The sequence below is a fragment of the Haliotis rubra genome, unplaced genomic scaffold, assembly GCF_003918875.1.
Source record: "Haliotis rubra isolate DU_JTF1 unplaced genomic scaffold, ASM391887v1 Scf179, whole genome shotgun sequence".
Taxonomy (NCBI): domain Eukaryota; kingdom Metazoa; phylum Mollusca; class Gastropoda; order Lepetellida; family Haliotidae; genus Haliotis; species Haliotis rubra.
This window is the reverse complement of record NW_025765769.1, coordinates 653,885-798,063: the sequence shown is the minus strand read 5'-3', so window position 1 is coordinate 798,063 and position 144,179 is coordinate 653,885. Positions and strand designations below refer to the sequence as shown.

The window sequence follows — 144,179 nt, the reverse complement described above, 5'->3', positions numbered from 1 at the left end:
TCCTGGTGGTAGTGTGTCTTCCTGGTGGTAGTGTGTGTCTCTTGGTGGTAGTGTGTCTTCCTGGTGGTAGTGTGGTAGTCTGTCCTACATGGTGGTAGTGTGTGTCTTCCTGGTGGTAGTGTGTCTTCCTGGTGGTAGTGTGTCTTCCTGGTGGTAGTGTGTCTTCCTGGTGGTAGTGTGTCTTCCTGGTGGTAGTGTGTCTTCCTGGTGGTAGTGTGTCTTCCTGGTGGTAGTGTGTCTTCCTGGTGGTAGTGTGTCTTCCTGGTGGTAGTGTGTGTCTTCCTGGTGGTAGTGTCTTCCTGGTGGTAGTGTGTCTTCCTGGTGGTAGTGTGTCTTCCTGGTGGTAGTGTGTCTTCCTGGTGGTAGTGTGTCTTCCTGGTGGTAGTGTGTCTTCCTGGTGGTAGTGTGTCTTCCTGGTGGTAGTGTGTCTTCCTGGTGGTAGTGTGTCTTCCTGGTGGTAGTGTGTCTCCTGGTGGTAGTGTGTCTTCCCTGGTGGTAGTGTGTCTTCTGGTGGTAGTGTGTCTCCCTGGTGGTAGTGTGTCTTCCTGGTGGTAGTGTGTGTCTCCTGGTGGTAGTGTGTCTTTCCCTGGTGGTAGTGTGTCTCCTGGTGGTAGTGTGTCTTCCTGGTGGTAGTGTGTCTTCCTGGTGGTAGTGTGTCTTCCTGGTGGTAGTGTGTCTTCCTGGTGGTAGTGTGTCTTCCTGGTGGTAGTGTGTGTCTTCCTGGTGGTAGTGTGTCTTCCTGGTGGTAGTGTGTCTTCTGGTGGTAGTGTGTCTTCCTGGTGGTAGTGTGTCCTGGTGGTAGTGGTGTCTTCTCTGGTGGTAGTGTGTCTTCCTGGTGGTAGTGTGTCTTCCTGGTGGTAGTGTGTCTCCTGGTGGTAGTGTGTTCCTGGTGGTAGTGTGTCTTCCTGGTGGTAGTGTGTCTTCCTGGTGGTAGTGTGTCTTCCTGGTGGTAGTGTGTCTCCTGGTGGTAGTGTGTCTTCCCTGGTGGTAGTGTGTCTTCTGGTGGTAGTGTGTCTTCCTGGTGGTAGTGTGTGTCCCTGGTGGTAGTGTGTCTTCCTGGTGGTAGTGTGTCTTCCTGGTGGTGGTGGTGTGTCTTCCTGGTGGTAGTGTGTCTTCCTGGTGGTAGTGTGTCTCCTGGTGGTAGTGTGTCCTGGTGGTAGTGTCCCTGGTGGTAGTGTGTCTCTGGTGGTAGTGTGTCTTCCTGGTGGTAGTGTGTCTCCCTGGTGGTAGTGTGTGTCTTCCTGGTGGTAGAATGTCTCCTGGTGGTAGTGTGTCTTCCTGGTGGTAGTGTGTCTTCCTGGTGGTAGTGTGTCTTCCTGGTGGTAGTGTGTCTTCCTAGTGGTAGTGTGTCTTCCTGGTGGTAGTGTGTCTTCCTGGTGGTAGTGTGTCTTCCTGGTGGTAGTGTGTGTACCTGGTGGTAGTGTGTCTCCTACTGGTGGTAGTGTGTCTTCCTGGTGGTAGTGTGTCTCCATAGTGGTAGTGTGTCTTCCTAGTGGTGGTGTCTTCCCTTGTGGTAGTGTGTTCCTGGTGGTAGTGTGTCTTCCTGGTGGTAGTGTGTCTCTCCTGGTGGTAGTGTGTCTCTCCTGGTGGTAGTGCGTCTTCCCTGGTGGTAGTGTGTAGTGCGTCTCCTGGTGGTAGTGTGTCTTCCTGGTTAGTGGTGGTAGTGTGTCTTCCTGGTGGTAGTGTGTCTTCCTGGTGGTAGTGTGTCTTCCTTGTGGTAGTGTGTCTTCCTGGTGGTAGTGTGTCTTCCTGGTGGTAGTGTGTCTTCAAGGTGGTAGTGTGTCTTCCTGGTGGTAGTGTGTCTTCCTGGTGGTAGTGTGTCTTCCTGGTGGTAGTGTGTCTTCCTGGTGGTAGTGTGTCTCTCCTAGTGGTAGTGTGTGTCTCCTGGTGGTGGTGGTAGTGTGTCTTCCTGGTGGTAGTGTGTCTCTCCTGGTGGTAGTGTGTCTTCCTAGTGGTAGTGTAGTGTGTCTTCCTGGTGGTGGTAGTGTGTCTTCCTGGTGGCAATGTGTCTTCAAGGTGGTAGTATGTCTTCCTTGTGGTAGTGTGTCTTCCTGGTGGTAGTGTGTGTACCTGGTGGTAGTGCGTTTTCCTTGTGGTAGTGTGTGTACCTGGTGGTTGTGTGTCTTCCTTGTGGTAGTGTGTCTTCCTGGTGGTAGTGTGTCTTCCTTGTGGTAGTGTGTCTTCCTGGTGGTAGTGTGTCTCCTGGTGGTAGTGCGTTTTCCAGTTGTGGTGTGTGTACCTGGTGGTGTGTCTTCCCTGGTGGTAGTGTGTCTTCCTGGTGGTAGTGTGTCTTCCTTGTGGTACTGTGTCCCTGGTGGTAGTGTGTCTTCCCTGGTGGTAGTGTGTCTTCCTGGTGGTAGTGTGTCTTCCTGGTGGTAGTGTGTCTTCCTGGTGGTAGTGTGTCTTCCTGGTGGTAGTGTGTCTTCCTGGTGGTAGTGTGTCTTCCTTGTGGTAGTGTGTCTTCCTGGTGGTAGTGTGTCTTCCTGGTGGTAGTGTGTCTTCCTGGTGGTAGTGTGTCTTCCTGGTGGTAGTGTGTCATCAAGGTGGTAGTGTGTCTTCCTGGTGGTAGTGTGTCTTCCTGGTGGTAGTGTGTCATCAAGGTAATAGTGTGTCTTCCTGGTGGTAGTGTGTCGTCAAGGTGGTAGTGTGTCTTCCTGGTGGTAGTGTGTCTTCCTGGTGGTAGTGTGTCATCAAGGTAATAGTGTGTCTTCCTGGTGGTTGTGTGTCATCCAAGGTGGTGATTGTGTCTTCCTGGTGGTAGTGTGTCTTCCTGGTGGTAGTGTGTCTCTCCTGGTGGTAGTGTGTCTTCCTGGTGGTAGTGTGTCTTCCTGGTGGTAGTGTGTCTTCCTGGTGGGTGTGTCATCAAAGGTGATAGTGTGTCTTCCTGGTGGTAGTGTGTCTTCCTGGTGGTAGTGTGTCATCAAGGTGATAGTGTGTCTTCCTGGTGGTAGTGTGTCATCAAGGTGATAGTGTGTCTTCCTGGTGGTAGTGTGTCTTCCTGGTGGTAGTGTGTCATCAAGGTGAGTGTGTCTTCCTGGTGGTAGTGTGTCTTCCTGGTGGTAGTGTGTCTTCCTGGTGGTAGTGTGTCTTCCTGGTGGTAGTGTGTCATCAAGGTGATAGTGTGTCTTCCTGGTGGTAGTGTGTCATCAAGGTGGTAGTGTGTCTTCCTGGTGGTAGTGTGTCTTCCTGGTGGTAGTGTGTCATCAAGGTGATAGTGTGTCTTCCTGGTGGTAGTGTGTCATCAAGGTGATAGTGTGTCTTCCTGGTGGTAGTGTGTCATCAAGGTGGTAGTGTGTCATCAAGGTGGTAGTGTGTCTTCCTGGTGGTAGTGTGTCTTCCTGGTGGTAGTGTGTCATCAAGGTGGTAGTGTGTCTTCCTGGTGGTAGTGTGTCTTCCTGGTGGTAGTGTGTCTTCCTGGTGGTAGTGTGTCTTCCTGGTGGTAGTGTGTCTTCCTGGTGGTAGTGTGTCATCAAGGTGATAGTGTGTCTTCCTGGTGGTAGTGTGTCGTCAAGGTGGTAGTGTGTCTTCCTGGTGGTAGTGTGTCTTCTTGGTGATAGTGTGTCATCCTGGTGGTAGTGTGTCTTCCTGGTGGTAGTGTGTCTTCCTGGTGGTAGTGTGTCTTCCTGGTGGTAGTGTGTCTTCCTGGTGGTAGTGTGTCATCAAGGTGGTAGTGTGTCTTCCTGGTGGTAGTGTGTCTTCCTGGTGGTAGTGTGTCGTCAAGGTGATACATGTAGTGTGTCTTCCTGGTGGTAGTGTGTCTTCCTGGTGAGTGTGTCTTCCTGGTGGTGTGTCTTCCTAGTGGTAGTGTGTCTTCCTGGTGGTAGTGTGTCTTCCTGGTGGTAGTGTGTCTTCCTGGTGGTAGTGTGTCTTCCTGGTGGTAGTGTGTCGTCAAGGTGGTAGTGTGTCTTCCTGGTGGTAGTGTGTCTTCTTGGTGGTAGTATGTCTTCCTAGTGGTAGTGTGTCGTCAAGGTAGTAGTGTGTCGTCGTGGTGGTAGTGTGTCGTCAAGGTGATACATGTAGTGTGTCTTCTTGGTGGTTGTGGCGTCAAAAACAAACAATAGGGGACAATGTGGTTAAATTTGGACCTACAATTTATATCAGATGTGTTGCCTTTCATCAGTTACAATCCTTCATTCTTCTGCTTTCAGCATTTCAGAGTTTCCCAGGTAAAAGCGTAATACATCACCCCATTTAGCATGCGTACTGCCTGTGCAAGATCTTCTGACCACCCGCAAAACTACCATCACTGACTTCTTTGTTCAACATTAAATATTTTAAAAACTTTTATCAATTGTTATTACACAGAGGATATTTGTGAATAAAGAGGCATTGATATAAACATACATTTCACTGTGTTTGTTTCATTTTGTTTGTGTGTGGTTTATTTTTGGATTGAGTTTCTAAAAACTCCCTCTAAACCGACATCCCCCCAAACCGACATTTGTCACCGGTCCCGAGCGATGTCGGTTTCGAGGGAGTCCACTGTATCTTCGATTTTTATAAATCATCCACTTTCCGTCGTCGTTAACGCTAGGCGTCAGGTCAAAGCTATTTATTCAGAATGTCTCAGTGCCGCCGCTGACGGAGTCGAGAATGCAATAAAAGCGAAATCTGCTTAATAATTTGTGTTGGGATTTTGACGTTTATTGTGCTGTTGTACAATAAGGAACAGGAGATATATATTGTCTATTTCAGCTTGTTAGTTCCCAATAAAAGGCAATGTTGTTTTGTTGACATGAACTCTGACAAGAAGACAGCATAGTACCCTACACGCTTATCTCACAACCGTTTCGTTCCGGCATGTGAATATTTATTATCATGTTTAGAATAATAGTTGTCAGAATGATCGTTTTAGTGATTTTTAACATCATAACTTCTTTAAATGTATTTAAACTCCTTTAATGTATTTAAACTCCTCATTTCGCAACGACCTTTCGTGTACATGTTATGTTGATCAGAATATGTTCTTTTATTCAAATCCATGTTTTGTGACATTTAGAGAAGAGTGTTCTACTGTTTTCCTGGAAACAACTCCGCGGTGAAAAGTACGAACGGTTGGCGAACGTTAGGTGGCGAGGAGACAGTCTCGCTGTAGTCTCGACTAAGTCTCGCTTGAACGAGGTTTTTTGCCAACCCGACTTCAAGCCTGTAAGCATAGGTCAAGACGCAAACATAATGTTGACTTTTTTTCCACTGGAAATATTTGCAAGACTTTGACTAATATGTTTGAAACAGGTATACTGACGCCTCAAATACCTCTTTAAATTTTTCAGCCAATACCAGAAATATTTTAAACGAAATTAAATGCTGTACAATCAGTTGAAGCAATTGGTTCATACGACGGAGGAAAACATTTTAAGCAGCTTTTAGGGGCGGTTTGAGGACAGCAAAATCCCCCAAATTGTTTGAGTTCGTTTGCTCTTTTAACACCCTAATATCACGGTTCAGACACACAGACACACTGGTTGTGGTTCAGACACATGATACGGGTCCTACGGATGGTTTGTCTCTATGGGAGTCGCTCTGTCACATTAAATATAGTACGTATATTGATGACCAGATATTAAACCTTTACAAACCTATGCAGTGACTCAGTGTATTTCCTTTCTCTCTGGGTCAGTGTCGAAATGGTCATGTCAAAGGTTCTTCAGTCGTTGTGTTGTCTAGCGCGATTTCAATAAGACAGGTTGTAATTTCTCTGCCATTTCATCTGTAGTCAACATCTGACACACATTCGTACATAAAAGCAAACTATTTTACGCTTTTGTATCCCTAGCGCTAAAATGAAAATCCGTATTCGTTTTATTGAATTCCTGTCTCGATATTTGCATAACTCAGACTGCCGGGCGGTGTCATTACCTCAAAAACGTCCACGTGAAAACACGGATTGTGGACATCAAAACGAACCACGACGATCCCGCAGACTTCAGTCTGCGCTTTGCTCATTGAAGTGAATGTTCATTAAAGCGTTTTCTTGCCTCGCAAAAGCCGGCGTTTCCGCAAATATTTAACCACTGTCCATCGGCTATTCATGAGTATTATTTAAATGCATAACCTCTCTAGTTTGGGGGTCACGGCGACATTAGGAGTTCACAGCATGTGATGTCGGGCGACTTCATATCGACAAAACCGTAAGTCGGTCAGGGAGGTGATTTAAAAAGATTACAGATTGTCCCAACAAAAATGTGTTTACTTCACACAGACGCGACATTTTCCAAACTGTTTGACTCTACGTTTACTGCAACAGCTGACCACCACCACCACCACACACCACCCACCACCACACACCACCACCACCACCACCACCACCACCACCACACCACACCACCACACCACACCACCACCACCACCACCACCACCACCACACCACCACACACCACCACCACCACACCACCACCACCACCACACACACACCACACCACCACCACCACACCACCACCACACCACACCACCACCACCACCACCATTACCTCACCACCACCACCACCACCACCACCACCACACACCACCACCACCACCACCACTCACCACACACCACCCACCACCACCACCACCACCACCACACCACCACCACCACCACACCACCACCACCACCACCCACCACCAACCCACCACCACCACACCACCACCACCACCACCCACCACCACACCACCCCACCACCACCACCACCACCACCACCACCACACCACTTCACCACACCACCACACCACCACCACCACCACTACCACCACCACCACACCACCACCACCCACCACACCCACCACCACCACCACCACACCACCACCACCACCACAATTCACCACCACACCACCCACCACCACACCCCACCACCACCACCACCCACCACCACCACACCACCACCACCACCACCCACCACCACCACCACACCACCACCACACACCACCACACCACCACCACCACCACCACCACCACCACCACCACCACACCACCATCCACCACCACACCACCACCACCACCCACACCACCACACCCACCACCACCACCACCACCACTCAGACACCACCACAACCACACCAACCACACCACCACAAACCACAACACCACCACCACCACACCACCACGGCCACACCACCACCACCACACCACCACGGCGTAAAACCTCACCCACTCACTCACTCTTTTGGTAACATTTCGTCAGTTTGGCTTACCTTGATCACCTTGGATTTCACCCAACATGCGCCTTATCATTTCATAATTTACATCGAAGTAAAAACTGTAATAAATGGTGACGTCGAATGTCAAGAACATAATAATTTGTCAAAATGTGTCCATCAGCCATAATGATGACTTCCTGGAAGGATTACGGCATAAACACCCAGCTGTCAGCTGTTTCTACACCGAGGATAGTAATGGCTGATCCTGGCGTCGCCGCTATGATATATATCCCCAATATGAAGCTTCTGTCGGGCTTGTGTCCATGAAGTCAGAAAGAAAAGACGTCTAGGATCCAATTCAGAAATAGGCCCATGAATGGCGTCAGATTCCCTCACGTGTTGTCATACTGAGTTTTGTTTAACCCTTTTAATCCTCAAACGATAGAGTGAGGAGTGAGTGAGTATGGTTTACCACACTTTTAGCAATATTCCAGCAATATCGGGAAACTCAAACATGGGCATTACATATTGTACCTGTGGAGAATCGAACCCGGGTTTGTGTGTGTGTGTGTTTTGTCATGTTTGTGTATGAACAGTTTTATACACATACCTATGTGTATGCCTTTGTCTGTGTTGCGCATGCATGTATATCCGTGCCTTCGTTTATGTTTTAGCGCAAACATTGTAATGGCAGACCAGAGATCGTAAGCAGTTTGAGTCTGGGATTCGAACCCACGACAAACAAATCCTGAACGTTCCAATTAGCCTGGAGAACTTTTTACATAAAAACATGTTTAATTTTTCAATGTTTTCTAGTTTGTTTGTGTTTGCTTTAAAAGGTTCGTCTGTGAAGATATATATTTACCTCAAAGCGCTTAAGTCTGAATTTGGGTACAAAGCATTCTTCCCGTGCAAGCCAACCTGCCTATCAGACAGCTTGGTTTCAGTGACGGACGTCCGAGTTTCGACAACGGCCAGTCGGGACGGACTTGGCTCCCGGGACGGACTGGGCTCCGTCACATAAACATAACAGGCAAACAGAGAGGCGGGTTCCATGCCTGGCAAATATTGACGCAAGACTCCCCACAGTGACATCGGCTTTGGCGGCAGCCTTTCTCTATTGACAAACGCATCAACTTCTGTCGACAGCGTAGTGAGGAACTTTAAACCGACCAGGCCATAACGTTGTGGAGTTTGATGCTTCCAAATGTCAAACGTTTTTAGGAATCTTCGAATTTCTGAGAATTGGCTCGGCAAACAGTTTACAGTAGACGACCATAGTTCAACTAATTACAGCTTAACTGGGTCCGATCTTGATTTGTAAACGGCTGACTGCCTTAAAGACGGGATGGTCGACGCTCCTAATTGTCTGGGTCTGTGTAAGTGGCTCCGCTTGTCCAAATAACACCAGTTTTGCAATTTGTTATAACTGGTTATATTGTAAAACAGTGAGTGAGTATTGTTTTACGCCGTTTATAGCAATATTCCAGCAATATCACGGTGGGGGACACCAGAAATGGGCGTCACACATTGTACCCATGTGGGAAATGGAACCCGGATCTTCGGCGTGATGAGCGAACGCTTTAACCACTAGGCTACCCCACCGCTCCAGTAAAACAGACAATTATCCAACCTGAAACAGGTAGCCAGCCTTCTTGTGAAGATTTATCTAATTTGCAGGATCCGCTTGTCCTGAGTTTTAATCCCATAATCGGATTCTTCCTTACAATGATGTTTTCTCTATCAGAAGCATGCTAATGTTTGTCAAAGGACTTACCCAAATTCGTGCACACTACTTCACAGTGGCGATAAACAGCTCACTCATTTAGACTCCCACTCGCTCACTCACTCACTAACACAGACGCTCAGCTGCAGCCGGCGTCAATCATTTGACGGAATACCCTTCACCTTCTGTATGGCCATGTGAATAATCGTACATTCACGATGCTCTCGCTATTTAATTACCACAAGGTGAAGGTTGCTTAACGCGGTTGTTAGCAAGTTTCCAGCACAATACCGTGGGACACTACTATGAGCTCCGTGCATGTTGGAGCGGTGGGGTAGCCTAGTGGCTACGGCCTTCGCTCGTCACGCCGAAGACCCGGGTTCAATTCCCCACATGGATACAATGTGTGAAGCCCATTTCTGGTGTCCCCCGCCGTGATATTGCTGGAATATTGCTAAAAGCGGCGTAAAACCATACTCACTCACTCATGCATGTTGGGAATCAAAACGTGACGAAAACGTGCTTTTACCGGTAGTCTATCCAACCAATCAGTTTGATTCCATGTTGGTCGAGCTAATGATAGCGTGAAGGCGTAGTAGACAGTGCGTGAAAGAGTGAGCACCGTCCACCTCTTCACACGACACATACCAGCCGGCAAGTCAAAAGCCTCACTAACCAATACCCAGCCAGCTTGGGTTCCGTTGCGCCTGCGCTACGCTCCGACTCAGTGTCGGAGCGTAGCGCAGGCGCAACGGACCCAGGGAACCAGGCTGTACCCACCCTTATTACCGACAAGCACGGAATTCTGGGAACCATTTCCCCAACTTCCGGTCTTAGCTCGGACAGGTGTCCATCTTGAAGTTGATAACAAAAAGTAATTGTAAACGTGTAAATGACAAGTTAACGTTGTTGGAACAGAAGGACAATTTAAGGACTGATATTTTGTTGCACCGTTTCGAGCAAATTACAATACATTTGCTTTAACCTATATTCGTTCTAAAGCCTATATACGTGCTCCACTGAAATACAGATTTGACAACGTTCCGTCTCGACCATCGTACTTCTTAGCAAAAATCTGTTCACTTGGGTTGCTTTGAACCACAATGTTGCCATTATATATATTCTTTGTCGACATGACAGACAAACACCGGTTAATATCTCAGAGCTAGCGCTAACTCATTGGCATCAGGGTTGAATCAGCATGTACGAACCTTTTAAGAAGTCTGAATACGTCTAATAATGAAACATGCTATTGTTTCTCAATGACGTTGTCCAACATTAATTTCAAACATCCATGACCTGTATTAGCGGATCCAGGGTTTTTCTGATTGGTTAATCTTGTTGCTTGATTGACAGGTATCAATTCTGAATGTAACCAATCACATAAGAACATACACGTCCCACGTCATACTAATACAGAAGAAGCCACAAAGATTATGCCTACAATGCGAAAGATTAGGTTTAAATTTCATCTAAAATGAATATCATATCTTACTTATATGTAATTCATATTCATTACTGCCAAATGTTATCGATAAATATTTCTACACTAATCCATCATATGGAAAATTTGTACATTTTACATAGGCGGATCCAGAAATTTTCGAGAGTCACTCAATAGTCACTGAGGTAATTTCCATGTGTTAGAACCCATTCACATACATTTGTATTATGTATGTTCTAAGTGGCCTGAAACTTGGAAAATTAAATTCTATTCATACACGTCCAAATTAAAATCACATTGAATGGAAAATACAAAAAAACAAAACTTTTGGGATTCGATCCAGTTTCATCTAGAGTTGAGCAACTACAACGAGTGAGTGAGTTTAGTTTTACGCCGTTTTAGCAATATTACGGCGGGGACACCAGAAATGGGCTCCGAACATTGTACCCAGGTGGAGAATCGAACCCGGGTCTACTGCGTGACGAGCGAACGCTTTAACCACAAGGCTACCCCACCGCAACCTCAAGAAAATGTTTGCAATTTCAGTGTGATAACGAAGAATACTGCCCGAGCAACACTCCAATGAGGGTCTTGTTCAGCATCATCAGGAATGTGTACAATGCATTATAACAGGGTTCGACGGATTTTCGTGATAACTTTTATCTTTATTTAAATGCCTAGACACATTCCCCTTTCATCAGCTCCGTACACTGTCTTTACTACATTACTCTAATGTTAACAATGATGAAAGCTTTATTGCTCCTGTCTGCGAGTTTGGACCAACTTCGTGTTCGAGAGGTTTCAGCGATAAAGGTGTCGGCACTGGGACGGTCGCTGTACGGAGCTTATCTGACATGAAAGGTAGATGGCATGCGCAGTAGCCCCTGTATGAGATTTACATTTTACACCTCGAACATAATGGAGTCTTTATCTGTACATTTGATGCGACGAGAATGTATCTTTAAGTCGCCTGGCGTCGACCGCCCCATTATATCTGATGAGAAACGGTTGCGGACTACTGTGATTGTATTGAAAGATCTCGGTTCAGACTGTACCAACACGGTGTGGAGTTCAGACTGTTAGCAGCTTGGTAGATGGAACATGGCCCGTTTGTCTCCCCTTTGATTTATTTCGGAAGTCTAGTAAGGTCACGTGAGATTAAAAAAAATTAAAAAATCGTGAAATCTTACTTAAAATGCCAAGATATATGTTGAATTTCCAAGATATAAAGCTGTCTCGGAATACATTTACATAGTGCCATGGTTTGTTAGTTCATTGCAGAAGTCTTTTCGGGCTGTTTGTTTGGTGTTTTTTTTCAAATTTCAATTTGATTTATCGATTGGTTGGTTGATTCAATGTACACTTGTGGAACAAATTAAACTACTGATTTACTTCTGTTAAATATAACTTACAGTGGGTATTGGAAGATTCGCATGATTTGTCATTTAAACATATCTTTTAGTTGAATGATTGTATTGTCCACATCAAAAGAAGTGACCATTCACGAGCATTTATCTGTAACACTTACACTAGCCTCTAACCCAAGGACATTCACACTAGCCTCTAACCCAAGAACACCCACACTAGCCTCTAACCCAAGAACACTTTCACTAGCCTCTAACCCAAGAACACTTACACAAGCCTCTAACCCAAGGACATTCACACTAGCCTCTAACCCAAGAACACCCACACTAGCCTCTAACCAAAGAACAATTACACTAGCCTCTAACCCAAGAACACTCACACTAGCCTCTAACCCAGGAACATTCACACTAGCCTCTAACCCAAGGACATTCACACTAGCCTCCAACCCAAGAACACTCATTCTAGCCTATAACCCAAGAACACTCACACTAGCAGTAGCCTCTAACCAAAGAACATTTACACTAGCCTCTAACCCAAGAACACTTACCATAGCCTCTAGCCCAAGAACATTCACACTAGCCTCTAACCCAAGGACATTCACACTAGCCTCTAACCCAAGAACACTTACAGTAGCTTCTAGCCCAAGAACATTCACACTAGCCTCTAACCCAAGGACATTCACACTAGCCTCTAATCCAAGAACACTCACACTAGCCTCTAACCCAAGAACAATTACACTTGCAAGAACACCCACACTAGCCTATAACCCAAGAACACTCACACTAGCCTCTAACCCAAGGACATTCACACTAGCCGCTAACCCAAGAACATTCACACTAGCCTCTAACCCAGGAACACTTACACTAGCCTCTAACCAAAGGACATTCACACTAGCCTCTAACCCAAGGACATTCACACTAGCCTCTAACCCAAGAACACTTACACTAGCCTCTAACCCAAGGACATTCACACTAGACTATAACACAAGGACATTCACACAAGCCTCTAACCCAAGGACATTCACACTAGCCTCTAACCCAAGAACACTTACACTAGCCTCTAACCCAAGGGCATTCACACTAGCCTCTAACCCAAGAACACTCACACTAGCCTCCACCCCACGGACATTCACACTAGCCTCTAACCCAAGGACATTCACACCAGCCTCTAACCCAAGAACACTTACACTAGCCTCTACCATTATGATTTACTTCTTTTATTTCAAAGACAGCTTTAGCTTTTGACCAATTTTCTCCACCACAACCAAGTATTCCTTTACAGGAGGCTTTACGGCAGGAACCCTCACACAAGTCTCTAACACACAGGCCCCAAAACACAGTATTCCTTTACAGGAGGCTTTACGGCAGGAACCCTCACACTAGTCTCTAACACACAGGCCCCAAAACACAGTATTCCTTTACAGGAGGCTTTACGGCAGGAACCACCACACTAGTCTCTAACACAGGCCCCAAAACACAGTATTCCTTTACAGGAGGCTTTACGGCAGGAACCCTCACACTAGTCTCTCTAACACAGGCCCCAAAACACAGTATTCCTTTACAGGAGGCTTTTACGGCAGGAACCCTCACACTAGTCTCTAAACACAGGCCCCAAAACACAGTATTCCTTTACAGGAGGCTTTACGGCAGGAACCCTCACACAAGTCTCTAACACACAGGCCCCAAAACACAGTATTCCTTTTTACAGGAGGCTTTACGGCAGGAACCCCACACTAGTCTCTAACACACAGGCCCCAAAACACAGTATTCCTTTACAGGAGGCTTTACGGCAGGAACCCTCACACTAGTCTCTAACACACAGGCCCCAAACACAGTAGTATTCCTTTACAGGAGGCTTTACGGCAGGAACCCTCACACTAGTCTCTAACACACAGGCCCCAAAACACAGTATTCCTTTACAGGAGGCTTTACGGCAGGAACCCTCACACTAGTCTCTAACACACAGGCCCCAAAACACAGTATTCCTTTACAGGAGGCTTTACGGCAGGAACCCTCACACTAGTCTCTAACACACAGGCCCCAAAACACAGTATTCCTTTACAGGAGGCTTTACGGCAGGAACCCTCACACAAGTCTCTAACACAGGCCCCAAAACACAGTATTCCTTTTACAGGAGGCTTTACGGCAGGAACCCTCACACAAGTCTCTAACACAGGCCCCAAAACACAGTATTCCTTTACAGGAGGCTTTACGGCAGGAACCCTCACACTAGTCTCTAACACAGGCCCCCAAACACAGTATTCTTTTTACAGGAGGCTTTACGGCAGGAACCCCCTCACACAAGTCTCTAAACACAGGCCCCAAAACACAGTATTCCTTTACAGGAGGCTTTACGGCAGGAACCCTCACACTAGTCTCTAAACACAGGCCCCAAAACACAGTATTCTCTTTACAGGAGGCTTTACGGCAGGAACCACCACACAAGTCTCCAAAACACAGTATTCCTTTAACACAGGCCTAAACACAGGCCCCAAAACACAGTATTCCTTTTTACAGGAGGCTTTACGGCAGGAACCCCTCACACAAGTCTCTAACACAGGCCCCAAAACACAGTATTCCTTTTTACAGGAGGCTTTACGGCAGGAACCCTCACACAAGTCTCTAACACAGGCCCCAAAACACAGTATTCCTTTACAGGAGGCTTTACGGCAGGAACCCTCACACTAGTCTCTAACACAGGCCCCAAAACACAGTATTCCTTTACAGGAGGCTTTACGGCAGGAACCCCTCACACAAGTCTCTAAACACAGGCCCCAAAACACAGTATTCCTTTACAGGAGGCTTTACGGCAGGAACCCTCACACAAGTCTCTAAACACAGGCCCCAAAACACAGTATTCCTTTACAGGAGGCTTTACGGCAGGAACCCTCACACAAGTCTCTAACACAGGCCCCAAAACACAGTATTCCTTTACAGGAGGCTTTACGGCAGGAACCCTCACACTAGTCTCTAACACACAGGCCCCAAAACACAGTATTCCTTTTTACAGGAGGCTTTATGGCAGGAACCCCTCACACAAGTCTCTCTAACACAGGCCCCAAAACACAGTATTCCTTTACAGGAGGCTTTACGGCAGGAACCCTCACACAAGTCTCTAACACAGGCCCCAAAACACAGTATTCCTTTACAGGAGGCTTTACGGCAGGAACCCTCACACTAGTCTCTAACACAGGCCCCAAAACACAGTATTCCTTTACAGGAGGCTTTACGGCAGGAACCACCACACAAGTCTCTAACACAGGCCCCAAAACACAGTATTCCTTTACAGGAGGCTTTACGGCAGGAACCCTCACACAAGTCTCTAACACAGGCCCCAAAACACAGTATTCCTTTACAGGAGGCTTTACGGCAGGAACCCTCACACTAGTCTCTAACACAGGCCCCAAAACACAGTATTCCTTTACAGGAGGCTTTACGGCAGGAACCCCACACTAGTCTCTAACACAGGCCCCAAAACACAGTATTCCTTTACAGGAGGCTTTACGGCAGGAACCCTCACACTAGTCTCTCTAACACAGGCCCCAAAACACAGTATTCCTTTACAGGAGGCTTTACGGCAGGAACCCTCACACTAGTCTCTAACACAGGCCCCAAAACACAGTATTCCTTTACAGGAGGCTTTACGGCAGGAACCCTCACACAAGTCTCTAACACACAGGCCCCAAAACACAGTATTCCTTTACAGGAGGCTTTACGGCAGGAACCCTCACACTAGTCTCTAACACACAGGCCCCAAAACACAGTATTCCTTTACAGGAGGCTTTACGGCAGGAACCACACACACTAGTCTCTAACACACAGGCCCCAAAACACAGTATTCCTTTACAGGAGGCTTTTACGGCAGGAACCCTCACACTAGTCTCTAACACACAGGCCCCAAAACACAGTATTCCTTTACAGGAGGCTTTACGGCAGGAACCCTCACACTAGTCTCTAACACACAGGCCCCAAAACACAGTATTCCTTTACAGGAGGCTTTACGGCAGGAACCCTCACACTAGTCTCTAACACAGGCCCCAAAACACAGTATTCCTTTACAGGAGGCTTTACGGCAGGAACCCTCACACTAGTCTCTAACACACAGGCCCCAAAACACAGTATTCCTTTACAGGAGGCTTTACGGCAGGAACCCTCACACTAGTCTCTAAACACAGGCCCCAAAACACAGTATTCCTTTACAGGAGGCTTTACGGCAGGAACCCTCACACTAGTCTCTAACACAGGCCCCAAAACACAGTATTCCTTTACAGGAGGCTTTACGGCAGGAACCCTCACACAAGTCTCTAACACACAGGCCCCAAAACACAGTATTCCTTTACAGGAGGCTTTACGGCAGGAACCCTCACACTAGTCTCTAACACACAGGCCCCAAAACACAGTATTCCTTTACAGGAGGCTTTACGGCAGGAACCCCTCACACAAGTCTCTAACACACAGGCCCCAAAACACAGTATTCCTTTACAGGAGGCTTTACGGCAGGAACCCTCACACTAGTCTCTAACACACAGGCCCCAAAACACAGTATTCCTTTACAGGAGGCTTTACGGCAGGAACCCTCACACTAGTCTCTCTAACACAGGCCCCAAAACACAGTATTCCTTTACAGGAGGCTTTACGGCAGGAACCCTCACACTAGTCTCTAACACACAGGCCCCAAAACACAGTATTCCTTTACAGGAGGCTTTACGGCAGGAACCCACCACACTAGTCTCTAACACACAGGCCCCAAAACACAGTATTCCTTTACAGGAGGCTTTACGGCAGGAACCACCACACAAGTCTCTAACACAGGCCCCAAAACACAGTATTCCTTTACAGGAGGCTTTACGGCAGGAACCCTCACACTAGTCTCTAACACAGGCCCCAAAACACAGTATTCCTTTACAGGAGGCTTTACGGCAGGAACCCTCACACACTAGTCTCTCTAACACACACAGGCCCCCAAAACACAGTATTCCTTTACAGGAGGCTTTACGGCAGGAACCCTCACACTAGTCTCTAACACAGGCCCCAAAACACAGTATTCCTTTACAGGAGGCTTTACGGCAGGAACCCTCACACAAGTCTCTAACACAGGCCCCAAAACACAGTATTCCTTTACAGGAGGCTTTACGGCAGGAACCCTCACACAAGTCTCTAACACAGGCCCCAAAACACAGTATTCCTTTACAGGAGGCTTTACGGCAGGAACCCTCACACTAGTCTCTAACACAGGCCCCAAAACACAGTATTCCTTTACAGGAGGCTTTACGGCAGGAACCACCACACTAGTCTCTAACACACAGGCCCCAAAACACAGTATTCCTTTACAGGAGGCTTTACGGCAGGAACCCTCACACAAGTCTCTAACACAGGCCCCAAAACACAGTATTCCTTTACAGGAGGCTTTACGGCAGGAACCCTCACACACTAGTCTCTAACACAGGCCCCAAAACACAGTATTCCTTTACAGGAGGCTTTGCAGGCAGGAACCCTCACACTAGTCTCTAACACACAGGCCCCAAAACACAGTATTCCTTTACAGGAGGCTTTACGGCAGGAACCCTCACACAAGTCTCTAACACACAGGCCCCAAAACACAGTATTCCTTTACAGGAGGCTTTACGGCAGGAACCCACACACACTAGTCTCTAACACAGGCCCCAAAACACAGTATTCCTTTACAGGAGGCTTTACGGCAGGAACCCTCACACAAGTCTCTAACACAGGCCCCAAAACACAGTATTCCTTTACAGGAGGCTTTACGGCAGGAACCCTCACACTAGTCTCTAACACACACAGGCCCCAAAACACAGTATTCCTTTACAGGAGGCTTTACGGCAGGAACCCTCACACTAGTCTCTAACACACAGGCCCCAAAACACAGTATTCCTTTACAGGAGGCTTTACGGCAGGAACCACCACACAAGTCTCTAACACAGGCCCCAAAACACAGTATTCCTTTACAGGAGGCTTTACGGCAGGAACCCTCACACTAGTCTCTAACACAGGCCCCAAAACACAGTATTCCTTTACAGGAGGCTTTACGGCAGGAACCCCACACACTAGTCTCTAACACACAGGCCCCAAAACACAGTATTCCTTTACAGGAGGCTTTACGGCAGGAACCCTCACACAAGTCTCTAACACAGGCCCCAAAACACAGTATTCCTTTACAGGAGGCTTTGCACGGCAGGAACCCTCACACAAGTCTCTAACACAGGCCCCAAAACACAGTATTCCTTTACAGGAGGCTTTACGGCAGGAACCCTCACACTAGTCTCTAACAACAAAACAGGCCCCAGGAAAAGTCTTTCACAGGCCCCAAAACACAGTATTCCTTTACAGGAGGCTTTACGGCAGGAACCCTCACACAAGTCTCTAACACAGGCCCCAAAACACAGTATTCCTTTACAGGAGGCTTTACGGCAGGAACCCTCACACAAGTCTCTAACACACAGGCCCCAAAACACAGTATTCCTTTACAGGAGGCTTTACGGCAGGAACCCCTCACACAAGTCTCTAACACAGGCCCCAAAACACAGTATTCCTTTACAGGAGGCTTTACGGCAGGAACCCTCACACAAGTCTCTAACACAGGGCCCCAAAACACAGTATTCCTTTACAGGAGGCTTTACGGCAGGAACCCCTCACACAAGTCTCTAACACACAGGCCCCAAAACACAGTATTCCTTTACAGGAGGCTTTACGGCAGGAACCCTCACACAAGTCTCTAACACAGGCCCCAAAACACAGTATTCCTTTACAGGAGGCTTTACGGCAGGAACCCTCACACTAGTCTCTAACACACAGGCCCCAAAACACAGTATTCCTTTACAGGAGGCTTTACGGCAGGAACCCTCACACTAGTCTCTAACACAGGCCCCAAAACACAGTATTCCTTTACAGGAGGCTTTACGGCAGGAACCCTCACACAAGTCTCTAACACAGGCCCCAAAACACAGTATTCCTTTACAGGAGGCTTTACGGCAGGAACCCTCACACTAGTCTCTAACACAGGCCCCAAAACACAGTATTCCTTTACAGGAGGCTTTACGGCAGGAACCACCACACAAGTCTCTAACACAGGCCCCAAAACACAGTATTCCTTTACAGGAGGCTTTACGGCAGGAACCCTCACACAAGTCTCTAACACAGGCCCCAAAACACAGTATTCCTTTACAGGAGGCTTTACGGCAGGAACCCTCACACTAGTCTCTAACACAGGCCCCAAAACACAGTATTCCTTTACAGGAGGCTTTACGGCAGGAACCCTCACACAAGTCTCTAACACACAGGCCCCAAAACACAGTATTCCTTTACAGGAGGCTTTACGGCAGGAACCCTCACACTAGTCCCTAACACACAGGCCCCAAAACACAGTATTCCTTTACAGGAGGCTTTACGGCAGGAACCCTCACACTAGTCTCTCTAACACACAGGCCCCAAAACACAGTATTCCTTTACAGGAGGCTTTACGGCAGGAACCCTCACACTAGTCTCTAACACAGGCCCCAAAACACAGTATTCCTTTACAGGAGGCTTTACGGCAGGAACCACCACACTAGTCTCTAACACACAGGCCCCAAAACACAGTATTCCTTTACAGGAGGCTTTACGGCAGGAACCCTCACACTAGTCTCTAACACAGGCCCAAAACACAGTATTCCTTTACAGGAGGCTTTACGGCAGGAACCACCACACTAGTCTCTAACACACAGGCCCAAAACACAGTATTCCTTTACAGGAGGCTTTACGGCAGGAACCCTCACACAAGTCTCTAACACAGGCCCCAAAACACAGTATTCCTTTACAGGAGGCTTTACGGCAGGAACCCTCACACTAGTCTCTAACACAGGCCCCAAAACACAGTATTCCTTTACAGGAGGCTTTACGGCAGGAACCACCACACTAGTCTCTAACACACAGGCCCCAAAACACAGTATTCCTTTACAGGAGGCTTTACGGCAGGAACCCTCACGCTAGTCTCTAACACACAGGCCCCAAAACACAGTATTCCTTTACAGGAGGCTTTACGGCAGGAACCCTCACACTAGTCTCTAACACAGGCCCCAAAACACAGTATTCCTTTACAGGAGGCTTTACGGCAGGAACCACCACACTAGTCTCTAACACACAGGCCCCAAAACACAGTATTCCTTTACAGGAGGCTTTACGGCAGGAACCACCACACTAGTCCCTAACACACAGGCCCCAAAACACAGTATTCCTTTACAGGAGGCTTTACGGCAGGAACCCTCACACTAGTCTCTAACACACAGGCCCCAAAACACAGTATTCCTTTACAGGAGGCTTTTACGGCAGGAACCCTCACACTAGTCTCTAACACACAGGCCCCAAAACACAGTATTCCTTTTTACAGGAGGCTTTACGGCAGGAACCACCACACTAGTCTCTAACACACAGGCCCCAAAACACAGTATTCCTTTACAGGAGGCTTTACGGCAGGAACCACCACACTAGTCTCTAACACACAGGCCCCAAAACACAGTATTCCTTTACAGGAGGCTTTACGGCAGGAACCCTCACACTAGTCTCTAACACACAGGCCCCAAAACACAGTATTCCTTTACAGGAGGCTTTACGGCAGGAACCACCACACTAGTCTCTAACACACAGGCCCCAAAACACAGTATTCCTTTACAGGAGGCTTTACGGCAGGAACCACCACACTAGTCTCTAACACACAGGCCCCAAAACACAGTATTCCTTTACAGGAGGCTTTACGGCAGGAACCACCACACTAGTCTCTAAGACACAGGCCCCAAAACACAGTATTCCTTTACAGGAGGCTTTACGGCAGGAACCACCACACTAGTCTCTAACACACAGGCCCCAAAACACAGTATTCCTTTACAGGTGACAATGATCTCTTCTAACACAACGACACGTGTAGCAGTATTCCACCAATATCTGCGAGGGACACCAACATTGGCTGTAGTATTTAGGTAATCTCTTGTGGTAGCCAACATGGGGTAAGTGAATGAATGTGGGTGTTGAAATGTTTCACTTTGTAGGGGACAACAAACTGTCAAAATCGGATGTTTGGGGATTTAAACCGATCGTTAGCGAACCCTGGCTTAAGGGAACTTAGTAACTCTGTACAGTTAATTGCATAGATCACTAAGTCAACATGCTCATTTGCCCTGTGAAGATCAGAGTTAGAGCTGAGTTTCAGCGACCTGGGGTATCGGATGGTCAAGGTCGCCGACTTGGTTGAAGCAGGACATCGAAGGCCCTGGCTCGATGACCCTTGGGTCAATGGTCGTATTTCAGTGTTGTCATAACCCCTAGTGTACAGTACACAACCCTGTACACTTAAAAGAACCCACGAATACGTTGGTAAATGACCAGATGGTGGCCACATGAATACGTACGTGCAAACACCTAGTTGCGGGTACAGCAACGTGCAGTAAAACTTGGGCAAAGTACTGTGTCTCAGCTGTGAATGGGTACCTCGTAAGGACGGAAAAGCCATATAAACTTGGTGCGCGTAGTGGCTGCACGAGGTGTATGATCCCAGGGAGTTGAGATTGAAAAATACGATGTGCCGTTGAGATTGACATCAAATGATGGAGGGTAAAACAAAGCGCTTTGATCGCCGACACAAAGATGGAATATTGCCGAGTGCGACTTTAAACAACACAGACAACCATGCCCCCACCGACTGACATCGTTACAGACAAGCACTTCATACAGTGTAACATTCAGTGTTAAACCCTCCATAAAATCCATTTATAGCGATAAAAAATATTATATGATTTAATGAAACAATTACATTCAAATTACGACATAAATCACTTCCTGTGACTCGGACATTTCAAAGGGTATAAATCGGGGTTGCTTGGGTGTTAACATATATTTAGTTGCAGAGTTAACAAACCTCATGTCAACGTAACCATATCTCGACTCAATATTTCATATTTCCCTTAATATCCCATAATTACCCTGCCGACATCGGAAGGCGCATTTGAAACGTGTTTTTGATTAACTCATTTTCTAGATAAAAATTGTTATAATAAGGAATAATTGAGGACGTGAGATTGACGTGATAGCTGTATGTTAATCAATGCATGCCTGCTGGTGACGTTTGATGTGCGGGTGATAGTTGGCGTGTTCTCAAAGTCATGTAACAGTGTTTGGGCTAAACAGAAATCATTAACTCCGTATGACAGACATAATCTAGCGAAAATCTTCAATAATCGTGTTATTTTAAGCCTCATTCTTATTTTTACATGCAAGTAAGTTTCATCGCCTGTCAACACTGTTTATTTTACTAATTCATCTCAGACCGAAAACCGTGTGAAAAGGTCAGGAATTATTTCGCCCGTGGTAAGAACCTTTCTAGATAGCTGAAAATAAACCGATAATATTTAAAAGAATTAAGTACACTAATTTTGGGGGAGAAACGTTTAAAGGGCACGTGATGCCTTCCAGCGATATCACGATCTGGATAAAAATATATATTAGTCCTATACGTTACACGCATATACGAAAACTGATATACGGCACCATTAACCCAAAACATACAGACCAATTTCTCCAGGAAATGCAAACCGTTCTTCAAAAACCCAAAGTGAATAAATTTTAAAAGTTACATTGATCAAAAGAATTTATCAAGTGTGTTCACCAGTGGGTTAACCCGAGTTCACATTAAACTGTAAGCTATCCGCCCCGTGTTTTGATTTGAGATATATTCTGATATTCTATATACGATACAGGATTTAACGACGAGCTTTTTCCCACTTGTTGAGCGTCTGAGGTTAGCGCACGGTGTATATTATTTCAGTTATTCCACGGCGAGTCAGCTGGAAGCCAGAAGGGATGCAGGTCGAACGATTACCGCGTTGATGAAACCCATGAGGCATAATCTTTGTGATACCAGACCAAAGACCTTCAAGGTAAATATCACGATCACAGGATCCTGACACATCTAAGGGCCGCAATTCTAATGGAGCTTTACCCCTTTGCCCTTTGTATTGATTTGTTTGATTTGCAAATGTACACTTTGTGAAGTACATTTTTGGTGTCAGATGATGACGATGACGATGACGACGACGATGATGATGATGATGATGGGGATGGAGTTTTGTTTGTGTGCTTGCTTGTGTCTTCTAAAGTTGCCTGTTCTTTTCTCATCTGATTTGGGCCAAGCGGGACCCTGAGTGTCTGGTTTTGTTTGTAACAGGGATTAAGAAATAACATATTAATTACAAATAAGATCATGCTACCGATATAGTTTCTGTCGGAACTGTACGGTGCTCGGGTTACTTGCGTGCGAGATGGTAAGTTTTACTTTTAAGGATTGGTTGCTGGTTGGTTGTTTAAGACAATCCAGTGATCAACAGCATGAGCATCGATCTACGCAATTGGGAACCGATGACATGTGTCAGCCCAGTCAGCAAGCCTGACCGCCCGATCCCTTTAGTCGCCTCTTACGACAAGCATGGGTCACTGAAGATCAGTTCTAACCCGGATCTTCACGGGTGTTTACGTTTAAGGAAGCCATCGAAAGAAATAGGGATGTATTTGATACAGGTACCCTATCGTGTGTTGGACCTTTCGCAGTGTTTCTATTTCCACCCTAAGAACGTTTTGATACTTTCAATTTTAGTGTATATCTTTTGTCCGCGGGTGTATTTTTTTCACAAACTATTTTCTATAAACAACCCCAATCGGACAATGTATATTATTTCAGTTATTCCACGGCGAGTCAGCTGGAAGCCAGAAGGGATGCAGGTCGAACGATTACCGCGTTGATGAAACCCCTTTGCCCTTTGTATTGATTTGTTTGATTTGCAAATGTACACTATGTGAAGTACATTTTTGGTGTCAGATGATGACGATGACGATGATGATGATGATGATGATGGGGATGGAGTTTTGTTTGTGTGCTTGTTGTTTAACACCACATATATTCAGTTAAATGACCGTGGTATGTGAATAATCGAGTCAGCATGAGCATCGATCTACGCAATGGCATACGATGACGTGTCAGCCAGGTCAGCGAGCCTGACCACCCGATCCCGTTAGTTGCCTCTTACAACTATAACGGACTGCTGAGATCTTCTGGAGTGGGACAGTTTTTGTGACAGAGAAGCGACAAGAACTTTCCTCTTTGCTAGTTACCAAGACACCTATTTGTCAACACAAATGTATTTGTTATGTTTGAAGTGGCTATAGTGAACCACAGACAATATAATACGTGGTCTCAGACTGAACCTATTTTATGCTTACTTTTAGGCAAAATGTGAGAGAATCCGAGTGTGAATGAGCGTCTGTGTCAGTATTTGTTTACAGTATCTAAGCCCATAAAATGAACCTCACTAACAGAATCAATATGTATAGCAACAACGTTTTGGACTCTTGTAATAACCTTGCTTGTGTCTTCTAAAGTTGCCTTTTCTTTTCAGTTCTAACCCGGATCTTCACGGGTGTTTACGTTTAAGGAAGCCATCGAAAGAAATAGGGATGTATTTGATACAGGTACCCTATCGTGTGTTGGACCTTTCGCAGTGTTTCTATTTCCACCCTAAGAACGTTTTGATACTATTTTCAATTTTGGGGTTTAATCCACTTTTTAAGTGTATATCTTTTGTCCTGGGGTGTATTTTTTTTCACAAATTATTTTCTATAACAACCCGATCGGACAATGTAAGACTCGTTTTGTGATAAGAATCGGTTTGTGTGAGTATTTGATGGCTTGGTGTAGGGTTCAGCGAGCAGCACAGGTCTTAAATAGTGTTGTTTTCCTCCGCTGTCTGCTCTCTACAAACCATACCACTTTTATCTGTAAGTATTAAATGGGACAAGCTAGTGATTAGTTAAGGGGTACATAGCCACGCCTACGGGGTGACATGACATACGGTCAGTCTGGTAATATAACCCAGTTTCACTCTAGTCAGGGGAGGTGGGGTAAAGCGTTCGCTAGTCACGCCTAAGATCCAGGTTCGATTCCCCATATGGGTACAATGTGTGAAGCCCATTTCTGGTGTCCCCGCCCTGATATTACTGGAATATTGCTTAAATGGGCGTAAATTTAATCTCACTCACTCACTTACTCTAGTCAAACTCCACAAAACGTCTACGCACCGGGACGGAGAAAAAGCACTCACTAAACCATAAACAATGACTACAATATTATTCCCCTCTTTACGCGCCCAGTATATTGTACGGGAGCATTACGTCTATCGCGATGCGCGGCTTGCCCGTGTTTATGGCGTCTTGGTAGACAATAAAGCGGCTTCGGCAGCAGACTTGGAGTCAGGGGGAAGCAATTTGGCGCTAGGGGGCGCCACGGAGCAGCGGTAACGCCGACCAGGCTGCAGGAGGAGGGGAAAGACGCACCTGTTGATATTGACTGGGGAATGCGGAAGTACGGAGGGCCAACGTAGTAAGAAAGTTGTAGATTTAAAGGGACATTGTCTCGTGGTACGCCATATTGGTTTGTATGCGTTTAGGTTTCCTTGTGAATTGGAGCAGACATGTTGTGTGTGTGCAGAGCTAGATGTTGATTCTATTGTGTAACTTACTGTAAGTGTTACCCGAGGTACAGAATACATTTATATACCACCTCCGTTGTTTAACGCCGCACTCAGCAATATTCCAGCTATATGGCGGCGGTCTGTAAATAATTGAGTCTGGACCAGGCAATCCAGTGGTCAACAACATGAGCATCGATCTACGCAATTGGAATTCGATGACATGTGTCAGCCAAGTCAGCGAGCCTGACAACCCGATCCCGCTAGTCGCCTCGTACGACAAGCCTGGTTGCTGAAGACCAATTCTACCCCGGATCTTTACGGGTGCCGGGGAAGAGCATCACAACCATCTGATGATTCCATAGTCTGGCGAATAACAGATGAATTAATGGAATATCGGTGTTTTCGAGTCATATGAATGGTAATGTCGTCTCCAGCTTATCTCTTGTGAATATACCAATACCTCACAACCAAACCTCGTGGTGAGTGAATGTTTTTAATGTCGCAGTCAGCAATAGTACAACTATTTCATCATGGCCTCTAAAAATCGAGTCTCAACCACACAAACGTGGTGTAACAATAATCAGTCAGTCAATTTCAAAATTGGATAAAATTATTTTTCGAAAACATTGAAACAAGTGTTTTGGTTATGGTTTTGCAAGCCCCTTCTTTAAGGTTACAAGAGGTTATCGTCAGGGGGATCCTATATCACCATATCTCTTCATATTATGCGCAGAAATTCTAGCAATAATGTTAAGAAATAATAAAAATATAACGGGATTAAAACTTGGTAATATATATTCCCTTCTAGCACAATTTGCAGATGATACCACCCTTAGTTTAGATGGATCAGAAAAAAGTCTCTACTCTACAATGAGTACATTATCCTTTTTTGCCAGATTTCCAGGATTAAAAGTAAACACAGAAAAAAACAAATTGATATGGATAGGTTCCAAAAAGAGATCAAGATACAAACTCTGTAAAGAGTATAAGTTGGACTGGACACAAACACAGTTTAAGCTATTAGGTATTGAATTTGATATTGATTTAGGAAATATGGTTAATCTGAACTATGTAAATAAATTAGATAATATTGAAAAAGAAATGGAACATTGGACAAAGAGAACTTTAACACCAATGGGTAGAAATATTGTGTATAAATCATTATTACTACCTAAACTAAACTATTTATTCAGCAGTATACCAAGCCCACCTAAAAATATAATAGAACCTTTTCAAAAGAAATGTTTTCAATTTGTTTGGAAATTTAAACCAGATAAATCAAGAGAGATACAATGTCACTACAGCCTAAGTATGGTGGCAATAGTGTACCCATATTAGAAAAAGTTATTGCAGCTCAGAAACTTTGTTGGATCAAAAGACTATGTGTTAGTAAGTCCAAATGGGCATGTTTCTTTTATGATCATTTAGTTGAGGCAAAAATAGTAAATTTGGCTGATGCTTTCTACATAGAAAACAATATTGTCCAAAATATCCACAACCAATTTTGGAAAGAAACACTGTCAGTATATGCATCATATGTAAATTGTTGTGATAATATGGAACTATCTGTTACGGATGTATTGAATAAGTCAATCTGGTACAATAATAACATAACAATTGATAATAAGCCAGTATATTTTTCCCATTAGTATGAAAAAGGTATAACATATATTAAAGATTTCTTCAACGATACAGGAAATTGGTTTAATTTCCATGAATTTATTCAAAAATATGCTTTGAATACAGACTTTTTAACATTTCAAGGGTTGAAACAATCTATCGCCCAATACCTACAAAGAATTAACTTTAGTCAAATACAAGACATCTCTCAAACACCAATATTACCTTATAATATTTCTAAAATCAACAGTACTTCAGGTAGTAGATTATTTTATGAAATGTTGCAAAATTCTAAATTTACAAAACTTAAAAGCTATAGCAAATGGGAGCTTTATCTTAATAAACACATTACTGAAACACTGACTGACTGAGTTTAGTTTTACGCCGCTTTTAGCAATATTCCAGCAATATCACGGCGGGGGACACCAGAAATGGGCTTAACACATTGTGCCCATGTGGGGAATCGAACCCGGGTCTTCGGCGTGACGAGCCAACGCTTTAACCACTAGGCTACCCCACCGCCCCCATTACTGAAACAGAATGGATAAACTATAGTTTGATGGCAAAAAGATGTACACAAAACAGTGACTTAATATGGTTTCAGTTTAAGATTTTACATAATATTCTCAGCACTAATTGTTATTTATATAAGATTGGCTATGTTAAGTCACCAGCATGTTCATTGTGTAAAGATCCAGCTGAAACTATAGCACATGTGCTTTGTAATTGTCAATATGCAATAGATATTTGGACAAAATGAATGGATTGAAGGATACATCGAAAGTAAAATTCACTTAAGTGAAGAACATATATTATTTGGATTTAAAGGTAAACATAATAATCCTCTTAATGTGGTGATAATAATAATCAAATATAAGTTGTATAAATGTAGTAAGAAAGCAGTGAAACCTAATTTTATATGGTTTCAAAAAGAAGTTTTAAAATATTATGAAATCTCAAAATTTATTGCCTTTTCTAATTGTAACTATGCAAGTTTTCATTCTTTCTGGTCATCCTTCCATTTACTTTTTCGAAATACTATAACTGACTGACTGTAACTACATGTATTTTGTATATATGTGTACTAAACATATAAGAGGTAATGTACACATTATGTATTTACATCAACACTACTCACTGTACACTTAAAATACTTTCAATTGAAGAACATAAAGCTGCTGTAATGGAAATTGTAACATAAAAATGGAAAAAATAAAAAATAAAAAAATAAAAAAGTCAGCTGGAGCGCCGCTCCACTAAGTGATCCTAGTGCTGAGATGGTCGTAACTCTTATACAGTAAAAACACCCTTAATTCTTACACTTTAAAATGCTTGTCGTAAGAGGCGACTAACGGGATCGGGTGGTCAGGCTCGCTGACTTGGTACACATGTCATGGGTTACCAATTGCGCAGATCGATGCTCATGCTGTTGATCACTTGATTGTCAGGTCGATTATTTACAGACCGCCACCATATAGCTGGAATATTGCTGAGAGCGGCGTAAAACTAAACTCACTCACTCACTACACTACAAAAAAAACGATCTTAATTCTTACACTTTAATTAAAAAGAAGATCGCTACTAGTACTTTTTAAAAAACCCGACTGTAACTCTTATACATTTAAAGGCGATTGTAACTCCTGTACATTAAAAAGAAGATCGTAATTCTTGTACTTCGAAAAGATGATCGGAACTCTCAGCTACGATCACCTCAGCGCTTCGACTGTCGTAAGTCTATGTTAAAGTATGGGAGTTACGATCACCTCAGCGCTACGAATGTCGTAAGTCTATGTTAAAGTATGGGAGCTACGATCATCTCAGCGCTAAGATAGTTTTGTGCAAGTGGACCTTGAACTCTGGACTCTGAGGGTTAAAATATAATTGCACTGTCATCCTAAGGTGTATTTAAAGTGCCATAAAGGATCAAAATTCTGTTAATTATCACGATCATAAAAAAATGAACCCACCCCCGCTTCCAAGCCCGTCACGACTCGCTGTATTCAATTCAAATACAATGACCGCGTTGAACTCTTCAAAACGAAAAGGTTATCAAGTACTTTATGTTTATTACTTACACATGACAAAGGCGTGTTTCTGGTTCGCCGGTTGTTATACATGTTATCCTACCTATTTACACAATACCCACCCAGGGAAATATCTCTGTAATCATTACATACGTCAATATGATGAAGTATACTTACGTCTCCCATGTTGTGCTTCTCCTATGGGCAGATGCTTGTAAAGTGACTGTATTGTGCCTGTATGTTTGTAAGGTTGACCCGTTACAGGTGAGGAAGCGGGGGATGTAAGTAATGGACACGGTTATTAGCAATCAGTCGCATACAGTCAATGTAATTAAGGCCCACAACTTGCGGCTGTCGTTGCCTATGCTCTGCAGTAAATGCATCTGAAAATGACGGATACCGTTTGACAAAGACACAACGACAGTTAAAGGTAGGAGTTTGAATGTATTAACCTTTCGCAAAGTTGTTCTTGAAATCTTGAATATCCTGGTTAAAGTTGGTCTCCAGTAATCCATGCTTGTCGTAAGAGGCGACTAACTGGAGCGGGTGGTCAGGCTCACTGACTCGGTTGAGACATGTCATCGTATCCCATTTGCGTAGATCGATGCTCATGATGTTGATCTCTGGATTGTCTGGTCCAGACTAGATTATTTACAGACCGCCGGGCTGGAATATTGCTGGAATATTGCTGAATGCGGCGTTAAACAAACAAACAAACTTGTAATCTTAGTTCCAAAGTGTTCTTCAATATTGGAAGTATTATGAATCTTAAGCGTTCTTTACTGCATAATATATGTTGTAATCTTGGATCCAAGGCGTCCATCATTAAATGCACTTTTTTTTCTAATTCTGACTTCCCATTTTTATGAGAGTTTTCGGTTTTTTAGTAATATGTAATTGTGTTATCACATTGATTAAGTGATAGCTATTATGGGTCACAATAGGGGCGGTGGGGTAGTCTAGTGGTTAAAGCGTTGGCTTGTCACGCCGAAGACCCGGGTTCCATTCCCCACATGGGTAAAATGTGTGAAGCCCATTGCTGGAATGTTACTAAAAGCGGCGTAAAACCAAACTCAGTCAGTCAGAATCGGTCACAATGTTTAAAGTTTTGAGTGTGGGTTTTGGCTCGCATCTCGCACCATGGCAATAGTATTTGTAGCGGCACGCCTTTTTGATAGCGCTTCAGAGTTGCCTCCCTTGGCTGGCTTTATTTTGTTTTGACTTCCGGGTCTTGTCATGTCGTGTGTTCGAGAAAGTCCCGCATCGTTCTGAGAGAATAATGATGGAGCCTAGCTTTGCTAGAATGCTCGAGAACTGTGTAAAAGCTATATAAAGGCTGGTTGTTGAGTTGTGACGGGACTTTTCGCATGACTGGATTTATACACATCGATCCGTCTGCAATGGTCAAGCTGTTTAACATTTCAAGACTGACCTTGCTTGTCTATTCACCTGGATAGTTAATATTTTATATTTGTGACCAAATATTTTATATTTGTGACTCAATTGCATTGTACTAGATATCTGTATTGTCATTCATTGTAGCTTGCTCCTTGTTTGCTTAGTATATTATTGAATATTTTACACTTGTATGTGTTCTATTTTGCTGGTTCAAAGGGGACTTTTAAACCTTTTGTCACGGCAAAGTATTAACCGCAACACCATGCAGCCATTAAACTCCAACAATCCTCACTGTGCGGTCATTGTTGACATCCAATACATATTTCAGCCTTATTGCAGAATGAAGCTAAAGAATAAATCAAATAATTAATTTAACTCTGGATTGAGAATTGATCGTGAATACAAATGCGGCCATTACGGGAAAGTACTTCAAAAGTACTTGAAATATTGATATCATCGCATGAAAATGATGCTGTAACGCGTATTTAGAAATGAAATACTATATTAACTCGTAAATCTTAAATCGATAGTTTACTCCAGTGAAATTAGAAAGAAAATCGTGTTTTTGACGAAACACTCTGTTTCAAAGTTTCAAGGTATAGTTATCAGAGGAAGATCACATTTTAACTGCACGGGGTAGTGGGGTAGCCCAATTGTTAAGGCGTTCGCTCGTCACACCAAAGACCAGGGTTCGATTCCCCACATAGGTACAATATGCGAAACCCATTTCTGGCGTCTCCCGCCGCGATATTGCTGGAATATTGATAAAAGCTGCGTAGAACTAAACTCACAAACTGCACAGTACGTTCCAAGATAACCCTACCACATGACAGCGAGATGTGACGTTACACCTTCCAATTTGTTCAACAACTTAAATGAAGTTTTCTTCCATTTCAGTTTGAAAAGTCTTCACATTTCTATAAACACTTGTCACGAAAGAGTACACTTTCATTTGCGCATTTATTATTTTTTACAATTTACTGTACAATTCCAAGTACCGATACAGAAGACCAGCGGAGAGCAATTCTGTCATTTTGATACGTAGAGATATATCATCATATTCCTCACAATGTCACTTTGTGTGTTTGCACTGAAAAATGAACGATGACAAACACACAAAGTGACATTCAATTCTTAAATAACAGACATTCATAGTGGCGTCACTATTACGTGATGTAAATATACCATGACATCAGGGAACAACCCGATGTTCCTGCTTCCGGATTTGGAAAAACGTTCAACGTTTTAATGCGTTTTCCCGAATACTGAAAAATGGTCTACACACATCCAGATCAACATGTCGTCGCCCTAAGTATCTTGTAAAACATTCACCAGTACTCGCGCCATTCCGTGTTGTGCCCCAGTGACACGAGCGGCAAATATGTTTGTCTCAGAATGAATAGTTGTTACTTATGTTCTTTTATGAGATCGTGGATGGTGTTTTCGATGAGATAAACCGATCTTATGAACTTGGTATCACAATCAGATAAATATGCAAATGAGGCCGCATGGAGTGAACTTTGTTTAAGCTCTATACATAGATACAATGCTTAATAGTTATTTCACGATTCTGGACTGGACAATCCAGTGACCGAAATCATGACCACAGATCAACGCTGTTAGGACATGCATGGGAGACCACTCCACCCCGTTCGTCGTCTCTTACAGTCCTGCAACAAGCAGTTTCACTGAAGACCCTGCTCTAATCCAGATCTTCACGGGGGTACAATACCAGTCTGGGACAGTAGATAAGACAATAGACAGTGCCAAGTCGCGAAGAATCACGGAAAGGCTTGATAACATCTTACGTGCTTGTGACACGTGTCAATCATGTCGAACTGTGAGTCAACAAGTATTCAATGGCTGCACAAATGGAATATTGCTGTAATCCTCGAGATCACAATGGCCGTATGATATAAGTTCGAAATACAAAACCAAAACGTAAATGGCACTTTACATGCCTGTTGAAATGGATTACTGTTTCAGACAAAACATGCAAATGAACTCTCAGCAGTATTGGTTTTTTCCCACTCTCTTTTTGGCTGGCTGTCACTCTTCCTGTCTGTGTTATTCCATCCTTGCCCTCCCGCCTTCCCCCTTTCTCTCTCTCCCTCTCTCTTTCCCTCTCTCTCTCTCACTCTCTCTCTCTCACTTCCCCTCTCTCCCACTTCCCTCTCTCTCCACCTCTCTCACTCCCCCTCTCTCACTTCCCCTCTCTCACTTCCCTCTCTCTCTCACTTCCCCCTCTCACTTCCCTCTCTCTCTCTCACTTCTCCCTCTCACTCCCCCCCTATCTCTCTCTCTCAAAGAGCCTTCGCGACCAACGAAACAGCTACTGTACACGAACCACGTACTCCAATTTCAAACAATATCGTTATCACAAGTGTTTATTAAAAAAATAATATCATTTATGGTTGAAAGTCATATTTACGATTATTAAAAAGACAGATTTCAGATTTACGACCAATGAAATTGAGCAATAGATCCCAATGGCCCCCGTGAGCCGGTGTATATTACCCAGAGACGATTACTGTCGGAATACAAGTACCCCACTTGACGGTGGGTTAATACCGGTAGTTGATAGACCACGACCAACAAACATTGCCTTTGTGTAACCATTACCGCTCCCATTACGATCAGCCGGGGTTAGGAGCGCTTGGTCTGGGACCACGGCTATATCTACTTGTAGCGGAGTATATATTTCATTATCTGCGGGTTGATATCAAAATACGATGCTGGTTTAAATATAAGTGCAGCTGTAGGTTTTTAGGTCCCGTGAAAATGCCCCCAGTGGGTTTGATCGTTGTCGATCTTGTTGATAACAATCTTACATCTACTTCTGCTGCTGGTATTACACTGTACCTCAGTTATATTATACTACTACTACCACTACTGCTACTACTACTACTCACTACTGCTACAACACCACTCACCACTCACCACCACCACCACACTCACCACTACTACTACCACTGTACTATTTAATACTACTTACTACTAATGCACCACTCTACTACTACTACTACTACTACCCACTACTCACTACTACTACTACTACCACTCATCACTGTAACTACTACTACCACCACTACTACTGCTACTACCACTGCTACCTACTACTACTACACTGCTACTCACAACTCTACTACTACCACTACTGCTACTACTACCGCTACTACACCTGCTACTCACTACCTACACTACTGCTACTAATACTACTGCTACTACTACTACACACTACTACTACTGCTAATGCTACTGCCACTACTACTACCGCTAACTACTACTACTGCTGCTACTACTGCTACTACCACTGCTGCTACTACTACTACTACTACTACCACTACTGCTACCTGCTACTACTACTGCTACTACTGCTACTACTACTACTACTACTACTACTACTACTGCTAATGCTACTACTGCCGCTGCAGCTGCTAAAGCTGCTACACCTACTGACACAGCAGGACCGCCAGAATGAAAGCCCGTATACAAGTTTCTGTCAACTGGTCGGCGTTGTGTGAGATCGCAAAGTGAAGGAGGGAGAGTTGGACCCACACCGCCTAGACGTTTAGTCAGTCTCATGTCAGATTGTACGAACCACACGACAGCTGTTCTTTCAGCCTTTAGCGAAACCCTCCAGCACAGGTATGCCGCCGTCAGACCAGGCATCATAACCAGCCCGAGTCTAGGATTCGACCCAGAAAAAAGCCTATCATCATACGTGACCAGTCCTCCCACAGTGCTTGATGTCCGACTTTGAGGAAGCCATCGATCGACACCGAAAGACCGGAAGGCGAATAGTAACACGTGACCTCAAAACAGCAGCCCTTTTGCACACAAACGTTATAACTGCTCTGCGTTCACGTATTACAAAACAGAGTAGTACGAAAACCCGCGTAGCTAATAATAGTGAAATAATATTATAAAGATTTTGAAATAAGAGCTCGATGATTACCTTAAATAAAGCATAACAGAAATACTTACCAGGTTGGTTGAACCCAAGCTCATATGCCGTACGGTCAGTAATCATAGCCTCATTCTGTTATGTTCTGCTATGTATAATTAATAAGTTAACCATTCATCAATTTACTTCTGACCACATGACAACTTTCAAAATCAGTAATCACTAATTAACCACAACAATTTTGAGACGCCCCCTCTATATGATGTAGCTCCTTGTAATAACATGCTGTTTGAATTTACGAGACGGAGCCCCTTCATGTTGGCGCACGCCGGGTGAGAGGGTGGGTCGGGTAGACATGTCGGCGATGTTCGAGACTACTCGCCACCTTACGGTAGACAGTCGGTCCGACTTCGGATGTAAGGGCCAATACGAGGAGAGGAATTTATGACAGCCGTGTTTAAAAAATTGCTAATACAATTATGACTAGACTTCGGGGGACGCCTGCTTTGTTCTAATATGTCTTTGTAGACGTCTATACAATACTATCATTAAAATGATATTTGCATAATTGAAAAAGTGTTTTACCAGGTTCCCGCCTAGTTGAAATGCCAACGGAACGCACCCAAGTGGAGGCGGGAGTATACATTGGGCTCTGAAAAATATTAAATACTTTGCTCGAACTTGTAATATATGAACAAAGTGGTTATGTGGGATGTCACACTGAGTGAACCTCGCAGATTGTTGGAGAATTGAGTTGAGATATTCCCTGGTAATACATTTGACTTGAGTTGTTACATCGCCGTCGTTGCAAACGTTCAGATTGTTAGTAACGTCAACGCCACCGTCGTATTCGCTTATGCAGATGGTTAAGTCGTCGTCTTTAGCGTCGCCTAGAATGATTTGGGGCTGGTTATACGTAACCATAGTCGTATGCGTTGTTTTCATCGTAATCATCGTTGGCGTCGACGTCAGAACGTCGCCGAGGTTTTATCAGCTTGGTTTTCTCGACATCATTTCGCCGTCTTCCTTGTCACTTTTGTCGCAATCACCACCATTAGAGCTGTTATCATAATGATAAACAACTGGGTTTGTTTCTTATTTTGTTTTGTTTATTTGGGTATAATTATATTTAATCACCTTTTATTTTGCTTTTTGGTTTACGACTGTCGTAATTCTATGTTGAAGAGTGAGTGACTGAGGTTAGTTTTACGCCGCTTTTAGCAGTATTTCAGCAATATCGCGGCGGATGACACCAGAAATGAGCTTCACACATTGTGTCCATCTGGGGAATCGAACCCGGGTCTTCAGCGTGACGAGCGAACGTCTTAACCACTAGGCTACCCCACCGCCCCCTATATTGAAGAAGTTACTTGATTCTCTCAGTGCTGAAAATGCTCTGTGGAATTTCCTCAAGCTCTGTTACTCCACTAAAATCACATCCCAACAAAATCGCCATGACGTCATGAACATTTGATGACGTCATATTCAATTGCGACTATGCGCTGATATGACGTCGTGTTGGTATTGACCTCATCACACACATTTTAAAAAGTCCAACAATTGTCATAATACTCAGCACAAATGACAGGAAATATTTTTACCAATATACCCTCCCTTGCTGGTGATATAATCATTGAAATCACTCATATTTGTTCATATGTCAGGGATGGTAAACAAAACCAATGAAATGAATCATGCGATGACGACATAATATAGAACCGTGTCGAGTGGACCGAACTAAATCGTGATTGAAAATATTAAATCCAATTTAATTGAGTAAAATTATATATCACAACATATGACCTATTTGTTTTGCCATTGCAATGAAATTATCGTCTATCTATCATTAACTTGTACCTTACAAACTGTCAATCAAATCCATGACATTTATGAATGTTTATACAACAACAGCAAACCCGTTAATCGTCAAGGGGTCTGTTTATAATTCTCCTTATCTTGACGATGTGTTTATTTGTTTACAGGCATTAAAATTGTGATTAGGAAAACCACGAATACCTTTGTCCCTAAACCCAGTACCATGTCTGAGCAGTGGGACTGGTTTTGTGATGTGGAGTGGTAGAGGGCACTGCGGAAATTTAAAATAATTTATACGCATATAATTCCTTTGGGACAAACACATTGCGCTCGTGAACGAATGTTTGTCAGTTTAATGTGAATTTTGTAAAAACACGACTCTAATTGGGAGACAGAATGGTTTTACATGGTATATAAACTACCGCTTAAAAGTAAGTGTACACATGTTGTTTGGAAATATTTTTAAAAAATAAAACAAACCCGATGTAAATATTTTGGAAAGTGTTTTAATTGGGACGCAAGCTAAAATGTTATAAATCTTTTTACGCATAGAAATTCCTACTTCTCAAAATATACCATTCATTAGAATTCATTTCAATAAAAAACAAACATATTTACAATGTAATTTAATGTCAGCGCGTAATTTGAAATTTGAAAAACATTCTCAGACCATAAAAGCGTCACATGGAAATACTGGGCGTTTTTCAGTGATGTTCTGCTCTTGCTGAACTTGGATATAAAACTATTAAATCTTTGGTACATGGAAATAATTTGCAGCATAGTTTAAATTTCATATCATTGTAAAAATTCTTGACAGCAAACCGACTTCAGACATGGAGATGTCGTTTAACAACATCCACCTCGATCATAAAACAACGTCGACGTAATCACGGTCACCACAAGCGCCGTTGCAACGTCTAGACTAAACTATGGTGCAAATGAAAGTTTAGACATTTAATAATTTGTTTTCGACTGTTCATTTTGACGTGACACGCACAAGATTTATTCGGGACCAGACTTAAGGGGTTAGGGATTTCATAATGAAATGAAGGCTAATTTTAATTTTAGATTTTATCTTGCTTTGTTGATTGTTGGTTGTATCTTCATGGTTTAAAATTCATAAGAAAGCATGTTTCATTTTTTAAAGTTGCTTTTCTTCAGTTTGGTTCTCGCCGTTTATAGTTAAGACTGTTATAGTTTAGATTCGCTTGGTTCCAAACTGAAAATACAACGCTTTTGTTTTTTACAAATTGTCTTTCAAGAATATGCTTTTGTTGTGTATTCTCTGTTGTTTCATCCTATGTTTTGCATATTAAGAGTGCTTTTTACACGAGATACGAATATATTTGAAAAGCTATAAGCAGCACAATCAAACTAGCCTAACATTGTTTCTGTTTTTATTATGGTTCTATTCTGAGCCAGAAATTCATTGGTCATTCTGAAAGTACATTGAAATTGTGGCTAAATTGAAACTGAAGTAACTTTATGTTGTTATGAAAAATCCGTGAAACTACAAATCAGCAATACAACGGTTGAAGTCTGAGAAATCATTCGCAGTATCGACACTCGTTGAATTCTATTTCTTGTATGTCTCGCTGAATTTATCACCAGATTCTGATCAGTAAGGTGAACATGGTTTAACTCTGTTTTCGTAACAGAATGATGGCACAGCAATATATCAGAGGGGACACCAGAAATGGGCTACACGCATTGTACTAATGTGGGGAATCGAACCCAGGTTTTCGGTCTGTCGAGCGAACGGTTAGAGAACAAGGCTGTGATGATTTCTCCAGCACAAAACCAACTGGGCCACTGACTGAAGGAGGCGACAGTATCAGCTCTAATTCAGCACTATAAGCATCAATATCTTTATAATCATCATCCATTAGCAGATCACTGTAGTTGTGGAGTGAGATGTAGGGTGAAGTTAATATGGAAGAAAATTAAGCTGTAAGTTGCCGGAATGTGGCCGAAATATTGTCAATGATGTTTTCGACTCAAGCCCTTTCATAACAGGGGCCCATGAAAATACGGGCTAGAATTGGTCTTCAGCAACCCATGCTTGTACGAGGCGACTAAAGTGATCGGGTGGTCAGGCTCGCTGACTTAGCTGACATCGTCACCGTATCCCTATTGCGTAGATAGATGCTCATGATATCAATCACTGGATTGTTTGGTCCAGACTCGATTATTTACAGACCGCTGTCACATAGCTCGAGTTTTGTGGATGCGGCGTAAAACAACAAACAACCACATCATAAAGGGTGAAATGAAAGCGTTGAGTTTAACTGAGACACTATTTCAGCTATATCACTCCGTGGTGTCTTGCTATGTAAGGAGGGGGCGGTGGAGTAGCCTAGTGGTTAAAGCGTTCGCTCGTCACGCCGAAGTCCTGGGTTCGATTTCCCACATGGGTACAATTAGACTAAGGCTTAGTCTCTGAATATATATAATTTTGATAGTAACAAACAAGCCCATTTATATTGAAAAGGAGCCCTAGGGAGACCAGAGATTCCTGAATCTGAGGAAATCTAGACTTGCTTTATTTAGAGCTTTAGCACTGCAGAGAGGGCTTGGCAGTTGGGAAAATAATGTGGTTCGGGGACTGTGAGACAGACTAGGGTACAATGTGTGAAGTCCATTTCTGGCGTCCCCCGCCGTGATATTGTTGGAATATTGCTAAAAGCGGTGTAAAACTAAACTCACTCACGCACTGATATGTAAGGGACGCCTAATTTAAAACTGTTTTAGATGTGTGCCATGTATAACTATGTCAGGGCGAATTCGCAACCCGGTTGATTCTGATACAAGGGACCTACATCGATATGCAGGTCGTAGAAGGCCCTGCAGATGTCGGTCGATTGCAGGATTTGTAAAACATGCACCGTCAACTGGGCCGAGACAGATATTTTCCATTATTTTTGCAGTTTTCTTTTATCAAGGTGCTCAAGTAAGTTCATGCACTTTACGAGGTACGACCAGTCTTGACAGGGGCCACCATTTTGTTTGAAGGAAATGCAAGTTATATGGTAGATGGAATATGATTGGCCAGTAGGAAGGACACAGAAGGGACATAACTCTTAATAGCAATTCAAGGCGCTCCGATCGAACACGAAATTCTAGACCAGTTCGGCATACATGTATGCGTAATCTGTTTCAGATTCAATGAACTCCAGTGCCCCGGGACGATAACTGTGGTGACATTTGGGGATTCGAGTCCTTTCCTAGCTTCTTTAACTATTTTAACAAGGTGTTGATAAATTGATATACGGCCTTTAAACGAGACAAACCAGTGAGTGATATTATGAGTGAGTCCAATCTCCTTCCCCAGTATTTAGGCCGGATCTTATGGACGGTATGGATTAGGACAGACCATTTCGTATTATGGGTAGGGGGAGGGCTTGGAATTTGTAAAACCGTGTCACGAAAATGATCGAAAAAAATATTTTTGCTTCACTGAACAAAATACACAAAAACACCTGACTCAAATTCACATCGTCTCAAAGTGTTTTTTGTTTGTTTGTTTTGTGTTGAAAGTATTTAAGCTCATAGTTTAAATCTATATTGTATTGTTTATATGAGTCATCCGATGTGACAGTGCTGGAATAATGGTGGAAGTTGCATATAACCACACTCGCTCTTTCAAAATAAATGTTTACATTTGTTTTATTTTATCATTACCATGCTGCCTGATAATCCAAAACAAAATGCAAGACCAGACACGTGACCGATTAAGTCATCGGACGAAAAACAAAATGCAAGACCAGACACGTGACCGATTAAGTCATCGGACGTTTCCAAGGTCACGAATCGCTCAGGCAGTGTGGAATCGCTGAAGTGGGCACAGGGAGATATATATAATTCCTGCATGAAAGCGGGTACTTTTGTCTGTATGAGCCTATATCATACAGACCTCCTTCAGTACACTTAGCTTACAATGTTATGTGCTGAAGAGCCGTCAAGGAGCGGCTCACTTGGAGATGCTTTATGCTCTGAACAGTAAACCAAGCCAATAATACGTCACCGTCTGGCCGCAACGTCGCGACTCTCGCACAGCTGACGACTTCGTTTGTCGTCGCTGATTACTCTCTTTAGGTGGAGACGCCATACCTATTTTAATTTTCGATGTTAAAAATCACGTCTTACAAAAAAGGAACACTAAAAAACCTGAGACAATCCCTATGATGGCGACATACGTAAGTAGCCTCGTTTTGAATCCCATTTTACCCCCGTAGCGATGTCGACGCAACAAAGGTACGGTTGTGTTTGCGTGAATGGTTATTGGTTTATGGGCAGTGTTTAGGTTTATAGGTAGACACGAATTAACCCCGAGTAAGATTTAAGAGGTCTGGCTTTGTTTCTGTCTAACTGGTCCGTCGCGACAAAACATACAGCATAAATTCAGCGCATGTTCCGTCTCACAAGAAATATGCCCCGAGGCTGTGGGTGATCGGGTGATGATGTGCAGAATAATTAGAAAAAAATACCACATACCATCGAAAAAGATGAAACCACATGTCTGGCATTTTGGTCCAAACAACCAGGCGCATTTGTGATACACACAGTTAGCCGTCAAGGAAGCCATCGAGCGACACTCAAAGGCTGGAAGACCTAAAGTAACACGTGACCTCATCACACAACGAAGCTCTCTTAGCGTTAAGATAGTCGTAAGTGCCATACATTAACATAAACTTACGACTATCTTAGCGCTAAGAGAGCTTCGAAGATCTACAACAACCCATTCTTGTCGTAAGAGGCAACTGATTGAACGGAACGGGGAAAACGTCAGGCTCGACGACGTGGTCGATGCCTGTCATGCTTCCCAACTGGGTACATCAGTGCTCACGATGTCAACCACTGTTTGGCAGGATCTATTTTTCACAGACCTCCGTCACGTATCTTTCTGTAAAGCGCCACTGAGCAGGCAATAACCTGGATATTAGGCGCTAAACAAATCAATTGTCATTTATTCATTCACGTAACGGGGAAAATAGTCCTTTTATCGATGAACGGATCTTGAAAGTAGTACCTACTGGACGACCGCATTTGCATATTTATCTGATGGGGATTACAAGTTTATAAGACTGCCGTAATACAGCTGGCATTTTGCTGACTGCAGCGTTACGCAACAAGCAAAAGCAACAACGTTTGTTCATTATGTGGCCAGACATGCTACAGTCACATTCAGATATTGGAATATTCAACTATATAGACGGCACGGTCCGTATAACCGTGTTTCCCCGTATTAAACTCTCTGGTTTGCCTTCAGTATATTTCTGCACAGAAACGCTCTTTCGCCTGTAAGATACTAGTAGGGATACTAGTCTTCGTAAGAATAAGCCTTTTTTAAATCAATGTTATTCCAGCAATATCACAGCAAGGGACTCCAGAAATGGGCTTCACATGTACTTGGCGTCATTAATGAAGTGTCAAGCTATTTGTAACACTATTTCTTAAAGTTGTAAAATCTTCGTTCTTGTTTGAAATATATACCACTGAATGTTTTACAAACTTTCTTAACAGTATGGAAAGACACATCAGGCCGAAATGTCATTATAACGTTCTTTAACGTCCGATACCTGTTACAAATGGCAATTTTTTAATTAAAATTGTCAATATGGAAATCCACCTGCCACTTAATGTCAGTGATTTGCACGTGCAAATCGGTCTATCCATAGAAAGTGAAGGACAATACACATGTATTGATGTTTTTTCACTGTCGTTCACTGTTCAGGTACCTCGAAACGTTCGTAGCCCTAAGAATTTTGATATCGCAGTTAAGAATGAAAATGAGACGGTTTTTTTAACACTTGCTGAAAGGGGTCAGGCTATAGGCCTTTCGGAATTTGTTCAAACTCAGCGGCAGGTTGCTATCCGCTTTAATGTGAGTCAGAGGGCTATCGGTAGACTGTGGCAGAGATTTCAAGCCAATAGGTCCGTGGAATGTACAAGTCGAGCAGGTCGCCCCAGAGTCAGTCCGAGATGACAGGCACATGATTCACTGCGTTACGTAACAGACTCCTTAACGCAGCAGATCTTCGGACAGAACACTTCAATGAACAATGTAAGGATATCCAGGAGCACCGTTCGTTTAAGAGCAGCCGGAGTCCGCTGTAGGCGACCTGCAGTTCATTCACCACTAAAACCACGTCACAGGCAGACGTGTTTGTGATGGAGTAGACATCATGGCCGCTGGAATCAACGTCAATGGTCTCGTGTGCTCTTCACAGATCAAAGCAGATTCAACTTATCAGGACGAGATTCTGGCTCATATAGCAGTACCATTCCTGCAAGCTATGCATGGCTTTTATGGTTGACCCTCTTTACTGCAAGACGACAACGCCTCATAGCGCCAGGGTTGTCACGGAATTCCTTAGGCAGCAGGGTGTAGAGCGGATGGAGCGGCCAGCATGCACGCCAGGCCTCACCCCAATTGAGCATGCCTGGGATGAACTCTGTCGACGTGTGTAAACACGACTATCCGAGCACCAGTGGTTCTCCCAGGACTCCGCAGAGCTCTAGTAGAGGAATGGAATGCGATTCCGCAAACTTTCTTTATGAACTTGCTAAGGAGCATGAGAACAAGGTGCACCTGTGTCTTGGGCGCGCGAGGAGGGTACACAAGATATTGAATGACCGAGTGCTTCATGTTTGTCATTTTCATTTTGGGGGGTTGGTCTATACAACTGATGTTTGCTAGTGCTGTTTGAACTTTTTGTCTGTATGTCAAGATGTGTCACGTTTGTCAACACATTAAACATTATGATGACGCTCTTGGTTCTATTATTTCTAGAAAAACTTTTCTTTACATGTGCTATGTATTATTTGACCCTTCACTAATGACGCCTAGTAAATTGTAATCGTCTAACTACAGAGCTACATCATCAGTTTCTGAAGGATGTGTGTGTTGGTTACCGCCCTCCTCCAGAAATATTCCAGTCGGTCTGTAAAACGACGAATTTGGACTGACATCACGAGCATCGATCTACGCAATAAAAGCGACCCTGACCACCGGTTCCCGTTTGTCGCAACAAATAAATTTAAGAGGAGCCTCAGGAGCCCCAGTGAGATCTGAGATTCGGAACTGAGGTAATCTAGACTTGCTTCATTTAGGGATTTACCATTGCAGAAAGGGCTGAGCGGAAGTGAAAATAATGCGGTTCAGGGGCTGTGAGACAGACTAGGGTTGCTGTAGACAAGTTCTAACCTTATCTTCACTGGTTGTTTCTGAAAGAAACTGACAGGGAAACATAAAAATAACTCTTTATTGCCCAACACATCACCAGAAAGAGGTAAGCGAGTTGGTTTTAGCAGTATTCTAAGATATCACGCCAGGGGGCTCCAGGAATGGCTTCACACACTGTACCGATGTTGGGTAAGACCTGGGTCTTAGGCCTGACACACCAGCCCTTTACACTCGGGGGCTATCCAGCCAACCATAAAAACTTGAACGTCGTAATCTTCGTTTACATCTTCAGTTATAATGTATATAAAATGTCAAGAAAACATCTGTGAGTTCGAGCCTGGCGTAGGCAAACCAGCTGTTGCAAGTATGGACGAAAACGGATCGGGATCGGTGCGATCCATTGTATACAGCTGGTTTGATCATTGTATACAGCTGGTTTGATCATTGTATACAGCTGGTTTGATCATTGTATACAGCTGGTTTGATCATTGCTCATGCTTTCAATCACTGGTTTGCCTGGTCCAAAATCGTTTCTTAATATGACGCTGAGATGCCGGCATTATCTCTCACCACTATTGGTTATCCCCGCCCACAGGTTGAATCGACCCCACGCGAACAGATGTACAACGAAGATAAACGGTGATAAATAGACAAACATGATCAACATTATGTGATTCATTACACAAAGATAACGCTACAAGCTTAAATGTTATTTTCAGCATCTTTATCAACGTGTTATCCCACATCTCTGAATCAAGAGTCAAGAAAAAAGATAATTTTTAATCAATTAATTCAAATAAATTTCTACATTAATTAAACCCCTTCGTTAAGTAAAGCACCGTAAATTCAAAATGGCCGCCGATATCTGGCACTATGCCGCCGCCATCTTGACAGCTGAAGCAAAAATGGCGACTATCATCCACGCCCGGGGCTCCAAGAAGACCGCCAATGCTCACCGTAGACTCACCTCAGGATCCATGCCAATACGAGACTCTGGAAATATATAACAAACATCTCCAGTAGATAAAAGCAGGCTTCTTGTCGCCACTGCGGCAGACTACACCGGATATTCCGCCGTGTGAAAAAGTAGATCCGGGGAAATATTTAAGCCTGGCATTCCTCCCTGAATTAAGTTTGTTGGATATCACTTATCAAAAGGTATTCTTAAGGAGGGTTTGTAGCGCTGACGGATTCTCTGGCATTTCGCATGCATCGTGTCAGTGACGGAATAGATGTATTGGTCTGAAGGGGAGATGACTCGCGTAAAGATGCGTGTCTTTGGGCCAATGGGAAGGATTCGATGTATGTTAGTTATTGCTTGCAGGTATACACGCTGATAAAACACTTACCTTCCCTACCAAAGTAATGCTGGTATACCATTCTATATTTTGCTTTGCAAGAGTGAGGGAGTTTAGTCTCACGCAGTTTTTAGTAATATTCCAGCAACATCACGGCGGGGGTCACCAAAAATGGGCTTCACACATTGTACCCATGCTGGGAATCGAACCGTGGTCTTCGGCGTGACGAGCGAACGCTTTAACCACTAGACTACCCCACCGCCCCTATTTGCTTTAGGATGTGATGATGATGTGCTATACAATCAATATTTAGCTATACAATCAATATTATTACAACGAAAATTCAGCTATACAATCAATATTATAGCTATACAACCAATATTATAGCTATACAATCAATATTATAGCTATACAATCAATATTATAGCTATACAATCAATATTATAGCTATACAATCAATATTATAGCTATACAATCAATATTATAGCTATACAATCAATATTATAGCTATACAATCAATATTATAGCTATACAAATCAATATCATAGCTAGCTATACAATCAATATATAAGCTATCAATCAATTATAGCTATACAATCAATGTTATAGCTATACAATCAATATTATAGCTATACAATCAATATTATAGCTATACAATCAATATTATAGCTATACAATCAATATTATAGCTATACAATCAATATTATAGCTATACAATCAATATTATAGCTATACAATCAATATTATAGCTATACAATCAATATTATAGCTATACAATCAATATTATAGCTATACAATCAATGTTATAGCTATACAATCAATGTTATAGCTATACAATCAATATTATAGCTATACAATCAATATTATAGCTATACAATCAATATTATAGCTATACAATCAATATTATATTATAGCTTATATAGCTATAGCTATACAATCAATATTATAGCTATACAATCAATATTATAGCTATACAATCAATATTATAGCTATACAATCAATGTTATAGCTATACAATCAATATTATAGCTATACAATCAATATTATAGCTATACAATCAATATTATAGCTATACAATCAATATTATAGCTATACAATCAATGTTATAGCTATACAATCAATATTATAGCTATACAATCAATATTATAGCTACACAATCAATATCATAGCTATACAATCGATATTATAGCTATACAATCGATATTATAGCTATACAGTCGATATTATAGCTATACCATCTGGCGGCGACATTTACTATCTACAAGGCAAACCAGTGGTTGATAACACGAACAACGATGTTGCCATTCGAGTCACTGTCTCGGTTCAGTTAGCCACATATTTTCATACATTATTTTAGGCAAATCTATTTCGTCAATGAGCCGTTTTCAACCCTAATGATGTCATGACTGGTTTAGTTTCGACCAGATATATCACTGGTTGATAGCATGGACATTAATGAAAATTCAGTCGGTGTTGATATGGGTTGCTTTGATCAGCGCTCACACTATTGTTTCATTGTTTGTTTTGACAAAGTAGGTCTTAACATAACACAGACAGACACAGACTCTAGAGATAGAGCGGTACAGACAGAACAGACTGTAGCAGACATGGTACAGACATACACATACTCCACCGGACATTGCACAGACAGACAGATTCTAGTAGACGAGATACAGAGAAACTCTGACAGGGTGAGTGAGTTTAGTTTTACGCTGCACTCAGCAATATTCCAGCTATATGGCGGCGGTCTGTAAATAATCGAGACGATCCAGGAATCAACAGCATGATCATCGATCAACGCAGTTGGGATACGATGACATGTGTCAACCAAGTCAGCGAGCCTGACCACCGGATCCCGTTAGTCACCTCTTACGACAAGCATGGGTTACTGAAGATCAATTCTAGCCCGGACCTTCACGGGTCCAAACTCTGACAGACATGCTACGGACAAACACAGACGTGGTACAGGCAGACAGACCCAGGCTCAACCAGACGTGATGGAAACAGACACAGACTAAAGAACATATGGTAGAGACAGACACAGACGTGGTACAGGCAGACAGACACAGGGTATAGCAGACATATATCCTATTAGACGTGGTACAGGCAGACAGACACAGGGTATAGCAGACATATATCCTATTAGACGTGGTACAGGCAGACAGACACAGGGTATAGCAGACATATATCCTATTAGACGTACAGGTACAGGCAGACAGACGAGGTACAGGGTATAGTATAGCAGACATATATCCTATTAGACGAGGTACAGGCAGACAGACACAGAGCAGACATATATCCTATTAGAGGGTACAGACACAGTATAGCAGACATATATCCTATTAGACGAGGTACAGACAGACAGACAGACACAGGGTATAGCAGACATATATCCTATTAGACGAGGTACAGACAGACAGACACAGGGTATAGCAGACATATATCCTATTAGACGAGGTACAGACAGACACAGACAGGGTATAGCAGACATATATCCTATTAGACGAGGTACAGACATATATCCTATTAGACGAGGTACAGGCAGACAGACACAGGGTATAGCAGACATATATCCTATTAGGACGAGGTACAGACAGACAGGGTATAGCAGACATAGACACAGGGTATAGACAGACACACATATATCCATATAACCTATAGACGAGGTAGACGAGGTACAAACAGACAGACACAGGGTATAGCAGACATATATCCTATTAGACGAGGTACAGACAGACACAGGGTATAGCAGACATATATCCTATTAGACGTGGTACAGGCAGACAGACACAGGGTATAGCAGACATATATCCTATTAGACGTGGTACAGGCAGACAGACACAGGGTATAGCAGACATATATCCTATTAGACGAGGTACAGACAGACAGACAGACACAGGGTATAGCAGACATATATCCTATTAGACGAGGTACAGACAGACAGACACAGGGTATAGCAGACATATATCCTATTAGACGAGGTACAGACAGACAGACACAGGGTATAGCAGACATATATCCTATTAGACGAGGTACAGACAGACAGACAGACACAGGGTATAGCAGACATCGTACAGGCAGACAGACACAGACAATGACAGACATGGTACAGACAGACACCGACTCAAGCAGAGTTGTTGGAAACAGACACAGACTAAGGAAGACATGGCACAGACAGACAGACACAGAATATAGCAAACATATAACCTATTGGACGAGGTACAGACAGACACAGAACATAGCAAACATATAACCTATTGGACGAGGTACAGACAGACACAGACTATAGCAAACATATAACCTATTGGACGAGGTACAGACAGACACAGAATATAGCAAACATATAACCTATTGGACGAGGTACAGACAGACACAGACTATAGCAAACATATAACCTATTGGACGAGGTACAGACAGACACAGACTATAGCAAACATATAACCTATTGGACGAGGTACAGACAGACACAGACTATAGCAAACATATAACCTATTGGACGAGGTACAGACAGACACAGACTATAGCAAACATATAACCTATTGGACGAGGTACAGACAGACACAGACTATGGCAGATGTTTTGGAGACGTGCACGAATTCAAATCTAACAGTCATGGTACAGACAGGTACAGACTGTTGCAGACTTGGTAAAGACGCACACAGACTGTTGCAGACTTCATAAAGACGCACACAGACTGTTGCAGACTTGATAAAGACGCACACAGACTGTTGCAGACTTGATAAAGACGCACACAGACTGTTGCAGATTTGATAAAGACGCACACAGACTGTTGCAGACTTCATAAAGACGCGCACGACGCAGACTGTTGCAGACTTGGTAAAGACGCACACAGACTGTTGCAGATAAAGACGCACACAGACTGTTGCAGACTTGATAAAGACGCACACACAGACTGTTGCAGACTTGATAAAGACGCACACAGACTGTTGCAGACTTGATAAAGAAAGACACACAGACTGTTGCAGACTTGATAAAGACGCACACAGACTGTTGCAGACTTCATAAAGACGCACACAGACTGTTGCAGACTTGATAAAGACGCACACAGACTGTTGCAGACTTGATAAAGACGCACACATGATGTTGCAGACTTGATAAAGACGCACACAGACTGTTGCAGACTTGATAAAGACGCACACAGACTGTTGCAGATTTGGTAAAGACGCACACAGACTGTTGCAGACTTGGTAAAGACGCACACAGACTGTTGCAGATTTGGTAAAGACGCACACAGACTGTTGCAGATTGGGTAAAGATACACACAGACTGTTCCAGATTTGATAAAGACGCACACAGACTGTTCCAGATTTGGTAAAGACGCACACAGACTGTTGCAGACTTGGTAAAGATACACAGACTGTTGCAGACCTGGTAAAGATACACAGACTGTTCCAGATTTGATAAAGACGCACAAAGACTTACAGACTTGGTAAAGATACACACAGACATGGTACATATTAACACATGCAGTACAAGCGGACAGACTCTAGCAGACATGGTACAGGCGGACAAAGATGCAGGCTGACACGACGCCAGGTGTACACAGACAGGTGTACACGGGAACAGGTAACACGACGACACAGACAGGTGTACACGGGAACAGGTAACACGGTTCCGGTTACAGATAACAGTTACAAGCGCTAATGCGAAACGCTAAGAGACGGACGTTGCCAGAGCTGGTCTGAACATGCATTAAAATAATGGGTAGCCTTCCCCATCTTCTCAAATCTGAATGGGCGAGATAAAAAGGTCTGTGAGACGCCGGTCTACGTGGGAACAGCAGAAATCTGAAGAAATTTATCTTCATTATCATTTTTCCTGTTCGACCAATCGTGTGGTTTTATCTCAATTGCGCTCTGCCGCTTCGCCTCTCTGTCTCCCATTGTAATTCCGCTGGAGACAGCCTCTTGCCGCTCCAACACTTCTTCAATTTTATCCAGGGGTCATTCACATTTACAAAATATTGTCTGTCTGCGTCTATTTAACAACTAGCCAGCAACGTCCACGTTGAGGTTCACCCCAGACTATATGATAACAATGGTTCACAGAGGAAATGTCAAATATCTATAATGCAAATCCCCTTTTCCATGTCAAATTTCCCCCCTACCCGTTCATATTTGTTCTCTCAGCGGGACCTTTCTTCTGGGAGCGCGCAACACTTGTTGTTTCTATTGTATTCTTCCGCCTTCCGCCTATTTGCCGCCTCACTCGCAGCAGTGGCGGAGCAATAAAGGTCAGCGTCACAGTGCGGAGGTCAACCGCGGCATACCACGAGACGCGAATATGGAATAGCCGACCCTCGTAGTCTGATCGAAATGGGAAAATAACGATTTGCACTGAAGTTCAAGAATGCCGTGCAAGATAAAACGATGGATGGGTTCAAATGGCTTTGGCGAGGCTCAGGGGATGGTACATATGGTTCATGATGTCACAAGGATGATCGGTAACCATGACGACCTCGTGACGGACATAGGTGCACTTTAAGAAACAGAGAGAAGTACTTTTCTTGATCATTGAGAGAAACAAGGCTCGGTCCCAGCAAGTTCAATTTCCCAGTGTTCCCGGCCCGAGCAGCTGTTATTCTCTGTGCAGAGTGGCGCCCCTTCGTCTCACCGGGATCCGTTGGTCGTAAGTTCAGATCCCAGAGCACGAAGCTCCTAAATTATAATGCTTGGATTGTCAGCACCATACCTGTGGGAGGTATTTGCCAAAGTCTTTGAAACGACCTCAAACATTCCTTGAAAACACCCCTCACCTCGACTGCTCGAACGCATCACCCTAGCCCTATTATATTCAGACACCTGACATTATGATGAGTAATTGAGTGAGTTTTACGCCGCTTTAAACAATATTCCAGTAATATCACGGCGGGGGACACCAGGAATGGGCTTCACACGTTGTACCCATGTGGGAATCAAACCCGGGTGTCCGCGTGTCAAGCGAACGCTTTAACCACTAGGCTACCTCACCACCACCCTGACATTATACCTGCGCCCTCGTTATTTGGGTATTATGTCCACTTCCTGTTTTAAAAATCCCGGATCCTTCTTTGATCCACAATGGCAACAATGTCGGAGTAATACAAATGCCAACGCCAGACCTTGACTGAAACCAGACTACGGAACCATTCCAGTTATCTCCCTTACCAGGTCACGATGGGTGCCATTTTGGATATCCGTTTCGTTCATTCCAATGAGGCAATTGGACACCAGTGATTACAAAAGCTGATCAATCAGTAAACAGGAAGAAAGACGTAAATATTCCCAGTAGAAAGAATACACACTGTTTAACGTACAGAACGTATATCGTTCTATCAAAGCGAAATAGTCAACTCTTTATGGTTGACACGTAATACAATTCTTTCCCTGGATAAAACAATCAAGGCAATATACTTTTTAAAATTTTCTACTAACCCCATCCCCACAACCACACAATATTTTCTTAAGTAATGCTCATTTTTCAGTTTTGCACTATTTTACCATGTATTAAAAAAAATATGCACCGTCATGCCTTTCACTGTGTGTAACGGGGTCGCAATGACCAAAGTAGCCTCTTATGCAATCCTTCAGGTCTCCAAATCCAATTTAGAAAATAAAGTTGAAAGAGAGCGAAAATTACAACTGGAATTAATGTTACAACAGTTTTAAACATATTGATCATGTTTGAATGTCCGCAGCATTGACGAAAAGCGCATTAAACCAGTGAGTTTAGTTTTACGCGGCTTTTAACAATATTATTATTAATAATTTTGTTTTTCCCTCGTTCACTTGATGTCAATCTCAACGGCACATCGTATTGTCAATCTCAACTCCCTGGGGAGCATACAACTCTTGCAGCAACTAGGCGCACCGAGTTATTGTGGCATTCCCATCCTTACGAGGCCAACAATATCAGGACGGGCTTCACGAATTGTACCCATGTTAGGACTCGATCCCGGGTCTTTGGCGAATGAACTCTTTAACCACTAGGCTACCCCACCGCCTCCCAGTTCAGAGACTGCAATCTTTTCAAAACAGATCTTGATTAACTCAGGATTACTTCTGTTGTGGTGGGAAACACGAAGATGTTCAAGGGAAGGTGTGGTTTACAAATTTCGCGTTTTTGTTCCTGGTTCGTTTGTTTTTACACCGAGTGTTAGCTTAACATGTCTTCTCTGCTCCTCCAGTTCGGAGCCCGATGCGTACTTTACATCTCCCCAATAACAACCTAATACCTATAGTATATACTGTTGTGTCTCGCGATGTCTCGGAAAGCCTCCCTCAGAAAACAATCACTTCTCACTTATGTCTCGCTGTGATCATTCTATCCCTCTGACTTGTATACACAGCGTATGACCAACGGCTCCCAAAGTATCTTTTCCCAACCTTTCACCTATATAGCGTCTACGGGATGAGACTGGGTTCCGTCTTAGGGGTCGTCTCAAATGGTGTTTTGTTCATGTTTAGAGTTTTGGGCATTAGGCATTTGCCTCGGTCTCTGTACTGAGTTATGTCCCTTAGGGGTACCAGAATCCTGTGATGATCTTTGGTTCGATTCGATATTTGTCTTGTTAAAGAATCTAAAATCTATTTTCTTATGTCTGTGCAAAGGGAATGCATACCAAAGTCCAAGTTTCGGGAGAACCGTTAAGATCCGGGTTAGAATTGGTCTTCAGCAACCAATGCTTGTCGCAAGAGGCGACTAACGGGATCGGGTGGTCAGGCTCACTGACATGGTTGACACATGTCATCGTATCCCAATTGTTTAGATCGATGCTAATTTTATTTATCATTTGATTGTCTGGTCGAGAACCGATTATTTACAGACCGACGCCGTACAGATGGAATATTGCTGAGTGCGGCGTTAAACAACAAGCAAACAAACACGTTTCGGGAATGCGAACCCATGTTTCAGTTTCGGGAATATATACTACTGTCTAGGCTTCCGGGATACAAACTTAGGTCTACCAATTCCAATTCCAAGGTTTCGGGCCTAGGTACCCATGTCAGGGTTTGTGGGAACATCTGCCAACGTCTGTGTTTAGGGAACATGTAACAATGTCTATATTTTGGTAATATATAATAATATTTAGGTTATGGAAATATAGGCTCATGTCTAAGCTTGGGGTTTCCACATCAATGTCTAGGTTTCGGAATGTCCAGTGTTATATACCAATGTCCAGTGCTATATACCAGTGTCCAGTGCTATATACTAATGTCCAGTGTTATATACCAGTGTGCAGTGTTATATACCAGTGTGCAGTGCTATATACCAATGTCCAGTGTTATATACCAATGTCCAGTGTTATATACCAGTGTCCAGTGTTATATACCAGTGTGCAGTGCTATTAATGTCAGTGTTATATACCAGTGTGCAGTGTTATATACCAGTGTCCAGTGTTATATACCAATGTCCAGTGTTATATACCAATGTCCAGTGTTATATACCAATGTCCAGTGTTATATACCAGTGTCCAGTGTTATATACCAGTGTGTTATATACCAGTGACCAGTGTTATATACCAATGTCCAGTGTTATATACCAATGTATATACCAATGTCCAGTGTTATATACCAATGACCAGTGTTATATACCAATGTTATATCCAAGTCCAGTGTTATATACCAGTGTGCAGTGTTATATATACCAATGACCAGTGTTATATACCAATGTCCAGTGTTATATACCAATGTCCAGTGTTATATACCAACCAATGTCCAGTGTTATATACCAATGTCCAGTGTTATATACCAATGTCCAGTGTTATATACCAGTGTGCAGTGTGCTATCAATGTACCAATGTGTTATATACCAATGTCCAGTGTTATATACCAGTGCAGTTATATAAGTGTTATATACCAGTGTGCAGTGTTATATACCAATGTCCAGTGTTATATACCAATGTCCAGTGTTATATACCAGTGTTATATGTGCAGTGTTATATACCAATGTCCAGTGTTATATACCAATGTCCAGTGTTATATACCAATGTCCAGTGTTATATACCAATGACCAGTGTTATATACCAATGTCCAGTGTTATATACCAGTGTCCAGTGTTATATACCAATGACCAGTGTTATATACCAATGTCCAGTGTTATATACCAGTGTGCAGTGTTATATACCAATGTCCAGTGTTACCAATGTCCAGTGTTATATACCAGTGTGCAGTGTTATCAATGTCCAGTGTTATATACCAATGTCCAGTGTTATATACCAATGTCCAGTGGTATATACCAATGTCCAGTGTTATATACCAGTGTGCAGTGCTATGAATGTCCAGTGTTATATACCAATGTCCAGTGCTATATACCAGTGTGCAGTGTTATATACCAGTGCCCAGTGTTATATACCAATGTCCAGTGTTATATACCAATGACCAGTGCTATATACCAATGTCCAGTGTTATATACCAATGACCAGTGTTATATACCAATGTCCAGTGTTATATACCAGTGTCCAGTGTTATATACCAATGTCCAGTGTTATATACCAATGTCCAGTGTTATATACCAGTGTGCAGTGTATATACCAATGTCCAGTGTTATATACCATATACCAATGTCCAGTGTTATATACCAGTGTCAGTGTTATATACCAATGTCCAGTGTTATATACCAATGTCCAGTGTTATATACCAGTCCATGTCCGTGTTATATACCAATGTCCAGTGTTATATACCAGTGTCCAGTGTTATATACCAATGTCCAGTGTTATATACCAATGTCCAGTGTTATATACCAGTGTGCAGTGTTATATACCAATGTCCAGTGTTATATACCAGTGTCCAGTGTTATATACCAGTGTGCAGTGTTATATACCAATGTCCAGTGTTATATACCAGTGTGTGTTATATACCACCAGTGTTATATACCAATGTCCAGTGCTATATACCAATGTCCAGTGTTATATACCAATGACCAGTGTTATATACCAATGTCCAGTGTTATATACCAATGTCCAGTGTTATATACCAGTGTGCAGTGCTATCAATGTCCAGTGTTATATACCAATGTCCAGTGTTATATACCAGTGTGCAGTGTTATATACCAATGTCCAGTGTTATATACCAATGTCCAGTGTTATATACCAATGTCCAGTGTTATATACCAGTGTGCAGTGTTATATACCAATGTCCAGTGTTATATACCAGTGTCCAGTGTTATATACCAATGTCCAGTGTTATATACCAATGTCCAGTGTTATATACCAGTGTGCAGTGTTATATACCAATGTCCAGTGTTATATACCAATGTCCAGTGTTATATACCAGTGTGCAGTGTTATATACCAATGTCCAGTGTTATATACCAATGTCCAGTGCTATATACCAATGTCCAGTGTTATATACCAATGTCCAGTGTTATATACCAGTGTCCAGTGTTATATACCAATGTCCAGTGTTATATACCAGTGTGCAGTGTTATATACCAATGTCCAGTGTTATATACCAATGTCCAGTGTTATATACCAGTGTGCAGTGTTATATACCAGTGTCCAGTGTTATATACCAGTGTCCAGTGTTATATACCAGTGTTATATACCAATGTCCAGTGTTATATACCAGTGTCCAGTGTTATATACCAGTTTCCAGTGTTATATACCAATGTCCAGTGTTATATACCAGTGTGCAGTGTTATGTACCAGTGTCCAGTGTTATATACCAGTGTTATATACCCATGTCCAGTGTTATATACACTAGTGTCCAGTGTTATATACCAATGTCCAGTGTTATATACCAATGTCCAGTGTTATATACCAGTGTGCAGTGTTATATACCAATGTCCAGTGTTATATACCAATGTCCAGTGTTATATACCAGTGTGGAGTGTTATATACCCATGTCCAGTGTTATATACCAATGTCCAGTGTTATATACCAATGTCCAGTGTTATATACCAGTGTGCAGTGCTATCAATGTCCAGTGTTATATACCAATGTCCAGTGTTATATATCAGTGTGCAGTGTTATATACCCATGTCCAGTGTTATACACAATGTCCAATGTTATATACCAATGTCCAGTAGCCTTGATCCAAGGCTGCCCATGGATGTTTTGCATTTCCATCCTTCGAAGAGGCAAGTCTAGATAAGGACCCGGGTCTGTTATTTATTACGCGACCCGTGAAGGTCTGGGTTAGAATATTGGCCTTCAGTAACCCATGCTTGTCGTAAGAGGCGACTAGCGGGATCGGGTGGTCAGATTCGCTGACTTGGCTGACACATGCCATCGGTTCCCAATAGCGCAGATCGATGCTCATGCTGTTGATCACTGGTTTGTCTGGTCCAGACTCAATTATTTACAGACCGCCGCCATATAGCTGGACTATTGCTGATTGCGGCGTAAAACTATACTCTCTCACTCACTTATTTATTGCGCTTTAGAAATGATCTTTATGATATTTTTATCTTAGAGACTTGTGCAAGTCTTACACATCAGTACTTAAGCCTTCACTCACACAATGTGTGCCTTCGCCTCAGTCAGGCCCATCTGACATAGCTGACCACTGAATAAAACACATCCAAGGAACTGAGGCAAATTTAAAGAAAATGTACTGTGAGAGTTTGAGACGCTCCCCTGACAAGCCATGTATAAATGAAGGTGGTGATATTTTCTCATGCCGGCCGTGGAAGCACCTGAGCTGAGATCCATCCACAGCAAGATACACTAGGTATCGCGATACACGACAAAACCGTTATGTTGCAGTCCACTGGCGCGAGAGTTGAGACGCTTTTCAACTAAAATAATAAATATTTTGCACGATCTTCTTGTGGTAATATCAAGCTGTAGACGAACACTGCTTGCGTCTCAACTGAGAATAAACACTGCCGAGCGAGCGGAGTCGCTTCAATGGGAGCGGGCTAACAAAGTCAGTGATCATTTGTACTGGTGGTGGAGGATGTGTGGGGTAGGCGTAATGACGAAGGGGGGAGATAAGGTAAATTTTAATCCTGATTTAATACTATTTTAAAACATTAAACACTAGACAGAAAATTATCAGATGATGTCTCATTAAAGTGTATAGCTTTGCAGATTGTACATGACGAGAGAGAGAGAGAGAAACAAGAGATAGGGGGAGCGAATGAGGGAGGGGGGATAACATGGAGAGTGAAAAAAACCACACACTGCTGAGTGTTCTTTGCATGTTCTGAAAAAATAATCCATTCATCAACAGGCTTGCAAGGGATGTAAAGTTCTATTTGCATTTTAGTTTTGTATTTCAATTTAATAATACACGGTCTAAAAGAGGCACACTGAGAGCGAGAGTGAAAAAATAGCATGAGGCAGAAAATAATTTATTAAACCACCTACTGCACATTGTTGACTGATGCCTGATATGAGGGAGAAAAAGGTTCTCGGTGGGCAATAATTTCATTTTTTAACATTTAATTCGGTGCGTTTTATGGATGACAATTTTATTTTTACGTTTTCGTCTGTGTTTAACAGCAAAGAAGTAGTCAATACATCTCATCAGCCGCCATTTATTAACGATATTATCAGATTTATCGCATAGTGTGACAGTTTGCGATAAAGTTAATCGTATCGTGTCTCACGTCCCTTACTCATACACCGCAATGTCAGTCATCAGAAAAACACCAAACAGTGACGCTATTCCATATACAGAAATCCCATAATATGCCGTAAGAACACCGATTAGGTGATTCTCTAGTTAAGACCCGTGTTTATGCATAGAATAACGGCATCAATAACACCTTAGCTTAATGTAAACCTCTTCAGTACTGATGTATTCCACATAATTGTATTTGCTAAAGATGCGGGCCTCAGTCAGTGAAGCTTTTAAATCTTGCAATGCGCGTCTCTGGGTTTTAGAAGTATTCTATTCACGGTTTGTTCAAATGACTCAGCTATGAAAGTCTGATTACGTGTATAATTTTGTGAATGGAAAAAGCCATCGATAAAGACAGTACCGTTTTCTCGCGATTTTAAGTGAAACAATTAATGGGGATTGGTGTCGGTTTGGCAATGACAGGATTCTTAAACTTGCTGTCCACTACTTCATGGTTTCATATTCGTTTCCGAGAAGAAGTCGTGGGAAATTTATTAGTTTTTGAAAACATTAAAATACCTATATTTGTTATTCCATGTTTCTCTCAGTGAACGAGGAGGTTTATCGGGCTGTCCGGTTTGTTTGATCTTTGCCGTCTTGTCTACTCCGACGTCAGCGCGTGGAGCGCGGCACTATGTCGCTCAATCGAACAGCCAGCCTTCTTCGGCCGAAGAGATTGTTTAGGATTTGCGCTTCATTGACTTGCCTCCGCTACAAGACCTAGTGTTAGTTTCATGAAGGCTGCATTTCAAGCGGGATACACTACCTGTGATGCCCGACCCTCAAGTCACTCATTTCACTCAATCAGTTTCACGTGGCTGTGGTACATAGCGTTCTATGGAAACGGATTTGACAGACAATATCTCCCACGTGGTTCCTCACACTGAATATTTTAAGTGAAATCAAGTTTGTCAACGCTGTGCTTCAAAGGATTTGTGGTATATTCTCCAGCAGATTCACGTGATTCGTTTAGTCAACCGCTGAAGTTAGTCATTTGTTTTGCTTCAACCCTTGTCGATTTCTCAACGTTAAATTTGCATAATACGCCTAACGGATAATTAGCAGAGTGATGGGAGGAGGTGCAGCTCTATCGATATAAGTGGAAATGTACTGGTGATTCAAAACACAACTCTGGAATAATGAACGAATGATGTTTCCAATTTCACTCAGATCCGATCTTACTTTGCACGAGCAGTGGCTGTGATATAAAAAGTCAGATCGACGGATATCATACATTTATTCCTGGGACACAGTCACATCAAGAACGGATTACTACCAAGTCCTGCTATTTCAAGCCGAATTTTCTCACTTAGATATCAACTCTTATTTCATCATCCGTCAGTAAGTAATAAACATATACTTTGTTTTATTGATATATTTTAAAACACTTTTATTAATGAGATTTTATCTAATTTTAACAATTTCATATTGAAATAATTCCACATTCCTTATTTCAAAGAATTTAATTTAATTTTTAGAGGGTTTTGATAACTTTCCTACGAAAAATATCAGTTTCTTCTACTGACGTTTAGCGTTACCAAACTTGGTTTCAATCAATACATTTCCTAAATTTCTAATAGGCTCTTATTAAGGTGCTCGTTTTTAATTAAGCGGTCAGTTTAATGTGATTACCAAAGTACGCATGAACTCTGTTGAGTTAATATTTCGGGGTCTGATATTTTTGCAATAAATACAAAGTTGTCATGTGAAAGAAATATGTGATATGTATTCTGACTGACAAGTCGCCAGTGCGTCTTCGATAACCGTACAGTGATTGATAGCGCAGACAGCGACAGAGCATTCCAACACCCTTACTAAGGAATGGTCTTTGACAATAAACAAAACGTGATCAATTTCGTTTCGCTGGGAATAATGTCTACTTATTTCTTGTACTTTATGTGCTAGACATTTATCATTTATCGGCCTGATACGTATTTCTACTGGTTTCACGATAGGCATTAAGTACCTACATCAGAGTGGATGTTTTCAAATCAATGAAACATTGATTGATAATCGATCTTTTTAGTTTGACGTAAAGATACGACAGTCAGTGTTAATGGTCTTAGCAATTTATGGGAACATACAATCACAATGATAATGACAAAATATACAAATTGTAAACTAAAGTCTGAATTGACTGGTATACGTCGTCAATTATCCATATGATTGATTGGTAATCAAGCAATTGTCACCACGCACTGTTTGAAATGATATATACACTTGAACTCGTTTATCGGATAAACGGATTACCTGATCATGGTCGATTGATGGGGATTTACATTAATCGGGGTTTGCACTTCAAGAGTCGCCAGTTTTCAATTCTGTTTGCATACTACAGTGATAAAAAGACGTGTAACATTATAGTACTGGAGTTTTAGAGCAGAGAAATTGTCAGCTCTCAGACTTGACTGCTGACGATCTAGGAAGCGTGTTATTGACGGATATTAACATGCGGGGTACCGTTACACGGTAACGAGGGCACACGATTCATATGCTCCCAACTCTGCAGTGGTGTAGATGCACGTCTTGGCAGGGGATCGTTAATTATAAACAGATTCGGATGTTTTTCGATGTCCGCATTTTATGCGTTGAATTAGGCTGCTTTAAACAAGCCTGTAAGAATAGTGGCGCGGGATGATTGGGATTAGACGAGATGGATGATAGTGTACGGCAAGACGGGATGTGGGATGTGCAAGACGCCGTGGGAGCAGTAACGGCGCGGAGACGTCAATTTGCCTGGCATCGGAGTTTGGATGGAGGTGTATGGACTGATGTAAGAGATGGGGTCAGGCTCGACGTCAGGTGGAGTAGTAGCTCTGTCCTGTTCACAGCAGGTGCCCGTCACAGTACACTAGACCGCTGGTCAATTTTGACCAGATTGCAGATTTTATCGGGTATTGCAGTATGTTTGTGATGCAAAACTTAGTTCGTCTCATACTGGCTAGGCATCAGATTTGTTTGTTTACTGTTACATGATGCTGCTTTGTGCCAAGCTCGGTAAAGTAGGGAACACAAATGCCGATTACACGTTACTTACCTGTTGACGAAATATCTTTCTAGATATGGTTAATTTTCTGAGAATTACACGGGAATACACTGTATATAGATATACTGTTGTTTGGGAGGGGAAACGACGGACCGAAGAGGGATGAGGGGGCAGAGCGGTTGCAACAGCGGTGGACGAATTGATAACTTAGATAGGTTCCAGGTAGCTAGATTGGTGAGGGTGGGAATGCGACGAGCCAGGTGTGGCTGTTTTAGGGAAGGGAGAGGGGTGGCGTGTCTGGGCTGATTTCCTGTGGGGAGATGGTTTCGGGCTCGCAAGGGCAGGTTGGTGTGATGGGTCGTGATCAGTTTTGTTTGTTAGAGGAGAGAAGGGTTCCGCCTAGCTGAATTAAAGCCGGAGAGAAGGGAGCGGCGGGTACGGTATGGTCGTTATAGTGGGTGAGGGAGAAATAGTGAATGAGCAGGTTTGTGTTGTGAACGAGAGAGGGGGGTCAGGCAAGATCGACTGATACGTGGGTAGGGAGAGGGTGAAGGGACATGTTTGGTTGTTACCATGGGAAGAGGGGGTCAGGCTAGTTGGACTCATATGTACTGTTGCGAGTGGGGGAAGGGTGACGGGACAGATTTTGCTTAGAGGGGGGTCAGACTGGATGGACTGTTGCGTGGGGAGGGAGAGGGTGAAGGGACAGGTTTGGCTGAGAGGGGGTCAGGATAGCCGGACTGTTGCGAGGGGAGGGAGAGGGTGAAGGGTCAGGTTTGGTTGTTACCATGGGAAGAGGGCGTCAGGCTAGCTGGACTCATATGTACTGTTGCGAGAGGGAGAGGGTGACGGGACAGATTTGGCTGAGAGGGGGTCAGGCTAGATGGACCGTTGCGTGGGGATGGGGACGGGCTAAGGTAAATTGTAACAGAGGGTACGATGGATGATACGTGTTAACGGGCTATGTTGGTCAAACTGACCTTTTGTCGAAACGGATGCCAAGTTCCTGATGACATTGAGCTGGAACATGCATTATCTCACTTCATAAGATTGTATACTGAATAAACACTCACAACGTTGGCATCTTGCTCTTTTATCACATATCTGTCGTATTCTAACTGTAAAATAATTTCATCTCGTTTACAAAGCTGCAAAAGAAATATCGTAATCAGTTGATTGGAAGCATGTACATCAAGCATTCGACAGAATGATACGCTCAATGGGAGGGATTGTGTTTTCCGAACAACTACCTATCCAGGACTAATTACCTAGCAAGTCTAACATGGTGGGCGATTTATCAGCTGAGCTGGAAGTCACAAATTAATTATTTTTATAAGGTAGATAAATCAGACTTCCGTATTTAGAATTCTGCACATATCAAGTTATCTCTTTAAATATTTTTGGAAAAACATGTTTTTATCGTAACGAATATTTCTCTGGTACATTTTTCAAGATATTTCCATGTTGATCGTGCTGAATAAACAATGCTTGGAATCAAATTATTATGATATGAATTATTAACTGTCATAAGTCAGAATTCCATAGCCACTATCCCTGTGAGGGGCGAGAGGGTAGCCTAGCCGTGAAAGCGTTCGCTCGTCACGCCGAAGACCCGGGTTCGATTCCCCACATGGGTACAATGTGTGAAGCCCATTTCTGGTATCCCCGCCGTGATATTGCTGGAAAATTGTTAAAAGTGGTGTAAAACCATACTCACTCACTCATTATTCCTGCGAAGATTCTGACGTGATCAGGTGGTCAGGCTCGCTAACATCGGTTCATACATTGCATCGTGTCCCAAATGCGTAGATCGATCCTCAAGATGTCAGTCACTGGATTGTCTAGCCAAGACTCGAATATTTACAGACCACTGCCATTTATCTTCGATATTGTTGAGTGGCGTTATACAAGACAAATAGTAACTACGAGGTGTTAATCCCGTTGATTTTAACGAAACATTTCCGTCCGTATTGACATGGGTTCACTATACACAAGTGCAACTTTTAACATAAACATTTAATGAGTGAGTGAGTATGGTTTTACGCCGCTTTTAGAAATATTCCACCGTGACGAACGGGAGCTTTAACCCATTAGGCTATCCAACCGTCCCTCACGAGTCAAGACACATTGTTTCAGAATTTCTAGTTTTAAATTAAAATTCCTCTTTGTGTACCAAACTGTTTATGACAAGCGTTTCCAATAAACAAATTCCTGCATGTATCACATACATCATCACAACTATGTATAGTCGTGACTGTCTGCCGTGATCAGTGGTATTCACACACTTTCAACACAACCCTGTGTTTCTGTAACTCATAAGCAAATTGTTGACATACCTTTATTAAATTCAGTAGGTGAGTGTGTTCTAACAAAGCGATCTCCGGTTGTCTTCATGTTAATTTTAGTACCTTCACGTCAATCATTCAAGATTAAAATTTCAAAACATTATAATAGTCCTAAAGATTTGTAGACAGGCTGACCCAAGATTCCAATTCCGGACACAGAAATAAGTGCCTGTTTAGAGAGGTAATATAGAGCTGTGTATACAGTGACACTCGTTAAAGCGGATACCCGTGAAGATCCGGGTTAGATTTGGTCTGAAGTAACCCATGTTTGTCGTAAGAGGCTCGCTCACTCGGTTGACACATGTCATCGTATCGCAGTTGCGTAGATTGATGCTCATGCTGTTGGTCACTGGATTGTCTGGTCCAGTCTGGTCATGATAACGAAGATACTGGGAGAATAAGCGTAGACTATTTGTTTACGCCTTTGTTAATCTGTTATCAATGACGAGACTGAACTCAGATTAGCAGGAGCTCCCCTAAAACTTTGTGGAATCGTTTCACAAGATACCAGTTTGCCAGTTACTTTGACTATATGCGCTAGAGTCACCCTTTGTTCTGAGTAATCATCTCGGGGAAATAAACAATACCATTTAAAAGGAAACTTTCCAGGTATTTATTTCGCCATATCGTGAGCGCCGACTGGTCTCGAGCTGTTAGATACAACGTCGTTTCATCGAGACGGTCGTCGGTGTTTGGAGAGTTCATAGCCGTTGGGTCTCGATTGCTAACACTCTCCGGCTCACACGCGGTCTCGCGAGGAAAGAAAATAATGAAAGCATGTGGGACAAGCGATTAGAGTTACCTCCCCTTGTTTCTCTGGGGCGTCTTTAAAGACACACTGACGCTTATTTATCAAATAGTGTACAATACATAATGATTTATCGTAGAACGGTAACGACCATTTCTTCTCAGTCTTAAAGATGTCTATTAGTACATTTATATTTTAAAAGGCATGTTATAGATATCAAAAAGAAACGATCATCGCTTTCATCGTAGTAGTATGTCATGTAGACCGGAATCGTTTTCAAAATAAAATAAAAATTCAAAAGTAATCTATTTTTTTCCAGAAGTTTGTTTTCAGTATTTTGTTCAAGCTACAGGTTGAAATGGCTATATCATGTCAATACTGGTATTAATTCGTATTTTCGTTATTTTTCAGGATAATGGTATTTGCCTTCCTGTTGGTACTTGTAGTGATCGAATCCGGACCTTCAAGCGTTCTAGCTGGTAAGTTACAAGTACATCCTCCTCCAAGGGCAAGCGTGTTAACTAGTACAGGTCCATATTTTGCGTTCAGAGACTTCTTTACAGCTTGCTCTTATGCTAGAAACAGCAGTGTTCTATCCTTGCCATTTCAAGCCAAGTTTTCACCGAATCGATAGCGACGCCCCCGTTTTAAGAACGAGTTATTCCCTTGTGGTAAAACAGCAGGCAATATCCAGTCAGATCGCAGGTTCTAATGGCTTCATAATATCTCTGTATTGATATTGCTGTAATATAGCTAAAAGCGGAATAAAACACGACTCATTTACCCACTCAGAATGACGACTACAAACGACCTGGTCGATCAGATAACTAACACATTCCAGTGTTCATCCCTTCGCCAAGGCAAGGGAGTTAACTGACTATAAAAGTCCAGTTTCCTGGACACAAATATAACAGACTATCACACTGAATATACTTCTTGATGCCGTGTTGAGCTATTTAAACAATAGATACACGCAAACTACTCCATGTCAAGTGACTACACGTGAAACTGTAAAAGTTATGCATTTAAATATGTTAAAGACACAAAGTACTTTGGCAAGTTCATAGCATTCGAAAATGTTTGTCTTCGTTGAATTGTTGGAATAATTTCAAAGCAAAATTCCACACGCGGTAAAGATTTTCTAATTGGACAGTCCGATTGTGCGATAGACTAAATCTGAGCGCGTCTGTTATCGGACGGAAAAACAGGCTTGAAACGGCAGATGGGAAGATAAATGTGGCACATATTTACCGATTTGTTTGATTGCCCGTATGTTACAATTATACCAATTTAGCTATTGATTATGGTTGCATGTGGTTTTAGACTTGAGACTATTCTGATCAGCATGTTCAATAGTAGCCTTGATTCAGTTTATTCTGATCAGCATGTTCAATAGTAGCCTTGATTCAGTTTATTCTGATCAGCATGTTCAATAGTAGCCTTGATTCAATTTATTCTGATCAGCATGTTCAATAGTAGCCTTGATTCAGTTTATTCTGATCAGCATGTTCAATAGTAGCCTTGATTCAATTTATTCTGATCAGCATGTTCAATAGTAGCCTTGATTCAATTTATTCTGATCAGCATGTTCAATAGTAGCCTTGATTCAGTTTATTCTGATCAGCATGTTCAATAGTAGCCTTGATTCAGTTTATTCTGATCAGCATGTTCAATAGTAGCCTTGATTCAGTTTATTCTGATCAGCATGTTCAATAGTAGCCTTGATTCAATTTATTCTGATCAGCAGTAGCCTTGATTCAATCAGTATGTTCAATAGTAGCCTTGATTCAGTTTATTCTGATCAGCATGTTCAATAGTAGCCTTGATTCAGTTTATTCTTCAGCATGTTCAATAGTAGCCTTGTTCAATATGTAGCCTTGATTCAGTTTATTCTGATCAGCATGTTCAATAGTAGCCTTGATTCAGTTTATTCTGATCAGCATGTTCAATAGTAGCCTTGATTCAGTTTATTCTGATCAGCATGTTCAATAGTAGCCTTGATTCAGTTTATTCTGACCAGTATGTTCAATAGTAGCCTTGATTCAGTAGCAGCATGTTCAATAGTAGCCTTGATTCAGTTTATTCTGACCAGTATGTTCAATAGTAGCCTTGATTCAGTTTATTCTGATCAGCATGTTCAATAGTAGCCTTGATTCAGTTTATTCTGATCAGCATGTTCTTGATTCAATGTTAGTAGCCTTGATTCAGTTTATTCTGATCAGCATGTTATTATTCTGATGATCAGCATGTTCAATAGTAGATTCAGTTTATTCTGATCAGCATGTTCAATAGTAGCCTTGATTCAATTTATTCTGATCAGCATGTTCAGCCAGCATGTCAATAGTAGCCTTGATTCAGTTTATTCTGATCAGCATGTTCAATAGTAGCCTTGATTCAGTTTATTCTGATCAGCATGTTCAATAGTAGCCTTGATTCAGTTTATTCTGATCAGCATGTTCAATAGTAGCCTTGATTCAGTTTATTCTGACCAGCATGTTCAATAGTAGCCTTGATTCAGTTTATTCTGATCAGCATGTTCAATAGTAGCCTTGATTCAGTTTATTCTGATCAGCATGTTCAATAGTAGCCTTGATTCAGTTTATTCTGATCAGCATGTTCAATAGTAGCCTTGCATGTTCAATAGTAGCCTTGATTCAGTTTATTCTGATCAGCATGTTCAATAGTAGCCTTGATTCAGTTTATTCAGCATGTTCAATAGTAGCATGATTCAGTTTATTCAATCAATAGTAGCCTTGATTCAGTTTATTCTGATCAGCATGTTCAATAGTAGCCTTGATTCAGTTTATTCTGATCAGCATGTTCAATAGTAGCCTTGATTCAGTTTATTCTGATCAGCATGTTCAATAGTAGCCTTGATTCAGTTTATTCTGATCAACATGTTCAATAGTAGCCTTGATTCAGTTTATTCTGATCAGCATGTTCAATAGTAGCCTTGATTCAGTTTATTCTGATCAGCATGTTCAATAGTAGCCTTGATTCAGTTTATTCCGACCAACATGTTCAATAGTAGCCTTGATTCAGTTTATTCTGATCAGCATGTTCAATAGTAGCCTTGATTCAGTTTATTCTGATCAGCATGTTCAATAGTAGCCTTGATTCAGTTTATTCTGATCAGCATGTTCAATAGTAGCCTTGATTCAGTTTATTCTGACAAGCATGTTCAATAGTAGCCTTGATTCAGTTTATTCTGACAAGCATGTTCAATAGTAGCCTTGATTCAGTTTATTCTGATCAGCATGTTCAATAGTAGCATGGGCTTGATGTTATTCGGATCAGCATGTTCAATAGTAGCGAGAATGTGAGGTTACTCTGACCAGCATGTTCAATAGTAGCGAGGATTTGAGGTTATTCTGACCAGTATGTTCAACAGTAGCAAGGATTTGAGGTTATCCTGGTTTGTATATTCAATAGTATACAAAAAAGTGTGTATCCGTTCCTATGAAGAGACACTATGACCCCTTGTTAAACAGCCACCTATGTGCCGGGTTACATGATGTTCAGAATATTTTTGTATTTGATACATAGGTCTAGATCAGATAATACATTTCGGGGTGTCTATTCAATAATCTATTCCTGATATACCATGATCTGTCTGAGATAAGCTGTGGCCTATGCAAGTTTTTCTAGCATGATCGAAAGAGATCTGAACCATTCATTGCTTGTTGGTGAGATGCTCTCTCTTTTGCGGATACGTTTTGCTTTGTGCGACATTAAAGAACGATCGTACAAAATAGGAAACGGGTAAATATTGAATCAATTCGGCCTTTCTCAACGATAAGTAACCATAATCCTCTTTGCGGTAAACCACACCGAGGTTAGATGTCGTAAAGTCGGAATATGTATTGTCGTAAACCATTCAGCTAATCTCGACTTGCAGTAGCGCCATTTACATACACTTCATTCGGTGCCTTTGAAGTAGCACGTGCCACGCGCTAGAGATCACTAGCGCTCCCTCCCCCGCCCGCTCAGGCGCTCAGTGTTGACGTTTAACTTGCCCGAGTCTCTAATTCGAGATACTGTTCCGACAATTACTACTAGGCATTTAAAAGGTATCACTCTCTTTGTGGTTAAAGCTGTCTCTGCTGTGTAAATAAAGCTGGTAGAGTCAGACGCACAGAGCCGACCCACACGGGACAGAGCGGAGACAGATGAATGGAAGCGCAGACGACATTATGAGCAGACGACACCATTGAGGGCGGTCAACAAGATGATATGGAGGCTATATTTGACCTGTACATATCTGTGACTAGGGTGGTCGCTTTGATGGGGAGTTACGTCCCTTAGATTGACTCGGATGCACTGGTGTATGCTCAACATCAACAGATTAAAAGAAACTCTTTTCGTATAATTCCTAATGCTGCAACGCGTGATCTCTGAATAATAGGGTGTATAATTGGTTGTGTCTGTTTGACTTCAGTGAGCATACGATGTACAGTGTCGGTTGCATGGAAATTTCGGGTGTATTTTTATGGTCTGTAAACTCTACTCTCCTGAGTTGCGTCCCCTATTGTGTATTTGGTTACTCTGGCTGCAGTGTGGTTCCACGAGGGACGTGTGCTCTGAACCCATTTCTGACACAGAGACGCTAACCCACCTTCGTCGTAATCTACACATACATAGACATCAACCAACCAATACCATCAGCTAAAAGGTATACTGACGGACAAAAGAAAGTAAACACTCGAAAATTGGTTTCGACCAAACAGTGAAAACGTTATCAAAACATTACTGGGCCTTAAACACTCGCCGAAACACTGCAAAGTTAAGGGGCAAAACAAACTATGATATCCGTATCGTCAAATATGCTATTGGCCAGGTAAACGAACTCCGGGTCGTGTCGCCTTTATTCATTAACTAAACCTCTTCATTGAATGACCATTTCTTGTATGTCCATGGGCGTGTACTCTCTTATCCCCGGCAATTTCATGATTTCTATCTCATACATTAGGTCTGTGAAAGTAACCTAAGTTCATCGAAAGCCACGTTTGTCCGTCAGTACATGTGTATTTCTCACGCGGACTCTGAAAAATACCTGTCCACTGAACGGACGTCTCTCTCATTGCGTATGAAACGTCTACTCAGATTATCTGATGTTGAAGCTGTGGGAGAAATAGTATGTACGTACAACCCTGTAGCAGATCGTATCACCATTTCAATGTAAAGCAAATAGCGGTAGCCAAGTGGTTAAAGCGTTTGCTTGTCACGCCGAGGGTCCGGGTTTTATTTCCATTTTGAATACACTGTGTGGGGTTAATGGTGTTGTAAGTTGTTATTGTGCTGTAATGTTAATCAAAGGCGCTTAACCATACTTATCTGAAGCAATGTTGCGGCCTTTTAAAACTTTAAAAGAACTGCCGTCTCATCTCTGGGAATCTTCATGAGTAATACAGGCAAACATAACATATATCACAGTTTCTACTTTCAAAGTTTGCACTACGTATATTCGTGTAGTCTGAAGGATTCTTCTTCCCAGATTTGCGTTTATGTCTGATAAGCCTAAGCGAAATCTCATTTGATATGGCTCATAAATTATTCCAATCTGATCAAATCTACAGTTTATTCAGAAGAAAACAAGCTTGTCAACAACACTTGTCAAGTGACACTTGTTAAGATCGTTTGTAACGAAACAGAAGAGACAAAGATTGTTAAAAGAAATGTCAGTTGAAAGGACCAGATATTTGTTTGTCTCTTCAAACATAGGAGTCCACTCGACTAGACGGCGTAGTTAGACATACACTACCCGTTAAAAATATACATTTCAAGTCTAAACCACTTTTCGTTTTTCGGTACGTCTTTGGAAATAACAAAAACTGGGACTGGAAATAAACGAAACTGAATCAGAGTAGGTGGAACCGTTATCGTCAAAATCATCTCATTATTTGTACGATATATATCGGATTAGGATACGCCCTTGGCGGTTTGCGAATCCTTGTCAAAATTGCATCGACTTGATTGAAGGGATTTACTGAATAGATACGGCGACAGGGGTATTGTTGGTTATTGTGAAAAGTCGGCATACATAGACTATCGTCTAAACGTCGGTGACCCACTGTCGTGCCGTGCCTTGCCGTCGTTTTCCCTTCATAATGCTATTCACATAAACAACCCATCACTGTGATCCTAAGGGACAGTAGATACAATCATACTATGCAGACTATGAGAAATCTCGCCAGGTACTGGCCATTTTGAAACAATGAAAAGATTGGTATCGCGTCGAACGGCCATGACAGACACAGGCGATGTCTACATAAACCCCGTTGTCTCGTCGCGGCCGTATTTTTCGACAGCGTTTAGACACTTTTCTAAATCTCTCTTTACAGCCTACTCTTATGCTAGAAACAGCAGCGTGATAGCATCTGAATATATGTCCTCAGCCAAAGAAAATATTACACCTTGTCAACATTTTTTGGAAAAGAGAGGGTCTCAGAATATCTCCTTGTCATAGCTCTGGAAATTTCTTGTCAGGTTTGAAATATAAACTGCGATTGGGATCTCCAGCTCGTTAATAGGATTGTTTGGACCCCCGCTAACTAGACGCCATGCCGAAAAATACAACCAGCGTAGTAATTTAGCCCCCATTGTCCGCTGAATCTGGCTTCTAGCCCCATAGCCAGATTAGGATCAAATGTGGCCCTTTGTCTGCCGGGCTTACACCGCGAGACGCTTTGTCACCGCCACATTTGGGTCTATAACTCAATTCCCATGCCATTTATTGCAGATGAAAACATTCTGGCTATGTTTTTAAGAATGCAGTAACAGGTGTACTCTGCTGATTTGCATACGCACTGATGATGCTTAATGTACAATTCGCCTACACGTATTTGGGTAAGAGTGAACATATTAATGAATGTCAGAGGTCTTTATCAAAAAAATTTCTAAAGTTTAAAATGAATATGTTTGCGTATTTGATGTTCGGTATAGAGTAGGCGTATGCCGACTACACGTCACTGTGTGTTTCCACCAATAGGTTTATACGTATATCCTAATCCGCCTATACCATATGTAGGCATCGTCTTGTTACTTTTATGCATTTGTTTTCATTGTCAACCACGGAAGAGATAATATATATGTCAAAGATATATACTTTCGGGCAAAAGAAAGTATACATCCTTTCTGATGGTGGCTAAAAAGAGCAAACAAAAGGGTTATTCGACCTTGATTTGCGGATATCATGGTTGCGTTTTGGACGTTTGCTGTGTTTCGGCGTCTGTTTCTATTTTTGATAACGTTTGTTATTTCTGTTGTGAAATCCCGTTTTCAAGTGTATACTGTCTAGTTTATGAGTGAGTGAATGTGGTTTTATGCCGCTTTTAGCAATATTCCAGCAACATCACGGCGGGGGACACCAGAAAATGGGATTCACACATTGTGCCCATGTGAGGAATCGAACCCGGGTCTTCAGCGTGACGAGCGAGCGCTTTAACCAGTAGGCTACCTCACCGCCCCGTCTAGTTTATGGCTGGATGTTTTGTGTGCACACGAGTAAACCCACAGAGCCTTGAAAAATTCAACGTTCTTGAGAAGACCATCCGTGCCTTGAGATACTGTTAACTGCACAGTGCAGGCCCAACTCCTATTGGATGGGTGAGTGAGTGACTTGGGTTTGACGCCGCTTTGAACACCATTTGCGTTATGCCACGTCGTACCACCCGAACTGGTCTCGGACATTGAAAGTCACGATCTCGGGTGTGGTGCAGACAAACCTTAAACCGGAATTCGAACCAACGAATCTGGTTTCAGGAACGTCCAGTGACTCTCCTTTCAACGAAGTAGCGTATATATAATACAAGGCCATATATACTCATGCCAATAATGGTTGTCATCCCCCTCCCCACCCCAACCCCCTCTCCAATAAAAACAATGGAAGGGGGTGACAACCATTATTGGCATGAGTATATATGAAAAGGCTTTTCTCCGACGGACTAAGGTGACATGTTGTTTTTTTGTGTGCAAATCTAACTTTAATAACCAAGGAAGACCTTTTCCCAACGCATCTCCTCTGCGAGGTACCGTCGTTTAAGTGTAAAAATAGTCCGGTTGGCAAATAGAGCGACTGGTTATCTTACAACTAATTTACAACAGGTACTGTTTCCATGTTATCCCGCAACTGGCAATAGAAGGCAATGACGCTGGTCTAGTGAAAGCTTGTGGGGGCTGTGGTCTAGCAATGGCGCGCACCCCGCCGACAGAACAGGAGATTAATATCTATAATTACCAGATGCGAGGAGGTCACCGAGTGCATTAAGTAGGTTTGGGTGAGGAGTGTAGTATGATTGATATATACTGTCTGTCTAGCTCGGATTCGGGAAAAGGTGTATTTATAGGTAGCGTTCACGCTTGGCTCCACAGTGTCCCAGGGAGGGGCATGTTGCGAGGGTGTGGAGGTACTTCAGTAGGGCTAGCCCGCCAAGGGGCATTACTTTCTCAATACCTTGAGGAAGGGGTGTTGACGTTGTATGAGACGTCGCCATTGAATTCATTTGATATTTTTTACGTTTTCTTCGCAAATGGTGACGTGTAATATAATATACCTGGTGACATGTTGAATGAGCGTCTGTTTCCAGAATCCCGAGATTGTTATTAGCTGGATCCAAATGTTATACTGTATATCTGTTTCTTGAACAGGCTTTGAAGTAGTGTGATGTTTAACGACACATTCCGCTGTATCTGACGGTGATCATAAACTCAGCAGCAGCAGCAGCAGTAGTAGTAGTAGTAGTAGTAGTAGCAGCAGCAGCAGCGGCAGTAGCAGTATCAGCAGTTCGTTTAAGTGTAAAAATAGTCCGGTTGGCAAATAGAGCGACTGGTTATCTTACAACTAATTTACAACAGGTACGTTGGCTCGTCACGCCGAAGACCCGGGTTCGAATCCCCACATGGGTACAATATGTGAAGCCCATTTCTAGTGTCCCCCACTCTGGAGAATAATTTGTTAGAGATAAGAAACGTTCAACACATGGCTGAGGTTTTGCACACAAAACAAAGTGTCAACCATACTTGCTGAATATACGAACAAGAAATGAAATGTCAAAGATAGTTTTCGGCATCTTCTGGAGAAATACTTGTCTCAACCACAACATATTATGTCTGTCATGTTTAAGCCATGAAATGCAACTATGTTTTATTAGTACTTGAACTTGTATTGTGAGTGATATAGCCCAACTGGAAATGTACGGAACCCCATTAGCGTAATGTCATTTTGTCATTATCTTCAGAACTAAAACTTCTATCTTGATAATTGAAAGTTGAAAATTAAAAACAATTATTTTGAAAATTCAAGTAATTGCGTTAAAAATAATACAATATGATGAAACTTTGAGAAAATTACTGAATTTAACAAATAAACTTTCTACGACATTATTCTGCTTTGCGATGATAATTGTTTCCAGAAACAATTCAAATTTGAAGTCTCAAGTTTCAAAATGGCATAGAATAATTTAGTGGCAATAATGGGGTTCCGTAGAAATGCCACAGAGTAGGCTAGAAATGAGCGTTGATCCTTCAGAAGAGACCGGATTTTGTTTATGAGGCAAAAGCATCACTGTTATATTGTTTATCGACAGACACGAGGTGCACTTTCAACGGTCGTAGTTATGCGGTTGGCGAGACGTGGCACCCGGTTCTTAGGCCCTTTGACCTTGGAACTAGACCTTGCATTAACTGCACGTGCGAACAGGTGAGTAAATACAAACTGGCGACAAACACATTACCACGTGACCCGACAGACGACCACTCCGCCATCTTGGCGTCCAACGTCTGCCTGGTGTTGGGGTCGTCTCAAAAGTCCTAAGGAGCGAAATAACATTTTCTTCATTAATTAGTACTTTCTTACGCCGAAGGAATGATAAACCTACATCATTGATATCATCGGCCATTGGGTTTCACTACACTCGGCACGTACAGATGTTCCACGATGAAGGCATATAAGTGTCTTAAAAATTGTGAGATGGTCCCCGACAGTTCATGAGGTTTTAATGTCTTGACCAGAGTGTAGCAATAGTATTGGCGGTGGCATTTTGTTCGGAGAGCAGATAATATGTGAAGATTCCCTGTCTGGTCGGGAGGTTTAAGTAGACGAACAGAAAGTTAAGGACCAACGAACATTGTTTAACCCTTTGAAATCTAAATACAAAATATTGAAATACATGAAACTCTGACAATTACAGACAATAGCAAAAACATGTTAAAGACACTTCATATATTGTGATATATGCCATAGAATTAGTAAATGGGGAAATCTTAGATTAGACTCTCTCAAAATCTATTTCAACCTCATCCTCGCTTATCAAGGGGTTTATTATCTAACAAATGTCATGGACACTTTCACTGCCATGGCCTGATAGCGACAAGCGACACATCCAAAAGCGACAAAACGAATTATTCGTCTCTATCCAGGGAAAGCCATTGAAGCAAGGATGACCCCATCTTGTCTCTAATGAAGACCACATTTCTGGTGTCCCCCCGCCGTGATATTGCTGGAATATTGCTAAAAGCGGCGTAAAACTTAATTCACTCACTCACTCTAGTGAAGACTTCGACCAATATTTTGTAATTGTTGGACGCGATTGTGACGCCTGCTGGGGGCTTTGATAAATAAATAGATAAATAAATAAATAAAAAGTGTCTCTTTAAAAGAGTTTGATGTGATTTGCCACATGTCAGGTGAACTTTAGTGTCTGCTGTCGACATCAACAACATAGTTTTATGTATGGTCACACAAAATTCCTTCGGTTTGCCTGTCAATCACGCATGTTATTTCAGTCCTAAATGCGTCATGTGCAGAAATTTGAAATATGTGACGTCATCGTATGGAGGGTTGTTTTGGAATCACGTTCAGGGCATAAAAAAAACAGAACCAGTGAACTTATTTATGTATTGTCATTGGTTAGTGGGTGAGTAAGTGGGTGGAGGGATACAGGCCTTTGCCGTTTTCAGTATCGGTGAAACCCACCAGCACAACCACGGTGCTGACAAACCTAGGCGAACTGGGATTCGAACCCTAAGACGCAACTCCTGACAGCGATTTCCGAGTAAATAGTATATGTGTGATAAATATTTAAGATATTTTGGCGTGACAAAAACGAAGTAAACAATCCCTTTGTTTTCGACATACCTTAGATTCTTTCATTGGTAGGTCCAAAACATGACGTTTGTCTGGCCCGTGGAATATGAGCGAGTATACAACAGCGGCTTCCTTTCATGTTCACTGTCGTGTCACTCTTGTTAGCTCTTCAAGAACAACTAATTTATTATCAGCCTCTGACATCAGATTAACATAAAAAGATCGTACATATTTATGATGTTTTGATTCATATTTATGTGCAGGATCCATGTATGTGTTTTATTCTCTCCATGAATAATTGACCTGTTTATGATGCATGAATTACGAGCTTTCATGAAGACAAGATGGAGTCGAGGGATCCCACTGTGTGACACATGTTTATGACATACGTTATTCATAATTTTATATGTTTACAATTTATAACCAGTACACTAAGGTCTTAACGTATATTTGTCTTAACGGATTCGAATCTGCACATGGGTTTTATTGAACGAAGACAGTGTTGTGTTCATTTAACTGTTCATTTAGTTGTCTACACACTTCACATCTTGCGTCATGGTCAGGCATGCTTTCATAATTGTTACGACCCGTGAAGGTCCGGGTTAGAATATTGGCATTCAGTAACCTATGCTTGTCGTAAAAGCCCAAAGGAGACTCACGGGATCAAATTGGTCAGAGCTTGCTTTCAAATTGGTTGACATATGTCATCGGTTCCCAGTTGCGCAGATCGATGCTCGTGCTGTTGATCACTGGATTGTCTGGTCAAGACTCGATTATTTACAGACCGCCGCAATATAGCTGGAATATTGCTGAGTGCGGCAGTAAAAACAACCAACCAACCAACCAACCAACCTCCCCAGGCTTATTTGTGCGGAATATGAGGTTTCCGGTTAACAGAGTCCGGACTCAAGCAGTCCGTATTAACGAAGTTTTATTGTAAACTGTGCATGATAACGATGAACTCTAAATTCCGGATTCTCGACATAAATATAACAGTCGACCAAGTGGTACTCGACATAAGCCCATACATCTTAAACATCACTCACTCATAATTGTTACGAGTCCAGAACTGGGTTTTGTCTGTAGGTACCAAGAGTGCAGTCGGAGCGCAAGCAATGTCATTTCCTGTCATTTAGGGGCTGACAATTCAAAAACGTGAACCTCCCACAGACGCACGCACGCGCGCGCACACACACACACACACACACACACACACACACACACACACACATACATACATACATACATACACACACACACACACACACACACACACACACATACATACATACATACATACATACATACCACGTCAAGTTAAAATGTTACACCTCGTGATATTCTATTTAAACTGCCAGCATATTTTTCTGCATTTCTTCACATGATAAATTCGACCTTCGTAACTAGTCGAAACCTATAGCTGGGCGTTACCCAGTTTCGTCAGATCAAAATGATAGTAAACTGACCCCTTAAAACTGGGTTTTTGTCAGTAATACACGACGCAGCGACAGCATTGGACTCCATTAATCAATTTCTTTCGGCACGGGTTATTTCAAGGGGTGACAAAACATGGATAACATCTTAGCGATATCGGATGACACACCTTATACGACCTTCGTCACCTCTGGACGCCATTTCTTGAAATGATGAGTTATTAGGTGGTGTTTATCGGTTAGTATGGCTGAGCATCATGGGAGATTTATAGGAAATGCCAGGTATAGCCGGACTCTATCGAAATTCATCTGTACTGATGACAAAGAACGATGTGGTTTCAAAGATGGGCTTATTCACGTTTTGTGGTGACAGATTTTCGCCATTGTCCATGGCATTGTTAACAAAGGGAATGGTAACTGACCAGAGTTTTTAAGTTACGGTTCGGCTTCTGTTAAAAACATAACCTCATTTGCTAAAACTGACGCACTAAAGAAAGACCACACCCATGTTTGATAATGGCTTAAATAAAAGTATCCGATGGCGATGTATATGATACTGGTATGTATAAGGTATTTGGTGCATTATATCAGAGAGCAACTTACAACAGATGTTCATGGCGTGTCCAGGAACATGGACGTCGCCAAATCACATCACCCTGATGTGTGAATTTTCACTTTACTTTTGTTTTGTCAGGCTGAAAAATGCACTGAAACAAAATCGTGTTTGACAACTTCATTTTTCAGGGACGTTAAAAATGGAGATATGTACTATATGCAAGGAAAAACAGTTAGGTGAAACAGTGAAAACATGGCGTCTTTGTTTGGCACAGTGAACCAAAAGTTAGGGATCAAGAAGACGTGTACGTTAGTTTTTGTGAGGTTACAATTTCATAAAATATATCCCCGAAATATTCGCGACACCAAACATCTTTTGTTCAGTATATTTAGTAAAGTGCTGGGAATATAGCATTTGAAAAGCAAAGGCATCAGAAATCTTAAAGCATTGAATTTCAGTAAAAGTGTATAGTGGGCTAAAACAATACATGCCATAACATTGGATGTATCACTGGATGTTTTATGTACATGCTCATGGAGGAATGCGATATTATGTTATTTTAACGTAAACGCACAACTTTCATCTAATTCTAATATTAATAATCATTGTTGTTTTCCTTTGGTCTTGAAAAAAATGTTAATTTATCTCTTTTATCTTTACAGACGGGTAAAACCAACTGCGTGACGGAAGAATGTCCACGCCCTAAATGTAAAACACCCATTATTGTCCCCGGGAAATGTTGCCCCACGTGCCAAGGTACGTCACGTGTCCAACGCCCTGAAGCTGTATAATGCAATTATCTTAAAACGACCGGGCTCAGTTTCATTCGACCTTGAATGTAAAGTTTTATATAAGACAAGAAGACTTTTGTCTATCGCTGCCACTTATCAGAAATTGAATGAGATTATAGCTTATCTCGATTAGGGACATGCATTATATATCATTGGCCCCGACTGCGCATTCGAACCTGATAATACCTTGTGTTTTATGATATTATGTACATTTTGAAATCCGTGTGCAGTGAGCATGGTTGTATTGTGAAATCGTGGTCTACCATTTGAAATATATTTATTTAAACTATATACCACACTATTTTTTATGTTGCAGTCTATCTCAATCTATGGCATGTCGTAAACGTAAAATGTTAAAAATACGTATTGGGTGGCCTACCTGGATGTAGCGTCTAATATATCGATGGGTTATCCATGGCCTTTTGGAACGCATGCGCATTGAAACCAGTCATTGATGGGGAGGTGGTTGTTGCTGTTTGTCATTGTTACCCGAAGTCGGGTGTTCGACGCTCACTGTTGGTTTGCTTGCCCCAGATCCAAACGCACTTTTTCGGCGACAGCCATTTGTGTCATTTTACCCAGATGATGGGTGTTCGATGCACATTGATGGTTTGCTTGCTCCACACCCAAACGCACTTTGCAGGGTACAACCATTTATGTCATTGTACCCAGATGTTGGGTGTTCGATGCTCATTGATGGTTTGCTTGCTCCCAATCAATTGCACTCCACAGGCTACAGCCAAGTGTGTTATTATATCCCGATGTTGGGTGTTCGATGCTTATAGATGGTTTGTTCGCTCCAGACACAAACGCACTTTTCAGGATACCGCGATGTAACTTCAATGTCTATACAGTATATTCCTCTAGTCAATATTTAGGTTTAGTTAAAATTTCTTGTAATTGGCTCATCGACCAGATGTTGTTTGATGTTGAAATTCGACCACTGCTTTATTCAGCTTAATGGTGTTGCAGGCCACGTGTAAAATTGTTGTTCTTATTTGATTAAAGTTATATATTTTCTCGTGAATGCCCAGCCATTTTTAAAGTGTTGTCATAGTGCAAATATTACTTTTCATTTTCACTCGTTATTTTTGCAAATTGTCCTGTAACTAAACCCATTAACAAAAGTAACGCAACACAATGTTGGAATGCAGGTGTAATTAACAATCATCATTAATTCAGCGCCAACTTATTCAATTTCTAAAGAGGAATCTCAGAAGTATGAAGCTCTTAGTGTGTTCTATATTCGTTTCAAACTTTGAAGACACCTTCAAATACAGAATATACTTTGATTTGAAGAACACTACGAAACAAAGATACAAATATGACCTTGTCTTAAATCGTTAAAAATCACTGAAACTGAAAGGTCAAAATGGCCTCGACTTTCGATGTCACATGTCTAATCTTCAAATTAATACAATTCCACCATTGTAAATATGTAATTTCGATGTTTGAAGTCATTTGGAAAAACACACTGCAAGGCGAAAAGGAATGTCCATCAGACTAAATTCAAAAATGTACTTTGCGGAAAGCTGACCACATTTTCTGATTTTTTAAATACTTCGCGGAAGAGTCTACCATTCCGTATTTTTTTATGAAATACTTCTGTGTTTCTCAACGCTTTCTTACGTTTCTTATGTTGCTTTTGTTTGCCTTATGCCTTTTCATGTGTGAAAAGGGGACACTGTTCTATTTAGACCCATTTGACAACATTCCTCCTACAGTCCAGACGAGTGACGGAAGTGGGAAGGACATGGACAAACCCGGATGTAACTTTTATGGAGAAGTTTACGAAGATGGAACAATGTTTCCATCCAACCGAACTGGCCTCAAGGCCACGAGGAATGATCAGTGTGTCATGTGCTTCTGCCAGGTGGGTGGACATGTCACGTGACGTGACACTTGGGAAAACATCTGCTTTCCGCGAAGCATCATAGACACAGCCCTATTGTAAAAAGCGATGATAATTCCTGTCCAAAATCTCGAGTATATCAATGGTTAATGTTGCTCTCATTGGTTAATGGTTAATGTCTCTTTAGTTTAAAAGCTAACGTTAACCTACATACTATACTTCTATTACGAATGAATTACTTTACAATAATCGATGCACGGGTGGCCAAGTCGCTCTCTGTACAGAGTTGCGTCCCTTGGAAATCTATGATCGTGGGTTGGCATCCCGGACAAGTTTCCAGGTTTGACCACACCATAACCGTGCTCGCGTGTTTCAAAAACGGCTGAAACATACATCACTTGAGGCGTTCTTCCCCGATTAAGCTGGCATGTCATGGTATAACTGGAATAGTGTTCTAAGCGGTGTTAAACCCAACTCGTTCTCTCACGTACAGACCGCCTCCGTGGTGTAGTGGTTAGAGCGTCCGCCCGGAGAGCGGAAGGTCGCGGGTTCGATCCCCGACCGCGTCATACCAAAAGACGTTAAAATTTGGTACTTGTTGGTCCCTGCCTGGCGCTCGGCATTAATGGGTACAACAAGAACTGGTCGGCTCGGAGTCAGTATAATGTGTCTGAGTGGGGTATTCATGCTTCACTGCGGCATGGTATCTCAGTTGGCTAGCACTATAAAACCAGCTTCAGTCTGGGCTAGTACAAGCAGCTGCACCTACACATACACACGCATGAACGTCGTCATATGAGCGAAATATTCTCAAGCGCGACGTTAAACCCAATTTCACCTCACCTCACCTCTCACGTACTCTATGATAGTCGTAACGCTTAACGTAAGTTGCTTAGTGAAATGAGGTTAAATATACTCCTGGAGAAAACTAGTTTCAATACTTCATTTTAGCATTACGAAGTGCCATCCTACAAAAGAAAACTTTACTTCGACTATTTCAGACAGCCCAGGTCCTCTGTCATCTAAAAACGTGTGAAAAAAAAGGAAGCTGTAAAAAATACATCAATGTTTCCGATGACTGCTGCCCTCACTGTGAAGGTAAGATGGCGACCGTGTCACTTCCGGTACAGTGGTGCATACTTCAAAAGAGTGTGCTGTTAAGATTAAATTGAGCTATAATTTCTCCAGCTTCAAATATACGAAATATAAATGATACAGCTGAAGAATTTAAATATTTTCTGTTTTTGATACAAACAAAAAACATAAAGTAGAACAACGATTGATCGTTAAAGTGGTCAAATTCTATTTTTTCCTGTTAATAAGATTACAAGAGCAAAGGCAAGGGGCTGCCCCAATGCACATAATGACATTAATTTACCCAAAACATTCAAAGTAACAAAGGAGAATAATTTAATGTCATTTAAAGCCTGTTTCAAATGTTTCAAATTCAGATCGAATGTGTATCAAAAAGCAATTTTAGTTAAGAGCCAACATAGGGATCGGCCATTTAAAGATTTAATATTAAGCGTGTGGAGATTTAATATTAAGCGTGTGGAACTTTTATAAGAAAACAAGATTATTTTTTTGTCTGAAAACCCTTTAAAACTATCCACCCACCCCTTTCCCACCTCCACTAACCACAAATCTCCAAACCAAAATCTGAAATGGACGGTCCCTAATTTGAAGCGGCAGAGAGACACCTGGTAGTTTACAGTAACCGTAAAGCAAACCGGAAGTAAACAGTCGCTTTATATTTGAAACTTTACATTTTGTTTCATTATTACATATAACAATTTCAGTAAGTAATATTGAATGCCTTTATAATTTAGTTTTTCACTAACTATCTTGAGTAAAATCGATACTTGCTGAAGATGAGTAGTTCTAAAGATAACTCTCTTTAAAGGGAGACCACTCTAGTAGCGATTTGTTTGCTCTTCCCTTACAGAAGAGGACGATTACGAAGATTATGTAAACAAAATTCTTTCAGGTGAGCGACCAGACAATGTCTCCGATTCTGGTAAGACAGATATTTGGGCAATATTCTGTAGACTAACACTTCTTTGGTACCACGTTCTTGTGTTATGCTGTTTGCTCTACTCTCGAGCATCCGTATCCGTAACTATTCATTGGCTACGGGGAAACGACTTGTTACGGATTGTGCTGTTTTTGATCTTCGGTACATTCCGACATATTTCGGCTACTTCAGTCATCCCTAAAATTACATTTACCCATCATTGTTCGGAGTATGTATTGAAATCTACGCAAAGGATGTACAGTGTCTTTCTGTAAAGTGTACATCAATTAAAGATCAAAGCAATTTCAATTTTTCAACAGCATTCGCTTAAGAACTTGGCCTCCCCTTGAACTGAACACGACTATGTAACTAATCTTAACTATATTCGGCGGATTTTCTTGGGGTTTTGTCGATTCCAAAGGTACAATTATCATTAGCTTGAAGCGGTAGTATAATCATCAGTTATCGTTGGGTTGAATTAAATTTGGAATAGTCGACCTTTCACTCAACACGAAGTATACCGACCCCTTGACTGGGTTAGTGTCCCGATGTTGTCAGCTAATCATTCCAGTCGTGTTTAGTTATGGACATCCTCGTTTATCCAGACTATTCTATCTCCGTTTTATTATCGTTAATTCCTGCACCCCTTCACCACTATAGGCTCCTCCAGGTGACGTCACTCCTAAATCATCTCAGTAAGCTCGCACAGAATTTTTCTCGCTCACAGATGTGATTTGAGCTGAGGGCGACTTTTAGCGCCCCATATTTCGAGTTGGTCTCAAAACGGAGCTATAATGGCGATGGGCCAGACCATTTAACAAAATAGCGTTGTTCCCTGGATTAACGAGGATGTGTCACAGAGTCTGCACAACCCGCACATTCTGAAATGTCTTTAAGAAAACTCTCCATTGGGTTCATTATTTCATCTTCTTCCGTAATGAACCCATTAAACCAATTTTAAGGTCGTGTAACACAAATCTTGTTTCCCTTTCGTTGTGGATGGCTGAAATGTGAATGAATATTTGTGGGAAACAACGTCTTTGTTACACAACCTTACATTGACCTATATGTAACATTTCATTCTATTAATTTCAAACTAATTTCCCACCCTGTATCTGTCATTACTTTGTTACATTTTACAAACATTTAATCACGGTTTTGCAAAATATTGAAGGTCTCTCTAGATGAAATAATTTAAAGGCCTTAACATACACTAAAATCCATTTTGCATGTTTTTGACAATATCATCTTCTAGACAGCTCGATAGCGTCACGTGTAGATGAGTTTATATTGGTCGCAAGCTGAGACATTGCTGAAAGCGCCTTCATCCAAAACTGACTTGTGGGTGATATTAAATTATCTCTAGTAGGCGATATTTCTACTATGAAATTGCATCAGTGCTTTGAAGACTATTGTAATGCCATCAGTTAGTATGACGTCACAATCAAATGACATCAATTATCTGTCTGCTACTGAAGCTGCTTAGCAGTACTCTTCTCACTCAAGACAATGGTGATGATTATTATGGATGATTATGATCACCCTTGTGTCTACTGATATGATATATATCAACACGAGTTGATAAACGTTCAAATGACAATTGTTGTCCACACTATAAGTGAGATTATGACCCTTTGTCGTGTTACAGGGTTTGGTCGGGCATCAAAATTGTATTCATTTTACTGATATGGAATATCTTATGCTAACGAATAATACTATTTACATGGATATTTCAACATACTTTTACAGACATCATTCGTCTGTACCGACTGTTCGTCTTTCTGGAAATGAGAAATTTCCAACTAGGCTCATCCAGTTTTTTATTCGAGATGCCTGATAGATAGAAACGGTTCATTCATCCGAATGGTTGGTGTATTTCCTATGACTCTGGTACATCTATGTATGGTAGAAACTAACAGCCCTGAGATGCTCTTTTAGATTGTTCTGTTGGAAAGACGAATGGCAAGACGTGGCATCCGTTGATTGGAACGTACGGCCCCGACAAGTGTGTACTGTGTAAATGTAAGGTGGGTGTTGCTATCAGCGATGGGTCCATGTAGGCCATTTTCATAACGACACTTACAGGAAGTATATTTCTTAAGTATATGACGTCCACATTATAATTTATATATTTGAAATTTCAGTAAGTCTTACAAGAAATCCACCACCATGTTAAATGTCCAGGTTACAACAATCAAGTCTTTCACCAGACTTGTCCTTTAGAATAACGCGAGAAGTGGAATCCCCTCACCATTCCCATCTTCCGTCTGTGTTTTTGAGAAATCAAATGTAAAACGTCGAGACTGGTAATTGTACGTAATATGCATTAACATGCTTACAGTCCCTTGCAGTATTAGAAGTGTCCATTCAGGTCGTTAAAAGTTAAAACTGCACTCTAATCGGCTAATAAAGATTTACAGTCAACACTCCAACAGTAGCTTACTGTGCTTAGCGTGCTTAGACACTCGGTCTAATGTCAGTAGGTATAGGCACCAGCTTGAGGATGTACCCCCTATCTCAAGTACAGTATGTTCACAACGTGGCGACATAGTCAGACTGTGTATTCTGATCAAACTAAGTTCCCAAGAGGGCCGACATAGGCGATCGCAATCCGGTCGCACGAAACAGGGGAACATTATTTTGAACAGTTGTGTACTAGGGCTGCGCAATATAACCGGTTTACCGGTATTTACCGGTTCAGACATGAAAACGATACGTATTGCGATACGCTGATCGAAAACCGGTATTTTGACTTGCATTCGAAAACTTCGTAACACTCGGAAATCTTCGGATATATCCTATTTTCATTTGTGCCAAATATTATTCACATTTTTATTTTTAATCATGAATAAAAGTTGTTATTAAAGCTTAATGAAGCATAGTGATTTTGCTGTGTATTTGTTCTATAAATCAAGCATTACCTCGATTATAAGTAGTTTTTTGTTTAAAAATACTTCATGCAATATATTGCAATACATATCGCAATACATGCTTTCGCATCGCAATATGAAAATTCTCTGCAATACCCACCCCTATTGTGTACTATATTTGATGTAATGAGCAACCTTGGCCACTATTCAGATGAAAAATTGCAGATTCGACGTAAGATAGTAAATGTTTTAACATTACAGAGTGTCTTCGGTGAACCGTCCTAAGGATGTGTAGAGTCGAAATATTTCTATTTAACCAATGTCGATACGATACCTCGATTTCAATGTATCGGTAGTGACTTGTCTCGGTTGTTCCAGGAAGGGAATGTGAGTTGTAAGCGGAAGAAGTGCGTCCCAGACAACAAACTGCCATGCTCCTCGCCAGTCCAGAAGGAGGGAGAATGCTGCAAAACTTGCCCCAAACGAAGCCGAGTCACAGACCGAAACAGGAACTGCAAGAGACGGAAGGGAAAAGATGGTGCGTTGTCATTTAGCTCTAGGTCGAGTTTTACTAAGGCTAAACAAAAACTGTTTATGGTAAGCCGACCGACCATCGTTTCACTTTTCGGTATCAGTCGGTTGTTTCCGTTAGTGACGATTTTTATATGGAGACATCAACGTAGGGCCATCAGATTAATAATTTCAATGGATACATTTGGGGCAAAGGCATTTTGGTGAGAAGGGGTTGGGCGCCATGTTTTATCTCTCTTCCGATATTAAGCTGACAGCTTCATAAAACGAAACAATGTTCCCTCCGGAGTTGAACCAAACTCACTCACTCACTCTAAATGCGAACTTTCAATTTTGTAGGCAAGCGACGTAGGCGGAGATGTAATAAAAAGGGTGGCAGAAAGCGGAAGAAGCACAAACAGTCCACACCTTCCATGACAACTAGGGTCATACCTACGTCACTTCCGCCCATCACCCCGCCGCCATCTTTGTTCTCCACAATGTGCCTTCCAAAGCGAAGCGACAGATACGTTTATCAGATCGAGGAGAAACATTCAATAACGTTACTGTTTGATGTGCCGACTGGGGCCTCAGTAGAAGTATTCAAGTGGACCGTGAGGAAAGGTAATCTTTTTTTTTATTTAGATATGAAATATGACTGACTGAGTTTGGTTTTACGCCGCTTATAGCAATATTCCAGCAACATCACGGCGGGGGACACCAGAAATGGGCTTCACACATTGTACCCATGTGGGGATTCGAACCCGGGTCTTCGGCGTGACGAGCCGACGCTTTAACCATTAGGCTACCCCACCGCCCCTATGAAATATGAAACATGGAAATACGGAACGTTGTGTACATATAATTGAAAAAAGCATTAAAGCTGAACCTAAATTATACCACAGGCAAAAGAAGGTATACACTTGAAATCTGGATCTGATAAAACAGTACAATTGTATGACATGCTTGTTGTAAATATGAGACAACTCAAGTGATGGGTGATCTGGCTTGCTGACTTGGTTGATGCATGTTATCGTATCCCAATATTGTGTAGATCGATGCTCATGATGTCAATCACGGGATTGTCTGGTCTAAGCCCGATTATTCACTGATCGCCATCATATAGCTGAAAAATGGCTTTAAACTACAAAAAGGTGTTACATATTTTTAATACACATGCTATATTACGGAAAATCGTTACTCTCGTACTTAACATACACTTGGGAAAGTCGTTACATGTTATAAAATAAACTTACGAAGGTCGTTCCTCCGACGCCTTTGCATAAACGTAGGAAGGTCCTTACTTCCATGTTATAACATACACATACCAGGTCGTTATTGCTTTCTCTATCATCCACTTACAAAGGTCATTACTCCTATGCTGCGACATGCAATTACGAAGGTCGGTACTCTCGTGCTGTAGCTTACGGGGGTAGATACTCTCGTACTTAACCTACACTTGCGAAAGTTGTTACAATCGTACTTAACATACACTTACGAAGGTGGTTCAAATCGTACTTAACATACACTTACGAAGGTCGTTAAAATCATACTTAACATACACTTACGAAGGTGGTTAAAATCATACTTAACATACACTTACGAAGGTCGTTAAAATCATACTTAACATACACTTACGAAGGTCGTTACGCTCATGCTATGTCATACACAAACGAAGCTCATTACTCCCATAGCCTTTGCGACAACACAACGACCAGCTGGGAGGAGTAACGCTGTGCTGATTTTCTCTTTGGTCATTCAGGTTCTGGAGACCGTTTTGCAAAGCGACCGTAGCGGTACGATTATCGTAAATCACATACTTTAACATAGAGTTGCGTCAGTCGAAGCGCTACGATCGCTTTGTGAAACGCGCCCAGTAACACATATATGGCTCCATGATTTAAGGTGAAGTAGCCTTGTATCGCGCCAAAGGAATTGGTTCGTTTCCCACATGGGTTCAGTGACTAGTGAGTGATATCTACTTCTGGCGTGATATTTGAAAATGGCTTAAAGAGGGGTAAATTTGTACACGCTGATTCATTCGTGGATTCAAATGTTATCGTTTTCTCGCTTCCAGGGAGAGTGTCCGAAATGGTGACAGACAACAGACCCGCAGCAACGGTTCGAGCCACGATAGCCCAGTCCCAGGTGCTCGGGGCCACAAACAAGAGTAAGTGCTGAAAACGTAAAGAGTCTCCTTAATACGACTTAATGGTCCAGAATTTAAGTTATCGTAGATAAAACCATTATAAATTGCGGGCTTCGGTAAGTACCTCTCCCGGTCTGTCATTATTTTGAACGACGTTATTTTCCTCTGCACCAAACCCGATCTGTAATGCAAAGGCCCAAAATTAAACAAGTCTAGCTTTTCCATTGTTCGTAATAGTGAAGACAAAATATGAATTTCCATCTGTTTATATGAGAAGTCGTGTGTATATAACAGAAAGGAAGACATTATCGATATGTTATTGGAGGTTATGCGACGTTAACGTCGAAAACATTAAAGCTGAAAGTAAAATAAGAACATCATATAAAATGCCGGGCAAAAAAACGTATACACTTGAAATCTGGAGTTGAGCAAAACATTACAAACTTTAGCTTATCACAAGAGGCGACTAACGAGATTGGGTCTTCAGGCTCGTTGACTTGGTTGATGCATGTCATCGTATCCCAGTTGCGTAGATCTGTCTGGAAGAGATTCCATTATTCACAGACCGAAGTCATTTATCTTGTATATTGTTTAGTGCAGATTAAACAACAAACAAACATTTTTTTCTAAGACAATCGGCGATGCCATTTCATTAGATGTAACTGTAAACAACTGGTGTTAACGCTGTGGTATCTGTCCCCAGGAAACTTCAAGAAGTTCAAGCGGAAGTTGCGCAAGAAGATGCAGCGCTGCGAACCATCATGTCGGCGGAAAGTTATCACGAGTTGTTTGAAGAGACTGAAAACCAAAAGTGCAAAATTTGGAAAACAGTGTGATAAAAACTGAGAAGAGTTGACTGCTCAAGCGACTTCAATCCATGAAATGACATTGGTCTGGTGACAGGAAGGATTTACATATCAGTCACGTGACTGGCAGACGTTTTGCTTCGTTCGACCGGAAGTGGTAACAACTTGGCAGGAATGGCTCCCACCTGTTTTCAAACTTCCTGTGTGGATATTGAGTACTGTTACATTGTCACGTGACCGGAAGTGAGGTCAGGTTGTGAAGCTGTCAGTTTGTGTTTTCATGTGTCGTGATTGGACGAGTGGAACCAATCATTTTCAGGGCGATTGTCAGACAAAACCCCAGGGGTGCAGACTCGAATCGTATCGCTTTAACCGAAAAAAAGTTTTAGATGTAGCCGCCATGTCTTTAAAAGACGCCTACAGCCTGTAGTGGCTTATGCACTTCATGTTCGTGCATCTATCAAAGTGCTTATACTTTTTGTATATATAGACGGTGTATAATATATATTTTGTAGGTGTATATGTCTCGCGGAATGGATGTGTAAAAATTCGTATTGAGATATATGATCTATTTATATGAATCCGTTACAGCTATTTTGTGAATATTTTTGTTTATACTAGAGTGTGCAGTTGATAAGCATATGCTTACTGTCGAGGTTACCTATCTCAAATTGTGCCAGCCTTATATCGAGGACACTGGCACAGATAATCAATCCGAGGTAGCCTTATATCGAGGATATTGGCAAGACATACCGTTAAGGGATTCAGCGAGATCGGTTATATTGTTTATGGAGTCAAATTTTCAGAACGTCCAAATCAGATTTTCAAACCGACGGTTCTCCAGATCGGTTGATGGTTGTTGTTATAGAGGGGAGTCAAAGTACAATGTCGAGTATGAAAAGAAATAAGACTTTTCATGGATTCTTTTCTTCATTAAAACCACGCTTCAAGGTTAATTTTGTCTTATAATCGGGTTGATAAAAATCACATAAAATAAAAAATTCAAGGCGAAACTAGAAACGAATCTTGTGTGGCAATTAATAACTCAGTTATGTAAGCTGCATGCAAGTCTGTGACATTTGATTGGCCAATCGAGCAATGTAAATCAAATGCATTGTCTAAAGCTAAATATCTAGGCCACACCCACTAACGGGGACTATCCGTTCCTTCCTGATTGGCTGATAACAGAATGGGCGGGGCGTGTGTTGTATTATTGCGCTCATCGATGTCTGTTGTTTGATATTATTGTAGACATATTTTTATAAGGAATAGGAACATGCGCTTTTGGAATTGTAACGTGAATGGATACTATGCGCACAGTATGTGCATGCGTGTTTTACAACATAGACGGAAACATACACTGACATCTGTTCTGAAATAACGGCGCTCTGAACCAAGAATAAATATTCTTCCGATAAAGCATATTTCGTATTTTGTATTGGTTGTGTTGTCCGTTACAGGAAAGTAATAACGCATGCGAACATCTTTTGTAATTTATTTGATTGGTTGTATCTATTATATTTGAAAGTGTTACCTAATTTCGTCCGGTACTGTACGGAGACGAACCTCTATGACTCCGACAACATAGTGAGGCCACAGCGCTATCTGTAGGCACGTGTAGTGCTTCGTTGTCATTGTTTTCATAAATGTAATAAACTTTCTAAAACAATCAAACAATGCATTATTTATTATACTTTTGTAATGAATCGTGCTATCGCCATAGGGGGCGGGGCGGTTGGGTAGCCTAGTGGTTAAAGCGTTGGCTCGTCACGCCATAGACCCGGGTTCGAAGCCCCACATGGGTACAATGTGTGAAGCCCATTTCTGGTGTCCCCCGCCGTGATGTTGCTGGAATATTGCTAAAAGCGGCGTAAAACCAAACTCAGTCAGTCAGTCAGCCATAGGGGTCGATGGGATAGCCTAATGGTTAGGCTAGCCTAAAGGCGTACGCACGTCACGCTGAAGACATGTTTACGATGTTTGAAGCCCATTGCTGGTGTCCCCCGCCGCGATATTGCTGCAATATTGCTAAAAGTTGCGTAACACCACACTCACTCACTGTGTTACCATAGTCGACAATACGACAACCATACGTAGCTGTGGCGCTCGCTCCTCACGCCATTTCTGGTGGTTGGTGGAATTGCTGGATTATTGCTAAAACCTCACTCACTCACTCTCTCACTCGACCATTGCTTACATCCTTCATTATGCAACCTACTAACCTGAAGATCAAAGTTATCTGTTTCCTGTTAAAAAGTCGTAATATTATACCCACAAAATGAACTATACTAAAAATACAACATGGTTTTATTTTTTTATAAAATTTAAAAGTTTAACAAACAATGCAACTACTATTGTGCAACTCTTATCTTTGTAAAATCAATAAATTTGAATATAGTAATATTCATATGGTCGAATATTCATTTTTAACCTTAGTCTTCCTTGAACCAGTTGACCTTGACACAAAATTACCATAGTTAATATGACTTCTACGGGAATTAGGGTTAAAACAGATTCGGTCAAACTTTACAGCTCTTTCTGTTTCTATTGCCTATCGAAGCTTCCCATTTAGCCGCATTTGACATACACGGCGCTAAAAATAGCCGTCCAATAAAAATACTCCTTTGAGCGAGAAAAAACTTGTGCAAAGTTTAATAAAGGGGAGATGAGGATGAATAGTCCTGAAACAAAAGTATAGGGGCGAATAGTCCAAGATATTTATCTCAATGCAACAAACGGCATGAGACGATCTGGCGCTTGGTAAGTGTTATGCGGTCGGCTATTAAGGCAAGTTCATAATGTATGCACATTCTGTGTTGTTCGCAACTGTTGCTAGGAAATATCCGTGATATTTCATATCGTTATAAACTCAGAAGACAAGTGGAAATGTGTACCTGTGTTAACATGCAATCAAAATAACGACATCTCTGACAATATCATTCCTAATCAACTGGTACAAGAGAGGAATAGAACCATGTCCGAAATGAAATCAAACTCACAGGAGCAACTCCCGTTCCAGATATGATAAAGATGGTGAAATTATATAATCTGGGTCCTTGACCTTGGTTTGACCTAAGCATAAGTAAGGATACGAAACAGAGGCTGGTGGGCTTGAGAACGGTTCCAGTAAGGCATCGCCCTATGCGATGTAGACTAACGCTTAATCTCTGAATATATAAGCGGTTCGGGGACTGTATGCATGTGGTAAGTATGAATGTGTAAATTGTGTCCTTGACCTTGGTTTGACCTAGCAATAACAATGGATTCAAGGCACCATTGAGGTGTTGATGGTATAAGTGAAGTATAAGCTACGTACACGTATCTGACTTCGATATAAGTACACATACAGCATGGATACAGAGGTGGTGATCGTATTGGCAAGAGCGTGCCTAGCTCTAAAGTATAATGAAGTATATGACGAGTGTGACGTGACCTTGACCTGGGAATAACAATGGGTTCGGGGCACGTCAAGGTAGTGATAGTATACTGGCGAAGGGTATGCTACTGACCCATGTCTAACGTCAGCATAAGTACATATACAGTATCGTTACAAAAGCGGTGATCATGTTGCCAAGAGTGTCTTGCCTTGTAGTCTCTTTTACAGTTTACACAACAAACGAGCTGAAATGTTTTAACAAAACCGTACAACCATTACAGTCATCACAAGCCTTGTAAATAACCCCTATGAAAAAAGAATAAACGTCCCTCAACTATAAACACTCATAAATCATATTCAAACACATAAATCAGATGTTTATGTACTCTTGTGGTCGTGAAAGCATTTAACGTTACTTCAAGTGAATTATCACAGTCTTAATGATCTTAAAATAACATGGGGGTTGAGGGCAGTCATGGCGGACCGCCGGGCCTTTAACAATAAGTCATCTGCTCCGACCCTGCCATAAATAATCCCACGACAAGGGACGGATACACAGGTACTTAGTTTTCAATTAGCCTGTCTCTCCGCAGCGTTGCCGACTCATTGGAGTGAGTCCCTATCTGTGATAAGAAACCGCGAGGGTCTCCCCTGTCTCTGATCGCCCATTGAGGGAGCGTTCATTTCGTCGAGGAGTCTCGGGGAGCAATCATTGTGATATATCGCACAATATCTGGTTTCAGAGATAGGGCTACTTAATGATGTGTTATCAGGAAGGATCGTATTTGTCAACCTCCTCCTTTGTCTCGTGAACCTGGCGGATCAAACAATTTGTCCCCCCCGCTTCAATGACTTTTCCCGCCGTATATCACGCAGGCTCGCCATTTCGTCGCCAATCAGAAACGTCGTTTCAGGTTACCTGGCCAACGTGAGGATAACAAGCTCCCAACAGCGATGTTACTTACCTGTGAGATAGGAGCCGCGTGATTACAGTGCAGGGAGTAGTGATTATGATGATAAATAGCTCTTACGATGGGGAAATGACAAGAAAAAAACAACCAGTGTCGATCTCTTGTAGTACACGCGCCTATCGGCTGCTGATAGTGTAGCAGATTTGCGGCTGTCAAGAATAAATCAAGATGAGATGCTGTGGCAAATGTCTGACAGGAGTGCGTTAGATTAAAGCGGCCATTGGAAGTGGATGTCTCCACGGAAATGGCTCCATAATGACAAAACATTATAACTTATCTACACCACGTACATACCTTACAGCAGCTTTTAGCCCAGGATACTGTATTTAGACACAGCTCTAATTATAAACTGTTGCGTTTTGGAGATCTAGTCACACTTCTTCGACAGATCGGCAATCGTGTTCGAGGCCTGGGTCGGGTTCACGACATTAGAACACCATGCGTCAGATCCTACTGTCAGAACGCTGTGGCTATATTAACCAAAACAATTAACATCTGTTTAAAACAACTTGCTCCACTGCGGATTCGATGCTCACACTATTGACCACTGATTTGACTGGTCCAGACCTTATGGCTGTTCTCCCTGGTTACAGCTACAATGTTGCTGTTTATATTTCTTAACTTATCACAGTTACTGAACTCATCACCTTTTCTTATGTCACCACCAACCTATCCAGTGGACATCACAACGGTTCCCTAAACGCATGCAGGGGCGGTGAGGTAGCCCAGTGGTTAAAGCGTTTGCTCGTCCCACCGAAGACCCGGGTTCGATTCCCTACATTGGTACAATGTGTGAAACCCATTTCTGGCGTCCCCCGCCGTGATATTTCGGGAATGTTGCTTAAAGCGGCACAAAAATGAACTCACTCACCTAACGCATGCTTGTTGCCAGACCGGAATAAAGAGGTCAGTCACAGCGGGCTAGCTGATTATAGTTTAATATTTTGATGACATGCTCATGCTTTAACTCACTGATAAAGTTGCCCAGACTAGATTATTTACTAGGCGACGGTGTATATCTGGAATATAACTGTTTACGATAAGTAAACCCATTAATTAACACACTGCCAAACCGTCAGGAGAAGGATGGCGATTTCGTGAACGGGGTAAAAGTTTGTTAAAGGCGCGTACCATGTTCGGGCGATCACGCTTGCTGACTGATGCATGCCAACGTATCCTGATTACGTTAATCGTTGCTCATATCAATCACTGGATTGTGTGGTGCAGACTTGGTCATTTAAATAACTCCGTCACATCACTGGGATATTGCTGAGACAGGCGTTAAACACACACACAACACACCTACGCACGCGCGCAATGGCTCATACCTGCCTCTATTCTACCTTGTGGACGTTAAAGGGTCATACCTGCCTCTATTCTACCTTGTGGACGTTAAAGGGTCATACCTGCCTCTATTCTACCTTGTGGACGTTAAAGGCTCATACCTGCCTCTATTCTACCTTGTGGACGTTAAAGGGTCATACCTGCCTCTATTCTACCTTGTGGACGTTAAAGGGTCATACCTGCCTCTATTCTACCTTGTGGACGTTAAAGGGTCATGTCTGATTCTATTCTACCTTCTGCACGTTAAAGGGTCATACCTGCCTCTATTCTACCTTCTGAACGTTAAAGGGTCATACCTGCCTCTATTCTACCTTAAAGGGACGCTGCCTCTATTCTACGTTAAAGGGTCATACCTGCCTCTATTCTATCTTCTGGACGTTAAAGGGTCATACCTGCCTCTATTCTATCTTCTGGACGTTAAAGGGTCATACCTGCCTCTATTATTCTGGACCTTCTCTATTACCTGCCTCTATTTTCTTCTGAACGTTAAAGGGTCATACCTGCCTCTATTCTACCTTTGGACGCTGCCTCTATCTTCTTCTGCACGCTTAAGGGTCATATCTGATTCTATTCTATCTTCAGAACGTTAAAGGGTCATACCTGCCTCTATTTTCTTCTGAACGTTAAAGGGTCATACCTGCCTCTATTCTATCTTCTGAACGTTAAAGGGTCATACCTGCCTCTATTCTATCTTCTGGACGTTAAAGGGTCATACCTGCCTCTATTCTATCTTCTGAACGTTAAAGGGCCATATCTGCCTCATTTCTATCTTCAGAACGTTAAAGGGTCACATCTGATTCTATTCTATCTTCAGAACGTTAAAGGGTCATAACTGCCTCTATTCTATCTTCTGCACGTTAAAGGGTCATATCTGATTCTATTCTATCTTCAGAACGTTAAAGGGTCATACCTGCCTCTATTCTATCTTCTGAACGTTAAAGGGTCATACCTGCCTCTATTCTATCTTCTGAACGTTAAAGGGTCATATCTGCCTCTATTCTATCTTCTGAACGTTAAGGGTCATATCTGCCTCTATTCTATCTTCAGAACGTTAAAGGGTCATATCTGCCTCTATTCTATCTTCAGGACGTTAAAGGGTCATATCTGCTCTATTCTATCTTCTGAGAACTCTGCCTCTATTCAGGACGTTAAAGGGTCATATCTGCCTCTATTCTATCTTCAGGACGTTAAAGGGCCATATCTGCCTCTATTCTATCTTCAGGACGTTAAAGGGTCATATCTGCCTCTATTCTATCTTCAGGACGTTAAAGGGTCATATCTGCCTCTATTCTATCTTCAGGACGTTAAAGGGTCATACCTGCCTCTATTCTATCTTCTGGACGTTAAAGGGTCATACCTGCCTCTATTCTATCTTCTGAACGTTAAAGGGTCATACCTGCCTCTATTCTATCTTCAGGACGTTAAAGGGTCATATCTTCCTGTCATATCTGATTATTCTATCTTCTGGACGTTAAAGGGTCATATCTGATTCTATTCTATCTTCTGAACGTTAAAGGGTCATATCTGATTCTATTCTATTCTATCTCTATTCTTCGTTAAAGGGAACGTTAAAGGGTCATATCTGCCTCTATTCTATCTTCTGAACGTTAAAGGGTCATATCTGCCTCTATTCTATCTTCTGACGTTAAAGGGTCATACCTCTCTATTCTATCTTCAGGACGTTAAAGGGTCATATCTGCCTCTATTCTATCTTCAGGACGTTAAAGGGTCATATCTGCCTCTATTCTATCTTCTGGACGTTAAAGGGGGTTAAAGGGTCATATCTGCCTCTATTCTATCTTCTGAACGTTAAAGGGTCATATCTGCCTCTATTCTATCTTCTGAACGTTAAAGGGTCATACCTGCCTCTATTCTATCTTCTGAACGTTAAAGGGTCATACCTGCCTCTATTCTATCTTCTGAACGTTAAAGGGTCATATCTGCCTCTATTCTATCTTCAGGACGTTAAAGGGTCATACCTGCCTCTATTCTATCTTCTGAACGTTAAAGGGTCATACCTGCCTCTATTCTATCTTCAGAACGTTAAAGGGTCATATCTGATTCTATTCTATCTTCTGAACGTTAAAGGGTCATACCTGCCTCTATTCTATCTTCTGAACGTTAAAGGGTCATATCTGATTCTATTCTATCTTCAGGACGTTAAAGGGCCATATCTGCCTCTATTCTATCTTCAGGACGTTAAAGGGTCATATCTGCCTCTATTCTATCTTCAGGACGTTAAAGGGCCATATCTGCCTCTATTCTATCTTCAGGACGTTAAAGGGTCATATCTGCCTCTATTCTATCTTCAGGACGTTAAAGGGTCATATCTGCCTCTATTCTATCTTCTGAACGTTAAAGGGTCATACCTGCCTCTATTCTATCTTCTGGACGTTAAAGGGTCATATCTGCCTCTCTATTCTATCTTCAGGACGTTAAAGGGAACTCTATTCATCTTCTGAACGTTAAAGGGTCATATCTGCCTCTATTCTATCTTCAGAACGTTAAAGGGTCATATCTGCCTCTATTCTATCTATCTTCAGGACGTTAAAGGGTCATATCTGCCTCTATTCTATCTTCTGAACGTTAAAGGGTCATATCTGCCTCTATTCTATCTTCTGGACGTTAAAGGGTCATACCTGCCTCTATTCTATCTTCAGAACGTTAAAGGGTCATATCTGATTCTATTCTATCTTCAGGACGTTAAAGGGCCATATCTGTTAAAGGGTCATACCTGCCTCTATTCTATCTTCTGGACGTTAAAGGGTCATACCTGCCTCTATTCTATCTTCTGAACGTTAAAGGGTCATATCAGATTCTATTCTATCTTCAGAACGTTAAAGGGTCATATCTGATTCTATTCTATCTTCTGAACGTTAAGGGTCACACCTGCCTCTATTCTATCTTCTGAACGTTAAAGGGTCATACCTGCCTCTATTCTATCTTCAGGACGTTAAAGGGTCATATCTGATTCTATTCTATCTTCAGGACGTTAAAGGGTCACACCTGCCTCTATTCTATCTTCTGAACGTTAAAGGGTCATATCAGATTCTATTCTATCTTCAGAACGTTAAAGGGTCATATCTGATTCTATTCTATCTTCTGAACGTTAAAGGGTCATATCTGATTCTATTCTATCTTCTGGACGTTAAAGGGTCACACCTGCCTCTATTCTATCTTCTGGACGTTAAAGGGTCATACCTGCCTCTATTCTATCTTCTGAACGTTAAAGGGTCATACCTGCCTCTATTCTATCTTCAGGACGTTAAAGGGTCATACCTGCCTCTATTCTATCTTCAGGACGTTCAAGGGTCATACCTGCCTCTATTCTATCTTCAGAACGTTAAAGGGTCATATCTGATTCTATTCTATCTTCTGAACGTTAAAGGGTCATATCTGCCTCTATTCTATCTTCTGGACGTTAAAGGGTCATACCTGCCTCTATTCTATCTTCAGGACGTTAAAGGGCCATATCTGCCTCTATTCTATCTTCTGGACGTTAAAGGGCCATATCTGCCTCTATTCTGTCTTCTGGACGTTAAAGGGTCATACCTGCCTCTATTCTATCTTCTGGACGTTAAAGGGTCAAACCTGCCTCTATTCTATCTTCTGAACGTTAAAGGGTCATATCCCTCTACGTCTTGACGTTGTTTGGTTGTTGCTTAACACTACACTCAACAATATCCTAGCTATATTATGCCAGTATTATTATGTACAGTGTCGAATCCGGAATAGGTAATCCAGTTATTGACATCGTGGCCATCGCAATGGAAAACGATGACAAAAATGCACCAGGTCAGCGAGTCTGACCACCTGATCCCGTCACTAGCCTGTTAAAAGCATGGGCAACTCGGATCTTGATGGATCAACCTATTGGTCATACAGAGTAACCCCTGCGGTTTAAAATGTCAAACTTTTGCCTACATTCTGTCTCTTGGGGGTTACAGGGTAATATTTACATATACTTTACCCCCTGGAGTTTAAGATCATATACACAGCTTTCTGTCACCCGGAGGTAAAGGGTCACATCAGCCTACGTTTTACCTTATAAGGTTAGAGGGTCAATTCTACCTACATTCAGCCTCTCATATGTTAAAGGGTCATTCTACCAACTGAAGACAAAGGCCCATATCTACCTACATTCTACAAGTGGACATTCTACCTCCATTCTCAATCCACGTAACGTCTACCTACTCGAAGCTGAGAGGTCACATTTACCTCTGGCCAAGCACCTGGAGGTTAAAGGGCAATATCTCTTTACATTCTACCGTCCGGGCGTCCACTTATCATAATTACTTACAGTCTCCGTTTCGGGCGTTAACTGGTCACATTTACCTACATTCTACCTTTCGGGCGTTAACTGATCATATTTACCCACATTCTCCCTTTCGGACGTTAACTAATCATGTCTACCTACATTCAACCTCCCGGGCGTTAATTGATCATATTTACTCACATTCAACCTCCCGGGCGTTAATTGATCATATTTACCTACATTCAACCTCCCGGGCGTTAATTGATCATATTTACCTACATTCAACCTCCCGGGCGTTAATTGATCATATTTACCTACAATCAACCTCCCGGGCGTTAACTGATCATATTTACCTACATTCAACCTCCCGGGCGTTAATTGATCATATTTACCTACATTCAACCTCCCGGGCGTTAATTGATCATATTTACCTACATTCAACCTCCCTGGCGTTAACTGATCATATTTACCTACATTCAACCTCCCTGGCGTTAATTGATCATATTTACCTACATTCAACCTCCCGGGCGTTAATTGATCATATTTACCTACAATCAACCTTCCGGGCGTTAACTGATCATATTTACCTACATTCAACCTCCCGGGCATTAATTGATCATATTTACTCACATTCAACCTCCCTGGCGTTAATTGATCACATTTACTCACATTCAACCTCCCGGGCGTTAATTGATCATATTTACTACATTCAATCAACCTCCCGGGCGTTAACTGATCATATTTACCTACAATCAACCTCCGGGCATTAATTGATCATATTTACCTACATTCAACCTCCGGGCGTTAATTGATCATATTTACTCTACATTCAACCTCCCTGGCGTTAACTGATCATATTTACCTACATTCAACCTCCTGGGCGTTAATTGATCATATTTACCTACATTCAACCTCCCGGGCGTTAATTGATCATATTTACCTACATTTCAACCTCCCTTAATTGATCACATTTTCAATTCAACCTCCGGGCGTTAATTGATCATATTTACCTACAATCAACCTCTCCCGGGCGTTAACTGATCATATTTACCTACATTCAACCTCCCGGGCTTTAATTGATCATATTTACCTACATTCAACCTCCCGGGCGTTAATTGATCATATTTACCTACAATCAACCTCCCGGGCGTTAACTGATCATATTTACCTACATTCAACCTCCCGGGCGTTAATTGATCATATTTACTCACATTCAACCTCCCGGGCGTTAATTGATCACATTTACCTACATTCAACCTCCCGGGCGTTAACTGATCATATTTACCCACATTCAACCTCCTTGGCGTTAACTGATCATATTTACCCATATTTTACCTCCAAGGGAAGAAGAGCCCATATCTACCTGCATTCCACCTCTTAGATGCTAAAGAGTTATGTTTGCCTAGATTCTACCTGTTAGGGGCTAAAGGGTCAAGTCTACAAGATATCTACCCCCTTGGAGTGAGTGAGTGAGTGAGTTTAGTTTTACGCCGCCTTAACAATATTCCAATATCACGGCGGGGGACACCAGAAATGGACTTAACACATTGTGCCCATGTGGGGAATCGAACCCGGGTTTTCGGCGTGACGAGCTAATGCCTTAACCACTAGGCTACCCCACCGCCCCCTACCTCCTTGGAAGCTTCAGGACCATGTTTGCCTAAGCTCTATCTTCCAAGTCTGCCTACATTTTACCAACTTCTTCCGCGTATTTTTGCGACCTGTAGTAAATGAATAATGTTTTACACCGCATTAAGCAATATTCTAGCAACATCACGGGGGAGGGCACCAGGAATGGGCTTCACACATGTTACCATGTGGGGAATCGAACTCATGTCTTCGGCGCGACAATCGAATTCTTTAACCACTAATTTACCCTTTTAACACCTGGAGGTTAGAGGGGCATATCTACGTACGTGTTACCGATTTGGGGTTAAAGCCTCATATCTACCCACATTCTATAACTTAGGGTTAGAAGGTAAAACTACCTTATTTCTACCTCCTTGGGTTTGGGATCATGGCTAGCAATGTCATACCACCGAGAGATTACAAAACCATTTCCACCAACATTCTACGTCATTGATATCACAAAGCCATATCTGCCACATCCTACCTCCCAGAGATTACAGAGCATTGTCTACAGCACCGTAACTACATTCTATAATACCTCGATCCTGTAAGCAACAAGTGTCTGTACGTGATAAGATGATAAAATACCGAGTTAGAAACAACTGACTGTTAAGTAATCACAAAAAAACATCAGAGAATATGCGAAGGATTCTTATCCGGCGGCACCTTTAGCACCTGAGGCGTTGGTTTAATTAGGATGTTCCGCATATTTGTTTGTGTTGGAGAAGAATCTGTCTTACTATAGCGACGACGATGCTCACATGTCGGGGCGCGGAGCCATCAGGCTAACGGTCACGTCGAGACGAAATATAAATCAAAGCGAAAAGATTTCATTATTGGAGTCATTGTGTTGGCACAAAACCATTGAGGTAGGGTCGTTCAGTGGACGTTGTAGACTGAAACCGTCTCGTTGAAGTGCTGGCACCGTCTGCAAGAACTGAAGTTAATGTGCCGTCGTCTCTCCTATAAGTTGAGTTCATTAAAATACCGGTTACCTTTTTGTGACGTGAGAGAGATTTGATTGGCTTAAGCGCGCGGACCTCGGAGACGACAAAGAAGTGATACGTGCGTTAATTGGTAATAACTGCCTGTGAGAGTATGGTGTATGGGTCGATGTGGATTGTAGACTGTAAAGATTACTTATGCGACGACATAAGTTACAAAAACAAGTAGTTTGCTGTTTCAACTCTGAATACCACACTGATGATTTTTAAGTAAACATCAATTACCAGTTACTTATGAACTTTCATAACTACATGTGCACAAAGTATGTTATGGCCATCTCAGTTAGATAATATCAAACTGTCATTCCCTAACAGACATCAGTCTAACTATGTGAATCCGAGATGTCTAGTACTAATAATAAAATTCCACCCACTGACTCACGGAAAATGTCGATGTGGGCCGATAGGTCGCAGTCGAAGCGAGGCGTTGTGTGGAAAGAATGTTCCCATACACGTTTCAGTCAAGAGAATACTTGGTCCCATTTGCGGTACTAGGTCTTTAACTAGGTCCTCATAAACGTGGGTGGATATCGGAATAGCCATACCCCGGGCCATGCAGCCACGAAATAAACAATATTGCAGAAACAAGCAAAAAATAGATCTTTACGTATGTATATATCATCTATGTAATTAAGTCTCCCTGGAGTAAAAGCTTGGCATTTAGTTCTGCAAGAACAGAATATACCAGTACTGTTTTATGGTATGTAGCAAAATCGTGAGTTCGTTAACATGGAACATGTGCCATGGTTTGTTGGTAAGTTTACGAAACGATGTATTCAGACAAACGAATAGCTTCGCCTTCGGGACTTATTCGAATAAAAACCGAGAACAACGGTTTGGCGTCAGTTTGATAACTGGGGAGCCGTGGCGATGCCTTTAGATTACGGGCAAGGTAAATATTGGATCTAATGGTTCGCAATAAACCAGCAGCGCCAGTTTGGGAAAAACTCATGCTTAAGACGGAATACTCTCTGACACGCGGGGCATACAAGCGCCGCTTTTACAGTGGCCATGGCAGGCATCTCTTAAAGGGGCAGCGTCTTTCTTCGGGAGATTATATTTTCAAATTTTCTTATCAATCACTCGCCACGGTCTGCTATAAGGGCTGGGTACTTCAATGGCATATCCATCGAGTGTTGGCTCAGGATTGAATCCGTTCACGTGAATGGTTCAGTTCAATTTTTAGGCCGGGTGATAAAGTGTGATGATTAAGAGGCTGAAGAAATAATATTTTATTCATCTGTACCAAGTTACCCGTGAAGATCCGGGTCTTCAGTAGCCTATGCTTGTCGTAAGAAGCGACTAACCGGATCGGTTGGTCAGACTTGCTAATTTGGTTAAGACATGTAATCGTATTCCAATTGCGTAGATCGATGTTCATGCTGTTGATCGATGGATTGTCAGGTTCCGAAACACACTGCACTGTACCAACTGTGGGGGAAGGGGCCACGGGTGGTCAAGTCATCTGAGGCGTCTAAGTCATTGGCCGGCGTGTTCAAGGGACGCAACTCAACAGTCAGTGTCGTTCCTTGGGCATCTCAGAAAACCTCATTTGTTCCTTTGAATCATGGTTCGTTGATATTATATTTCTACGCTCATCAGCACCATACCCGTGCTTGTGGTATGGTAAACATCTGGGACCTGCATCACCTCGGGCTTCCCTCCCCAGTAAGATGTATTCCACTGACATTTTGCTGACATCGATCCTCGGCAACACCTCGCTGACATTGATTGATAATTTCTGTACATAATATATTTATCAATGAATATATTGTTGATATTTGTTGTGTATTATACCACACGGCTGTGTATTTATGCATCATGACATCCATCCATCCATACGCCCATCCATCCATACGCCCATCCATCCATCCATCCATCCACACACACACACAATCACTCACACGCGCACAAACAGGCACAACACATGCAACAAACACGCTCATGCCAACAAAATCACCTAACCACACACACACACACACACTCTCTCTCTCTCTCTCTCTCATTCACTCTCTCTCTCACACACCTTTAAGTCTTTGACAGTTCCTTTCTCTCACATCGGCTTAGATAAACAAATATCTAAATCCAAACAACTTTTCTAATTACTCATTTGGCAGCAAAACAACTAAATTAACTTCTCGGATATGAGAAATAAAGAAATTAAGATTTTACCAATCAAGCGTCGGAATGCGCTTTGATGTTTAACCGTCCGTGTCAAAGTTGAAATCAGAGGTTCTATTTTAAAATTGGCGTCGCTGTGAACACTGCAGCCGAGACTCTTTCTTTCATCGTATAGAGTCGAAGCCAAACCACGGCGACAAGTCGTCTCACTACAACACATTATAAACCTATCCTTTCTTGAATTAGAATAAAACGCTATTTGATTTCCTCGTGTTTCTGGGACCTCTTTTGATGTGCGCAATCACTGGTCATGGGCAATTAGCAAAATGTTGATACCACGTGACCCGCGTGACCTTCTCACTTTCGCCTGTATTATTGCGCCGTATTCTTGGCGGCGGACAGGCCCAAGCTAATTGGCCTTATCATTGGACGATAGTTTTGAATCATCGGTTGAATTACTCGCGCCATCTTTAACGAAGTTTTCATACAACGATTACAACCATGTTGAGTGAAAGTTGGGAGCAAACCTCATAGGGATTAATTGTCTAACTAAAACATAATTTATTTTTTTAATTTTTTTTTATATCAAAACGTAAATCACGTATTGCGTCAATACAATGATAATACCCATCACATAGTCATCAAACAGTGAAAAGTAGTCCCTTTTCCAATATTTCCACTCCTAGAATATCGACTGCGATTACGACGAAATAAACGACGTAGTTTGTTTTCGATATTTTTCTTTAACAGCACTTGTAAACATTGGGTAAAAAATGTCGAGATGACGCGTAAGAAAAGCCATTTTGTGAGTTGAAATACTAACTTGAACACAAGAAGTTTGTTCTAGGTGAGTCATTGTTTTTAACTAATAAGGGTTGCGATTAGAAATTTGGTCCCCGACAACCTGTTCTAAGAGGGGACAGAAAAGATCGGGAGGCCACGCTTTATCACTTGTGTGATTGTCTGTCAGCGTTGACCTTTTCTCGCTCATTTTATCAATAACCGGATTGTCTGGTCCAGAGTCGAATGGTTTAGTGCAATTATTTATCTCACGAGTGAGTGAGAAGATGGGGCGGGGTCGTGAGTGAGAGAACTATTTTTGATTATATTTCTTCGGTTTCTTGTGTGTTTGGGAAGCCTGACAATCATTCCCTTGGTTCACCTTTCCTTCTTTGCAAATAGTATTGAAATATGTCCATGAAGTTATACAAAATCGACCGTGTAATCGTCAACTGCTTGTTTCGAAATACGGACAAATCTATGCTCTCCGGGATTTCGAATTAAAGAGGTTTCACTGTACATAATGGTCTTTGTTAATCATGCGCAGTTCAACATGCATAGAATCTCGGGCAGCATGAAAATCATTTGTCCTTTCCGCGAAGCGGTTGCATTTGTGCTATCAATCACTGTGTCCGATAACATCAGTTCTTTACGGACCCGCCAGAGCAGTCTAAACAATCCTATATACGTCTCCAACATGGCGGAAGAGTTACTTGTCACCGTGATGAAAGTGAGTGAGTGAGTATGGTTTTACGCCGCTTTTAGCAATATTCCAGCAATATCACGGCGAGGGACACCAGAAATGAGCTTCACACAATGTGCCCATGTGGGGATTCGAACCTGGGTCATCGGCGTGACGAGCCAACGCTTTAACCACTAGGCTACCCCACCGCCCTCGTGATGAAAGTGATGAGCATGAGAGGTTATATCGGCTTTAGCAGTTTGTTTAATGTTGAGCACAATTCCATCTATATGACGTCGGACTGAACATGTAGTCTGAATCAGACGATCCAGTGACTGGTGTTGCAAGCAGCCTTCCACAACGCAGGGGGCAGCATAGCCGGATCCAGGGGTGTGCAGGGATTTCTTCTATCTCTCTCTTCCCCCACCAAATTGAAACTCTCGTGAAAATGAAGTGTCCACCAACCATTTCTCAAGAGCGTGCATCCCCCTCTTTCTCAAAAAGCTGTATCCGCCCCTGGGCAGGAGCAGGGGCAGCCAGATCGATCAGTCACTTCGTACAATCTTCACTTGATGCAGTGACCAATTGTAACCCGGTATCCCGGCACGGCATCCGGGCCACATCTCAAATTGTATCTAATATTCATATCAAAGTTGAATGTCTGTCACAAGCTAACACACCCCCATTCCAACCGTCTCCTCCCGCAACGCACACGTGCACACGCATGCACACAATCACACGCATTACATCATGCTCATGCAGCTGTACCAAATACATTTTCTTGTAAAACGACTTGTATATATTTTCTTTTCAGAAAATATGTGAACTCTTTTTCGGCATTCTTTGACACGTTTTCATAAGCAACAGGGTATTTGCCTGCAAATCGTTTGGGACAGAAGACAACAGATAGCCAGGGTAAACAGAATCGGAGCCATCGGGTGCCAGGCCAGCTCGATTTGGTCTCCTCCATTCCTCAAACAAAACGACCGATGCAGTGTAAGAACAGTGGTTTTGATTTACAGCTGTCTCGCGGAAGTCTACTATGTGTCCTCGGGCGGAGGAAAGACAAACCTGTGATCGATAATGTCACTTGAATCTACCAAGTCCCAGACAATACCACACTATATCATCCTTGTCAAACAGAAGGTGTCTCTGGAGGTCACCCATCACGACGACTGTCAGCAATCTGTCGGCATGAGAGCCACACTGGTCTTGGGCCATCGGAGAAGCCACACTGTAAGGTCTTGGGCCATCGGAGAAGCCACTGCAAGGTCTTGGGCCATCGGAGAAGCCACTGTAAGGTCTTGGGCCATCGGAGAAGCCACTGTAAGGTCTTGGGCCATCGGAGAAGCCACACTGTAAGGTCTTGGGCCATCGAAGAAGCCACTGTAAGGTCTTGGGCCATCGGAGAAGCACACTGTAAGGTCTTGGGCCATCGGAAGAAGCCACTGTAAGGTCTTGGGCCATCGGTGAAGCCACTGTAAGGTCTTGGGCCATCGGTGAAGCCACACTGTAAGGTCTTGGGCCATCGGAGAAGCCACACTGTAAGGTCTTGGGCCATCGGAGAAGCCACACTGTAAGGTCTTGGGCCATCGGAGAAGCCACACTGTAAGGTCTTGGGCCATCGAAGAAGCCACTGTAAGGTCTTTGGGCCATTGAAGAAGCCAAGGTCTTGGGCCATCGGAGAAGCAATACTGCAAGGTCTTGGGACAAGGTCTTGGGCCATCGGTCAAGAAGCCATCACGGAAGCCACACATTGTAAGGTCTTGGGCCATCGGAGAAGCCAACTGTAAGGTCTTGGGCCATCGGAGAAGCCACACTGTAAGGTCTTGGGCCATCGAAGAAGCCACTGTAAGGTCTTGGGCCATCGGAGAAGCAATATTTTAGGGACTTCGGCCATCAGAGAAACCACACGGTAAGGTCTTGGGCCATCGGAGAAGCAATACTTTAGGATCCTGGGTCATCGGTGAAGCAGCACTGTAAGGTCTTGGGCCATCGGAGAAGCAATACTTTAGGGTCTTGGGCCATCAGAGAAGCCACACGGTACGGTCTTGGGCCATCGGAGAAGCAATACTTTAGGATCCTGGGTCAGCATGATAATTCTTCCACGTCTTGGGCAAAAACATATCTTTGGACACAGTACAGGTGACACTTTGCCGTCTCGGGACACAGTACAGGTAACACTTTGCCGTCTTGGGCCACAGTACAGGTAATACTTTGCCATCTTAGGACACAGTACAGGTAATACTTTGCCGGCTTGGTACACAGTACAGGTAGTACTTTGCCGTCTTGCGACACATTACAGGTAACATTTTGCCGTGTTGGGACACAGTACAAGTAAACTGTTGCCGTCTTGGGACACAATACAGGTAATAATTTGCCGTTTTGCACCACAGTACAGGTAATACTTTGCCGTCTTGAGACCGATACAGGTAACGCTTTACTGTGTTGAGACACAGTACAGGTAATATTTGCAGTCCCAGGATACAGTACAGGTAATATTTTGCCATCTCGGGACACAATACATGTAGCACATTACCGTATTGGCGCATCCAACAGACAACACCAGCCTTTGCGATAGCAACCAACTGATCGATTCATTCCTTGCAGCTGAACTGAGGTACATTTGTAGGGCGCTTCTAACACAACAGACCTCGGGCTTTGAAGTAATAGTATTGTAAGAGTTACATCCCTTCATTTCAACTTTTTCATCGTTCAAAACCTTAATTTAGGGGATAACTGTACTGTGTTTGACGAATTGGGGACGTATACCGGTGGTTATATAGCCGCAAATTTAGTTATATCGGCGACGTGTAAGCGGAGCCGATATAACGTTAAATTTGCGGCTATATGACCACCGGTATACGTCCCCAATTCGTCAAACACAGTACAGTTATCCCCATTCTAATTCAACTCGTTTTACGCTGTTTTTTCGTGAAAGAAATTCATTATTTAAACCAGGTCAAAGTTCCTCAAGGTCAAAGGTTAATCATATCACTCCTTGAACTTACACCATCGCCAGAAAAAGTAGTTCCCTTTTCAAACTACACACGTTTATTAGGCGCACACAGACTTAATCTGATAATGATTAATAGATCATAGTATTATAGATAAAATGGACGGAATTATGATGAAACCGCCCTTTAGTTACAGAAATGAGCGGCCCGCTGATTCCTCAACTACGGGCCATTATCAGTTCTGTTGTCAAATGACGTCACAGCAGGTGACGTCACGCTCCATAATGACGTCATAAATCTTGTTTCATGATCTAACAGTGTTGGGTCAACAGCCCGTTGCGAGTAAGTTGTTTGAACTTAAAATTAAATTTATGATACTGTTTTGTCTTTTTAACACAAATTACAACCATTTTAACTGGATAGGGGAGTTAATTGACCAATGGCTTCTGCAAATGACAATGTCCTGCAAAACAGCGTTACCCCAATAGTGTAGGGATACATTCAAAGGTTTTGGTGACTCGGTTTTCAAATTGCGACCGTATATGCTGATTATACGGTCGGAAATTTATAGCATTGACCAATCAGAACTCGTGTTACATACTAAGTTGAATTAGAATACCATTTAACAAGTGAAATTTCTTGATATAGACGTGATAGGTCAGCTCGGAAGAGTACACCCTGCCACGCCATCTAGAAATACTTTAAATCTCACCCCGCGTGGTTCGTTGCTACGTATCGCCATCACTGGCTTTGTTGTCCGTTGTAAAGAGGGTGCCCTCATACAATAGAACTGCATTGGAGCTGTTGTACAAAACAATCTTAGCGCTACGACTGTCGTAAGTTTATGTTAAGGTATGGTTTGTTTGTTTAGAGGCGAGTAACGGGATCAGGTGAGACTTGCTGACTTAGTTGATATACAGCGGTGTGCCATATATTTATGAACAAACATGGCAGACGTCACTGGCAAGACGCAGGGCAGCGGCAAACTCAAACTCGCGTAACAACCAAATTATTACAGACCTTACCTTAATACTTGGTGATGTATCCCTCGGCAGCAATTATTTTCCTCAGACGAGTGAGTGAGTATGGTTTTACGCCGCTTTTAGCATTCCTCAGACGACGTGGGATAGACAAATACAGGTTTCTGATATAGTTCACAGGTATGTTTTCCAACAATTGTCGGATCTCTCGCCCCAAGTCCTCACGCGTATTGATATGAACCGTTGTCGCAGTCGGTTTCTGCAGAAGCCAAAAGTTGTCTATAATATTGGCATCTGGAGACTGTGCTGGCCACAAAATGTCATTTATGTAATTTCTTTGTTTATATTCTGCCACGATACGGGCTCTGTGCACAGGCGCATTGTGGTCTTGAAACATAATTTTCATTCGGGAAATGCCGGACAATAACAGGCCACAACTCGGAATCAAGAATATCAATCTATTTCTGAGCATTTATGTTACCTTCTACAACAGTTAGTGTTCCAACACCATGCCAAGTTAGCAGCCCCAGACCATCAAAGAAAGACGTGCATGACACCCGGGACTCAAACACTAAGGGGTGTACTCTTCGCCCGGCCTTGTGTATACACGTACACGGTTGTGTCAGAACTCCAATAACTATTTTACATTTATCACTGAAGTTGACTCTGCTCCATTCTTCATTAATTCTCCATCGAAGTTTTCCTCTGGCCCAAGCGAGGTGATCTCTCACATGCACATTTCTAATCCGGATTTTCTTTCGAACGACACGTCTATAATTATTTTCGAATAATTTTCTTTGAATTGTAGGCTCGGGGACAGTTCTGATCTTATTCTGATTAAACCTTAGAGTAATTTCCGATAAAGGAGAAATCCGCCTGTTTTTTTACTAACTTTAAAAGTTGACAATTATCCCGTGCACCTAGCGATAGACGGTGTCCAGTTCTTGTGCGATTCTCTGTGCTTCCACGTTCCAGAAATCGCTTTACAACTCTGTAATCTGTGTTCCGTGGTAAACCAAGATCCCTGTATTTTGGGTGCTGTTGGAACTTCGCAGTAATCAAATCTTTAACAGGCTGTGACAATTCTCTTTTTCCCCCATGCTACCGACAGTCGCCTGCGTAAACAAGCAGACGACACAAAACTGTCATGTTACTGTCACGTGCTGAAAGCGCAGGGTTAGTATCCTGTTGAGTTTTTCCCCATGTCCGATTCATTCCCTTCATGACATACAAGGCTTTTTTCGGGTCAGTAGGAAAAAGACAATGCAGAACATTCAGATTTCGACACATTTCTTTATTCTACCAAAATGTCAAATAGGTAGGAATTTGAAATCCTCACTAAGCCCAAATTCAGCACTATCACTGCTGGGGTGCCCAAGAATGGGTCTCTCACAACTTGTTTACATGTGTAGAATCAAACCCATTATGCATCAAGGGCAAACACCTCAACAACAAGGCTACCCAAAACAGTTTCATATGAAACCACTCCCTCAATGTTGGATAGTTTTCATGTAAATATTGTCTCAGTTCATCTTTAATTCAAATATGTACAATATTCAGATGAACCGTATAACTCAAAATAAATCTGATATTTTTAAACGTGATGAACTGTTTTATTTCTTCTTGAAGAATGACATGAGCGATGTTTGGTTTTTCGGGCCCTTCGCAGGGGATTTCTTCTGTGGGGAGGCTTTCTTTGTTGGCTGAAACCAAGCAGAAATACTTGCAAAGATTACACATCAAAGATTAGCAATAGTCATGAAAGAGTCAGGCATTCTTATACTATTTTGAGTTGTATACAGTACACTATGCCCAGCTGAAGTGTCTATATCTCTCTGCTGCTCCCTAAAACCACATATATTACTGCATGATCTAACATATAAGCGTGTGTATTTGAAGGCAAATGTTTAAAGATAATCATGTGCCTCTATCTTAGAATATAATCAAAAGAGCCAAAATGCAAAGAACTTCATATTTTCTTATAAATTGTCCATTTGTTCTTGAACGTCAACAAATGGTTATTTGTTTACAAAATCTTCCCCTATAGTCATATTTTCAGATGACCTTCCCATTTTCCCTCTGACCAGCTTCAGCCTCCACAATCAGTGACGACTCCCTTAGAATAAAAGCAATGGGTTAGAATGTAAGTCTTGGTTCCAACAACTCACAGTATAGAAGACTGGATATGGTAATCTTGGATCAGTTCACCTACCTGTGTTTTGGACTGTTTAGCTGGTGATGGTGCTTTCTTCTTCACCTCCTCTTCCCGTTCAGAAGCATCTGTCGAGTCACTCTCCCACACCTTCTCCGTCACTGGAATCATAATCATAACAATCATCATGAAGCAGTGCCATCGAAGTGAGTATGGTTAAAGGTGTATTCCAGCTAGCGTTGGAATTGGTTAAAATATCATAATCGATGATTGGTTCATTACAACCGATCAGTCATCTAACATAATTGGTTAGCCTCATTTATCAAATTTTCCTGATTATGTTTGTTAATGCACAAAAAAATAGAGAAAAACAATGTAGTTCTTTCCGGGTTTTTTTTTGGCAAAATGCATTTGCAAATTTCACATCTTTAAAGGATGACTAGTATGTTAGGAACATAAATTTCCTGGAGTCTTTAAGATAAATTCACTCATGACTTGGAACGAGAGTGTAGTGCTTATGAAATGTAACAGACAAAACCAACCTTTGAAATATATTGTCAATGAAAACAAGTGTTCCAAAATCATTTGTGTTGTTCGATTATGAGGAAACATGATCGATTGCTTGGTCTTTTAGTTATTGCGACCAATCTTTGATTATTTCAATTAATCAGACTATTACTAATTCCAGCAATATCAAATTGTGGCAGCACAAGGGTTTCACATATTGTACACATTTACGGAACCCTATTAGGGCCTTTGGTGGAAAGTAAGTATAAACCATATCAAATATCTTTAGGAGTTCTATTCAACAATCCATCATTTCATCTGATATCAAATAACATACAACAGTCAGCTATACAAATCTACTATACTTGGTATAAAATTCTGATAAATATGAGAATGATGTCATGAAGGAAGAACCATACAATATCTAATTGCTCCAAAAGTTTTGAGTTGTATGAACACTTTCGACAACCAACAATGACTGAAATTCATTCAACACCAATTATCAACAGTACACTTTATTTATGTTATTGTATTCCTACACCAAAGCCTCACATAACAAAACATTTATTGCTAAGGTATCATATTTACATTTTATTATCAATGATATCAATTCCTCCATTTCTAAAACCCTACTACCACAACACTTTCAGCAAAATCCCAGCCTGACAGATTGTGGTTTCTTGTTTAACACTGCACTCAGCAATACTCCAGCTATATGGTGGCGGTCTGTAAACAATTGAGTCTGGACCAGACAATCCAGTGATCAACAGCATGAGCATCATTCTGCGTAATTAGGAACCGATGACATGTGTCAACCAAGACAGCGAGCCTGACCACCCTATCCCGTTAGTAGCCTATTACCACAAGCATGTAATTTTCTGAAAAATATGGGTTATTGAAGATCAATTCTAACCCGGATCTTCATGGGTTATCAAAGAAATCGATCTAAGATCACACTTCACTTGCTTCACAGGTCTCGATTAAATCAATGAAACCTGTCACAAGTTCGACATACTTACCCATAAATCCATCTGCATCCATGGAGGTCTTGGGTACGAGTTTCCGTGTTCTCTTTCTTCGTTTCTCTCCTCCATTTGTCTGAGTGATAACAATGGGTTCATCATCGGAATCAGGTTTCGATGGTTTCTCCGGTGACTTAGGTTCTGGGCTGGGCTCACGGACAGGACTTGGGACCGGACTTTCTTCCAAGATCTCCATCTCTATAAATGTAGAACGTCATACATCAACATGGCAAAAAGTATTGATGTACGTGTTCCTAAAAATACATACACTTACACATGCTATAGACTGACTGACTGAGTTTGGTTTTACGCCGCTTTTGGCAATATTCCAGCAACATCATGGTGGGGGACACCAGAAATGGGCTTCACACATTGTATCCATGTGGGGAATCGAACCCGGGTCTTCGGCGTGACGAGCCAACGCTTTAACCACTAGGCTACCCACCGCCCCCACATGCTATACAGGGTTCGAAATACCCCATATATTAGTCTGCCATGGCATGGTAAATGTTAAAATGGCACGGATAAAAAATGTTCTCGGTGCCCTTATGGCACGCCCAATTTTTTAAAGACATAACTCACCTTTAGTCATTTAATTCCCAAAACAAAACACTTCCGCATATAACAAACAAGATCACCATCACTGCTACAGTCATTTATTCTAAACACATGTGGGCACACTTGATTTCTGAAAGGCACAGTTAAAATATTTGCCTGGTGCCCAAAGGCACACTTAGAAAAAAAAGTATTTCTATCCCTGCTATAGAGAAGGCAGAACTCTCCTACTGGAAATCCATACAGGGACAGGGATTTTTTTCAAAGATATATTTAGATATTCCCCACTTACCATCTTCACTACTGCTGCTGTCAAACAGATCGTTGCGGATTCGTCTCCTCCTTTTCGTGTCTGGTTTGTCCTCGTCTACACAACACAACAAAACATCAGCGCATACAACAACATCCTAGAATGGCTTTCCTAGCAACAAACAACCTACATAGACAAAGGTAACATGTAAAAACTAAAACACTTAAATCATATGCACCGTCAAATTTCTGGATTAAGGGTATGTTCCCTGAATTACAAATAGAACACATAGATGATCCTGAATGAAATCAACTTGACAAAAATTCACTGAATAACCTGGTGCACATGACAGTGAAGGTTTCACTCTGGCATCTTCCAATTTTGTTTTAGAATGTCTTTCAGGAGAAGTAAGTAAAGAAGATGAAACCCACAAAAGTCTCTCTCTTATTACTGTTTGGCCAAAACAAACCAAAGCAGGATTTGTCTGTTTGTTTAATGCCACAGCCATATTCCAGCTATATGGCCGCGGTCTGTAAATAATCAAGTCTGGACCAGACAATCCAGTGATCAACAGCATGAGCCTCGATCTACACTATTGGGAAATGCTGACATGTATCAGGGAGTCAGTATAGTTCTGCATCACTTTTAGCACTATTTCACTAATATCATGGCAGGATACACAAGAAATGGGCTTCACACACTGTGCCCATGTGGGGATTCAAGCCTTTGAGCGAACACTTTAACCAGGAGGCTACCCCCCTGACATGCATCAACCAAATCATCCAGCCTGGCTATCCCTTACTCCTCTCTGACAACAAACCAGCAGGAGACAGCATGAGCTATAGTTGTCAGGGTAAAGTGACCGGCAGTAACTGTTAACAAGATTACACACACAATGACTATTTAAGTTGTTTTTGTTTTGTTACCACTACATGTAAGTCAGTAAATTATCGAATCTGGTGTTACATATTATTTGAAACCATCCACACCATCAGGCTACAAATATGCAATCAGCCATGTCACCAAGCCTGACTAAAGGGCATCTGATACATTACGTAGACTCGTACAGCCAGGATAGAGTGAGGGAGTTTAGTTTTATGCCGCTTTTAGCAATATTCCAGCAATATCGCAGCAGGGGACACCAGCAATGGGCTTCACACATAGTACCCATGTGGGGAATCGAACACTAGGCTAGCTCCTATACAACCAGGAATGGCTTTTGGGAGTCTGTTCTGACCAACAAGGTTTAGCCTCACTGTGTCCTACCTGAATCTGAGACCCTCGTAGATTTCTTGCCTTTACTGGGACGACTCCTGAAAAAACAAAATATCCCATTAGCCACCAGGCACATATTTCCATGCTGGTTTAATACTAGTATTGTTATCCTTACAACTGGTATTTACTAAATTGTCAACCCAACATCAAATCAATTCCAACCTTGAAACTAGATTCACGAACTACAACTGGTTAAATGCCACCCTCAACAATATTTCAGCTGTGTGACAGATGTTCAAGTCCGGACTAGACAATCCAGTAAAAGAATAACACCCACTTCTTTACGTCAGTCTTCTTTTCCTTCTGAGATTCTGGCTTCGTTTCTTTACTCTTCACAGGTTCACTTATTACAGGTTCACTATCAGCTGGTTTACTTTCCACTGGTTTACTCTCTGCTGGTTTGCTTGGCTTTGCTGAAAAATGAAAATATTCACTTTCATGTCAGGACAATCAAGAAAACTATTAAATACAAAAGTGTTGAACAAACCTCCAAAATATTTTATGTCAAAATGGTGATACCACACTGAAGTCTTACCTGGACATGTAATCACAGTTTGAAAAGTCAGCTAATGTTGCTAGAAAGCAATGCTATTGAAAAAGTTTTAACAAACAGGAATCAAGAATGTCCAAGATATTTTTATGGATTAAACTTCTTTTTTATTTCCCTCACAATGTTTTGGGACCACTCCAGGTCCCTTCATCAGATGAACTGACAGTTGAGACTATGACATCGTCACTATCAAAGTCCCAACTGTCAGTTCACCTGACCACGTCGTCACTATCCAGGTCTCAACTGTCAGTTCACCTGACCATGTCGTCACTATCAAAGTCTCAACTGTCAGTTCACCTGACCACGTCGTCACTATCCAGGTCTCAACTGTCAGTTCACCTGACCACGTCGTCACTATCCAGGTCTCAACTGTCAGTTCACCTGACCACGTCGTCACTATCAAAGTCTCAACTGTCAGTTCACCTGACCATGTCGTCACTATCCAGGTCTCAACTGTCAGTTCACCTGACCACGTCGTCACTATCAAAGTCTCAACTGTCAGTTCACCTGACCACGTCGTCACTATCCAGGTCTCAACTGTCAGTTCACCTGACCATGTCATCACTATCAAAGTCTCAACTGTCAGTTCACCTGACCACGTCGTCACTATCAAAGTCTCAACTGTCAGATCACCTGATGAAGGGACCTGGAATGGTCCCGAAACGTTGTGAGGGAAATAAAAAAGAAGTTTAATCCATAAAAATATCTTGGACATCTACGTACAACTTCTAAATGCCTGAGGGAAAGAAAGTACTATTGTTGAACACTGTTGCTATACACAACAGTCAAAACTACACATTAGGAAGATTTAACTTAGAACCTCATTACCCTTCACAGGAAAATACTTTTTTGACAACCAATTTTTCCAAAAGTTTCCCAAACACACAAGCAAGAAGGTTAATGGTTGAAAAAGGATGTCATTATACAGAGAACCATAAAGAAAGCTTTAGTTTCCTTGGTCAGTTTGGCAATTTCAGAGTAATATTTACAGAGCCAGAACTGTATTAAGGAACAATAAGCTGTACAATCAAATTTCAGTTGATGTTGCTGTGTAGTGGTTATAAATAGGTTTTTCAATATGGCTGCCACAGAGGCCATATTAGATATCAGAATCGAACAAATTCAGATGTCATTATTGTGGGAACAAGCTTGTATAGTTTCAACTCCACTGCCTCAGTGTTTCTCAAATGTAGTCATAACTTCAAATGCAGTTCCAGAAATGTGCAAAGGTCAAATAGAAGTCAAAATTTGAAATCCCACAACAAATGGAACATGTTAAACCTCTCCACTAAATATATGGACATTTCATTACATTTTGCAGATATGAATGAGAAATTTTCTCATGAAGTTTAAGGTTTCAGTATGGACAGATTGCAATGATTCAGATTCTTGTCATCATTCTTTGTTTGTGCTGCACACATTAATGCATTTTTATTAACTATCTCATTTCAAAGCCTCAAGCTAACAAAATATGAAACCCGACCTACCGTCACACTTGAGGACTAAGCTGGATTACTATGAAGCTATAAGGTGAGCTACAGATACTGTACTGTGTGATAATCAGAAATGGATGAGTAATATTTACACAACTTTTTAGTTTTCAGTATGGCCAGATTGGAATGGTCAATATTCAAATTCTTGTTATTGTTATTCATTTGTACAGTACATAGCAATGCAATTTTATTCCCTAACTATCTCATGTCAAAACTTCAAGCAAACTACAACCATATTGGAACCTGACCTAAAGTCACACTAGATTACTTAGTCATAAGGTGAGCTACAGAGACAGTCAATCAGCGATATTTCCACACTATTGTGTCACAGTTCCAACACATCCTTGAGGTTAAAACACAAGAACTTTTCAAGGACTTTCTCATTCACCATTTCCTACCAACTTGACCACAGTATCAAGTATTTTGGCAACAAATTGTAAACCAAAAGTCACTGTGTTCTTTAACCTGATTGGCTGAAAAACATGATCGAATGGTATTCGATTCCTGGAAAATGCAAGACTATTCACACGTACAAATATCCCACACAATTGTATTGTTGCTTCGTCAGCAGTGGTGATGTCATTCAAATCATATTGTGATGTAAGGTCGGAATGATGTCACGAAAGAGCAGTTCCAGATGCTGCCATGGGAATCAGCTGAAATGGCAAGCTGATGACACTTCACGTACCCGTACTCGATGTCAATGAGTGCAGACAGTAAAACCATGTGGGCCTTTTGGTTTACTTTTGTGTACAATGTCGATAAACATCATGTGTGGCCTATTTCCAGGTGTTATTGAGTATGTGAAGGACGGGAATATTTCATCTGAAACTTCCGGCTGATGCCGTCTGTTCCAAATGAATTCCCGTGCTTCAAATACTCCATAACACCCGGGAAATTGGCCAACGCATGCTGTTTATCTCCTAAGTGAACAATCTAAAACCATGGGGAAGGTTTTTGGGCCCTTAGTAGTGTGATGACATCTGTGACGTACCTGTCTGATTGGAGAAGAAGGACATCACACCTCCAGCCTTGCTGCCTTTGCCTCCCTTCCCACCTTTAGCTGGAGCCTGACACAGGACGGAACACGGTCAGAGTGTTTGTTTTCAAGTGGGCCACAAGACAATCATTGATATGTTGTTTGGGTCATACATGTGCCCAATACAATGTCATTCACTCAAATTTCACCATAAAATAAAAGCAGCTGAAGTTTGACACCGTGGCAAGTGAATTTTCATTTCCCACAGATCATGCCACATGAGATTGGGTTTCAAAATTCACTTTCCAAATGAATGTTTGTTTGTTTAAAGCCACGCAATATTCCAGATTCATGCAACAGTTTGTAAATAATGGAGTCTGGACCAGACAATCCAGTGATAAACATCATGAGCATCAATCTACAATTGGGATACAATGACGTGTCAACCAAGTCCGTGAGACTGGCCACCCGATGCCGTTAGTCGCCTCTTCGATGCATGGCTGAAGACCAATTTTAACCCAGATCTTCACTGGTATCATTAAAACATATATTGTGTGGACATCCCAGCAAAAGCAACATCAGCACTGGAGTGTGAGTGAGTGAGTTTAGTTTTACGCCGCACTCAGCAATATTCCAGCTATATGGCGGCGGTCTGTAAATAATCGAGTCTGAACCAGACAATCCAGTGATCAACAGCATGAGCATCGATCTGCGCAATTGGGAACCGATGACATGTGTCAACCAAGTCAGCGAGCCTGACCACCCGATCCAGTTAGTCGCCTTTTACGACAAGCATGAAATTTTTAGAGTAAAATTAATATTTTTATACTTATCCTGACTCATGCTTATTGCTTGTCTTCTTCTTCTTGCGAACCTAGTGGAACACTTGTATCTCCCAATTGAAGTTCCCTTCAATAAAAAATCACTCATTAGTACCCACCACGAGTTACCTCCCTTCCACAAGCGCGGGAACGAGGGCGCCACTCGAACCCATGTGCCTCACTCTCTCCTCATATACTGAGCCCAACATTTGAATTTTCAGGGAAATCCAAAGTGTTAAGTGGGGAGGACGGGAGGGCTTACCTCATGAGTCAGGATAAGTATAAAAATATTAATTTTACTCTAAAAATTTCATATTTTTCCTTATCCTGACTCATGCTTATTGCTTGTAGAATCCTACGGATAGGAGGTGGGATTATATATACTTTGGATTTTACTAATTAGTGATTTGAACTGAGATGATTGTAATAACCCTATGGGAACTTCATAAAGGCACTGAACTGAAGAATTCCTGCTGTAACTTATCAGCTGCCATATAAAGGTTATTACAATTTACTTATTATGATAAAAGTATATATAATATTAATACAATGCTTAAGACTAATAGACTTAAGCTTGTTAATATGATAGCATAAACTCCTTAGAGTTTGTTAGCTAAAATACTTTTATGATATAAACATAGAACTGAGCTTAAGATATGATTAAACTTAAGCTAAATATATAATAGCAAAAACTCCTTAGAGTTTATCAGCTAATATACTTTTTTTATGAAGTAAACATAGTACTAAGCTTAAGATATGAATAAACTGAAGCTATATATATAATAGCAAAACTCGTGAGAGTTTGTTAGCTAATATATTTTACAATGTAACCATAATGCTTAAGATATGATGAAACTTAAAACTATATAATAATAAAAACTCTTTAGAGTTTGTTAGCTAATATATTTATATGATATAAACATAGTACTGAGCTTTAAGATATGAATAAACTTAAGCTACATATATAATAGCAAAACTCCGTGAGAGTTTGTTAGCTAATACATGTTATAATGTAACCATAATGCTTAAGATATGATGAAACTTAAGCTAAATATATAATAGCAAAAACTCTTTAGAGTTTGTTAGCTAATATACTTATATGATATAAACATAGTACTGAGCTTAAGATATGAATAAACTTAAGCTACATATATAATAGCAAAAACTCCGTAGAGTTTGTTAGCTAATATATTTTTATGATATGAGTATAGTACTGTGTTTAATATATAATGAACTTAAGCTACATATATAATAGCAAAAACTCTGTAGAGTTTGTTAGCTAATACATTTATAATGTAACCATAGTACTGAGCTTAAGATATGATTAACTTAAGCTAAATATATAATAACAAACTCCGTAGAGTTGTTAGCTTATATATTGTATGATATAATAACCATAGTACTGAGCTTAAGATAATAAAAGAACTTAAGCAAAATATATATAGCATGTAGCTATTTAGTACTGTTATAAGATAAGTAAAAATCTGTAAGATTGACTTATCTTCTCCGAGGAACTGTCAACTGTTGTGCGAGGACCATGGGACCGAATTGGTGGATACCTGAGACGTCCTCGGTGGTGATATCTCTCAGATAGTGGTTGGCAAACACCATATCGGATCTCCAGAAATAACCCTCCATTATTTCAATAGCATTTGTGTAGAGCAATGTAGATGTTAGCGCTCTAATATCATGAGGATTAGAAGCTCATGGAGGGTCAATCCTGCAGTCTTGTAGGCACGTAGTATGACAGTTCTGATCCAAAAGGAGATAGTAGTACGTGAGACTTCCGTCTGCGTAGCTTGATAGAGGAAATAAATCTCTTGCATTTTTCCCTCCTGTTTGGCTCGGTGGAGATATATTTTCAGTGCTCTTACTGGCCATCGTGATAGATTCATCGTATCATGGGGTCCAAGTATATCATCAAAGCGTGTTCATAAACCTCACTTGTGAGGTGTTGGAGCACTATATTCAGATCCCAAGTTGGAGCGTGAAACTTCCGTTTTAATCCTCCAATCGGAAAGCTCGTAGCAAGGCGAGTAACTGGGTTAGGTTAACTTGACGCCCGTTCTCAGTTATGATAGAGCTATTGCTGCAAGATAGGTGGACAAGTTGAGCCTTATAAAATCTTAGTCTGACGTAGATAACATAAGTAGTCCGCCACTTGAGGATGAGTAGCATATCTAGCTGTAAATCCTTCCTTTGCAGCATAATTGACAAACTGTGCCATTTGTCATCGTATAAGTTGCCAGTTGAGTTACGCAGGGCAAGCTAGACTGCTTTGCCGCTCTGGCTGAATAACTTGTTATTCAGACACGCCTTGATACAATCCAAACGTGAAGTTGGAATATATCTGGCTTTCCGCGCGCTTGTTTGGTGTGCGGATGTATTAACAGATTCGAGCACTCTGTAAGATGTAGTATTGGTTGTCCGATTTCTTGAATAAGAGTTGGAAACCACGTTCTCGCTGGTCAGTAGGCCGTGACCAAATTCAGATGGAGGCTCTGCTTTTGACTGATTTTGAGTAAACTTGTGAGATTAACGCTGGTGGCGGAAAAGCGTACGCGTTGAGTCCTTCCCACGATATGCTTAGTGCGTCTGTTGCCAATGCTAGTGGGTCTGGAACTGGCGATACGAATGTTGTCAGTTGTTTGTTGAATCAAGTGGTAAATAGGTCTATTAGTGTAGTTCCTATTTCCTTGATAATATGAGTGAATATCTCTGTATGGAGCACTCATTCTGTCCGCGATGGTATGTGTGGCCGAGAGAGAGAGCGTCTGCTATCACATTCTTTGCTCCTGGAATGTGATATGCTCTGACATGTATGTTGAGATTGTCGATTAAATCGAACAATTGAAAACAGAGTCGATATGTTCGGGGACCTGGTTGAGCTTAGTTTGTTCACATAAAACGCCACTGTCGAATTGACTGTGTGAATCATCCACTGGGTATACTGTAGTAAGTTGCTCCAGTGCATTAAGGCGTTTATTACTGCTTGCATCTCTAGCAGATTTATGTGTAATTTGTTCTCTTGATTGCTCATAGCCCTGATGCCGTCCTGTTGGCAAGATGGGCTCCCCAACCTTATAGTGACACATCTACGTAGAGAAGTGTTATCGATTCCAGCTCTATTAACGAGACGCCTATTCAAACATTGATCTCTTGGTCCACCATAGTAGATGAGGTTTGACCTGAACCGGTGAATTGAACGGTAGAGATTCGTCTAGATGCGAATTGATGATGACTTGTAATGGATGTAATTGTAGTCTGCCTCTGCCTGTCATGTCTTGAGCTGAGCTGAAGTGCGTAACCCCAACAGACTCTGTCACTGTCGTAGTGGTAGCGGAGATAGTAAGGCTTGTGGAAATGACTGTTGGATCTTGATCCATGGTTCTCCGGTACAATTATACGATTCTGCGCCGTTACAAATCAAAAACCTAGAATTAGCAGATCTTGCGAAGGTTCTAGGTCCAACTTAGTAGGTTTACTAACCATCTAGTTGTGTTAGTAGCTTGATGATGAATTCAACTGTAGTCTGAGACGCTATGGATTTGGATCCATTTGTATCCCGTCGTCGAGGTAAATTCGCTGCGAAGTGCTTGACGATGTAGGTGCACAACCAGGGGTGACTGCCATCGTTGAACTTTTATGTAAAAAATCGCCTGACTGCCGTGCCCTCGTCCTTACTTGACAGGGGAGGTCTCTAACCTCAAGAAGGCAGCCCAATCATGAAGGTTCAGATTAGCTGGACTGTAAGGAGGCTTGCTCGTTCACTGATATATTGTTGTCACTTGCAACCTATGTGTTGAACTGTGAACTATGATCGACCTCTGCGTAGGGCGTTGTCCATCTCGGTCCAATCAGAACAAGGCATTTTGATTCTGTAGAGTACCCGCGCTGTGATGTCACCGGTGTAGCAGGAAAAGGAACCTTGTATAATATAGTGCCGTCGTTGATATTAGAACAATCGTCGGTCTTCACCGTAGCTTCCCGAAGTTACCCGAGTGACCACGTGTTTCGAGGGTTGATGGTAAACGCGCGAAACCTCCGGCGCGAAATACCTCGCTCTGTAATATTAATGCTGGGTAGGTTATTTTCCAGGCTGTCGTTGAAAGTAACTTCAGTCTTGAAGATAATTCCGACTTCCTTATATAAGGTTCAATAAACCTTGCAAGTTGTCAGCTTGTAGACTGTTAAAGCTGAACTTGTTGTACATATTTCTTCTCAGGAAATCATTGACGATTATGAGTTTTACTCGTTGTAACAAGGCTGCTGTTCAATTTCGTTATTGAATTGTCTGCAGATCTGCGTAATGGTCACGCATGTAGATAATCGTATCGTAGTAGGTAGTCGGCTTGAAGATCCTTAATTAGGCTCTTCATCTGTTGATAAATTAATACAGCGACGTTCTGTGTTGTAAATAGCCTGTGCAATTGTCTTCGCGTAGGCTTGTAGACGCATATGGCATACAGTTGATAGACAACTCATGCGATGTCTTGAACGGACTGACGAGTGGCTATATATGACGAGTGGCTAGTATATGGAGACCTTGGAGGAGACTTCCTCGGCTTAACGCCAGGGACTTCGCGAAGATCTCGGCAACGCTTCTAGATCTTCTGGGTGAAGTAGACTTGGAGCCACTTAGCCTTCGCGCGACCTTCGCGAAAAGTATCGAGTCAGAGTCCCGATCATATATATGAGCTTGCTTCGCGAATCCACCTCTGTGTTCTACAGGGTGTGGGCTCGGCGGAAGCCCTCCTTCTCCGCGATGTCCTCTCTCAACTGGTGAGGCTCTAGCTCCTTCAAGGAGGCGCCTGGGACTTCCTTAGCGAAGCGTCTAGAGTCCCGATCAATATATGAGCTTTGCTTCGGCGAACAACCTCTGTGTTCTACAGGGTGTGGGCTCGCTGAAGCGCCTCCCCGCAACTCTATATATGAGCTTTCGCTTCCCGCGAATCCACCTCTGTGTTCTACAGGGTGTGGGCTCGGCGAAGCGCTCCCGCAACTCAATATATGAGCGCTTGCTTCGCGAACGACCTCTGTGTTCTACAGGGTGTGGGCTCGGCGAAGCGCTCCCGAGCGCTTGCTTCGCGAACGACCTCTGTGTTCTACAGGGTGTAGGCTCGGCGAAGCGCTCCTTCTCCGCGATGTCCCTCGCAACTAGTGAGGCTCTAGCTCCTTCGCGGAGGCGGCCTGGGACTTCCTTAGCGAAGTGTTCGCTACGGGCTGGGTTGCCCTTCGCGGAGGCGCGTCTGTGGGCTCAAAGGCCCTACGCGAAGCCAAGGCGGGCTCTAAGGCCCTGTATGACTTAGTATGGGGTGGGCTCTGAGGCCCGTGGCTCTGAGGCCTCTGTAAGCCGTAACGGTCTTCCATCAGCCTCATGATTTGGTTGACCAGGTCGTCTGGGATGGTCTGCGCTGGCGTTGAGGGTGTCCTCTCTGTGATAGTGACGAGACCCTCAGTTATAATCTCCGGCGCCAGCGTAGGCATCTCTGATTGCATGTTGATCTGGCGCTGAAGTGACGGTAGCCGATACTGGTCACTTCTTATGACATACATCTGGAATGATAATCGAAATGTCATCATCATATAAACATAATTCTGAATATCAGAAGCAAAGTTTTTAGTAGCCTTCGTGGATTTCCCTTTGACGAGGCTGTAGACCTGGGGGTTCGAGCGCACGCTGAGACGACGTGGAAGCTCTTCTAGTTTTAGACTGTGATGAAGGAACGCCCTGGGAAGCAGGTCGCTTCTAGGATATAGCGGACTGCGCCCCACGCTTATCCCCCGAAGGTAACTCAGGATATATCTGACTCGATCTATTAGCCATGACTGAAGATTGTTTCCGAGATTTATCTGCCTTCCGTCTCAAAACGGAACATAAATATTTATCAAAGGCAGAAATTGGTAAATTAATACATAATTTACAACGAGAAACAATAGAACATGGAGTAATGCAACTAGGGCATTTTAAATGTGGATCGGTAGCAGAGTAACGTAATTTACAAACAGTGCAGATTTTTATTAACGCAAACTGCTGAGTAAACACGGCGAACCGTGAATCAAGCAGCAGAAACACGAATAATTATCAATGCATGTTGAATAATGATACTAGTTACACCTCTATAGATGAATATAAGAGGTAACAAACTAAATATAAATAAAGGATATAGTGTGCAGGGAGACACAGGTGCTCTCACGTCTTGCTCACTGGGTGAAGAAGGAGAGAGTGAGGCACATGGGTTCGGGTGGCGCCCTCGTTCCCGCGCTTGTGGAAGGGAGGTAACTCGTGGTGGGTACTAATGAGTGATTTTTTATTGAAGGGAACTTCAATTGGGAGATACAAGTGTTCCACTAGGTTCGCAAGAAGAAGAAGACAAGCAATAAGCATGAGTCAGGATAAGGAAAAATAACAGCTCATTTTGTATTTGTGTTACATAAAACAATTAGATTAGGATGAAAACAACTAGTCCCAGCTGACAACAGTCTCAGACTGATGAACTAGTTGCTGTGTTTATCCCTCAGCAGGATTCTGATCATCACTACACATGGCTGAACATGGCTCAAACCTACCTATATTTCATTTTATTCAATGAAAAGTTACAGGCAAATAAATACTCAATCAAAGCAAGTACTTTTCTGGGTTTTTTTTCTCTCTTTTGTCCTTTCGCGAGTGAATTTTTATAAATTGATTAAACCCCTGCCTTCCATAGGTGTGCATGTATGTTAAGATGAAAGATGTCTTACGGGCGGTTTCTCTACATCTTCTTTCTTCTTCCCGCCTCCCGCGGAGAACATGCTGGCAATGCTGCCCTTGGGTTCCTTCTTCACAGCTGCACTGCCATTGGATGCTGCCTTGGTTGCCGTTGACAAACTTCCCTGGAATGGATGAATATATGCACATCACTGATCCACGGTGGATTGGAGAGACATGGGGTTAAATATGGTTTTCCAAGATGGTTACACTTACATAGCGGCATGTCTGTATGTTTGTTTGCATGTCGGTGGGTTGGTTTGTTGTTTAATGCCGTACTCAGCAATATTCCAGCTATATGGCGGTCTGTAAGTAATCAAGTCTGGACCAGACAATCCAGTGATCAACAGCATGAGCATCAATCTATGCAATTGGGATATAATTGTTTGCATGTACTTGTGAGGCAGCTTGTATTTATCCATTTTAAAACCACCACAGGTTGCTGGAAACGCATTCCCAAAAAAGAATGACAGATGCTGTAACAAGTTAATTCACTGAACATTAACAATAAATATATAACAAGTTTTATGGATAACAACTTCTTTATTTTCGTGAGTGCGACGTTTCGATACAGATTCTTGTACCGTTGTCAAGCAAGAGTGATACATGAAGTGTAGGAGCTGCATATATATACTGTATATAACAATGAAACAACATAATAGACAAGGGGAAACAACATAATTGCCATGATTGGCTAAGCAGTAAGCTGATGAAGCCAGTAAGTACATAAAGGATAGTGAGAGGAAGCCAGAGATGTAGTTACAATGAGATGTTTATACAATGGATGCGATGTTTATACAATAGACTGGGCTTGGTGGAGGAGTGGATCATAAGCAGATGGAATGAAGTATCCTTGGTCACGGTTGATGGTAGGCTTGTGCCGTTTGATGTGAATGGCTTCTGTGAGCTTGCGCTTAGTGAAGTCCGTTTGGTTGTTGGCGAGAATGGTAATGTCGGACCACTCTATTTGATGATTGGGGTTGGCTTTGATGTGGTCAGAGATAGCTGATTTGGTGTCGGAATTAGCAACAGAGGTGCGATGTTCTTTGACTTCGGGTGTTGATGGGTGGGGATGTTTCACCTATGTAGCATTGTCCACAATCACAGTCTATTTTGTAAATAACACATTTTAGGGTTGTTGTTGTTGACGGTGGGTTGTTTTCTTCCGTTGGCATGGAGGAGGTTGTTGAGGCTGGAGGACGCTGAGAAGGTAGTGTCTATTCCTGCCTGTTGTTTCAGGAGTCGGCTGATTTGGTGTGATGGTTTACCAATGTAGGGAATGGATATCTTGATGGGGGCTGATTCTAGTTTAGACCTTTTGGCAGGAGGTGAAAGCGTTGCTTCCGATGGTTCTGTTGACTATTTCAGGTGGGTAGTGGTTTGCGTTCCACAAAGACTTTCCTCAGGTGTTCAATTTCTTCCTGTAGGTTTGTTGAGCAGATGTTTTTGGCTCTTCTGGTCAATGTAGAGATGGACGCCGGTCTTGACTTTAGGTGGGTGGTTGGAGTTGTAGTGGATGTATTGATCCGTATGAGTTGGTTTTCTGTACACGGAGGTCTGGAGTTGGTTGCAGGAGGTGCGGGACACAAGGACATCAAGGAAAGGTAGTTGGTTGTTCTGCTCTGTTTCAATGGTGAATTTGATGCGGGGATGTTGGCTGTTGAGATGGGCGAGGAGCTGCTTTGGATCTTGCTGAGGTTGGAGGACGGCGAAGGTGTCATCCACTTTCGCGGTACCAGCAGGGCGGTTTGAAGGGTGCAGTTTCTAGGGCCTTCTCTTCCAGGTCGGCCATGTAAATTTCTGTTAGGATGGGGGATAGTGGGGAGCCCATGGGAAGTCCGTGGATTTGCTCATAGATGGCATCACTGCCCCAGGTGAAGTAGGTGGAGTTGATGCAGGCGGAGGTGAGGCTGATGATAGAGTCGGTAGAGAGGCTGGTGTTGAGGGTTGTTGGAGGTTGTCAATTCTGTGACGTGGAGTGCTTGAAGGGCTTCATCGAGGTACATTGGTGAATAGGTCCACAACGTCGTAGCTGATGATTGGACCTGGGTTGGTGATGTCACGGATCTTGGAGCAGAAGTCAGTTGAATCATTGATGAAGGAGTTGGCAGATTTACCTAATGGGGAGAAGTACTTGGGTAAGGTGCTGGGCAGTACTGTAGAATACAGTGTCGCGGGAACAGACTAGTAGACGAGTTTTAGCGGGATTCTTGTGGATTTTGACTGTTGCTCTGGCATAAGGTGGCTGGGGTGAGATACTGTGAGTTTACGATACAGGTCTGTTGAGAGTTGATATTTATCATGCAGCGTTTTAAGCGTGGCCTTATGCTGGACGGTTGAGCTTTGTAGTCGGATCCCTCTTCATCATTTGGTAGGTTGAGGTGTCATCTAGGAGGTTATCCACCATGGAGTGGAAGTGGTCCTTGTCTAAGACAACAGTGGCTCTGCCCTTGTCGGCTGGGGCGATGACAATATCAGGATGTTGTTTAAGTTGTCTGATGGCTTGTTTCTCAGCTGGTGTGATGTTTGGTTTCTGAGGCTGGGCTTTGTGGAGAATACTGGTGATCTGGTGTCGGAGGAAGTCAACCTTCCACCGGGTGCAAGTTGTTGGAGACCCTTTTCAATGTTGGCGATAAACATGTCCGAGTTGATTTTGGGTGATGTAGGGGCAAATTTGAGACCTTTGGCAAGGGTACTGACCTGTTGGTTGGTGAGTTGTTTCTTGCTAAGGTTACGACTGTGTTGTTGATAGTTGGTGCTGTGGTTTTCTTGCGTTTGGTTCCTGAGGCAGTGAGTTCTTGTAGTTTCTTGATGTGTCCGGTCTTAGTTGAGGTGTCTAGTTTGTTGTTGGCGGTAGCTACATCTCTGGCTTCCTCTCACTATCCTTTATGTACTTACTGGCTTCATCAGCTTACTGCTTAGCCAATCATGGCAATTATGTTGTTTCCCTTGTCTATTATGTTGTTTCATTGTTATATACAGTATATATATGCAGCTCCTACACTTCATGTATCACTCTTGCTTGACAACGGTACAAGAATCTGTATCGAAACGTCGCACTCACGAAAATAAAGAAGTTGTTATCCATAAAATTTGTTATATATTGTACGTCTCAACTTCTAAAATGCCACTCAAACAAATTAACAATAAAGAATCTCGGATTCAATGCTCTTCAACTCACATTTGTCTTGGGGCGGGTCTGATGATGGCTGTGACTGTTGAACGCCAAACTTTGCCAGCTCTTCTTTGGACCTGGCCTTGGCTTGTGGGTAGTTTATAGCACTATAACTGGAACAGAAGCAGTGGGAACTAGGGAAGTCAGCAACATACTAAAATAATGTAGCCAGCTGGGAGTTATCTCCCTTGATCTCACAGTTGCATTGTAATATATATTCTTTAGTAAAACTGCAACACACCAAATATTGGCAAGAGTTATGATCTGGAAATTGACAAATCCAACTTTCTCAGAAACGAAAGGTTTTATCCATCACTGATCGTACAATACTGTTATTTTTAACTTGTTATCAGGTTTAAACACACTTCTCCAAGAGCAGGAAATTTAGACTTACATCTAATCTTTGAAATGAACATATTTTACAGAAAAAATTTATATTAATAAAATATATGCAAATGGGATCCCAGAGACTTTAGTCATTTTAAAACAAACTTTTCCTGTAACTGTGATATTCTAGACTTGCATGGGCAGTACTGGGTATATTTGTTATAGGGTCTCTATGACATACAAGTGGAAATCTATAGTGCAGATATGACTATTTACAAACTGCCATCATAAGACATGAGTGATGGAATACTGTAAGTGCAGCATTAAACATTAAACAAAACAACCATCCTACCTGCTGCAGGCGTGTAGGTTCTCCTTCGTGCTGTCATAGTTGGCCATGTACAGCACGTTTGAGTCCTGAAACAACAAACTACTCTAACACGCTCGTCTCTACTATTCTACATGGACATTGAATAAGGAGCAAAATACAGCTAAAATTTCTGTAGCTCACCTGAGTTATTAAGATACAAAAAAGGTAGTCATTAATCTCCCGCAAAGCTAACAAATGTCAATAAACAATCTTAACTATCTAAAGCTGGGCACTGGGCCTAACTAGCCATTTGCAAAGTTTCATGGTAAACTAATAAATTGTTTGGCACTGGAGTATGTGGTTGCTGTTAATTTTAGCAATATTCCATCAACATTACGCCAGGGGGACTAGCACCAAGCTTCACACAACAGGGGAATAGAACCTGGGTCATCACATTCTCTTCCCACAGAGGGTACTTGGCATATCTTCCTACGAACCTCTGTTCTAATACGGCCATAGTTCCCGGTTCTCGTAAAATCCCCTAGCGGCAAAAGATCGCAACACGAATTATCTCCCTTCTTTGTATCCAATCAGAACACGTGTTACATCGACTTAGATTCAACTTGACTAACACAAGCAAATGTGGGGCCACAAATATCCCCCATCTGCCGGGGACTTGTGTTGATGTTACACACAAGACGTTTAATGGCTAGCTTGTCCGTTGTCAACGAGGGCGATGGAGACGCCACTGATCCGCCATAACATGACTGAGTTCTGTCTAGAAGAAACATTTGCGCATCGCGCAGGGGAAGAAGTTTAGTTTCTCGAAGCATACGGAAATTACCAAGGCCTTGCGAATGATCACTTTTGAAATAACGTCGCTGATTGCACAACTAAATCTGATTGCCTCCAATCACGAGTCTTGAACGCTCACACCATGAAAGGGACGTATTAGAACAGAGGTTACGTAGGAAGATATGACAGGAGTAACCTCTGTGGGAAGAGAATGGGGTCATCAGTGGGTAGAGCAAACACTTCAACCTAAAGGTTACTACACCACCAAAAAGGATTTATGAAAGCTACCTAAGGTTTGGATATTATATTTTACTTCATCCCATTCATCATGATAATGCAGACGTTTTTAATAAACTGATCAAGAGTAGAGTCTGACCTTCAACTTGACCTTCTGGACACTGTAGATGTGGCAGCTGGTCACTGTTGACAGCGTTGACTTGAACGCCCCAAGCTCCTCCTCCGCAACAACACAACATTTGTGGCCCTGATACAGAGAATTTCACTTGGGATCCAGGCCTCATACAAACAGTGTCACCATGGTAACACATAATTCCATCACCCATGTTTAACATATGGCTGTTCCTCAAACAAGACAATATGGGTATTTATAGGGAGCTATAGTCCATCCCATCTACATGCATGCTCAAAGCGCTTTGTTTCCCTTGATCATTGGATGTCAATTTCAACGGCACATTATATTCATAATTTCAACTCCCTGGGGACCATAAAACTTGTGCAGCCACTAGGTGCACAAAGCTAATGTGGCCTTCCCACCATCACAATCTTGCTGGATGTTCATGGACATAGGATAGGTATTGACCATTTATAGGTCAACCTTTAGCATTATTCCACATATACTAAGTAGTGGTGGTCCGATTAATTGAAATAATCGATGATTGGTCGTAGTGACTAAAAGACCAAGCAATCCATCATAATTTCTCATAATCGAACACAAACAATTCTGGAACACTTGTTTTCATTAACAATATTTTTCACATGGTTGGTTTCGTCTGTTACATTTCACAAGCACTGCAAGCTCTCGTTTCAAGTCATGATTGAATTTATCTTAAAGATTCAAAGAAATTTATGTTCCCAACATACTATTCATCCATTAAAGATGTGAAATTTTGCCAAAAAAACCCTGAAAGAACTGTTTTTCCTTATTTTTCTGTGCATTAACAAATTTCATAAATGACCCTAACCAATTATTTTCGATGATTGATCGGTAGTAATGAACCAATCATCAATTATGAGATTTGAACCAATTCCCAACACTAATACTAAGGCACAGAGACACCAGAAACTGGTACTACACATTGTACCCATGTGGGAGGCCACACATTCACATCCAACATGAAGAGACAACAATTTACCCTCTAGGCTCGCCAGTCAGTCTCATCAACTGTCTAGCATGTGGAAACGCTTGCCATAAACCAGGACATAGAAAACACTTAGCATACAATGTTGCAAAACAATTGATATACTACTCAAAGATGTTAAGGAATGACATAACAGATTGAATAGAGTAATATGAACAAACATGTTTTCAGCAGTATGTAATTCATCAGGATGAACAACAATGAGTGAATGTTCTTTTAGGCCAGTCAGCAGTGCTTCAGGAATGTCAGTAAAATATCACCAGTAATTGTTCAATTCTGGACAAGACAAACCACAATGTTCCACATGGTTGTACAGTTACCCAGGTCACACATTGTGAACCATACTTTCTCATTACATCAGCTAGATCTAAAACTACCTGAAAATATAATCTCAAATTTTCTTACCATAAAACCATTCTTGGTTTTTGGTGTTCCCGCTACAAAATATGTCACCGTCAGCTTGTCATTGTCTTTTTTGTTTCTCTCCTGCTGTACAAATGCATACAGCATTCTGAAAGGAAGACAATAATCTCATGATGTAACATGACAGTTCATGATACCTTGGTATCACTATCAGGAAACTAAAACTATATTTTATTACAAAAGTTTATATAACTTGGTATCAATGCCACAACTTTCAAACCAACAATACTTAATAATCTCATCAACAATGTTTCCTGTCCTATGTATCAACCCTTTTAGTCAGCCCTTATAATTATAGTGAACTTTTGTCTTATATTTCATTGATGTACTTCCAGAATGAGTGGACACATACATTTGTACTGTGATCAGATAGTAGCATCATATGCCACTCATCATCAACTACTGAGAATCATTTCAAAATAATGGAAATAAGTTTGCTCACTGTTTCGCTTGGTTGACATGAACCTTCAGGTTGGTGCTCAACCACTTGAACGTCACCTGCAACACAGACAGTAGTCAGCAGGGCTACAGATAAGGGGCGTACAGGCGTAATGTACGCCTCAAAATCAAATAAGTACGAGATAATATAAGATTTCAAGCGTATCACGTACGCACATAAATACCTTTGTACGTCTAACATTTAATTTCCGTGCCTATCGTGCAAATGGAAATCTATTTCAGATAAATACTTGTCAAGTTTCTTTTGCGAAACACGAGTTAACACATGAGGAAACCCCGACAGTAGGAATCACTTGCGTTGCCATGCAACGATATGCATCACTATTTTTCGATTGGCTAAAAACTACACTGTTGCTATGTATATCCAGTCGGACCTGACATTTCGCGCATCACACGGTCGCCCAGTTATTTCTCACGCGACTTCAAATACAAATACATGGTTGGAAATAGTGATCGATGAATCGTCCAGACAAACCACATCACCAACTCGCTCACACAAAAACATGTCAGTACTCCTTCAAAATTCTCAGTACACCTCCACTTGCAATATGATGCGTAAGTACACTCACACCCCAAAAGTTATCTGGAGCCCTGAGTCAGCATGGGGATTTGGGTTTAGAATTGGTCAGCAGCAATCGATTTAGTTGGTAAGAGGCAGCTAAATGGTTGTCAGTCAGACTTGGGGACTTGTTGGAATCGGGTTTTTTTTCCTTGACTTACAAAAGTGGGGGTGCCCCCTGGAACCCCATGAATAAATTTTGTGGGTCCTTAGGTGTGTACGTCCAGATAATTACTTCACAGACTGGAATGAATCAGTGATCATGTCAACAGTGGTCACGACGAATGGGTGAAATAAGAGACACAGATAGCTATTGATGGGCTGTAGATACATTCTCTGCATTTTTCTGCATCCATTCTCTACATTTGTGCTTACTCGATGTACATGCATGAAACCCTGGTATTGTCTGGGCCAGATTCTGTTATTAACAGACCACCTTCACGTAGCTGAACTATTGCTGAGCACACCCAAAATATCAATTACCTATTATAGTGAGTGAGTGAGTTTAGTTTTACACCGCACTCAGCAATATTCCAGCTATATGGCGGCGGTCTGTAAATAATAGAGTCTAGACCAGACAATCCAGTGATCAACAGCATGAGCATCGATCTGTGCAATTGAGAACCGATGACATGTGTCAACCAAGTCAGCGAACCTGAGCACCCAATCCCGTTAGTCGCCTCTTACGACAAGCATGGGTTACTGAAGATCAATATTCTAACCTGGACCTTCACGGGTAATTACATATTTAATTTAACTTTAATACTGACTGAAGTTTGGTTTTCGCGCTTTTAGCAATATTCCATAAAGTAATAATTTGGTAGAATCATGATTATCTGATGATCTATGATCTGTCATTTTTATCATCATGTTTCTAGGTCCAGTCAGCAGTATCGAGCAATATGTATCATGCAATCAAATGAGTTGGACCACAATATCAACAATGATCCTCTCCTGGGGACAAATTAATTTAGAAACACTTAGTGTTGAATGCCACATTTTACAGGTAATATTCCTGGAAAATAAAAAAATATAGTTTACTCTACAATGTTCTTAACATGCTTGTTGTTGAACTGCACTCAGCAACATTCCACTATCCAGTTATATGATGACCGACTGTAGATAATTGAAGTTCAATTAATTATATCATGAGCATCCATCTATGTAGCCGAGAGCCGCGATGCAGGGTCATGTCTTGACTGTATAGGACCGCATCCCGGCTCTCAATTTATGTAGCCGAGAGCCGCGATGCAGCGTCATGTCTTGACTGTATAGGACCGCAACGCGCGATGCAGGGTCATGTCTTGACTGTATAGGACCGCATTGCGCGATGCAGGGTCATGTCTTGAATGTATAGGACCGCATCCCAGCTCTCGGTTACCATCCATGTAGCCAAGAGCCGCGATGCAGCGTCATGTCTTGACTGTATAGGACCGCATCGCGTGATGCAGGGTCATGTCTTGAATGTATAGGACCGCATCCCGGCTCTCAGCTACCATCTATGTAGCCGAGAGCCGCGATGCAGGGTCATGTCTTGACTGTATAGGACCGCATCACGGCTCTCGGCTACCATCTATGCAAATCAGATACAATGATATGCATTAACCAAGTCAACAGTGCAACTTCAAAATGTGACTTGTCTGTACAGTCCAACTTCAACATGTGACTTGTCTGTACAGTCCAACTTCAACATGTGACTTGTCTGTACAGTCCAACTTCAACATGTTACTGTCAGCCAGATGATAAGAGATTAATCTTGTTGACTGAAGTAGCAGTGAACGCAGTGGGGTTTTACATCACTTCCTTGTTATTAAATCAGCATTATCACTGATGATAAACAGGAACTGGGTCACGTCCTTATTTACATCTGAACAGGTGTTGCCAAAAGAATGGCTGATACTGATGCTAATGGGGAAATCTGTGAATACTCCCCTCATCTTCAAACATGCCGTGTCATGATATTTACATAAACATGGTGATGTAACTCGTGCAAACAAACACCAAACGCCACCAAGCGTGATATTTCCATCCATGCATTCCTATAATACTACAGGAACGATTGCATTCAGTAATGATAACAGTGTGCAGTGGTAATAGCAGTTTGGATACACTCACAACTTTGTTTTCATCGTTCACAAATTCATCCAAATTTTCCATATAATATTCGTCTACCGCCATGTTTACTTCACTCGAAACAGAAAGTAGAATGGTCAGGTAAGAAGGCCCATGCTGTCACAAGAATCGTTGTCAGCCAAATAAATGGGTATCGTCCCTTATTGTTTCTGTCGATTTTCTACTGCTGAATCTTCTTCCAAAAATGGATTTCGCGGGAGTTTCCGCGAGGTTGACAAGCTAGATGTGGAAGAAGAACTTGTTAGCTGAAACGAACCGGCATGTTCTTAATAACTAGAACATGAAAATATATGTCTCAGATTAACATAATATTCACAGTGTGGAATCCTTTTAAGACTATGGACATTTTGTTATATATTACTGAAAGTTATATGGAAATAAAACATTATTGATGAAAGTTTTATCTCGGATTAAAAAACGTCGAACTTTGAATAAATCCCAAAACAACATGGCGACGAAGTGTCATTTAGGATTTCCTTGCAAACAGTAAAAGGACTTGAATCAAGAATTATAGCAATGGCATGCGAAGATGCTGTCATTGCGACAAATGACGATGCAGCCCAGTGTAAAAGATTTGCCGTTGAGAAGGGATACTGGACAGATCCATACATATCACAGATTATTCCGAAAGGATTCAGCACTCATGCTCCAGAAATCAACAGGGGATATTTTGCTCGCGTCAGATCAATCCAGATTTTAATGGAAAAATTCCTGAAAGTATGCCATCTAAGAAATATGATTTTATGTTATATATGCTCAACACTGTCGTGTAAGCAGTGGTAGCTGCTGAAATCCGAAATGTATCCACTATTTAACATGTTTTGAAAAAGGCTAGTTTGGTCACTTTATGTGCTTATTTTTGCTTGTGAGATTGTCATATTCACATGTACTGCTCCATGTCAGTATTTTTATCAGACATGCACTGGTGGCTAAGGTATTCTCCCAAAACGCAGACCCGTTAAAACAACACTCGTTATGGTTGGTTGCATCCGTGATTAGTAGGCTGTACCCTAAATTAAGAAAATTAGTATCACTCATGTAATGAGTTTTGACAATGTAGCATGTGATCGACTTTAGTATAATATTTAAAGGTTATTCAACTGAGATTTCATTTGTATTCATTTGCAGTAATACACTATCACAGTCAATGTCAATAATTCTTAGTTCATCAGTCACAATTTTAATCATTCCTAGTGGCTAATACCTGTAACTGAAATCACCATGATTACTACATTGGTTATGGGAAAATCCAAAGTATTTTAGAACTTTGACTGATCTTCACGATATTGTCAAAGCCAGTACAGAATCAGCATTGGACTCTTTGAGCATTATGAGAAATGAATTCTGAGTTATCACCATGGTTACCTGACTCAATTACTCATAGGTACAACCGGTCAACCACAGGTGACAACATGAACAACAAGATACAACTGAGGTAACCACTGTTGATGGTGGCTGGCCATGGATTTATGAACGAATATTGGTTGTTATTGTATAGCCGAATATTCCCTTGGAGACAAAAACATTTGCTTCTGTTTTGAAATCTGAAACATTTCATGTTGGGCTCACAAGAAGGGAATGAGTTTTGACCTAGAAAACATTCCAGTGCACAATGAATTCAAGATTTGGAGGCCATTTCGTTATTATTGCATGGCCTGTCACTAGGGTTGGGTATTGACAAAATTTTCGTATTGCGATATATTGCGATGTGTGTTGGTTTATTGCAATATGTATTGCAATATATTATGAAAGTGTAACACAAGGGTTAAAGTAATGAAGTTCCTGTTTCCTTTCTTTTGAAACGATGCAACTGGCCACTGTCAGGACTCAGATGTGATTGTACAAGAGATGGAGAAAAAGCTTTTTGCAGCGGCGTCCACCATTTTGGTTTATTTATCCTTACAACGAGTGCTGATACCAAACTAGTTTTCTTTATTTAAATGGTTTAAAAGTCAGGCAAATGCAATTAAATGCCCAATAAACATTCTCAAAACTATTAATGTATAATAATATCAAGGAAATACAAATGGTATTAGTAGTTTTGACTACATGACAAAAATTACTGATCGTATTGGGAGAACTGGTTCACAAAAGGTGTACCACAATATAATCGTATTCTGATGTTCGAATTGCAATATATCGGTTAACCGGTATTATCGCCCATCCCTATCTGTCACATGATTACCAAGGCGATTTCATGGACCATAATATCAAATATTTTTATCACACTTTGATCTGCTCTGATCCACTTCCACTCCAGCATTGACAAAAGTACTGTGTTAATTAAATGGCATTAATTTTTTATTTTTGCTTTAGTGATGCCACATATTTTGTCACCTACAAACCTGACACACATTCAAGAGCATGGCAGTTGAAATAACCAAACAACTGCAACACTTTCCTTGGTTAATATGGTTCAAGTGCATGTGCTGCTGGTTGCACTTAATGCAAAATATATGATCCCCCACATTTCATTCTAGGAATAATGCAGGTCATCATCCATGGATCCTAAGTCCAGTGTTATATTGAGGGACAACAGTACATATTGTACAGATCGTGGTGTCAGATTATCACACCGTTCATAATTTATGGCTAGGGGGGCTGATGATGATTTTTATGGAGAAGCATGTACAATGTGGATGCCCCCCCCCCACACACACTAAAATTTGTGTACAAAATAAGTTACCCCCTGCATGTCATGTACAAAATCAATGACCCCCCTCCCATAATTTCTAAGCATAATTTTAAACATATTTTTATGTACAAACTTGATTTTTGACCCCTAGTAGTGCGTGTGTACAAAATTGATGACCCCCTAGCTCCCCAGAGCAAAATGGGTGAAACCCCCTTAAATCATCATCAAACCCCCACCCCCACCCATAAATCATCACCAAACCACCCCCAAGCCATGAATTATGAACGGTCCCTGACAACAACATGATACAGTGTGTGTGAATGTTTCAGAGTACTCAGTGTAACTGCCAGATCGTGAACCTGGGGGCGGGGTTCGACACGACGTACTGGAAGCTGAAGGATGCAGCACTCTCACCAAAGAGTTTTGTGGAAGTTGACTTCCCCCCTGTTACCTCAAGAAAATGTCATTTCATCAAAACAAAGAAAGCCCTTATAGAAAAGATATCATCTGAAGGTTGTGTGTTGCTTCTGAAAGAAATATAAGTTATTATTTCTAAGACAATTATTGACAAGTTTACTATTAATTACTAATATTTGTATCTCCTCTCTTTCTATAAAGTTGTCTCCTATAATTGCAGAATAATATATTGTCATTGTATATTATTCCTCCAATACTTATCGTCATCTGGGGCCTGTTCAATAAGAAATATTTAGATAAAACTTTGTCACGTCATTGACTTGGTTGATGCATGTTATTGTAACCCAGATGCATAGATTGAGGGGCGGTGGGGTAGCCTAGTGGGTAAGGCGTCACACCAAAGACCCGGGTTTGATTCCCCACATGGGTACAATGTGTGAAGCCCATTTCCGGTGTCCCCGCCGTGATATTGCTGGAATATTGCTTAAAGCAGCGTGAAACTCAACTCGCACACACATAGATTGAATTTCTTGTCACTAACTGGATTGTCACTTTTACAGACCATTGTCATATAGCTAGAAAATTTTTGCGTGCATCATTAAACAACAAACACAATGTTGATTACTTTTAGATGATGAGATTATGGTGAGCAAGACAGAGATGCACGCAGCAGATTATCACATAGTGGCAGCCAACCTGAAGAATATACCGGAGCTGGAGAAGAAGCTGGTGACAGAGTGTCACCTGGACAAGGACTTACCCACCCTGTTCCTGGCCGAGTGTGTCCTGGTGTACATAGAGACGGAACGATCTCAGCAACTTATTCGCTGGATCTCAGACACGTTCAATACAGCATTCTTCATCAATTATGAGCAGGTCAGATAGTAATGACTGGAATGTTTTAAATTCAAATTTAATTTGCCTCTTTGGTGTAAAGTGTAGTAAAATTTTGGTAAGGTATGCAAAGTACGCTCAAGATATTCTTTACATCTTTGAAACAATTCAGCACAGACGTCTTGTTTTGTTTATTGAAGCAAATGTGTATTTATGAAGGGAGATACTAATGTGTTAGTGGAAGAGTTATCTTTCCTTGATAGAAGACTCAATGCTGTACAGTGGGAGTACATTGTGGGTACCCTTGTATCATGTGTGTGGCGGTGTGTGGTCCTGTGCGTAGAGCTCAGGTCACAAATCAGTTGAAGTTAAGCAACGTTGGTCGCGGACAGTCCTCGGATGGGTGACCGTGTTTGGCAGCTTGACTCCTGAAACTTTCTAGGACTTCAGTCCTGCCCCACAACGAAGCACATGTGACGCATGTGGTCTCACCTTAGGCAAGTGAGTTTGTTCAAACTTGCCTCTGTCCACCCAGTAGTAAAACTGGGTACCTGGTATGATACGATGGTAGTCTGAATTTGAACCTTGAGCGTCTGACAGGCGACCAGTTGTATTCTCCACAGGGAGTGTTCTGTACTCGTTGACCAGGGGTAATATGTCAGCGCTTTGAGCATGCAATGTGCATGGATAAATGCGTAATATAAATGGACTATTATTATTATTATGTGTGTAACCTTTACTGTACAGGTGAACATGATGGACAGGTTTGGCCAGGTGATGATGGACAACCTGAAGACCCGAGACTGCTACCTCCATGGTGTCTCAGCTTGTGCAAGTCTTGACACACAGATGAAGAGGTGTGTAGAAACATGCTTCATCACACTTGTAAAGCAACAGATGGAACTGAATCCATGACAAGCAAACACCTACACCACTAGACTACCCTTCACCCCAAAACCTACAGAAACCAAGCACAGTGTTCTGTCACCATTAAATGTCATGTACAGACTAAACAATGTTTTGGTGGAAGGGAGAAATAAAATTATGATTTTCTCAGTGTGTGTTTGTATGTGTATGTTTTGAGTGAGTGAGTGAGTTTCAGTTGGGTGGGTATGTGAGTGCTGTTTTGGTGGATGCAAGAGGAGTGGAAGAATGAAATGTTTTCACCGCTTCAAACAACATTCCAACAAATGAACATATGGTTTTCACTAGCAAACACCTTAACCACTTGCCTACCCAACCCTCCAAGTCCTACAGGGCGGTGGGGTAGCCTAGTGGTTAAAGCGTTTGTTCGTCACGCCAAAGACCTGGGTTCGATTCCCCACATGGGTACAATGTGTGAAGCCCATTTCTGGTGTCCCCCGCCATGATGTTGCTGGAATATTGCTAAAAGCGTATAACTAAACTCACTCACTCACTCACTCCAAGTCCTACAGAGACCAAGCACAATGGTCTGTCCACATTCACTCTCACATAGAGACACACACCCAATACTAGGTACCCCTTGTTGATACATGGTACAACAGGGACTGTATCTCTGCAGTTGTAAAGGATATGACAGCTCATGTTAACACCAGACACCTTGTGATGTAATGAGTTTTATTTGATTGAAATGTAATTTATTCAACTGCAGGTTTACTTCCAATGGATGGACAAGTGCTGACTCCCTTGAGATATCCACTGTGTACAACTGTCTTCCGCAGGCCGAGATACAGAGGTTAGATAGCTCATCACTTGATGATCACAGAAACACAACAGTTCTTGTGTGATTTACCCTGTTGCACAAAATGATTTTTAGTAAAAACTGATTTGAGAGAAACAAAATTCAAACAAGGCATATCACAGTAATTGTTGAAATTTTGTCTTGTTACTGGCTTAATGGTAAGAGTGCTTTGGGAATTAGGGCCCTGTTACTGATATGTTTAGAGTGTTGTACTCCTGTCTGTCTGTGTTGCATGTGTTATCATCATCATCATCATCATCATCATCATCATCATCTTCATCATCTTCATCATCACCAGACCCATGAAGGTCCGGGTTTGAATATTGATCTTCAGTACCCCATGCTTGTCGTAAGAGGCGACTAACGGGATTGGTTGGTCAGGCTCGCTGACTTGGTTGACACATGTCATCGGTTCTCAATTGCGCAGATCGATGCTCATCACTGGATGGTCTGGTCCAGACTCGATTATTTACAGACCGCTGCCATATAGCTGGAATATTGCTGAGTGCGGCGTAAAACAAAACTCACTCACTCACTCATCATCACCGTCATCATGATCATCATTGTCCTCCTTATTATTTGCCTGCAGAATCGAGCGTATCGAGATGATGGACGAGAGGGAGCTGATGCACCAGTTATTCAGCCATTACTGTCTCACCTGGGCCTACCGAGACCTGAAGGACGTGGGCCTTGCACAGATCGGCCTCACCTGAACAACGCCACAAACTGTCTACAACCAACTCAGAGAAAACAACAATCTCTGTAGAATCTGATCTTTTACTGTAACACGATGCATCTTGTGTGGAGATCTCAGGTCACCTCCGTAGCAGGTTCCACAGGGTGAACTTTCTAACCAGCCAATCAGAGGCTTCTAGATTATTGGTGTGAAACTGCAGCGTATCTGGTTTGTGTATCTCAAAAACATTGTTCATTGACCTGTGCCACTTGAAAATGAAATGTGGGTCAAGATATTGTTGGTGATATTTTTACACATTGTATCTGAGCACCATGACTTCCATACACAGAGCACCATAAGAGAATATATGTATTCTGTGTTGGTTTTCTGTTGTTAAAATCAAAACTTTAAAATCAAGACGGGAAAGAAATAAAGGGCATTGTTTCCAAACCCTGACATTTGACTGAGCCATGAACACAGGTATCATTCATTTAGATTGGTCAGTCAAAGTTTGCTCAGTGTCCATCTAAGGGGACCATCTGTAGGGGTGAGATAAATGTTGATACAGAGGTGTATCCTGTCACAGTGAAATATCTGATTCTTCTGGAATTGAAAAAACAAATATGTGTTCACAACAATACCAAACATGTAACAATATTTATTTTCAAAATATTTACAATGTACATGATTACATAAAATCATCTTACCTAGGCAAGGGAGTTAACTCCAATAATAGTCCAGTTCCTCCCTTGACACTAACCTGGAATTATGGGGTTATATTTTGGCTGGTGCAACAAGTCTGTGCATAGTCCAGTCAAAATCCTGTAATGGAATTGGCATTTGGTGATTGCTGTCGTGTTTTTTTTTATTGCAAGATTTTCTTAGCATTTTTACCGTCAACTGTGCGTTGATAGTTATTTCCAGATGCACTTCGACAAGGTAAACATGTTTTATTGCAGTCTTGAAAGGGTGTAGCCATTTTTCTTGAAGCAAATCCTAGCATTATGAGAGGTGAAATCTGATTGGTCAATAATAGAGCCATATAAGGGTCATTATTTGTACTAAGCACAAGCTACCTATGGACTCAAAACTCCAGGCTAGTTTGGAAAGGATAGAAATTGGATTTAATGGGGAGTTAACTCCCTTGCATTGAGAAGATGACATCAAACAGACAATTTACATTCAACACAATTTCAGAGTAATAATTCCACTGTTGGTAATACTTTGTATATCTTTTGATATATGTGAGGAAAAATTTGAACAAATCATATCAGTTGTTGAAGGACAATTTCTTGCCTGCCTTCCGAGCATTATGTTGAAACTGCCCTTAGGTTTCAGTTTATGGCTTGTATTTCAGTGTTGTGTGAAGTTGTTGACACATTGCAGTGTGTGGAGTCACTTGACCTATAGCAGTACATTATCAGGGGCTGGACCCTGCTCCAGGAAGGGATCTTAGCGCTAAGTCTGTGTTACACAGTTTCATTTCCTATTTTTGGCACTACAGATATAGTAAATATGTGGGGCAGTGGGGGGAGAAAAGTGGTTAAAGCGTTTGCTTGTCACGCTGAAGCCCCTGGTTCGATTCCCCACTTAGGTACGATGTGTGAAGCCCTTCTCATTTGGCATAAAACCCAACTCACTCACTCATTAATAAATATTTGTCAGATGGAGGCAAATAATACAGTCTTTCCACTAAGGTCACTTAATGGAATGGGGTCGGGGCAAAATGGCAGCTTGTGGGATTTTGTGTCAATAGTTAGATTATAAACCATTAAGTATGAACCTGGAACCAAGTTAATAGTTATATGCCAACTACAATTAACACACATGTATCTGTACAGCAGGGATCCATTTTAAGAATAAAACTTTTATCTAATTCCAGATTTATATCATTGAGAATGAAATTCTTTATTCTGAATGAGTCTTTAAGTTATCAGATCCATTAGAAATTCATAATATTCAATTTTCAAAAAGAGAATTTCTATGGAATATGAACTGTGACAGATGCTACTATATTTGCCATTTAATTAGATACAAAACTAAAAAATACACTAATTATTTTTTCTCACTTGAACCAAACTATTCTTTTGACATGAACTTATAGGCATGCCTCCTCTATGTAAGTGAAAAGATAATATTATTCAGAGCAGATAAGTATTCGGAATATTGAATATTTCCTGAATATTTTTTATACAGATATATATTTCAACTCTTGGAAAATATGTATATGGTAAACTGAATACTTCCATCCAACACTGGTGAAGCTTGTCACTGAAGGTTTGTGTGTCTCAAAGTGTACTTGTGAATACAATGCAAACTTTCAGAATTTCTTTAAAAGAGATTATTACAAATGATTCCATGTTTAAATCATGTTTAGCATGCTGTACTAGTCGCTCAAAAATAATAGCTTTGTCCATAGAATTCATCCAGTGTAACTGCATAGCCAAGCAGTTCATGTGTTTGCCAGTCTCACCTAAGGTGTGTTCAAGTCCCATCATACTATGTAGGTACCAAATTCTGTTTGTACTAGCTGTGATATTGCTTGCGTAATTGACATAGACATCAGTCTGTTTATGTTTATTGCTTTGTTTACGGATCCACTGATCCAGAAGAGCTGGAATGTCAAAACAGCAACAATATTTCTTTTAAAGCTTTAAATGTTTTTTTATGACCACCAAGCATGATAATCACATTCATGACTAAATTTTACCAATTGTTTTCCAGTCTGAAGGTTCCATGACCCATGATTGTTGGATGCAATATTATGCAGGGTTCAATGTGAAGAACTAAATTCGACGCATACCATATATTTTGATTGTTTTATGTTTATTTCTTTGTGTATGTATCCACAGACCCTGATCATCTGGAATGTTAAACAAGAGTGAGTGAGTGAGTGAGTTTAGTTTTACGCCGCACTCAGCAATATTCCAGCTATATGGCGGCAGTCTCTAAATAATCGAGTCTGGACCAGACAATCCAGTGATCAACAGCATGAGCATCGATCTGCGCAGTTGGGAACCGATGACATGTGTCAACCAAGTCAGCGAGCCTGGCCACCGATCCCATTAGTCGCCTCTTATGACAAGCATGGGTTACAGAAGATCCATATTCTAACACGGACCTTCACGGGTCTGTTAAACAAGAAACAACCCATTCTGTGTTAAATTATCTTGTACCATGAGGTATGACAAGTGCCGAATACTTGCTAATGAACCATTAGTCCTGCTAACTTGACAATGAAGGGTGTGTGAGGCAGTCCAGTGGTGAAGGTGTTCATTCATCACACCAGAGTCCTGTGTTTGTTTTCAAGTATGAATTCAGTGTGGGAAGGCCGTTTTGAATTGCTGTACTGTGATGTAGCTGGAAAGTCGCTAAAAGTTGTTAAGGGTATAATATAGATTCACCACATACTATATTTAGAATTCACTGTCCACAATCAGACAGGGCAGTGGGGTAGCCTAGTGGTTAAAGTGTTTGCTAGTCACGCCGAAGACCCAAGTTCGATTCCCCATTTGAGTACAATGTGTGAAGCCCATTTCTGGTGTGTTGTTGTGATATTGCTAGAATGTTGCTAAAAGCAGCATAAAACTAAAACTCAGTCACTCACTCACTCACTCGCCAGAATCAGACGACACTGCTTGAAAAAAATTGATTAAATATTAGACATGGTGGAGCTTGAGGACATGTGTAACCCAGCAGTTGAAATGTTGCAATCGTAAGCAGAGTTGCTTCCCTTGATCATGCAAGGATCTTTTGACTTCAGGATGAATCCAAGAATTGCCCTGAAGTTGTAAACATCACTTCCATGAGAGACCGCATTCCTTCCACACTAAACTGACTCAGTATAATATAACTGAAATACTGATTAATGTGGAATTGAATCTGACTCCATCATTTGATAAAGTGTTGATTTCAGGCCCCAATTTCTCGAAACAAACTTAAGTTTTTACTCAAATTTCAAACTGAGTTTGACAACTTGAAACAGCTGAATTTTTAACTCAACTGCATTTTTTAAATAAAAAAAGCCCAAACAACTTAAGTTATATATCCACCAAACTCAAATTGTCTTCTAAGTTTGAGTTTAACATTGATTTCAGTTTATTCTGGGAAATACATTTTCCTGCGTTTTCTCAAATTTGAGTAAAAACTCAGACTTAAGTTTGTTTGGAGAAATCGGAGCCAGATGTTGGTGTATCTACAGCTTGGTTTGATTGGAAGTCATAATTGGTTGTTGCTGCACGTTTCATTGCAGAGATATTCACACTTTACATACCACCTCATTCAACAGATGATTGTTCATTCATACCGATCATGGACAGATGTGGGAATACTGATTTCAACATAGGGACGACCCTTTTATATTCTTGTGGGTGAAGAGCCTTGTCTTTCTCACAGAAAAGTCCAGCCAACCACATTGTTATTTCCCATCACATTATTTTTAGGACTTGCAGGTCAACAAACATTTCTGTTTTACTGACCCTGACACAAAAGGCTAAATTGTTTTGTTTGGTATTTTCTGAAAGAAGCTTGTTTATCTGGGACATCCCCCACCCCAAATATCTAATGGTCGGTCCTTAAGTCATAAATACCATTGACAATCTAGATAAACACAAAGTCTGATTGTACCAGGAAGGCAGCATCATTGTCTTCATCCCTGACGACATGGAGGCCAGATGCTTTAACCTGCCTGCTAGCACATAAAGTCATGTATTTGTTTTAATAAAAATAATTGCTATGTCGATGAAAGAATTACTGTTTACTCTTAA

At 41.8% G+C, this 144,179-nt stretch overlaps 3 protein-coding genes across 8 annotated transcripts; 2 read left to right on the top strand and 1 right to left on the bottom strand.

The window, feature by feature from the left end:
• Positions 1 to 28,980: 28,980 nt before the first annotated feature.
• Positions 28,981 to 88,785, top strand: LOC124273266 (chordin-like protein 1). Of its 6 annotated transcripts, none has more exons than XM_046708483.1 (12): positions 28,981 to 29,229; positions 63,462 to 63,529; positions 72,635 to 72,747; positions 76,785 to 76,878; positions 78,611 to 78,786; positions 79,767 to 79,863; positions 80,711 to 80,782; positions 82,718 to 82,806; positions 84,028 to 84,187; positions 84,520 to 84,783; positions 86,237 to 86,329; positions 87,012 to 88,785. In XM_046708483.1, the coding sequence occupies exons 2-12, from the start codon at positions 63,466 to 63,468 to the stop codon at positions 87,152 to 87,154; spliced, it is 1,365 nt and encodes a 454-aa protein (XP_046564439.1). In that variant the 5' UTR covers positions 28,981 to 29,229; positions 63,462 to 63,465; the 3' UTR covers positions 87,155 to 88,785. The 6 variants fall into 6 exon arrangements, with proteins under 6 accessions (XP_046564439.1, XP_046564441.1, XP_046564442.1 ...); XM_046708485.1 differs by lacking the exon at positions 28,981 to 29,229 and adding an exon at positions 57,677 to 58,312 and having other exon boundaries at positions 78,638 to 78,786; XM_046708486.1 differs by lacking the exon at positions 28,981 to 29,229 and adding an exon at positions 57,677 to 58,312 and having other exon boundaries at positions 80,711 to 80,752.
• Positions 88,786 to 108,492: 19,707 nt separating this feature from the next.
• Positions 108,493 to 133,373, bottom strand: LOC124273265 (DNA polymerase delta subunit 3-like). The gene is given in 15 exon segments (XM_046708481.1): positions 108,493 to 108,916; positions 109,426 to 109,526; positions 110,892 to 111,092; positions 111,742 to 111,816; positions 112,966 to 113,012; positions 113,252 to 113,387; positions 116,012 to 116,087; positions 123,562 to 123,575; positions 123,577 to 123,693; positions 126,750 to 126,856; positions 127,423 to 127,487; positions 128,552 to 128,659; positions 129,960 to 130,065; positions 130,420 to 130,475; positions 133,111 to 133,373. Coding segments are annotated over 15 exon segments (1,362 nt in total). The 5' UTR covers positions 133,174 to 133,373; the 3' UTR covers positions 108,493 to 108,826.
• A 201-nt stretch (positions 133,374 to 133,574) lies between these two features.
• LOC124273264 (leucine carboxyl methyltransferase 1-like) lies at positions 133,575 to 142,222 on the top strand. Its single transcript, XM_046708480.1, has 6 exons — positions 133,575 to 133,845; positions 136,093 to 136,276; positions 136,812 to 137,056; positions 137,762 to 137,871; positions 138,648 to 138,731; positions 139,327 to 142,222. Exons 1-6 carry the CDS (start codon positions 133,645 to 133,647, stop codon positions 139,448 to 139,450), a joined length of 948 nt encoding a protein of 315 aa, XP_046564436.1. The 5' UTR covers positions 133,575 to 133,644; the 3' UTR covers positions 139,451 to 142,222.
• Positions 142,223 to 144,179: the final 1,957 nt, after the last annotated feature.

Coding starts and splice junctions, on each gene's coding strand:
- LOC124273264 (XM_046708480.1), top strand. CDS start 133,645: ATGGCATGCGAAGATGCTGTCATTGCGACAAATGACGATGCAGCCCAG. Junction 137,057..137,761: donor TCTTCATCAATTATGAGCAG/GTCAGATAGTAA, acceptor TTTACTGTACAG/GTGAACATGATGGACAGGTT. Junction 137,872..138,647: donor CTTGACACACAGATGAAGAG/GTGTGTAGAAAC, acceptor ATTCAACTGCAG/GTTTACTTCCAATGGATGGA.
- LOC124273266 (XM_046708483.1), top strand. CDS start 63,466: ATGGTATTTGCCTTCCTGTTGGTACTTGTAGTGATCGAATCCGGACCT. Junction 63,530..72,634: donor ACCTTCAAGCGTTCTAGCTG/GTAAGTTACAAG, acceptor GTTTATCGACAG/ACACGAGGTGCACTTTCAAC. Junction 86,330..87,011: donor GCTCGGGGCCACAAACAAGA/GTAAGTGCTGAA, acceptor ATCTGTCCCCAG/GAAACTTCAAGAAGTTCAAG.